We start from the raw sequence: 144,179 nt of genomic DNA on the forward strand, positions 1-144,179 counted from the left end.
CGTATATGTAAAAGAGGAAGCTCACCTAAATTCCACCCAAGGTAATACATAATAATAAAGAAAATCAAGATTAGCTTAGATTGAACATTTAATGTACCATTAACAGTAAAGCTACAAATCAAAAGAAATATAACATGAAGACACAGTTTACATAGCAGAAACGAATTATCCCATGTGAAGTTAATACACTCTGTGGAAAAGTAAGATCACTATCAGGCTAACTATCTTTCATCATGTTGTGTTTATAATCAATATTACTTCAAAACAATGCGCCTGTTCTGGTGATTGGCAGCAAATGTGTCTATAACAGTATCAATATCGAGTTGTTTTGCCCTCCTGGAGTTTACTGATATGACAGCAAGGTTGCTGGTGCGGTTGTTACCACTGCTGTTGCGCAAGCATGTCTTGAGAAGCTTCCGACATGATAAACTTCTCTCACAGACAGCTGAAGTGACAGGCGGGGTCACAGCGGTACATACAAGTTTGTGGAGATCTATGAAGGCATCCTTGTATGGCTCCAGCATAGTTGCGAGCTCCAATGGTGTGCATACTTCCTGCCCCTTGTCTTTCTTCCTGGCAATTAGCCGGTTCAACTGGTGGACCTCCACTGCGTGGTCATCCTCTGCCACACCATAGTTTGCTGTCATTCCTAAGAGTGCTTGCTTGTCCAGAAATGTGGAGTGATTGTGGTTCAATGCAGTTGTACCCATCAGAACACTGCAAGCATCAGAGGAGAATCTTCTATTCAGCTCGTTGAGCATCCTGTCTATGCGGCATAGAATGTGTGTCTTCTGGCATCTGGTGTTGGTTCATCTCTTTGGCCAGTACTAGATGTGATTATGAATTCGTCCAGGTGTCTGGGGGCAGATCGCTATCCACCTTGACGCACCGTCTCAGTGCGTATTCCTACTTTCTTACATACATCCTCAGCAGACTCTTCCAAGTCTTTCCATGCTGCTTCAGTTTTCATTTCTGAGAGACCAGAGATGACAGATTGTACTAAGTCCTCTGCAGAGGCCAGCTGCAGGTCAGGTGACTGGAGGTGGTCTGATAGCTATTTTGTCATCATCAGTAGTTTTTCTATGGCCACTAGACTGGTTACGAACTGCTGATCTAGGAGGATGCACAAGCCCTTTGATTCAGTAGCTCTGTGGACATTGTCCCCCTCCACAAGACACTTTAGGGTTGTCACAATGGCAGGAAGCGTTCTTTTCACAGCCAGACAAGCAGTCTGATAGTCGCTTCAACTCTATGTGCTGGTTCACGGGTTCAAGCTCCTTCTGTACCTTCAGAAATTCTTCATGCACAACCGATGTAAAGAAGAATTTGTACAGCTTCTGAATTGTCACAAAGAACTCTGCTGCAGCCCGGACGTTGTGCACACAATCAACTAGCACAAGGTTGAGCCTGTGTGCATAGCAGTGGACATACACAGCCTGAGACACCTCTCTCCTGAACCTCTCCTGTACGCCACTGATGTGTCCTGACATGACTGCAGCTCCATCATAGCACTGGCCAATGCAGGCATTATGGTCAATACCACATTTAGCCAGAGTCTCCATGATTTTATTGAGCAATGAATCTGCATCCAGACCCTCAGCAGCTGTGAAGTCCAGGAACTCCTCGTGAAGGCTCTGTTGGTGGAGGTACCTTACCACAATGAACAGCTGTTCTTGTTTGCTCACATCCTTTGTTTCATCCACCATTAAAGCAAAATGCTCAATTTCCATGACCTCTTTGCTGATATCCTTCCTGATCATTCCAGCTGTGATGTCAAGCAGTTCGTTTTGGATATCATGGTGCGTGTGCTTGGCATTGCCAGAACCACTCAGCTTCTTCACGATTTCATCATACCTGGAAATCATGTCAAGAAGTTTCAGGAAATTGCTCCTGTTATCAGACTGACTACCTTCCCTGTGACCTTTCTGGGCTTCATTTTGGCAGGCTGAGTAGAGCAGTGCATCTATCACGGCTCTTATGTAATGTCGGTTTTTCTCCACAGTTTTAGCATGGCTTACATCGAGAGCATATTGGATCCTTGCACCCTTTGTTTTCTGCAATTTAAACTCTGCCCAAGCTTGCATGGCAAACTTGTGTCCTACAGAGTTATCATGGGACTTCAGTGATGTGGTCGCCTTCTTCCAGTTCCGGCTTACATCGAGAGCATATTGGATCCTTGCACCCTTTGTTTTCTGCAATTTAAACTCTGCCCAAGCTTGCATGGCAAACTTGTGTCCTACAGAGTTATCATGGGACTTCAGTGATGTGGTCGCCTTCTTCCAGTTCCGGAAGACTTCATGGATGAAGGACTTCTCAGTTTTACTGAAGTGTGTGTGATTGAAAAGACGACATGCGAAGCAGAATGCAGCATCTTGAGTACTCCAACCACGAGTGCTGATCAAGCCAATTCTTGTTGAATGACTTTGACTGGCCATTGTATCCTGTTCATTTCAAAATTGTTGTTATTGTAATATTAAATTAACCGTCACCTTATTCTGTGTCAGATTATGCAATAATAACTTTGTTTCCCCTATAATTAATTAACCTGAAAATAATATATTGAACACATAGTCCTTTCATCTTTGTTTAAATTTGCACTCACGAAATATATTAATAATCTGGATGTTTGGTAAAGGGACCTCTGACGTGATTTGTATCAAGAGCAGATAAAAACAAAATGAATAGTAACAAATATTTTTATTTCTTGCTTTTCAAGTTCATACGTCATACAGATTGTATAATTATTCTCGTTATTTCATGGCATGTGCAAGATTTACTAACGTTACGGCAGTACAAACTGCCATGTTAAGCGTCCCTTAAGCGACAAGATTTCAGTGTCTTGTAACTAAGTTATAGACAGACATCATTCTACTATAAAGTGGTGCAAGTGGTTTACTGTTCTTCAACTTCCCCTGAGCAATGAAGAATCCGAAGGGTTTGTTCTTAGGTTTTACTACATCCACTACACGTTTTACATCCGCTTGAATTTCAATTACGCGACCACACATTTCGCCCTGTTCAGTATTGTTGCGACTAAAGTATAGTTCAGAGAGAAAAAAATGTTGTTAAAGCACAGATTGTTATTTTCCTTTTAAACAAACATGTATTAAAAGGTAAGACATCTAATTACTGTCATGCCACACAGATGATAGTGAGAAACAAAAAAACCACGACATGGTTTTTAAAAGAAGTCCAACGAAGCTGTATGATTATACAAACTCAATAAAAATTATAGTTCACTATAAAATGTATTTTAAATTAGAAATCGTCGATTAACCAAAAGTCATGTTAAAATCTGTTGCATTTTTCACATTAAAAATCACTCTTTCTTCAAACAGATCCTTACAGTAATTAAAAGTTAACATCAATTTAGACTTATTATATTCTACTTGGCCGATATTCAGAGTACAAGACTGCGTTTCTCTGTGTCTAAAATTCGAACCACAATGAAGCTAAACACAGTCAGTAATTTCGGTTGTGCTCGCGTTATAGTAATGACAGTCAGTCCCATTATTTGGCTCTAAGACATGGCTAAAGTTTCTTATAGCAATGAGTGCTGCCGAGTTCTTGGTCAGTTGTTTAGAATAAGGAATGTTAAGTGATTCTGACTTGCCATTCAGCCCTTGTGAGCATGGAATACCAATCAATTGAAAATATCGGTATCAAGCTACTGAGAGACTTTCCAGGAGAGTTGGAAAATTAAGAACTCTCAGTTTTTAAACAGAGAATATTCGTGTTGAAATGTACGAGAGTCTCATAGAAAAACAAAAAGAAAACGCCTACTAAATATCAATTGGATGTTCAAGTTATTCACTCTCTAAACATTTAGTCTCAGGTAAAATAAAGTTAAATAGTCAGTATACCTTTTACTAGTATGAGAAAAAAATATACAAAAGGCACATAACGTTCCCCACAAAGCCACTTATCACAAAAGCTTTAGCGCTTATCCTTCGGCTACACTGTACACTGTGAAGAATGATTATATAGATATATGAGTAGTGAGTAGTGTATGTTTCTGAGAGGGCCGCAAGAAGCGATAAGTTCAGCCAGACTTTTTGTAAAGCTATACATTACGTTGAGTATATGTAGTATGAAAATACGGTATCCTAGTTAATTCATAAAAACCTAGAACTTACGAGTCGTGACACCAGGACTCTGTCTGGTCGAGAGGATCTTCTTTTGTTCTTTTTATTCTCTCCTCTTTGAATGGCTTGTATTCATGCTTACGACTAAAAACATTTTTTAAACCTTTTTTGGATCCGCTTCTTAAGTGACTCTTTGTGCAGGGCAAAGTCACTGGAATAGAAGCAATACTTACAAATAATTAATTTGTCATAGTATATTTACACAAAATTGAATTGTATGAGAGAAGATCAATATTATTTAAATGAATAGTGTTATATTGATAAATCAGTACCTTAATGTTAATGGTTAACAACTGAGATAAAATTGGTAAGTATCACGATTCACACAGTCATTGTTCATACAGTATGACAGTATGAACAGTATTTCAACAACTGATAGATCTGTCGTATACCAGTCAAACTGTACAGTTTTGGTGTTATACAGAAGTTCTCGATAACACTGGGCACAACAGATGTAATGCAGTTCATATGTTCTTCTCCACTTTCATTGACAAGTTACTATCATACCAACACTAAAGTTACTTAGAATGAAAAATGGTTGGAATAGTGTATAGAGAAAAACAATAGTTGAGATTCGTCAAATGATTATTAAACGTGGAACAAATATCGAATTATAACGGAACACGACTCTACAAGGTGTTGACGGCAAAGATGATATGACAAATAGCGTTTAACTAGTTTTAGCTTAACAGCAAAGGTGCAAAGTACTTGAAGAAATACACAGATTATGTAAGTAACTATGAACCTAATTATATCATTGGATGACATACTTTTAATTTAATTGTAACTTAACAGTTTTTCTGTTTGATAACAGATTATAATCATCAACAGTACACATTCTTATAAAAACATAAGTTCACTGTGGTGAGATAAAGACAACTAAGGACAACAATATACAATATACATGAATTGTTACATATTTTTCTCAAACCGCTTGTGTCTTATTTGATTGAGAAAGTATATGAAAATATTTTTATGGTTTTAAAATGTTTATTCGATTCATAGTGGTTTTAATTTGGTTTTGTTTTGAAGTTTGCGCGTATACGTAGGGTATATACACTAACCATTCTTTCAGCAATTGTAGACTAAAAGAAAGACACCTAGTCAACACCAAACAGCGTCAACTATTTGTTTACTCTTTTTATCAACGAATAGTAGAATTGAACGTCATATTTTAGTTTTCCTTTACGGCTAAATGGGTGTATGTGTTTGGTGTGATGGGAGTTCAAAACAGAGTTCCGCAGATTGTGAGTAGAGCGTTCTTTGCAATCATTTAAGCTAAGAGTCAGGACTTACTTTAGAATGCATACCTTTTGGGTATGAAAATCTCCGGAGGAATTGATTTTCTTGTTCATCACAGATGGTGTTACTGATTGCCCAAGATTCACCTAAAATAAGATAAAAAATGATGATTTCTATAAAACTAAATAACATCTAAACTAGTTTTGATTTGATATTTAGTAAGGAATCTGCTAGAGTAAATAATTAAATTCAAAATATAATAACAGCAGCTTCTACACGAGGTAAATTCTGACTTTAATAACTACATCGTATCGTTTTTTTTATCGTATGGTTGTTTTGTTTTTTTAATTTCTCGCAAAACTACACAAGAGCTATCCGTCCCTAATTTAGCAGTGTTAGACTAGAGGGAAGGCAACTTGTCATTACCATCCACCGCCAACTCTTAGGCTACTCAGTTACCAACGAATAGTATGATTGACTCTCACATTATAACGCCCCGATGAGTGAAAAGATGAGCATGTTTGATGCGACGGGGGATTCGAACCCGCAACTTTGAGATTACGAGTCGAACGCCTTAATCCACCTGGCCATGGCGAGCCTCATCCTTTGGTATGGCATCTTTACCAGTTTAAACTGTTTGATATGAGGGATCATCTCATGATATTTGCCTCAATAATTTTGTTTTCCTTATAATGAATTGAACTGAAAGTAATAAACTGAACATATCATCCCTTCATCTTTAGTTAGATTTGCACTCACGAAATATATTAATAAACTAGATGTTTGGTGAAGAGTCTTCTAACGTGTTTTGTTTCAAGAGCATATAAGAATTAAATGAAGGTTAAAAATATTTTTGTTTCTTCTTTTCAAGTTCGTATCTCATGCTGTTTTGTAGCCTACGGATTGTGCAATTTTTCTCGTGATTCATGGAACGTACACGTTTTACTGATATTATGGCATTACAAATTACAATGTTAAGCGTCCCTCATGTTACAACCTCTGGAGGAACTGATTTCTCTTGGAGCTCACACAGGGTGTCACTGATTGCCCTACGAAAAAATGTGATATCCTGACAAAGGGAAGATTTTATGTTTTCAGTAACATCATGGTTGGTTTTGTCTGATTTTAAACGTGAAGAGAAAATATTGTAAAGCTGTATTCATTAATAATTTGACTTCTAAAAAATTTCTAACTAATATCTTTACGAATTATTTCACGTTATACGTACACAGATATTTAAATACTTGTATGTAAGATATGAATGAAACGATTATTTTTTGGTTTTATTACATGTATTAAAACATTGTACTCACAGAGAAAACTTAGAAAGTGTAGTACAACCTAGAAGTTTAGCCAAACTTATATAAAAGGGCTTTTATTAACACCCAAAATCACACAATATATTATAATAACCCTATCCATTTACTGACATACCATTTCATGCCAGAAATGTTTAATGAAATTATTAGCCTCTTTAATAACTTGATCACTGAATTAAAGCTTGAAATAATATAAACATTTTATTACCTAACCCTAAATAACTACTACTAAAGGAACAAAACAAGACACATACATAGAATCCCATTGGAATGCATTAAGAAACATAGTGGTCAAATATCACATATCTTGTAACTAAATCATAGAAAGACTGTAAAGGTCATATGAGTTGAGATGAATTTCAGATATCGTTTTAAACATGTCATCCATTTGAACCTGGTCACGAAATACCACGCAACTAAACTTTTCTCCCACGCTATACTGAAACTGAAAAACAAAAGATACTGTTTAGAAACTGTAGAGATCATCAGACCAAACGATCTTTCTCTGAACCGTGATAATGTTTGTAGCAACATCAACCATATTTCGCTTCGTTCGTTCACCAACTATAGACTTGACCAACCTTGACCTTTATTCATAACCTTTTCAAATGGTGAAAACATTTCTTTTACTATAGATTATTGTGTCTCTTGTATTTGTACTTATATATATAAAGTATGCACTGCTTTGCTGAAGACCATATCTCAAGAAGACAGACCAACACTCATTCGAAGAGTGTTGTACCTTCTCCGAAAACTAAATCACTTCATTACTTTTGCAGATTGTTGTTTGCCAATTCATTGTTATATTGACCTAATGTGCTTCTTTACCCAAACATTAAAATGAATGTTTCTTGTGCCTTATGTTACAGGTACTATTATTATTTATTCAATGTGTTGAAAATCAACAAATATTTTATCGTATATTTAAGTCGATAAATAAGATAATGCAGATTTTAGGTAATACAAAAAGCAACATAGTGTTAATAGAAAAACTGAAATTTATAAATTTCAGTTTCGACATGGAAGAAACTGTTACGGAAAGACAAAAAGTGATTTAAAATATCGTTTACGTTAGGTATGTAGAAGAAAAAATTTGAAAATTTGGTCCTAGCAGAGTATGTACAAGAACACGTCGAGACTTGTTGAGATACGCTTATCAGACACGGTACGGCAGGGTTTATAAATGTTATAACACGGTGTTCGCACTCCCTACTCTGAGGTTTAGCCTAGAATAATCAATAGAAACACATGAAAGTGATTTTTAATTCGAATGTCCGTTAATGTGTACATCTATAGGAAAAGAGTGATGCAAATGGTTTCACTTATTTTAATCCGTCATTACCCTATCGTGATGTTGTAAATCGGCGAGTCAACTAAGTCTGTGGAATTGATTGGCTGTGATGTGAAATTCGATTTTATCATATTTTGTCTGTGTGTAGTCTATTTCAGTTGTCAAATTATTTTATATTCTAACATAAAGTGACGATAGCTCATTCTCACTTAAAACACAGTCCAATATATTTTGATTTGTTTCTAACTCTTCCGAAGAAACGTATAACGATTGTTCTCCGTTATATCACTTGAGACGACTCTGATTTATTACATCCTGGTGTATATGATACTGGTAGTTATGCACGATCTGTACAAATTGTACAATTATCGTCACTATCACGACATGTAGGTTGATTAATTAAATGTTTGAAACGAAACTCAGGTTCAATTTGCTTTCGTGAAGATAAACCAACTGTTTTGTTTTTGACTGAGACATCTCACTTTGTTTAGTGCTTCAAAAGGTACAAGAGGTTTAGTTTTAGAAAGTGGAAATTCATGGTTGAAATAAGTATTTTGATATGAAATATTTTCTTTGCAGATTTCTTTTCTCCCATTTTGAATTGAAATTGCTTGAGAAATCTTTTTGTGGTTATTCTGGCGAAGAGAAGTAACTGAACTTGGTTGGTTTTTTTTAATTCCATACTTTCGATGCTTGTATTGAAGTTTTGCAATTGGCGTAAATTTCCTAAGTGGGAGTAAGAGGCGGTTTTTTTTTCGGGTTTACTATATGATAAAATAAATATTTTAGAAAAACATTTCACTGAAATTTTAAAAGATTTTGCTAGTACTTTGAATACTAGACAACTAAAAAATAAAGATATTTTACCTTTTTCTTTGGAGTTTCCATGGCGATAATTCAAGCTTTTAGGCATGTTCCTAGTCATTATATTTTTGTTAATCTAGTGAAACAAATATATATATTTAACCAAACCTGTCTGTCTATAAAGTTAAGATAAAGTTACACAATTGGCTCTCTGCGTTCTGTCTGTGACGGGTATCGAAACCAGATCTCTTATGTTGCAAGTGCGTATGTATACCGTTTTTCACAGGGAGTAATATCCAAAATATCGAAAAGAGTTTCTTGTGGATATGAATAACAAAATACTGGAATATATGACTTTTATTTTCTTCTTTTACCGGTTTTATAATTTTCACTGTTCAAGAAATAGTTACACTGAGAATCTTCGATATCCGTTGTGGACAGAACAAAAATAACCAGTTGTGTAAATTTGTGCTTAATTTCAAAATATCAATCATTCAATTAACGTTTGTTGCCTTTTTAAATAGACAGTAGTAAGAGAACAGAAAAAACTGGTTGCGTACAGCCACTAGAAACAGTAAAAAGTTTCTAAGACTTATGAAAAAGTAAGTAAAAGTGTGAAGTTATAGCATAAATAAATTGCATTTTTATCATACAAAAGTATGATACAACAAAAGTATAATTAGAATAACATAATAATTTAAAAAGGGAAATATATTGAGTGGTTATTTTTTTAATATTTGAAATGTACTTTATTTATACATGGGCTGTATTATAAATGTACATTTGGCCAGTATGTGTATTTATTTTATATTTTTATGTTTAGATTAATTTATTTTTTTATTTTTTCGAATTTCGCGCAAAAGCTACTCGAGGGCTATCTGCGCTAGCCGTCCCTAATTTAGTAGTGTAAGACTAGAGGGAAGGCAGCTAGTCATTACCAACGAATAGTGGCATTGACAGTAACATTATAACGCCCCCACGGCTGAAAGGGCGAATATGTTTGGTGCGACCGGGATTCGAACCCGCGACCCTCGGATTACGAGTCGAACACCTTAACACACTTGACTCGTAATCTTAGGGTGGCGGGTTCGGATTTCCGTCCCATCAAACATCCTCGCCCTTTCAGCCGGAAAAGGGGGGGCGGTATAATGTGATAGTCAATCGCACTATTCGACGGTAATAGAGTAGCCCAAGAATTGGCGGTGGGCGGTGATAACTATCAGCCTTTCCTCTTGTGTTACACTGCTATATTAGGGACGGATAGCGCTAATAGCCCTCGAGTAGCTTTGCGCAAAATTCAAGTCAATACATTCAACTTATTTCATCTTTAAGTACCACGTTCGTAGTTTGTAATATTTTCTCATAGCAACATTTAATATACATATTAATCTGTCCTTGTAACAAATCAATAATGGGTTGTTATTTTTACACTCACCCGCTAATAAAACGGTAAGGCTACAGATTTACAACGATAAAATCAGAGGTTCGAGACTCCACAGTGTACTCAGCAGATTGCCCAATGTGGCTTTATTGTAAGGAAAAAACAAACACGTTTACAGTCTAAGGATGCTTCGGTAAGTATTAAAAAAAAGAGAACCACGGCTACTAATGTTATTTTTAGCGCTAATGAAATTTATGAATATAATTTACGTTCAACTCAAATTTACAGCTACCTTCACTTTGTGATAACTGGAAAGAAAACCAATGACAACTGGGTCCAACAAAACTTGTAATTTAGGAACAGCCAGGTAGTGAAGGCGTTCGACCGCCTTTTCATTGATAAAAGAGTAGCCAAGAGTTTGACGTGTGGTATTTCCCATAATGCACTTATCAATGATTTTTTTATGATTTGTTTGTGTTTATGGCATAAAATACGTACATTTATTCTAAAACTTGATGCGACGAAGATCTGGATACCAGAGAAAAAGGAGACTGATAAAAACAACGTGACAAAATATAATAAAATACACAGCCCTGACTTCAAGTGGAGAGAGAAGAGGCGTGGAAGTGTTCGGAAGTAGTATTCTCACAACACGAGATACTGCCGACGGTTGTGAGAATAATAATAATAAACTCTCTTCTTAAGAGAGAGTTGTTAAAACATCCGAAGTAATGTTTCCAAAACAAAAGCTTAAGAAACGGCACCAGGGGCGTAGTCAGAAATGGCCATTGGGGTTGGGAGGGGGAGGTTAGTTTGAGTGCTTGATGAAAGCACCGCAGGCGCGAAACCGTGTTAATGGGGTCCGGAGACATGCCCCCCGGGGAATTTTTAAATAAAAACATAAAAGAAAAGCCTGAATTATGCATTCTGAGACCATCTTTTTGGCAAATTTCAGAGTGGCACACTGAGGTGTTTGTCTAATTTTTTAAATCATAAATAAATATATAGGCCTATATATATAATATATAACTTAAAGTTATCAGGCCCAGCAAAGTAGGCCTACAGTCCTGTCATCAACATATAAAATATAGTCACTTAGGAGAGTGCAAAACATATGTATACTGTGTATAATCTGTATTCAAATATCATGGACAGTATATGTTCAGATTCCCTGAATTTCAATAATTAACGTATACAAATAAACAGTGGGTGGCACCGTGGCAGGCTTGCAGCACCATGGCACTAACCTAGTACCATTGGGGCCTTCTATAATGAATCATTCACTATAGATGGAGCCAATTGTACTGTGAATGTGGCGTTGACAAAAAGAAGTTGCGATAAATAACCATTCACTATGTCAAGCTTAAAAAAAGCAAAAGACACTGCATGGGTTCTTTAAACCCATTCATGAGGCTGAACCTAATCAATCTGCTTCAGCCAATCAGGTTGAATCAGAATTGTCAACTGAATTGTCAGAGTCATCACCGTGGCCTTCTATCAGTGCTGCCACTACCACCTCAGGTTCAGTCTGGAACATTGGAAATTATATTTCTGATGATGTCAGCATTGGTAAACTGGTAAGTTGACTCCTCATTATAATAATTTTCTATTAAAAATCATACAAATACTCTGATGAGTTTTAGACTGAATATTCATTGCTGCTAGTGATTGTAGGCCTACGGCCACAGGATGTTAGGCCTGCTCTGTGAAGTACAGCTCTAAGCCTTTTTCTTCTGGGTTATTGTACTCTCATAACAAACTTTCCAATGTGCAAAATAATTTAATTAGAACTATGTCTTTCTGTCTCTTTTAGATAAACGCTGAAACCAAAAAATGCCTCTTTAAGAATGCCTGTAAGCCAGGGAGTGATTATGTTTTCCCCCAGTGTGGTCCAAGAAAGCTGCGTTTTCAGCATCGTTAGCTTTCACAGTGGAGATGGTTACTCTACAGTCAACATGCAAAGGGTGCTTTCTGCAACTGCTGCTGTCTTTTTGGTCCTAATGGTACTGGTGTTGGAAGCCAGAAATTAAGACAACTAGTGAAATATCAAAGGCATCTGCAACTGCATGGATTAATTCTAAAAAGACAATGACTGTGTCATGCCTCTCAACCAATTGGGTGGGGAAGAAACCTTTTACACTTTTTTTTTCCATTCAGGTGCTTTATTCTCCACCGAAAGAGCCAAAACATGCTTTCGTTTGGGTGTATTGAGAAAGTTTTCAATGCTAGAAATTACACCCATGCAATTTCGCACAGGAACTTCTTTACAAGCATCACAAATTGCCAAGTAAAGTACCTGAATGGAAAAAAAAAAGTTTAAAAGGTTTCTTCCTCACCCAGTTGGTTGAGAGGCATGACACAATCATTGTCTTTTTATAATTAATCCATGCAGTTGCAGATGCCTTTGAGACAATATCAGGTTGGCAAGACAGAGATTCTGCCACGCAAGCCAATCAATTGTTGTGTTCTATAACACAGCCAGAATTCATCATCATTCTACTTATTCATTGGTAAATTGTTTTCCTTTAGTTTACCTCTGTGCAACTTACTGCAGCAACAGAACATTGATTTAGGTGCTGCGATGCATCACGCAGAAATAGTGGAAGATTTAATCCATTCACTCAGAAGTAATACTGTGAATGAATTTAACAACATTTTCAGTGAGGCTCAAACTCTTTGTAGTGAGCTTCAAATTTACAGCATAATGCCAAGCCAGACTAAAAGACAGATGTGCCGTGCTAACCTACAAACCACTAGCCCTGAGGAGTACTTTCGTATTGTTGTATTTGTACCATTTGTTGATCACTTTCTTTCACAAATATGTGACCGCCTGTCCAGTCACAAAACTCTCCTTACAAACTTCATGGGTCTACTACCATCAGGATCTACAACAGAACGGTCAAAGCCTACAGCACAACAATGTGACCAAATTAAAGAGTTGATCAATATATACAAGGCTGACATTGACAGCACTTCACTAGCTGCTGTAGGTGAACTTAGGGATTGGTACAAATCACTTGCAAACAACAGACCAAAAAATGTCATAGATGCATATGCAATGTGCAATGCAGAAATGTTCCCAGTCATTTCTGGACTGTTGAAAATATTTGTCACACTGCCTGTGTCAACGAGCTCAGGGGAGCGTTCGTTTTCAACTTTCAGAAGACTCAAAACGTATTTCAGAAATACCACCATTGAAGATCGATTGAATGGCTTGGCCTCATTATACATTCACCGTGATATTAAAGTTGAACCAAACTGTATTGTAGATGTCCTGGCAAGAACGAACAAGCGTTTGAGCCTTTCATAGATATTCGATTGTAATTCTCTAGTTCTGACAAAACTTGCTGTATTAAAAGAGTGTTCAATCAGAAATTTGCATTTGACCATTTGTTGTGTGTGAAATTATCTGTCATGCAATCACGGATCTTTATGAAACTTCACAGATGGCAACTGAACTTGTCTAAAAAGTTTGGGTCCATGGAAGAGGTTTAACCATTTGTTCTTGTATTTATAATCTATCCCTAAATTGCTTAAATTTCAAACCTATCTGATCTTAAAGTTATCATTATGACCCACAACTCCCTCTAGCTAACAAACAAAATTTCAACATTAAAAATACAGATTATAATATTGTAACCTTCCTCGATTATAAAGTTTGTAAACAATTATAATAAAACAGATACATAAAAACTATCCATGCACGAAGTCTTCCTTGTGTTTTTATATCCCTAGGTTCGTGGTATACAGACTGGATATTGTAATTGGAGAAGTTTGTCCAGGGTAGGTGGTCGAAATAATCTCCTGACGGTTTCATAGTTGACAATCTTCTGGAAGTAACCTCAACTGAAACTCTGAGCTCCTCAGAAGGTCGAGTTTGTACCTTCAAGGTCTTCTCAAGAGTTACCATATGGCATTCTTTTATCAGAATACTTCCAACGTTGGTCAGAACGGGTGATCTTTGGCTTGGATTTCTTATCCTTATGGATTACGTTAACCACATCATGGATTATTTTCAGCGTAGCACATGGATCCCGTATGTATTTAACTTTGGAGCTCTTACACCAGGGACTGTACATCTTTCCGTATCACTTCAATGAAATTCAGTATTATGAGCATCAACATTGTAGTAACTTTTCATTTTAGCCACCTGTTTATGTCTTTCTTGGGTATAATCATGTATGACATCATTAGTGCTTCTTGATCCCTCTGAATATTCTGTATAGGGCTTTTCTCAGTAATTGTTACCCACATGAGAGTGCATGAGATTCCAATGACACTTTATATTCTCTATCAAACATCGGTGATGATTGTAAGTTGCCAGTAGCTTCATTTACTATTGCATTGTAACTTATCAGGAGCAGTGGAGATCTTTATCTCACATTTTCTGATGCTCAAACACATAGATGACTAACTTAGTTAACAATGTGCAGTTGCATTTCTCCACTGTGACATCAGAAGATGGATGAAAGACTCTTCTTCTGGCCTGTTGGATCATTAGGATCCAACATCTTTCCACAAAAAGTCTTATTAAAAGTTCTGTCTCTGCTCTCAGTGAAGTTTCATAGGCACACCTAATCTTGACAAAAACTTTTGATGAGTTTTCCTGGTTGGGAATAGCATATGCTTCTGGCCAGTTAAGGTAAAATTTCATCATAACTATGATGCATCTATTGCTATTGTTACTCTATGGCAAAAGATCAAGCCTATTGACAGTAACTTTTAAGTAGTGCTTTGACACACTACTGATGTAACTGCCAATGCTGTTTCTTACATGGACCTTTTAATTTACTATATTATTCACCAATGTTTCATAAATGCCTCAAACCAAATGTGTTAGGATGATTCTCTTACTTGCTCCAGTGTTTTCTTAATACCCAGGTGTCCAACCATTATACAATTTTAGACATGATAGAATACTTCAGAATGTAGAGACTTTGAAAGTAATAACTACAGTAGTTGTTTCTATTCATTGATATCTTCCCATTTCCAACGTAATAAATTCTCTCTTGTAAGCGTAAGGAATCCCATTTGGCTTAGTAATATATATTTTCAGCCTTTATGTATGGAGCAACTGTTTGCCATAATAGTCTTTCTGCACTATTCTTAAGCCAATGAATAATTACTTTTAATATCATATATTTTGCCTGAGTATTTTTCAAATGAGTGTTGCATCACACTAGTTCTTCATCATCACTTGTGTATGTCACATCTTAAATTACACTTTGCTGTAATTTAGGTTGGTTGTATTTACTGTCTTATGTTTATACTCTTTATAAATAAAAAATATCTGGATTAATACATCAGGATTTACACGATTCCATCCAGGTTGAAGCTCAATTCTATAGTTGTATTCCTGGAGTTTAGAGCCATTTTACTATCTGACTTGTTGGGTTGTGAATATTTACCAGCCCCTTCAATGGTGCATATACTTTCTGGAGCATAAGCTTTTGTCCATATAGATAATGATGGAAATGATTCATGCTTCAAACAACATTTAGTGGTTCCTTTTCCTGTTGTACAGTAACTTTGATATTCACTGCCTTGCTATAATAAATGATCATATTTTGCTTATCATGTTATATTTATGAGAAAACTAAAACTGCTTATACTGACATCTATATCAAAGATTCGTGTATTTTCCAAGTTGGATATACAAATACAGGAATAGTGCCAAGTTTCTCCTTCAATTTGTTGAATACTTGTTTACAGTCGGTATTACAACAGAACTCATTAACTTATGAGGTTTGTGGTCCTTTTAATTCAGCATATATTAACTTAAATTAATTTATGTATATGAATAATATTGTGGCATAATGTCTGATTTATTATTCGATACTAAACAGTGGACTAACTGCCTAGTAATGATATATATATATATATATATGTGCTATATATTTATTTTCATTTTAATTCTATGTCAAGATCACATTTTCAATTTTTTCAACTAATTTCTTCTAGGGAGGTGATAAAGAAATATTCCACAAAACAATAATAGTAAGAGTACAGTCCAAGAAATAATCTTACGTCATAAGTCATTTAACATTGGACAATTATGGACAAAGATAGTCTTCAAGAGATCTGTGGAATTTTCTCATCTCCAAACTATGTATCCCAGAAAACTCGCATCTACTCTAGTCTTTCTTGTTCTTTCATGGTTTTTATCTCTTGAAAAGCCTCAACCTGTAAGTGTAAGTAGTCTGGCTGACAAATGTTTTGGGCCTGCTTTTCCACATCAATCTCCTGAGATATTTTATTTGTTTGACCAAAGTAGTGAGGTCCAGTAGAAGTGATGTCTTAATATGTCATTAGCAAGTTATGTAACCACCAGCATTTATCAGTTGTAAGACCCCATAGCTGTGGTCATACAATTCGTGCAAATGAGATGGTAAGTTCTTCTCATGCAAGGAGCTGACTTTAGACTTCTTGCATATTTCCTTGAGATGGCTGCTTTTGATGTTTTTTGATATGAAAAATACCTGTACAGCTTCACTTCTTGCAATGTTCCATCAAGATTTGCCCCAAATTTTGGTTTGATGTGTTCATCACTCTAATGATGACACCTTTATTCTTTAAATTCGCAAAATTTCTATCAACTATTAATCCATGTTTAATTCTATTTTTCCCAGTCTCTAGATGTAAATATATTTTTAGCAAGTCCTGGTATAAACGTTTCACTTACTGGTAGTACAATGACTGCTTTTCTTGTTATCTTGGTGTAGAAAGTGCCTTGTTGTATACAGTGATTTTCTGGTCATAAAATGTGAAGCTATTTGAAGATAGAATAAACCTTGCATTCATGTTTATACATAAAAATGTTCTCATTATACACTCTTTCATGATGTCAGTTATCCACATATCATGAGACAGATAGACGTTTTCTACAGTAGGGTCATCTTCTAATTTCACCTCTTACTATAATCTTATATCCACTTGATGTTAATAGCACAAGTATATGTGACAAACTAAGAGGAGCTTTACCCCATAAGTCTAGTTAATTTCTATTTCCTGATGTCTTTTGTTCATTTATTTTTGTTGGATTTGAATGCTCTTTCTTAGGGTATTGCTTTGTTGATACCTTGACAACTGTAGATTATTCATAGTCTCAACTGAATTGGTCAGACTTATCATCTCTATTACAATTTATTCTTTCTGATATCAGCTGGGAGGATTTTTTACTTTCTCCAAACTTTTACTACAGTTTTTGGAAATATAATGTTCCATTTTACACTCTAAATACTCATTATATTGTGGTATATTTTCTCTATTCTGTGCAACTTGTTTCCTAACTAATTCTTTTAATTGATTTTTAGCTGTTATTAGATGAAATTGATGTTTTTACACTAAAAGCTCTTGTGACGTTTTAAGTCATAGTTACAGTTGTTTATTTCCTATTTTAAAAAAATTCTAATTTCATTGCCAATAACAGAACATCTTTTAAGGATTTATGCTTACTTTTTTAGCCTATTTCTCATATAACCACCCATTATGGCATCTATAAACAGGTCACATTCCAATTAATTCATAATTTCATAAGAAGTATGTGAGTAAGATAAATGGGCAAGTATTTCCAATTTTTCTCTAAGTTCACCTCAGGTATTTTTCTTCCTCTATATGCATTGTTATTGAACTTTACGTTGGACACTTATTTTCTGATGTATGACTTGAAATATGCTGGATAATGAGTGACTTATTATTCATTGTTCCACCTCATAATTATAGAAATGATTTTGCACTAAGTTTGGTATGACTGCCATGCTACCTTCACATTATTATAGTCCATTGGTTTTTGTACTGGCTAGTATTGAGACGACCAGTGAATTCTGGAACTGGATTTGGTAACGTCTTGGCTGAAGAATTCCAGGATGGTCCTAAGTAACATTGGTACATCATCAATGGTAAAAGATATGTAACAAGTACATTTTCCTTTTACATATTTGGTAACAGTTGATGTTTTGGGTTGCAGAAAGTGGTTTGGGTGATTTAAACCTTGTATTTAATAATTCATTTTTCATATTTCTTTTATATGCCACTTATGTTCTATTTTACATCATTGTTGTCTTTCTTTGTTTCTTTTTGGACTTCATTAATTTTATCATCCCAACTTTACTGTACCTTTTCAGTTTTGAATTACAGCCTTTCCAAACTTTTTCAATCTTCTTATTGTTATATCTCTGTATATCTCCAATAGTTTGATCGATCTTGTCTTCAATCAGACTTATTTTTAATTTAAATTCTTCTTTAAATCGTATATCTTTTTATTTTAATTTCTTTATTAGGTTCTTGTCTTTCACCTTTCATCTTCTTTTAATTTTCTGTAAGTTTATTCTTGATCTTCTTTGTTTCTCTTTGTTTTTCTGTATTTTATTTCGCATTTTATTTATTTATTCTTGGTCCTAACTTAATTATCCATATTTTTAAAAGTTTGCCTTAATCATATCATCATCTTAAGAAATTCTTGGATCTCATTTTTTGATGTCATGACTATCAGCCTGACAGTCGAACATGAATCTAAAGTATATTCAATGCTACATTTTATTGTAGCCAAGCCAACTGTCCCTCCGTTCTCCAGTAACTCAGCAATAATCTAGATAATATAGTTATCGTATATATAACCCATTATAAAGCTTTGTGCTTACCTCTTCAAAATAAAATAATTTCATTTCATATGCTAATCTTTTAAAAATTAGTCTTTCATTAGTGAGCTTTTAAAAAAATCATTTGTTGAAAACAATTTAAAGTCCAAGTAAACAATAACAAATTAGATTATTTTTCCCTTAACAATTTTACAAACTGTGCCAGCTGTGCACAGTTGTAGGTTATGCTTACAAGTGATACCAATTGCACTATATTAATATAAAGAACAAATTTACATGTATCACTTCACAGATAAAATGAAAAAAAAAGCAAACAAACAGTGCTTGATTTGCTCTACTTGTTAGGAATGACTGTACTAACTTGAAACAACTTTCAAACCCAATCTTGATTATTATCTCAGCCTTATAATCTATCCTTAAACGTACAAGAAACCTGACGTAAAATGCGCTACAATTTTCTAAGCCTATCTGATTTGTCACCATCATTACTATCCGCAGCTCTTTCATCATTTAAACAAATTACAACCCTACAGAAGTTACCTGCTCCCAACTCTAATTTTGAACTACTGACCAGAGTAAAACAGCTGGTCAGTAATACCTATCACCAATCATTAACACTTCCACAGCTTAAAGTGTAGGGAATTAATTTATGGCATCGTACAAATTTAAACTCGGGTCATCTGTTCAGAAGTCCGGAGCTCTACCAAAGGGCGAACAGCTGTTTCGAGCATTTATTTACTTGAATAAATATTGAAAAGTTTTGACTTGTTGTACATGCATTTTATTTGATAAACAAGGTTTCTTACAACGTGTGTATAACGATTCTATATAAAAACAAGACAATACCCATTCTGAACTTATATGAACTTTATAATGCAACTGTGTATTATGTTGACTTATTTTAACACCAGTTTATAGCTTTCACTCGTACTTTATCAACGACCGAAACTTTTTAGCCAAATGTATTAACAATACTATAACTATATTATCAGCACTAATAGTAAAGAAAATAATTTTTAGTGGAACATATATGGCAAAAGTAATAACATTTTATTTGACTTAGTATTGTGTATAATATGTTTCCAGAGGTCGCTTTGTGTGACATTTGTTGATTACTGGTACGGTGTGGAAAATAGATCGTGCTATTAATCGTTTGTCGTTTTTTCGAACGGTGTAACGTACGCTACGTGTCAAGTTAGACTTTCTTTTTTTTTTACTCTGGTATGAAGTCAAGATTGTATTAGTTGTTTGTTATTTATACATTAATATTTTCAGTCATGTCGAGCGAAGATGTTAGTATTAAAAGTGTACTTTATATATTGTTTTTATGTATTTTGTGGTATTCAGTTAGTTCGGGAAATAATGTAATAAGTAAAACAATATTAAATGATTTCCCTTTTCCAATGACGTTGACTATGATTCAACTTTTGGTAACTACGTTATTATCAGGTCCATTATTTGCTCTTTGGAGCATTAGACCGTACATTAATATGAATAGAACGTATTACTGGAAATTAATTATTCCTCTAGCTTTAGGGAAGTTTTTCGGATCCCTATCATCACATGTGAGTTTATGGAAAGTTCCAGTGTCGTATGCTCATACAGGTGAGAAAATGGTTTGTAGTATAAATATATATATATATGACATTGATATACTAACTTTATATAATAATATTATTATTTGCCGCTGTTTCTGACAGAGACATTCGGACCTGCTTCATAAAATTAAAAGTAACGTTGGAAAATTATAAATGACGTGTTGATTCAGTATATCTTCTAGTTCTAGACTTGGTACAAGTTATTTGTCGCACGTGTTCACTCAATCAGCGAGTGTCACTTGTTGACATACGAATATTCTTCGCACACTAAATTATAAACAATAAATGCCACTTGTTAATTCATGTTATCCAGCTTTTGGGTGTTATAAGGTTTCCCCCAGGTATGTCTACAACTCTTCTGTGTTTTGGTACATTAACCCAACACAACTTCAATAATGTTTTATATCTGTTGGAAATACGAATAGATTTAAAGTAATACAACACCTTATTTTACGTTTGTTAATTTATCATAAATTTGAAAGTACATCCAATCTGTTACTTTTCATGACAAATTTATAATCAAGCAGATTGGCATGTATTAACACTGAAACAGTAGATTTATAATGTTATGAACAAATGATGTGTAGATATATTAGCAGATGAACATTCAACCTGTTGCTAGTGGTATATGATATACCAGTATTTTCATATGAGTATTTACATGTAAGTTTACTTTCAACCTCTTTCTCTTATTTTACTTATTTTGAAGATTCAAACAATTTTCAACATATGTTGATGCATGAACGGTTATACATGTGCTAGTCATAAGTAATTTTTAAAGTGATCTCTTTGTTCTGTCAGATTGAGAAAAGCTATAATTGTAGATTACTCCTGAAAATATGATAACTCACAATAGGAATGTATAAGATCATGCCCATAGATGAGTAATGTATAGTATTCTAGCTCTGTGATACAGCATCCAGAAGTTTTACTTTAACCATCAATAGGGTTGGGATACATGTCTCATTATGCAGGAATACTACAGATTGAAAGTTATATTTAAGAAAACAACAACAAAAAACATTAAAATAAATTTGTTTAAATATGTAAATATCAATGCCATTAAAGTGTAGCAGTGTGGGTTATTATTGCTGAAAAATTTAGGATTACATTGTGTTGAAGGTTTAATATTAAAAACAAAATCTAACCAAAAATTCTAAAAATACCTGAGTCCAAGAAAACAACAGAAAATATCAAATTAAGTATCCAAAGATCACATACAGTATACAGACTTGTATAGAAAGTAAATATTATGTTTTCCCAATCATATGACACCTGTCCCTCTTAACACAACAGTTGTGTAAAATTTAAAAACTGATTGTTTAACAATAAACATTCAATTGAATATGCAATTGGTGGCCATATGGCAGGCTCTATAACAGTTTGCCTACTTATAAATATGTTTGTCATGTCAATTTCATAGACCTAACTACATTGTTAAAGAAAACCCACAATGCTACAAAAAATATATAAATATATTTATAAATATTTATAATATATATATATATATGGCAGTCCTATGAAATTGACATGACAATATATATATGTACATATATTGTCAATGAAAATGTAATATAATGTGTTCACTTCAAAACTTTGAATTTTTGTAAAATGGACCTCTTCAGAGTATGGCTCTTCCATCATTGTGGTTATGTTAATTTGCTGCTGTAGACAACAGGGAACTATTTGGTCCTCCAAGATTTTTTCTTCACATCTATCTGTAAGAAAAAAAAAAAAGTAAAACATAATTTCTCTCCCTCCCAGTATTCAGGAAATCCATGGATATCCCTCATAGTCTCAAGGTGTCATTGTCCACTACAAGAGAAAAATAGAACTCTTAACCTGTCTGTAAGATAACCCTTTTATTTCTGGAATCTTCCTAGAAGCCCTTCTCAGATTCTGAACCATATCCAATAAGTCAACATCCTTTTCTAAAATAGAGACCAAAATTTACACAATATTTCAAATGAAGTGTAACTGGTTTGTATGTAGAAGTCACTCTCTCTTCTATTAGCTGTACCATTAGCAATAAAATACTCCCATGATAAATTGTATGACTTATCCACCACCCTGCCAACATTTTTTTAGTCATTATATTGAGTGGATTCCCATCTATTAATGTTTATGGTTCAAGTTATATCCAAGTGTATTATCTAACACTTATAATTAAAGGTAATGTGCCAGATATTTGTCAAACTTTCTAGTTAATCTTGTTCTTTGTTGTACTTTAGCATTCTTAATACATCTATAAACATCCAAGAATATAGTGTAGTAAGAAAACTTTGCTGGTGATACTGTCATCAATATTATTAATGTAAGTAGAAAAAAGCAAAACCAAATTCACTGTTCACAAAGGCCTTGTAACACTGGTAACAGTTTTATTGCACTCCATTAATACTGACTTATCCAAAATTGAAGAGACTTGCATTTCCAGAACATACTTACCCTTTCCTGCCATCTTAACTATTCCTTGACATTGGCTTTCCCTATCTAAGCATTGGTCTCACGTGATCCATTCTTTTATACCCCACTCAGTTGAGGCTGTCCATGTATTGATCTATTGGCCTGGAAGTGTTTTCTCATGGGGCCTCTGTAGTTTTTGTTGATCCTGGTTTTATGGGGAGAATTTAGACTTGGTTTATCTGATGCTTTTCTTTCCTAAATTGGCTTCTCATGAGTCCACTTTAGACTATCTACCTCTTACTCCCTTTCTTCAATTAATCATTTGGGTTTATGAAATTTTGGGGCTTTTACTGTGACCTTTGAGTCTACTTCTCCCTTGATAGTGGAACAGTTGGAGGGGATAACAGTTTTCCTTATTCACCTGATATTCCTGGTTTATGTTGAGACATTTACTGCTTTATCATGTGATGGGATAGGTGTACCATGTACCCTCATTTGTTTAATGGCATGCTTTGTCTCTCCATTTACAGGTTTGTTTGTTTTTTCAATTCTACAGACTTTGAACCAATTACCTTTTTTGTATTTGTTTGTTTCTCACACTTGTTTGTAGTATTTCTTTACCTACAAATTGTTGGCAAACTACCAATGGTCCCCACCTCATTATGCAGACATAATGATTTTCACTTTGGTCAGATTTACTGCTTTCATACCTTTTGTAGAGATACCTTGGTGTTGGAACTTTGTCTACCTGCTGTATCCTCTTGGTGTTATATGTGCCTGCCTTTTTCATCACTTGATGTTTGCTAGTGTCACACAAGCATTGGATTGCAGATTGCGGTCACCCATTGGCATTTTTGTTGTTGTTGGCCTCTTGAATTTCTTTGCCTCTAGTAGCTGAATAGACTCAGATCTTAGTTTCAGGGCCATTCCATTTTGGTTGTATGGCATCAGTAGCATCCTAGGTGGAAGGAGGAGGTTTGTTAGAGTGATGTTACAACTATTGATGGACACATGGTATTTCTTCAGTGCAGGTCCATGTGTACTTCATGTTCTGTTATAGTGGTTAGTCTTTCCATTCAATTCTTCATTATCCTCTCACCCTATGGTATTTTCACCTCCATCTAACCAATGGGGTGTGGATTTTTGTCTCACAGCTACCAGAGTTATTGATCACAGGGATGGTAGTGAGAGTTTATTCCATTCTTCTGGGATTTTATTATTGTTTCTTTGTTCCTGAGACATGAAAGATTAATGGTCAATCATCACTCTTTCTTATTCAACCCATTCTTCATTCCTCCCCAGTTCACAATGGAGTCCTTTCTCACTACAATGACATTCTTCACCATGTTTCTGAATGTCTAAGTTTGAGGTTGAGGAGGCATTTCTCTAAATTCTTGTAATGAATTCATCTTGCCTTTAGCTACATTTTATGTAGAGGGATCATGTTGTGCAGTTAAGGGATTTAGCCTTTGATCTGGTATCAGCACCTTAGATCTTCTGCTTGGTTATACAGATTTTCACCAGGTTTTATGCTTAGCTCAGCCAACTCCTATTCAACTCCAGGATATGGTATGAGCAGTCAACCTTTACTTACAGGGATGGTTTTATCTCTGAGCTTGTGGACTTGCCTCAGATCTCTTGATTTTTTTGGGATGGGGACACATGCTATTTTTTCACTAGTCCCATTGCAACTAATGGATCTGGAACCTCAATCTACTGGATTTACAAGTCCCTTTCATCAATTCCAACATCTTAGTTTGTGAGTGATGATTGGATTAGATCAATTCTTTCATTAGCTTTTATGTTTGTATGTATGTTTAGGTATCTATTTGTGTGTGCACATGAGTATCTACTGTTGCTTTGTCTGTACTTTACCTCTTCACTGATACTTCACTTCAGGAATGAGGTTTGCATCTTTAAGGTCAGGAATTAAAGGGTATAAGAATAAAGAATGAATCTTCATTCTGCATCAATAATTTCAAGCTTTCTCTCCAACAGGCAATAGTGCAATAGATCTTTTGTAGGGGAATATCCTCATGCAACATTTAATTAATTCTCTTAAATTTTGTTCTTTCTTTATGGGGCTTATTTCAATCTTGTCAATGCCCTGGTTTGTCATTTTGCTGATGTGATGGATTTCATAACAGTTTTTAGTCTCGGTCCTCACTTTCTCCTGACCACATGAATTCTCTGCTGTGCAGTTTTTCAATAGATTTGTTCTAAGTTTGGGCCTCTAATGATAGCTTTAGCCACTCATTCACACTGAACTACAAGCTTTAAAGTCTTCATTATGTCATTCTTAGGCTTGAATGGTAGATATATTCATTTCTGCTTGGAGGCAATTGCTCATCTATGACTTTTCTTCACTTCATCTGTTACTCAGAGTTCTGACTGTATTTTGATCTTCTACTTGGGAGATGTTGCTGGCTGGCTGGCTGGCCTATACACGATTTCCACTTCTACAGTTTCTTGCTGTGAGTCTACCCTGTATCTTTCTCTTGTTTGGCTGTCTTTACTGATGCATCCTCAAACCAATGTTCTACATTAAGACTTCTTCCCAGCTCATTGGGGTTTGATGTCTACAGTTGCTTGGGGTGTGCCTCACAAGGGGTTTGCATTCACTTTATGAAATGTGTTCACCATATGTTGTTTTGTCCTGTATTTTATCCAGGTTTAATATAGTCACCTGTCATTTAGGTCAGACACATTTTCACCTCCTTTTAGGTATCCTAAAAATATGAAGGTTTTGGACTCACCATTTCTATCCAGGATTCTTCCCAAATGGCCTTTTTCCATTACTTGCTCAAGATATTAAGGTCATTTTATATGCCTTGTCTTGACAATCATTCAAGCCTATAGTCTCGTGTAACATGCATCATCTCTCCCTTAAAGGGTATTTTATTGTTGCTGACATGCTGATGTCTTTAGTTGAAGTTGTCATGTTTGTAGGACTTTCTGTCTCTCCCTTTAGGTCCTTCTATAACCTGAAAGGTCCTTTGTTACAAGCGCAGGTAGCCCTCATGTAACTTTGCATGAAATTCAGAAACAAAACAAACCTTTCTTACAAAGTCTCTGGCCACTAGGGAGGGGGATACTTCTCTCTCTATGGTTTTTTTACCATTTCTTACTTCTACCATCAATCATAATACTGATCATTTGTTTTGTCCTGCCAGTCCCAGAGGTTATATGTGGCTCACTCAGAGAACATTTGTCCACTTAAGTGTTGCTTCCTTTCTCATTGTAATTCGAGTGGTTCAAAAAATGTCACTCTATTGCTACAGGTTGAGATTCGATCAAAATTATATCTATATATATCACATTGTGGTCCAACTGGCCTACCCACCAACATGGGCAATAGGGACCATGACCCTTCAATTCTAACCCTGAGTTGTGGAACCTCTGTGATCTGGCAAGAGCTGTCCTATGAAAATTACTCACTTATTGTTCCATGCTTGATACCAATATTAAGTTCTGGGTGAAAGGCAAATCAGTCCTGGAGGTAGTGTGTTTTTTCCACATGGGTACTACTCTCATCTTAGTGAAGCCTTGTTCTCTACAGATGCTTTCTGTATAGACAGTGCCCTTGCTGGCCCCTTCACCTTCTCAGTGTGGTATTCTTGCTATAAGTGTCAGCAGATAATAAGTAAGTTTTGGAAGTTAACATTTTCCTAAATTGAAAATATATTTCATATAATACTTACCTCCTTTTATAGACTTCTGCTTTTCCTCCACACTAAGAGCCAGTGTTGGAGACTGGGATGGTGCAAGTCTCAAAATAGTGATTACATAATCTGAGTAATGTACTTATATATACTGTCAGGATAAAGGGTGCACAAGTGTCAAATTGATTATATTATCTAAGTGAGGTACTTCACATACATTGTCACAATAGAGGGTACATAAGTCTCAAATTTATTACATTATCTGAGTGATGTGCTTTATATACATTGTCACAATAGAAGGTACATAAGTCTCAAATTTATTACATTATCTGAGTGATGTGCTTTATATACATTGTCAAGATAGAGCATACCTAAGTCTCAAAAAAGTGATTACATTATCCGAGTGAACTGTTTGTATACACAATCAAGATAAAACGCACATTGCATTGGGAGGACGGATTTGCAAGTTAGATGTTGCCAAGGGCATTTAAGTGGGGTATAAAAGACTTGATCAGCTATCTTACTTAACACTGAAGGATTAATGTCTGCCTGTTTTGACTTAATTCCTATATTTCATATGGACTACTCAAGATCAGAAATATTCAATCTTGGTAACATTCTTGTAAAAACAGAAGAGAATAAAAGCTTAACCATTTCAGTTTTCAACAAAAGCTTTGTCATCAGCATCCTTCAAATGCTCATTTTTGTTTTAACATTGTGCTTACCCTTAAAGTACTCTAAATAATTCTTGCTGTTAGTTTTAACATTATCAGTCAACTTATTATCATAAGCCTTTTTAGATTTCTTAATTTTTTCAAAAATCATGTTTAGTCAAAACCTGCAATCTGAATGAACTTTTACATGTTGTCTGGTCATTTACTGCATGGCACACATTCTCAGGACCTCTACGTTAAGAGGCAGTGACCTAAGGTGATTTAGGCAACAACAACAAAAAAAAGAGGGGGTTGCCTACACATACTGTAATATTTAGTAAGTGAACTAGTTACAACAATAAGCATACTTTTGGGGTCGCCTCATTTCCATCAAGACTTCCTCTACCTCCACCACCTACATTGGTGTACAACAATAATGTTTTTGATGGCTTGAATGGTGACTGTTATTATATGATAAAAGTGAATATAATATGAGCTACATATAAAGGAAGAGTGTTGGAATTCCTGTAGTTCTTTTATCTCTATTCCTAAGTACAAAGTTTCAGTTTTATGCATTCAAAATACAATTTTTTCAGTATATTTTTGTGTTTTAAATGTTATTACCTTTTCTCTCTTTTTATATTTCAGTGAAACTGAATTTTTTATTTTACAGTTTTGTTTAATCAAGGTACAGCAGATAGAGCTAGAGTTGTTTTTTGTTGTTTTTATATTTTTATTTATTTTCTGTGTTTAAGTCTATTTGACCTGAGTTTTATCTTTGTCTCATTTTACTTATCATAATTTTATGTTTGTAGTTTTTCTGATTTCATTATTGTGTTTATTCTGGTCTTTTTTTCTATTTTGTGTTAGGAATTAATTTGTATTTATTCTAATTGAGGCATATATATAGTTATCATTTAGCTCATTTTGAAAGTATTTTTCAATTTTTATCCTTTTTCCTTTCTATATATTAAAGTAATTTTTCTTTGTTCTTGTTTTTCTTTTACTTTCATTTTTATTCCAGGTTTATAGAGAAGGCTTTAAATTATCCCTGTTTACCTTAGCTGATGCTGATTATATGTAGTCATCTTGCTGTTCATTGTAATACATTATAAGATTACAAAACTAAACTTTAAAATAAAAATAAAATGATCTAAGCCAGCCCTTATTCAAATACTCATCAAGCATTCCCATAAATTCCCTTAAATTAAATATATCCCATTCCAAAAGCCAACCACTCTATTACAAAAATAAAGCTGTCTCAGTATAGTATAACTACTACCTTGCCAAAATTTATATTTGTCTATCCTAGTCCTACCATTCTCACCATTAAATATGAAAAAAATATGATGCATGAACAATGTCAATTTCCTTAACAATCTTGAACAGCAAAGCCAGATCTTCAATAAACTCTTCTTTTTCTTAGGAGTAAATAATTTCAGAGATCTTAACTTCTCATATGACAACCTTTCCATCCCAGGTTTAAACCTAATAGCCCTCCTCTGAGCCAGTTCCAAGAATTGACTGCTCTTTCTAAGGTAAGGAGCCAAAGACTGAACACAGTATTCCAAATTTTACCCTGTCAGTAACCTATACAATGAAATTATAGTTTCTTTAAACTTGTATTCAGTATTTCTTTAGATGCAACTTAGAATTGTATTTGCCCTGTCCTAGCAGCAGAACATTGCTTTTGGATGACTTATCAACTAAAACACCAACATCTTTCCCTTCCCAACACCGTTAAAGTTATTCCCATCATAATTATGCTTATAATTCAGCTTATGATAACCCACATGCATTATCTTGCATTTATTATGATTAAAACATGTCTGACATTTATTTACATAACTTATCAAATAATCTGAATTCTTTTGTAAAGCAGCAGCATTATTTTTACAGCCAGCAAAATCTAAAACCTTAATATGATCAACAAATTTAAATAACTTATTGACCATTTTTTGATGTGTATCATTGATGTTAATAAAAACCAAAGGTTTTAATACTGAGCACTGAGGTACGCCACTTGTGACATGAATCATGTTTGAACTTCATGTATAACAGATCTTTCTTCCATCAAGCAAATCTTCACTTCAATGAGCTTGCAGAGAGAATTTTGTTTAGTAAAACTGATGTTCCATCTTGTTGAATCCTTTCTGAAAATCTATATACATCAAATCCTCATGCATACATTCATGTATACTAATGTATACTTATACTAATCGTATAAGTGCAGAGTATATTTATTTGGGAGCATAACCCTCCAAAAAAATAAAAATTATGGTATGTGCATGTAGTATGTTATTGTATTATTCTAATAGTTGTATAACTGTGGTCCCAACTGTGAATTTTTGAAACAATGAACACATGATTAGTGAAAATCCATTGAAAGTGGAACAAATTGCCAGAAGTCTTCATATTAAGAAAGCAAATTGTAAAACAGTTCTGTATCATCTTTAATCTCATATTGTCTTCTGGAAGTAAAACTGTACAAACTGTTGAACTTGCGACTTCATATTCTCCTAAAGACACAGAAGTTCTTCAGTCCTTGGATTAGTTGTAACCACATCATAATTAATAAACAATAAATCTAAACAGACATTCTCTCTGATTGAATCCTTGATGTTTTGGTATAGAAAACCATTCTGGATCACTTCAGGAAACTTCTTTCTCTCACCATGTGTCCAAAGTTAGTTTTACATGATTATTTCATCAGCATCCTTATTATATAACAACCCTCATCTCATTATACAATTCATCACTCACATCATCTGTCTTTTAGAGTAACATAATTAATTGTATTGATCTTAAAGTAATAAATGTGTATACAAACTTTGTGTTGTTGTTATGCAGTCAGTCTTCTAATCTCACCTGAAAATGTACAATACTAAAAAAGTGCATGTATTACTTGCACTTTTAAAATACACAATGAAAAAGTAAGGTCATTGACCTTTACTGCATAACTTAGTGCCCTTCTGAAACTGAACTATAGCTTTTATGTTTGGCTAAATTAAGATCTCATTACAAAATGCTTAGGACTAAATATTAATAACCATCACTTCCAAGTTTATAAAAAATGTTTAATCTTTTCTCGATAAAATAACAATAGCATTTCTACGAGTAAAAATGTGCTTTTAGTATTTCATTTGCAAAATCTAAATGATAGGAATTTCATAACTTTTATGTATAGTCTATCAGAAGTTTATGCAAAATAGATAAAGATGGCCATTTAAAACTCAAACATGAAACTTAAAAATTTCAGTTGTAAATGTAGGTTAAAATATATTGTTAAAAAAAATTAAAATGAAACATATTACTATGAAGTAATAATGGAGAAAGTTCAATTTCTATAGTGGGTAAACTATTTCAATATGAAGATAACTTTTTACCTCATTTATTTGTATGATCTATGCATTTTAAAGTATAATTTACCGAACATTCACAAATATTCATATTTTTTGCTCTCCAAAGCTATGATGAAAAATTGAAATAAATGGAACTTGTAGTATTATTCATTTATAATAGATGTATTTAAAAATGAAATAATTTAAATGTGTATTCATCTTAAAATAATTACAGTTAAATCAGATAAACAAATCCATATCTTTGTGTTTAGTAAAATATATACTTGTATTTAAAATGGATACTGTACATAACTATACATACCTCTAATGTCTTATATTTTGTTATTGTGTTTTGATAACCTGTAAAGGCTATGATGTTTTTGAAGTTAAAATAAGCAGAGTATAAGTTATGAAATGTTATTATTGATATGAGAAAAATATATGTTTTGTCTTAACATTTGTGATAAAATAACCAGCAGTTATTTATATTATTTTCACATCATTAATTTATACATTTCAGATTTGAAATACAAGTTGTGTAAAAGTATAATTTCAGACTTATATTTTAGTCTTCCACATACTTCACGTTATGTTTTGTTCCCAGTACTAAACAGAGTTTATAACAATTTATATGCAAAAAACGGCTCCTTTGGGTTGAGAAAATATTTTACATAGAAGAGTGAACAACGTTTCGACCTTCTTCGGTCATCGTCAGGTTCACAAAGAAAGAGGTAACTGACCGGAAGCTGACCACATGTTTGAAAGCAGTTGTGTAACTGTGTGTCGAAATGTAGAGGGCGGTATTAGATGTTTGAATATATAATTTTATTTATTTTATTATATTAATATAGGTATAAAGGCATTCCTTTATATTGGTTTATTTTGGGTTTAAGTTGTTGTATAAGTAAGGCTTCTTTAATTTTGCATTTGTTTCTTTATTTAGTATTTGAGTGTTTTCTATGGTTATGTTGTGTTTATTTGACTTGCAGTGTTCGAAAACGTGTGAAGGTGACTTTTTATGTTCTTTGAATCTGGTTTCCATTTTTCTACTTGTTTCTCCAATATAGAAGTCGTGGCAGTTATCACATTGTATTTTATAAATAATGTTGGTGTGGTGTTTGTCAGTGTAGTTTTTACATAGTATAGACCTCAGTTTTGTGCCTGGTTTTTGAATAAATTTGGTATTAACTGGAATGTCATATTTTGTTACTAATTTTTTGCCAAATGTTGGTTATTTGTTTGTGAAGATTCCACTTCTCTCATTGTTTAGTAGAATAATACACTGAATTATTTTAGTATTGACAGTGACTCAGGAGCTTGCTTAAGAGATAAAACTTAATGATTGTTTGTAGTAATAAAACAGTATCATCATTATTCATTCAGTTGTACAGTTCATAATCCACTTCTGCATCAGGCTGATATTCCACTCTTGCTACTTATCAAATGTATGTATATATATATATATATATACATAGATAATTGTTTTAACACATAATGTATATTTAGTTTTACAGAACCTTAACATACAAAGACAAGTGTATTTTAACTAACAATATATTCTCATTAGAACCACTAACCGTAATATTGTTAACTTTCATAGTAAAATAATTTTGACAGGTGGTTAAGTATAAGTTACTTTTCTTCTTAACAATAAATATTTTGGGTGCTCCTTGTCATTCTATATTAGAACATTCTCAAAATGATACTTGAGATCTATGGTATATGCTGCTAAACCATTTTGTGTGATATGACAATACCTGTCTGACCTTTCAGTGCATCATTCACAAGTACATGTGACTGTACTTCATTATTCAACTAAATAATTGGTGGTGTTAATAAATTTATTGAACAATATAGAACTTTGTTTAAAATTAATTTTGAGAATATATTATTTAGCTAGTTTTTAAGCCTAACATTTATTTATTTTTTCTTTTAGTCAAAGCAACAATGCCTTTGTTTGTAGTTGTTCTGTCAAGGTTCATTTTAGGTGAAAAGCAGTCATTGAAGGTAAGTGGATTGAACAATAACTTACTTTGTAAGTAAAGTTACCATTATTTTAAGCACATGTGGGTGTTACTAGAGTGTCTTGAAAATTACTTTTATGTGACTAATTCTAGAATAACAAGTGCGTTGTAACATTACACTAATACCAATAACATTCTTAAACACTGTCTTTCTAATTGGCTCACAATACATTTCTAACAAGAAGAGCATAGTATATAGATTAATAGCATTCCTTATTGTAGAAATTGGGTAATTTGGGCTTAATTTATTAATTTTTACTGCACCAACCCATAAGCAATCATCATTAAACTATAGCACTCTTTAAGTAGGAGGACAACTCATCTTCCTTGTGTAATAATCCCAGTTGTTGGAAATGCAAGTGTTTTTAGGGTAAAAGTTTTTATTTCTTTCATTTAATGATTAAATATTTAATCATTAAGCCTATGTATTATTCACACACTAGGAAAGTTTTATTTCTTAAAACAAAGTTAATTTTGTAGATCATCTGGATTTCAAGTTCGTATTTTTGTGTTTTGGACATTCCTCAACAGAAGTCATTCAATACTTTAATGTTGACCAGAGTTACTCTGATGGTCAGTGATATTACTACCATTGTATGCCAGATGGTTGGTTTCATTCAGATCTAAATCTGTGTTTCTGGAATTACTGCTTCTGTTACTTTGGCTGAGCTGGTGCAGTTCCATGCTTGCTTTTACTTCTAATTCTCTCCTCCTTACAAAAATAGGATAACCCCACTTTCATTCTTCACAGTTTTTATTAGGTGGTTATGTGTCTTTTGTTTTCTTTCACCAATTGTATTTTGCTGAACCTTGAACTAACTTTTTGCATGAGTGTCCATTAGTTGAATCTCATCTTTCAGCTTGGAGTTCTCTCTTTCTCACTCATCATCTACCTATCTTTGTATCTTACTTATTCAGTTTCTTTGTTATCTATTCATCTTTTTAAGAGGCTTTAACTCATGACAGTGTCAGCTTTATTGGGTAAACTTGCACATACCATTTTTCCATCCTGTATTTCTTAGTTTTCTACTGTGCCCAAGCTGACATGGTTTCTTTGTTTCTGGGATGTACTTCATTGGATTGCTTTAATTTCTGGTATTTACTTCCCTCAGTCTTCTCTCAGGGATTTCTGTTGCACTCTTTCTTTTTGTTGAGAGTTTTTGGGAGTGTTCCTTATACTTTGGTATCTTGAATTGTTGCAAGTTGTACATCTCTGCTAACTTTGGTTTATTGCCTTTTTGAACTACATGGCACTATCAAGTTCATCCTGTACACAGTCTCAGAAGCTCAACCTTTTTCCTGTTCTGAGATATTTTGTTACTTTCTAATGGTTCCATTCCCTCTCTGAAGGCTGGCTATTGTATGTCTGGATATAACTTTTTTCTGAAGCTGATCCTCTACTTCAGTCCACTGAGAGTTCTGCTCTCCCAGTTTATACACTTATAGACCCCATTTACTGTAGATTAGTGTATTACTCGTGCTTTTTGGGGCAATTTTCCTGTTCTCCCACTCTCAATCTCATCTGATGGCATGGGACTATTCCTCAACCCCACTATAAGGTTTCCCTTTTGTCTTTTTTCTGGCCATAGAGCTATCACTATGTTTTTTGCCTTGGAAATCTCTTGCATTGTTTACCACAGGAATACGTTAGTCATCTTCCATGACTGTTCCTTCCTCCCCAGAACATAGGCTTCTCGATAGGGTAGTAAGGGTATTTCTTTATTAATCCTACATTTCCTTTTTTCCTTATTCAGTCATTTCAATCCAGACTGTATCCTTCATCCTATAGAAGCTGTTTTTTTTTGTTATCTCGCTGATACTGCTCCTTTTCAGGGCAATTGACAATGCCTTTTCTTCTTCCTCTAAATTTATCTTCTTCTCTTTTGACCAGTTGAGTTATTTCTTTATCCTGATAATTTATTCTTCTATGGGTGATGAGACTTCTTTTATTTTTTGTATCTTTTTCCATCAGGTTTGACATCTCATGGCTTCTCTTGCCTCTAACTGGCAATGTTTTCTGCATGGGTTCTTGTAGGCTGGGATGTGAATGACCACAAACTCATTAGTGTCACATTACAGAGTTTTGTCACCATCCAGTCACCATTCTTTACTCTCTGAAGGTGAGTTGTTTATTTGTTCTCTCTTTTTTTTTTTTTTTTTTTACAGGTCTCTTAACCAATTTGTTCAACATATACATTCCTGCTGTAGGGATACGATTTTCCACAAGACAGCTTCTGTAACATATCTATTTATCTTTCATGCCATACTTTAGGAAAAACACACAGTGCACCAGGTGTTAGCCTGTTCTCACACCTAGCTAGTGCCTGCTTTTTATTCCTGGTAACTCTTCTTCAACATTCTCCCTCTCTAATTCTCCCCCTTGAAGAGGAATAACAAGAGAGTACATACTTCTCCAGTTCTAAGCTGCCAGAGAGGTTAATTTTAAATTGTGTGTAAACATCTCTCAATAAAAATGTAGGGCTGGGATGTTGTCTAGAAGTGTAGTACAGGCCATGTCTCTGCACTGCAAACTAAAGAATTTCCAGTGGTAAAGTAAGTTGGATTGGTCTTGTTGTCCTTGGGATGCAGATATAAGATATTTTTCACTCCATTTCATTATTCTAATAAGTATCTTAAGAAAGTATTTTTCCAGTGTAGTAGAGCTCAACTTATTGCCCTAGTCACACTTCATCCACAGATGCAATGTTTTAGCACCATGCAGAAGATTCTTTTGACAATATTTATTGCTCTAACAATTTTATTGGCAAAGAGTATTTGTTAATTAGGAGGTTGCATTCTCAAAGTGTCAAGTAATGCTCCACCAGGTTATTCCACCTCCCAAATGGGCTGTATGTTCCATGGGTTTTCCTCTTTTAACCCTATAATTTAAGAAACAATCTTATCCTTCTCAATACTTTATCACCACAAAGTCCTGCTCCTTCCTCTTGTGTATGTGAAATTATAATTTTTTGTTATGTAGAGAGGTGAGTAAACATTTCTGATGAAAATAACACTTTTCCCTACAGCAAAATGTATTTCATATAGATAATTCTCAGCATAACCTCCAACTCTTTCTTCTCACATCAGATGTATTTCTTTTAGTTCATCAAGAATGATCTTTTGTTCTAAAGCTATTGCTCATGTGGATTGCTGTACAGGGAGAATGTATCACTCATGTATTGGTGGAGGGCAGTAGTCTAAAGGTGATTACATTGTAGGCTAAGAAAGTTTGTTAATATATTGGGAGAGGTACAAGATTTCTGGCACGCACAAAAGTCTTTATGGCAAGAAAGGTGTGTACCTGACTGAAATACGTTTTCAGGTGATGAAATGTTAACTTCAGATGTTTATAAGTTGCATAGATGGTAAAGCATGTTCCTTTAGGATAACAAATGTGATTAAGCATCACTCTTAATTTAATCTTTTATTTCACTGTTAAGTTTTCCAGTCCAATTTTTTTATATCAAAATGTGTATGTAGTGAAGAGCATTTCAATATCTTATCTTTAGTAGGCTGCAGGTGAGTTTGCTATTTGAACTGATTTGGCTATTTTATACTCCCATGTACATAGATTCAGATAAGATCTCTTAAACACAGATTAAAATTTCATCTTAAGTATTTAAGACTGTAATACTTGAGTAATAAAACTGGAATATATATAACATCACAACAGTTTATACATTTCTACCAGCAAAATCAATTCATCACATAAATACTAGTTCATACCAGTGTAGATAATTTTTTTTTTAAATAGGCACATTATGATAAACTTTTATTGGGAAAGTTTGGGCTGAAGTTTCCAGTTGCTGTGTTTATTTACATTTAGGGTTAATGGGTATAATAGCACAGTCTACATGCCCTAGCCACTATGTTTTTGTTACAATATATATATTTTTTTTGTTTTAATCTCTTTTGATCTTCAACCTCCTAAAGCAGCGGACAAGTTGTAGGACTATGTCTGTCATGTTGAGGTTCTGTATGTATGTAGCTCATGTGGTTTATATTTTAAATCTCTTGGAACAAATTACACTTGTTTACATCCTTTTTTCCAACTACATCAGATTTATTTTCGACTTCAAGGACAAAAAAACTTGTCTGTTCCAGAAGTAGTGTGGTGCTCCACATATGTTTTGTTTTCATCTTGGAGTACATTTATTTATTCTGGGCCATCACATTCTACTTTATTTCAATATTATGTGCTTAAACCAGTCCCTCCATTTTTGGAATTTAGAATTCTAGCTTTGTGTGAGAAAAGGTAAGAACACATCAGAAGTTAACACTTTACTTACATTGAAAATGTATTTCCAGTAGGTGTTTTTTTAGAGGTTTGCAATTCTCAAAAGTGGAATTAAGTGGGAATAGCAGATGGAGTTAGCTGAAGAAATTCAGATGGTACAATACCACCCATTTTGGTCCAGTCTGCATACCCCATCTGTTTTGTACCATTTTTGATGGAGTATGGAAACTGGTACACTAAATGTGCATTTTTAAAAAAAATTTGCAATGCTTAGGGAGCAGAAAGAAGATTGAGAGAGAGTTTTTATGTGAGGTAAGTATTTATCAGAAATACATTTTCAGTGTAAAAAAAATGTTAACATTTGAACAAAACTTACAACATAGTATAATTCAACAGGTAAAATATTGTAAATAAAATATTCAGTATTTTGGCTTGTTTTCAATAATAACCAAAATGTACACTAATATAATTAAATAATCAGCTAAATTTGGAGCATAAAAATATTGCTGTTGAAGTTTCTCTTTCTTCGTTTCAGATTACAACATTTAACTTCTGGTATATACAATGGTTGAATTAGAGAAATATTTTATAATTACAATATTTTTAGGATATTTCTAACTTCTTGATATAAAATGTAGTTTTGTGTAAGAGCAAAATTCAAGGTTATTATTAAATTTAATGCATTTAAATGCACCAAATTCAGCCAGTAGAATTCTTAACCACATTTCTGCTGTGGAATAGGCTTCTTTGAATAAGAAATGACACAACTGCTTTGCCATTTCTGCCAAGTTTCTTGACTCTACTGCTACACCTTCCCATTTTATATCTACTACCCCTGTCTTACAACAGTTTTCTCCGAGAATGAACACTACTGAATATACTTGCATAGATTGTGTTTATAATTAGCATATTTGTGCCTGTTTTTATTAGGTTTCATGTGATAAAGTTAGTAAATATTCTTATCATAGCATATGTGATAGGTAATATATTTAATTCAGTGATAACAAATTCATTATGATCCTAGATAAACACAGTACAACCTTCACTGTGTGTTAATAAAACTTATGATGATATTTTATGACCTCTTTGTAGAAGTAAAAACTATTAATAAGGTTTAGATTGAAGTAGTATAAGAAATTTTATAATCCTGGTAGTATTAAAAAAAACTTTAATTATGTGTGTTTTGGAATTTAATTGTTATTTTATCATCAACATGAAAAACCTAGAAAATAATTAACAACTTTATGAAAAACCTCATAAGCCTTTTAATTAAGAAGTTGGTGATATAATTTGTAGAGATGGACTAAAGTTTGGAAAGAATGCATAAAAATGAATGAATTTAAATTTTACAGTACAGGTTGAAAGAAACTGTTGTTTACTTTGCTAAATAATGTTTAAGAGGCACGTGATGACATCCAAACTTTGCTCCTTTTTCCATGCTTTCTACACAATTAAACATGAGTCTTGCTTGTGTAAATAGGTGAGCAGCTTAATGACATTACATATTGCTACTGTTACTAATGCATGTGTAGTATTGCTGAAAAACATGGTAAAATTGGTAAGTTTTTCAACATTCAAAACTTTTGAGCAAATAAAGAACAATGGATGTTAACTTGTCTTAATTCTTTTAAAATTAAAGCCCTCTTAACTTATGTAACAATGATTATGTTTGTACCTTGTAATAATTAAGCAGTATATTAAGTTAAACTATGTAGCTGTTTAGTATCAACAAGGTAAGCATGAACAACATTTTTCACTCTGTCTGTTTATGTAATCCACAGTTAGGCCATGCTTTCACATTTGTGGGTTGCGTACAAGCTAAACGCACACAACACTTGTAGTACAACAACTTCAGGTTTGTAAATCTCTTTATTTATTAGCAAAATTAGTCCAAGAATTCGGTGTAGGTGCCACTTGCTGGTTGCTTTCCCTGTGTTTGAAAGTTCAAAATTAGGAATAATAGAAAATAGCTTTTGTTGCTTTTCCATAACTCATAAGCAAAGAAATAAATATTAGTGATTCCATGGCTGGAAAGGTTAACATGATTGATGACAATGGGAATCAAACCCACAACCCTCAGACCATGCCATACCAACTTCAAATTGAAAAAAACTTGAATAAGATAAAAAGATTACAGTAAGAAATCCTAGCAGCAATATTCAATTCTTGGATAGTTGAAGTAATTGAAAACACTAATTTCAATTAGTTATTTTCTTCCATAATGGTCAGATTTTTGAAAAGGCTGTTATTCATTTTAGATTCACTAGGGTTTCATATGTTTCCTCTATGCAACATGGAGATTGGGTTTGTTGTGCCTATATTTCCACTACTATATGGGAGACTAGCTCTTTGCCCCATTTAGAGGGAGTATCATCATCTGCTGTGACTTTTTTCTCCTTTGGAAGAAATCTTATTGGGCTTGGCTAGCATAGCATTTCAATTCTTTAATAACATCAACTCATTCACTTGAAGATCATTGTTAGCTTGTTTTTAAAGAAGACTCATACTTTTCTTTTAAGATGCAATTTCTGGTTACCAAAAGTTCTCATGTTTCATTCATTTCAGGCATGCCCTTATACGCTCTTTGTTATGTGATTAGTAAAGTAATTCCAGAGGATGCTCTCTGCTCTTGTGTCTCTTATTCTACCTCTTAACTTTTTTTGTTGTGATGGCTCAAGCAGTTCCACATACCCTTATAATTCCTCTTCTCCTAGCTTGCCTGGACCTATATCTGTTCATATATTCATCTTTCTTCAGATGGTGTGCAGTTCTGGATATCTGCATTATTTCTGATACTTGGTCTCTCCACATCATCATTCCTGAAATGTTGTCAACTCAATGAGCATGTCACCATATTCTGTCTTAATATTTTATCATGATCCATTCAGACAATTCCATCTTCATTTCTTACATCAGTTAACTGGGAGATACTTTCGTTTTCTAGAATTTCTCTTTCAGACTTGTAGCCCATTTGGTTTTTAACCTTTCTTGTTCAGAGGGCTTTGAACTAAGTAATGGATTGGCTGTCACACCTAGAATGGATCCTTCTCAAAGAGTAGTTTTAACATTCTCTGGTCTTCCACTAGAAAAATAACTCTCTTAGCCACTGTGGCTAAACAAAGTAATTTTCTTTTAGCCACAATTTTAGGTAGCCAAAAACTGTGTGGTGTATGACTTTTAATATGCATCAATTCCAGTCAGTAAAAAATAGTTGTAATTATGTGAAAATCTACAAGATATTAAGTTTTGTACTATTTTTATTATTCCCCAGCAATCTTTCCTGCCAGAAAAAAACAAAACAAACAAAATAAACATGATAAAGAGGAAAATAGAGATACATTTCTCAAAATAACACAGAAACAAAAAAAATGACTTAAAACTAGAATATGGTAACATGACTAGTAAGTAGATAAATCCAATGGCAGCTCTTCAGCCAAATCATTCTCAACAGATGTGGTAGAAGTTGACACTTGAGGTTCCGAAGCACATTTCTTCAACAGAGAATGGTACCCACGTCTGTCTTTGTGAGTGACCCAGTATCTGAATGCAAAGTCAAAGTTAAAATGATCTAAAGATTTGGACTCCATGGATAAGTTCAGTAACATTTCTGTCTTGGCCACAGACAGACTGCTCCTGGCATTTGTTTTGATGCTGTTGTACCTGCTAATTCCCCTCTCACAGTCAAAAGATGTAACTGGAATTATTAATCCAATTGTTGCAAGCTGAGACAGATTTGGAAAAGTTTCTGTTTTTGTGAGCATCCTGTTCCATTATGTTCCTCAGTAGCAGCCATTCAGTCAGTGCCTCCTCTTCATTGACGAAAGGAGAGAAGTGCTGGATGAGTTTCTTCAGATCATCCTCATCAGATACTGCTCTGCTGTGACATGGGCTAAATATTGAAAAAAATGACATGATGTTAGTGTCTGGGAATACTACTTGTAGTCTTGTGACCACCTCTTCAACAAATGACTCAGCAGCTGATCTGTACTTTTCACATTGTTTATCAGTATCTTTGATGTCATGGCCTCTGTAAGAAGTGTAACCACTGGCATCAGGAGCTTGTGGGAGTTCCTTCAGTGCAGTTCATGTGTAAGGACCAGGGATGTGTACCAGTGACAGATTTGACAGAATTGACCCATCAATAATTGCTTTAGCCTGATCATAAGATCTCTGTAGAGATCTTGACAAAAGTCCAAGAATGCCAACAGCATCAGCCAAAAAATGTGTCATCATGACAAAGCTGTAACATGACATTTGCTGGACCAGACCACGTTGCAAGGTTTGGCCTGGAGTACCACGTTCCATTGCTACAACCTGCAGGCAGCTTATCACAGATACAATACAGTTGACTAGTGCTTGGACAGAATCATTAAAAGAGAGCCATCATGTGAAGAACACTTGCTTGATTTTGTTGCTTTTCTCTCCATGCAGTGCTTTGCTCTCTTCCAGAACCTGACACAATGTGGGAGAATATTTCAGGCTTTTTGCAAACTGGTTCAAAACTGAACTGTATTTCACAAGGTATGGCACCTAGTTTGCTGCCTTTTCAGCTGCCAACTGTAATCTGTGTGCCAAACAATGACTTGTTATTATCCTTGGGCATTCCTCTTTTTTTTTGTGGCAACACCTGTTTTTATTCCAACTATGACATTTGCACCATCAGTTGCAAGTGCAACCAAGTCAACATCAAACAGTTCTTGATCTGTCATGACTGAGCGAATTGTGTTGTAGATAGAATCAGCCCCAGTGTTGGTCAGCTCGTGCACAGCAAGGAATCGACTTGTAACCTCACCTAATGATGAAAGATACCTGATATAAATTATCAGTATAGAGGTGTTTCCTGCATCAGTTGCTTCATCTGCTTCAAGAGCAAAAAATGGGAAAGGCAATGTCCGAAAGTCTGCCTGCATTTCATCGTGAACTACATGATTTAGGGCACTGTACATATCATCCAGAGGCTGGCTGTAAGTGTATATGAACCTCTCTGTTCCACTTTGTGACTGAGTCTGTAGTTTTTTTAGAGAGGTCACTCCCTGTTAAAAAATATATAGGAACTTGTGTTTTGAAATAAGACCACCAATTAAAGTAATAAACAAAGATATTTGGAAGAGGTAGCTAGCTACTTAATATTTGATAGATATTTTCAAAATGTTTCACTTTTAGAAAATTGTCGAATTGCCTTTTGTTTTAAGAAAATAATGTAGAAAACAGAAAGTATCTTATTAATACTAGAATGAAGAATATTCTTACATTGAATACTTGTAGTGAAAGGAGGGAATGAAACTTCACAGTTGGGGTGGCTTCCTTTGTTTGTACAAGTAATGTGGCCATCTGTGCCTGAATGCCACCTTTACACCCCACATACACATTCACAGCAGCAGTTGACATGTCCTTCAAAACTTGTGATGCTACTGCACTGCGATGATCTTACCATGTGTGCTTCACCAAGTCGTCTTTTTTAGGCTTAGTAGCAGTTTTCCCAGTGGTAGCATAAATATTTGTCTTCTTGTTGTCCCTGCATAATTTGCAATGAAATGTATTTTGTTGGGAAACATGTTCCAGCCAAGAAAACTGTGAAAACCAAGTTTTTTTAACAACTCTGTGAAAATCGTGGGTATATATATTTTTTCATACCGACAGTCTGATCACTGCTGCAAGCTTTAGTTTCTTCAGAGCTGTCTTTTTTTTGGAAGTGGATTTCCCACCATCAGTTGATGTTATTGCTTCGACCATCTTTTGAAAAAAAACTTGATATATCTGTTTAGACGTCTTTTTATCTGATTTAGGAGTTGTCATGATCTCAATTCAAACATATGTCAAATGAAACTTGGGATTTCCGCTTTGATACAGACCATGTGTTGTTTTGACAAAAGTCAGGTTTTCTCTGATTACTGTTTGTGTACCACAGGCAGAATCAAACATGTAGCATAAGAAATGAAAATAAAAGAAATCATTAGCACAGCTGAGTAATAATTTTTTTTAAAATTTAATTTGTTTGCTGTCATATCCCTGAAATCATAAAAATAGATATATAAAGAAAATATAGATTACAGTCATTGATAGTTTTTAAAGATGCTTCTTCAACTTGCTGGGGGGCACCTCTGGTCATTTGTCATCATTAAGGGTGTGGATGGCGATAAAAACCACGAAAGCTGTTAAGACCAAAACTGAGCAGAATAAATAAAGGAAAACCATCCAAGACCAAAAAATTATTATCTTTCACCACTGTGGCAAAACCAACACTAGGTTTTTTAGCCACAGGCTGTTTCTTTTTGCCAATTATGATGTGGCTAATGGCTAGCGGAAGCCTAGTCTCTTATCATCATCTTTGTGACCCCATCTCATTACCAAGTCTTCTATTTTTTTGTCACCAGACACAGACACTGCAACTCTTTAGATGTATTCTTGAGTAAAGATTGGGTCAATCTTTTTATACATTTGTATTCTCTTCAACTTCTTCATTTGCTACACACTTTGTCAGATTATTTTTATTGCTCCCTTTGGTACTTCTGAACCATAGTTTCTACTCATTTTCCTCTTAAAATCCCAAGAACCTCTTCCATTTTGGAAAACCCTTTTATATCAGCCTTGAGCATTCACCTTTCACCATGATGATCCTTGATTTCATATTTATTCATGGTTTTTGTCTGGACCCTTGCAAGATATGCAGTGTTTTCTTGCAGAGTAGTCATTTTCCAATTTTCACTTGTTGATCATCTGTTTTTGCAGTATTTCAGTGCAAGTTGGTGTGGCTTTTTGACAATGGTCCATTTACCACTCTTTCTCTTCATTTTCTATTTCATTTAGCTTTTTGAATGTAGTCTGTCCATTTTAGTCTTCACTGATTATAGGATGGTTTTGTTGATCACCTTCCTTTGTTTCCTTGTCCATTTTCCTTTTCTCTTCTTGGTTCTTATGAGCCTCTTCTGAGCCTTTCTAATCAGTTGTTTTCCTCTTCTGGTTTATCTTTCAAACTGGAACCTTTATTTAGTTCTCAAGGCTTTCACATGTTTACCATTTGAACTTTTGACCATCTGTTTTCCTGTGCTGTCTTTCTCTTAAGAATATTTTTTCATTTTTCCTTGTAGAAGATGTCACTCTATTTTTTTCTTTGATGTCTCCAACAATCTTTATCACAAAGAAAAATTGATTTTATGCTCAGATTATCCCTCCACCCACTCACAAGACTTGGGCTGCTTGTTTTCTCCCATCACTTTCTTTTTCCTTTATTTTCTGTACAGTTCTTCAGACCATGATGGCCTTCTTTGTTCTGCTTGAGCTTTTTGCTGTAATATAACTCCCAATGCTCCTTTATCAGCAATCCACATCATTTTTTTTTTGCAATGGGATTTCTCTTATTCTTGTGGCTTATCTCTTTCCACATTGACCAGCTGATTTAATCTGGCATGTTTGTTCCTCCATAGAAGCTTGCACCTTTCATCTTTTTTTTGTCATGTTGCCTCCTATGATGTTTAATTCATGGCTTCTCATGCCTTTAGTTGTCAACATCCTCTGGATAACATATTACAACTGTCAACATCTTTGTTTTACAATTCTTACATCACATTCTACAATTTTTCCAGAGGCTGTTGGGAGTTAAATTTTTTACAATTTCTTTTTAATTGCAGCTTTACACTTTACCCCTAAAATACATACAACAAATAATTATCCTTTACTAATAACACTAGAGAGAGTGAAATCTAACATATATCCAATGTTGCCTTAGAGAGAATAGTTTCTCTAAATCTGCAATTATCAGGGAATACCAGAACATGTTAAACCCATTTGTCCACAATGGGTTTCCATTGCTAAGGTGGGGTTTTCTGCAAGACACCTTCAGCTGCATATGCATATATACATAGATATTTACCTTCCACGTTATATAATGTACATTAAAATTAAATTAACAGTAGCAGCTAGTGTTTCCATCCTGCTAAACTAGTCAACTTTTACCACTTATATTTGCAGTAACCTATTTCACAATCTTTAAGTGGCAGATCTTGTGCAGCTGAAGAGATTATTCATATTAGGCTTGTGCATATTTGGTGTTCTTTCTTATGTAGATTTCTCCATCTTAATTTCTTCTAGTGAAGTGCAAGAACATTTACTTCCCCAGTATGAAGCCACTCAGGTGGTTAATATAGAGAATTCCTTTTTGGGTCAGTGTAATCCTACTGGTAGGAGACTGAGTAGATGCACTTCTTGATTGATCTAAAAGCATAGTAAAGGATACCTCAAACAATAAGAAGTAGACTGTTGCATGAAGTTGGAAGATGATACATTAATTATGGCTAGGGTAATATGTCACGCTATACTCTATGTGATAAGTATTTACATGGTGTACTGAAAAGAATATTCAGGCGTAGGAGCAAATCATTCCAGACCCACATCCTTATGAGGACTCAAGACTTATCCAATTTGTTTTAATCAGTTAGCATATATTGAGCATATTTACTCCTGTTGTTAAAATTCATCAGTGATAAGTGCAGGATGTGTATTGTGTTGTTATCTAATATTTGTGTTTTAAGATTGAAAACAATTTTATAATCTATGCAGGAGGCTTTATTTTTAAAACACATACATTGACTTGATAGTGTTTCGTTTTGATGTATCATTAGTTACTTAAAAGAAATGAACTAGTGTCAGTAACATAAATTAGAGTTATGACAACTGTATGGTTTTGTGTTTATTGAAGCATTATATTCATGTAAGTGTAATTGCCTTTAGTCAAGAAGCATTTCAGTATAAACTTGCTAACCACTTTTATTCATTATCTTTGCTATTCTTTAGGTCTATTGTTCACTACTACCCATAATTATTGGTGTTTCAATTGCAACTGTAACAGAGTTATCTTTTGATTATATTGGGCTATTAAGTGCTTTGCTGTCTACACTCTGGTTTTCACTCCAAAACATTTATTCAAAAAAGGTAAGTTAATTTCTTGGTTTTAGCCTTGAAGCTTTCTCCTCAGTTCTGAGTGTGATATGCTTATTTATTAAACATATTTTATCTTAGTACAACTATATTAATATTAAACACTCGGATGTTGAAGGAGTGATACTTAGGTCCATTTACAATATAATGTATTATTTAACATTAACTAAACATTCACATCATAGAAAAGATTTTCATTCATATGCTGGTCTATTTGGTGTAGTATTTCTCTTTTAATAATAAATAATTATTTAATCTGAGAAAAGGATTGATTTTTAGTTTTTGTATAAAGGATTATGAATATGATATGTTTGGAAGTGAAATATCCCAAAATAAGGACCAGTAGAGGTTTTACAATTTGCTTAGATGAAGTAAAGATAAAGTCAGAGGACTTCATCTGTCATGACTATACACATGTATGTAAGTAAATAGAATAGCAAGCTACAGTGATTTGTTTTCTTTAGGTGTTATTTGACACAGGTGTTCACCACTTAAGACTTCTTCATATCCTTGCACGTCTAGCTCTCATAATCTTTTCTCCATTCTGGCTTATGATAGACCTTAGGAAGATATTGAAAACTACAAATCCAGTAAGTTTGTATATTTAGCAATGTTTTCATGTCTATCTCAAAAACTAACTACCAGAAGAAAGGCTGACAGTGTGGTATACCACTCACTTGGCTTATTGGCAGTTTTCTTACTAAGAATGCTATGATAGAATATAACAGGTAATGACAAAAAAAAAAGTAAAGTTTTATGACAAATTCATAATCCAATAAATATCTTGATTCCTATGTCCTCAACACTTTAAGAATATACAATGTATAACTATAAAAGCTTTCTTTCAACTGTGTGGTTTCAGTGAGAATAAACTTCATAGGCTTTAATGTGCTCAACTTTCAGCAAAAGGTCCCAACAAATTATTCAGTTCAATATTATCATTGAGTTTTTAGCCCTTCATCTGTATTATGTTTTAAATCATAATTTGTAATTATTTCATATTTGTTGATCAGTCTTTCAAAGAGTACCCTAGTAACTAACACTAACATGAATTAAAGTTTATGTATATTGTTAAATACAACTACTATCTAGTTGTTTTTACTTACTTACAGTGTAACTTATTTATAACTGTAATGATTTTGTTCAAGTATTTTTATTGTAAATATTAGAGTATGTGATATTAACATTTTTTTGTATCTGTTATGCCATTTTTTTATTTTACTTTTTTGTACTTTTTAGTCTAAAAATGGAATTTTCGAGTATCGTATGTTTCTCAATGATCTGAGTCTGCATAAAGCACTGCATAAAATTAACTTACTCTCTAACAACAATAATTAGAATAAAATTCCATTAGAGAGTTTAAAAATCTTCTTGTATATTTAGTTTCATTATATCAATTTTGAGATTTTTTTTATATTCTACTATATATCTACTCTTTGTAAAGAGGTTAAAACTATTTTCATGAATATTTTTAGTTTTATGTAATGTTATGCACATGTTTTGCTTTGTCTATTTTGTTTTAGCTTAAATGGTGACTAGAGAAAATTTTGTTTTAGGTTATTAAAACATTAATTGCATCCTTATATTTCTATAGATTTTTACCAACTGATTATAGTGTATAATTTTATGTTGTAAGTTTAGGTTTTGAGTGCTTGTTTATTGCAGATTTTGTTTTTTGTTTGTTTTATTTTTCAGTTACATGATTCAGACTCATTTGTCATGTGTTTTTTGCTCTTCTTGAATGGATTTCTAAACTTCATCCAAAACGTAATTGCATTCAGTCTGTTGTCATTGGTGTCACCACTGACCTACTCTGTCTGTAATGCTACAAAACGAATCTCTGTTATAACTATTTCCTTGCTCCTGCTGAGAAATCCAGTGACATTATTCAACTTATTTGGGATGTTACTCGCAATTCTTGGAGTTCTGTTTTATAACAAAGTAAGTATACCTTTCATGATGTACCTGTATGTTGTACAATATTGATAAAGATTTATACTAATAGTTTTGTGTGTTTAATCTCCATAAGTAGTAGTTTCTAACAAAAAAAATGCTTTCAAACAAGTGTGATTTAATATAAAATTTTATGAAATTCTAATATATTCATTTATGTATTTACATTTCATAAAAAATGTCAATTTAAACTAACCTTTTTGCTACATTATTATGCTATATATACTAAACAAAATTACCAGCTAAATACCATGTACAGTGTTTATTTGATTGATATCATGTGGATGATGGGATGTTTTTCATGTGCTTCTTTTACCGTCACTAAGGCAGTACTGAAAGGGGGAACTAGAATGGCTGAAATACTTGAAGAAAATAAAGTAAAGTAAAGGATATTTTAGAGTTTCTTTGGGGTGTACTCTAAAACGTTTTGAATGTTTTGTGGTGGTTAGAGGTCAGAAAGCTGGAATATTTTTGTGATGAATGGACAGACATACAGCCAAAAGGCAATTTGTATTATATAGATATGTTACTTCAATTAGAAAGATTAAAGATCACTGTTGAGACTCTATAACATTTAAATTTTTTTAAATTAGAGTTTACATTAATTGTTCTTATTCGGTATGTAATCTGCTCTCACTTGTAGCTTTTCTGCTTGTGCTGCCCTCTATAAGTGGACTTGTTTTGCTCATCTAATCTCATGTTTTTCCATGTGATATTGCTGCACTGTAGCTTGTAAATAAACATACAACAGCCCTCCACCAATAAAAGTGTGACAGGACCTCCTAGCACAACTGGCTCCCTCTGTACTGATTGCTCAATGATCACTTTGAGATTAGGTAAGAAAGTTACACCAGAAGTGAGGAGGAAGGATAGGAAGTGTGAGAAGAGATGAGTATCTATTGGAAACATATTTTCAGTAATGGGAAATACAACTGCAGTATGTAACCCTTCACTCACATATATCTAGAACCCCATGTTGAAGTGATGGGGAACCACTATAAAAGTTCCCATCAGGAAGTATATGAAGGATATTGTCACATTATGGAATGTGACAATCTCTACCATTTGTGGGGGACCACACCTCATCTTGTACCAGGGTTCTCTCTCCACCTTGGAAGAGGGGGAAGTGTTGCAAGAATGGGCTTGAATATACAACCACAGCCCAGAACCTGCATAATGTTTATGAAAGTTTTATATGTGTAGTGCAACTAGGGAACATCAGACTGTATGTGGTGAGTTCACTCTAGTTCAAAGCCAGACAGCCTCAAGGGTTTGATCTTAGATGGAGTGTACTAAAAACATCAGTATCCTGGAACTCTTGGTCATCCATCAGGCATATTTCTGTTTTCTCCCTTGACTTGTGGGACACTTGGTTATGATCCACTCCAACAATTCTACTATTGTTTCCCAAGTCAATCATCAAGGTGGGACTTACTCTAGGGACTTTAGATTTTGTGCATTGGCTCCTTGGTGTGGATTCCTGTATATGGATGTCTTTCAGACAAACCTATAGGGCAAATGTCTCCTTTTTTCATTCAGAAGGGACTAGAGGGGCTTGCTGATTCTCCAAAGTCAATAAAGAAGCTTCGATCTGGTGACATATTGGTGGAAGCATCGACATCTTAACACAGTGAGCTCCTCTTGCATTCAAAGGTGATTTGGGATATACATATGGAGGTTACACCTCATGCTACTTTGAATTCATCTCATGGAGTTATTGTTGAAAGGGATTTGAAGAACATCCCCGACTCAGAGATTCTCACTGGTTTCTTCACCCCAAGGAGTTTGCAGTGAGATATATCTCCACTCACAAAGATGGAATAATGATACTGACCAATGTCCTCATTCTGACATTTACATCACCACATCCACCAGCCACCATCAAGGCAGGTTATCTTAATTGCAGGATATGGCCATACATTCTAAACCTTGTCAGATGTTTCCAGTGTCAGCAGTTCAGTCACTCAAAGATGTCATGTCATGATTCCTTGATGTGTGCTCATTGCAGTGGCAACGACAACGATGCCTATGAGTGTGAAATGGACCATCTTTGCATCAATTGCAATGGCTTTCATCCATCCAACATTTGTTCTTTCCCTAAATGGTTGGAAGAAAGAGGTGCAGCATTTGAAAGTGATTCAAAACATTACTTACCCTGAGGCTCAAAAGTTACTGTCCACCACTTCATCTTGGGATGTATGCTGCTGCACTTTGTTCCACAACTACAGTTGGAGTGCAAATGGATCTCTCTGTGCCTCCAAAAGAATCATTCTCAAACCAAATGAAAAGTCTTTATTACTCCATAGTTAAAAAAGTTGATGAATCAACTTGAACACCCATCTCTGTCCCTAACATATATTCCAGGGGAACTTTAATGGACATCATCCCCTCTGGGGAAGTGCTGATAATGGTAGGAGGTGTCACTCTGTAGAGCAAGTGCTTTCTGATCAAAATCTTTCTCTTTTCAATATTGGCTCTTCAACTTATTTCCATGAACCTAGTAAGTCCTTTACTGCTATTGATCTCTCAGTTTGATTTTCTTCACTATTCTCCCATTTTTCATGGAGTGTTGACAATAATTCATGAGGCAGTGATAATTTTCCTATAATTTTGAGAGAGACTGGCCATGGTTGATGCCACCCAATCCATCTTCCCAGGTGGAAGCTGGATCAAGGAAACTGGACCTCTTTCACTGCTCTCACAGAACTTGATCCTGCCATTGTCTATAAGCCATCAATAGATGACTGTGTGACAGCAGTAACTGACTGTATTATACAAGCAGCTGCTCAATATATTCTTAAAACCTCAACTCGTTTTCCACGATATCCTCGTCCATGGTGGAATCCTGCCTGCCACATGGCATGGAAGGCTCAAAAAACAGGCCTGGAATACTTTTAGTAGGTATCCCACACTATTGCATCCCAAAGCTTTCTAGCAGGCCCGTGCACATGCTCGGTGGGTAAAACGTCAAAGCCAAAAGTAATCTTGGCTTCACAACCAGCATATCTTCTACCACCAGTTCCAAAGTCATATGGGACAAGATTTGAAAGGTCAGTGGGCAATGTAATTCTGTTCCACTCTCAATCTTGCTCTCTGATGGCCAGGAAGTAGCTGATACTCTAGATGAAAGCTTCTGCTGAGTATCTAGCACTTCTGCTTCTTCCTCCACCTTCTTAGCCATCAAGACCTTGCCAGAGCGATCACCTCTTTCCTTTTGAGCTGATTGTCTGTATGACTATAATCATCCCTTTACACTGGTGGAACTCAAACTGGTTCTTCATTGGTCTGGCAGTACATCAGTTGGACTTGATGATATACACTAAGAAATGCTGCACCATCTATCTCCTGCTTCTGTTTTTATTCTTCTGATTGTTTTTAACTGGATCTGGCAGGAGAATGTTGTTCTGATGCTTGGCACCAGGGTATTGCCCTACCTTCAAACTACCATCCAATTGCTCAATTGCTTTGACTAGCTGTCTCTGTAAGACCTTAGAGACGATGGTTCCTCAAATCAAACAACCTCCTCTTGCCCACTCAGCGTGAGTTCTGACAACAGTGCTCCACTATAGGCCACCTAATTTGACTTGAAACGTCAATCAGAGAAGCCTTTCTCAAACAACAACATCTTGTATCAATATTCTCTGACATTTGAGAAGGCTTGTGATACAACATGGTGGTATGGCATTTTGTGAACCCTCCATATATATATTGGTTACGTGGCTGTTTACCCATTTTTATTTAAAATTTTTCAATGAACAGGAAATTCCAAGTTTGTGTGGATTCGACACTATCCCATTTTTTTCTACAGGAACTTGGAGTCCCTCAGGGCTGTGTTTTGAGTGTCACACTTTTCAGTATAAAGATTAATGCCATCACTGAACAACTTCCTCTTACTGTGGCAAACGGGCTCTCTGTTGACGACTTTCGCATCTCATATCAGTCGTTGACATGAGATATATTGAGCGACAGCTACAGACCGCCCTCAATCGTTTACTGAAGTGGATCACAGCAAATGGTTTTAACTTATCTCTCTAGAACCATTTGCATGCACTTTTGCTGCCAACAGGGTATTCACTTTGATCCTAAACTTGTTGAAGTTGTGCTGTCTGTGGTGCCTGAAACAAAGTTCTTGGAGCTTATCTTTGACCATAAGCTGACCTTTATACCACACATCAAGCAGCTATGGGTCAAATGTACAAGAGCACTGAACCATCCTATGTGTCCTCTCTTCCACCACTTGGGGAGAGGATCAATGTTCTGTGCTAAAGATATATTGTGCCTTTATTCTGTCGAAATTCAACTATGGATCACTGGTCTGTCTCTGCCAGGACCTCCGCCTTACAGATGATGGATCCATTCATCATCAAGGACTTTGGATCTGCAGTGGGGCTTTCTGCACTTCACCAGTTCAGAGCTTATACATAGAATCTCATGAACCTTCTTTGCTCCTCTGCTGTTTGCAACTGCCTTTACTATATGCTTTGTTCCTTACCAAAGTATCCCACCTGGGATTGTTTTTTTCTTCCTTGGTGGGCCACACTTATTCAGAACAGATGATCTGCCATTGCTCCCTTTGGCCTTCATATCCAGGCACCTTTGGATGAATTGGGTCTGTCCTTGGATAACATTGCCGTATTCATTGGTGTCAGCCCATCCCACCATGGCTTATTACAATACCCAAATGTGACCTATCTTTAAGTCATCTGAGAAAAGCAGACACTCCTGATTGGAAATACTGTCTGTTATTTGCTGAACATCTTTTGAATCATCCTTCCATTCCTATTTATACAGATGGTTCAAAATCAGGTGACTGTGTGGGCTCTGCCATGGTTTGTTGTGGTTTGGTGGTTGCATGCAGATTCCCCTCTACAGCTTCTGTGTTCACTGCTGAACTGTACACCATTTCTCTTGATCCTGGATCACATAGAAGCTGAACAGTACTTAAATTGCACTATATATACTGACTTGCTTAGTTCTCTGCTGGCCCTGGAATCTCAGGTTAGCTTACACCCTGTTCTTGCCAATATTCAAAACTGACTGGCCCATTTCTCTTTAACATCTACTTCTATCCAGTTTTTCTGGATACCGTGCCACGTTGGTATTTGTGGGAATGAGCTCATTGACACAGCAGCTAAATCTATCACCTCTGGCACTGTCACTGCTGTGCCTGTTCCATACATGGACTATGGTCCTGTATACAAAGCTTGGCTCCTTGTCAGTTGGCAGTTGACTTGGAGTGAGCAACGTGAAAACAAGCTTTACCAAATAAAACCCTATATTGGACTTTGGCCATCTTGCTTGTTCTAATTAGACTACACATTGGTCACAGTTTTTTAACTCATCATTTTCTATTATCTGGAAGTGATGCACCAGTGTGTTGTTTGTGTAATACTCATGTCACAATAAGACACATTTTACTTTCTTGCCATCATTATGACTCTCAATGATGACACCATTTTAAATACATTCTGTCCCAAGGTTTATCCATAAGTTTAGACAGTGTTATTGGTGATGAAGATACTGTCCATCTCGGGAAATGTTAGTTTTTTAAAGGCCATTAATCTTTTTAATTCTATTCAAGTTTTTTAATTTATACATTAGACCTTTTTTAATGTGATTCCATTTTGAGAATCATAGTCTATCTAGTTTGATTTGAAATTAGAAAATGTCTGTCACGTCAAGTATTCGACACCAGGACTGGAAAGGCCAAGTTCAGGTGACTAATGCTGCTTTCTGAACTACCCGTTAATCATCCTGGTGAGTTATTATTAAAATTTTGCTACAAGTCTTTTAAAACTTTTATTACTTTACTTTCTGAAAATGGCCATAATGTCAAATAACTCGGAACCAGGACTGGAAAGGCCAACTTCAGGTAACTGACGGTGGTTTTGAACTTACCTGTTAGCCTTTTTGGCAAGTTATGATAATTACAATTATGCTACAGAAAGTCCTTTATGTAAAACTTGTATTACTGTAGTTTTTCTCTTACTGCTGTAGACTAGATGTAAACATTGGTTTTAATGCTATTTATGTTTAGTTTTACCTTAATTTCCTTTCATGAATTTTACTGAATTTACTTTAATTTTAAATTTTTTACCAGATGTTTGGTGCAGATAACCTAGCTGTTTTGTGCCATAAAACACCAAACCAACCAACCAACCATTTTGCACGTTGGACTCTATTTGGAGTTCACTCACATTGGTTTCATCTGCCAGCTTGTCATTGCCTGGGGGCTTTACACTTGGTGGCAAATTCTCTTTCTTGACCAGACAGAATTCCTCATACAGAGTGGCCCCTCCATCCTTAGGTCTTTCACTGAATCTCATTCCTGTTGAGTACTCCAGTAATTGATGCCTTCTCCACTTCCAAATTTTCACTCTTGTGCTCTCGGGTACCTCATCTAGTTGCTTTGCTAGTGGATGTTGTCAGGTAGGATTGTTTTCGTCTCATTTTGTATATATGTGCCCTTCTCTTTGGCTTTGGATCATGACACTCTATATCAGGTCCTTACAATACACCCCTTTTGACCAGTTCTGTCTTGATTTCTGTTTCTTCACCAACTGGTGTCCAGAGCACCCATTTCTTTGCCTCAGTCCAAGTTCTTCTTGCTACAACCTCATAGTGTTTTTTTGTCTTCTTTTCTGGAATTTGGCTGGTCCCTTGTGCATTGGTTAGATTTCTTAGACAGTGTAGCTCTTCTACTCACTGTGTTTATGAATGAGAGTGGTGTGTTTTTTTTACTGCTTGTCCATTTCCCACTCTTATACTGTTGCTCATTTACCACAGCATGATATCAGTTGGACTTTTTGATTACCTTTTGACTTTTGTGCTATGGTTCCATCCTTTTCTCTCCTGCTTTCTTACCTTTGTTTAGTTTTATCTTATTCATTGTCCACTCATTTGATTCTTTTGCCCAATTGAAACTTTAATGTGGTTCTGCACACTTACCCAGGCCTCATTTGAATCATTGGTACCTTGTTCGTTAGCTCACTATACCGTCTCTCTCATAAAACCACTTTCTTTCTTCGTGCTTGTGATCATCACAAATCTTCATGTACTGGATTCCTCTTGTACTTTGTTTCACAGGCCATCATTGCTCTTGTTCCCTGATCAGTTGTTTCTTTCTAAAACTCAAGCAATTCAGGAAGGTGATCATTTCTTCTCTCCCATTTTTCTTTTGTTTGTCTCAGCCATTTCTGATTATATGGAAATTAATTGACTTTTATCTTGTTTGAGTGTTAAAATATGCCACACACAGCTCCATTTCATGGTTCCAGTGATTGATTTTTTCTTGCCATGGATCCCTTCTTCTTTCAATAATTTCTTGTCCTCTATGCTTACTGAATGGATTCTCAAGTCATCTATATTACATATTCCTCCCTGGATGGATTTCTTTATAGGCTGTATCATCACATTAACTCCTCCACTTGACTCATTCTGTGACCTTGCACTTTCACTGACCCTTGTTCAAGGTTTTCTACTCTGGAGTATAGAATTTTCCCAACACCTTATTTTCCATAGTTTCCAACATTTAGTAGTTTTGTCTCCCTCAGGATATTGCTTATTTCTAGTCTTGATTCTCCATTATACTAACCAGTTTTCATGGTTAAGTACACATCTTTTACTTTACCTATTTCTACTCATCATTTATTTGTTTCTTAAAATGCACACAATAACAAATGTTACTTCACATAATATAACTACTTCTCTTCTCTAAATATGCATTGAGTCAGGGGTAACAGAAAATGTTAAACCCATTCACTCTGGCTGCAGTAGATGGGTTTTTTATAAGATCACTAAGGCTATATATATATATATATATATATATATGTGTGTGTGTGTGTATGTGTATGCACATGCGTGCGTGTGCACACATGTCTGTCTGTCTGTCACTGTTCATTGCATAATGTTCATGGACTAAGCAAATACCAGGGGTGTGTCTACTCACATTCACACCTGGTGGCTTTTCAAAGTGTATTGTGGTAACCTACTGTACTTTCTTTAGTAAAAAGCCTTTGTGGCAGATAGGTTCAGGTAGGTCCACATATCACTGCACCACTTCTCCAATGGGAATTCCTCCCTCTTTGGTTGTTGAGCAGAGCAACATAAATCCTTACCACTTCCCAGTCTTCAGGCACTGAAGTAGTTGGCTTGGAGAGTTCTTCACTGTTCTTGTTGAATTAATATTAATGCTAAGAGCTGCAGTCTATGAACAAAGTGAGTGGCAGTTGTTCATTGATTCCTTCAGAAGAGGTCTTCATAATGGTAATATATATGCTTCTTCTTTTATTCCTCAATTGTTTACTTAAAGGAAATATAGAAAAGTCTCTAACTTCTTAATAATGTCAAATACAAACAACATGGTTGGCTTCTTTGTGGGGACTGAAAAGTTGGGTCAACAATCCAGTTATACAAAGTTTCTATATTTTTTATTTGAATGGGACAACAGAGCACAAACTCAGCACTGGATAAAGAAGCAGTGGTCATGCAGAATCAACCTGATGTCAGTATCAAAAAACATTTAATGTGCAAGTTTGGTTGATACAAAGAAAGTCGTGATACTTCCATTTCACACAGAACTGGGCTTGTTGAAGCAGTTTGTAAAGGTCTTAGACAAAGATGGCAACTGTTTCAAGTATCTGTGTGGGCACTTTACAGCTCTTTCAGAAGTGGAACTTAAAGAAGAGATTTTTATTGGTCCTCAGATTAATAAATTGATTTCATATGAGAATTTTAAAAGGACAATGAGGAAAGTTGAAAAAGAAGTGTGGATTACCTTTAAAGATGCTACTGACAACTTTTTAGGAAACAACAAGGACCCAAGTTACAAAAATATTATCAGTAACATGCCTGATAAATTCAAATACTTGGGTTGTAACGTGAGCTTGATAGTTCATTTCTTATGCATGCGTATTGACTATTTCTCTAAAAATCTCAGTTCTGTTAGTTACGAACAAGGGAAAAGGGTTCATTCATCAAGACATCAGGAAAATGGAGAGGGAGGTGTCAGGAAAGGTGGAATATCAACATGATGGCTGATAACTACTGGTCATGCAAATGAGATGTTTCAGATGGAATACATAACACGTAGTTTTAAGACTAAAAAACATAGATTTTACAAAAAAAGTTAGGATGGATAACAAGGCATATTTTTTTGCAATCAATACTTTTCTCTTTTTTCAGTTCATTTGTATTTTTATTAGCAAACAAAATAATAAATCCCAATATAATGTAATCTGCTTAGATATAACATTCTGAATTCACTGCTGTTCTACCTGTGCAAACATATTTTCACATCACTAGTCTTTTGGCTTCCATTTAAACTTGTGTTTCTATGTGATTTTTTTCATGTTCTATGTAAATGAACATGCAACAACCCTCTATGAACTTGAGTGCATAACATAGTTCTAGCATAACTGACTCCCTAATGGTCTGGCAATGATTTGTTTGAAATGTGTGCTTAAATTGTGAATTATATTATTTTTCAGTTGTTTATTTTCTGCCTCTGTTTCATCAGTTATCATGAGTTGTTTTGTTTTTTATACCCATATGTGATCTCACTTTGTCGTGAGATATTTTTATTGTCCATATTTCATATTGTGTCATTGAGATGCTTTTTCTGTCAGTGTTTCATATTTTATCAAGATATATGATTTTCTATACCTATTTCATATCTTATCATTGGGGTTTCTTTAACATATGGTTTTTAGTACAGTGCACATCTGTTAATATATCATGTTTTGCACCTGTCTTAGGCTATTTATGTACTGCTTTACAACATACAGTCTACCAACATGTGAGGAATTGAAACTAGATTGTTATATAAGTATAACTGTTGTGTTTTACTTCCTCTAGTGTTAACTGAAATATTTCTCTTAAGAAAAAGAAACTGCTAGTAATTGATTTTTCACCAAATGTTTAGTAATTTTCATTTAAGCAGACACTTTTAACATCAGTATTTCTTTTTTTTCCTTTAGGCTAAATATGATGCTAACCAAGCTAAGAAGAGGGTAGCATCACTCCCGTACACAAAAAGTGATAGTAACTTGCTATTCAAGTACCAAAATTCAAACCATGTACCATTTATCCATATTCCAGAGAAAACATCTGAAACCAGATATATGGGAGTTCTGCTTTCTCCTCATGATCATCAAAGTAACCACATACCCAAAGCTGGACCTCAGGAAATATGATAGGATGATAAGTAATTTATGTGTTCATTTCTTCCTGTAATTAATTGGAAGAGAATATATGTGATAAATAATGATATGAACCTAATGAAATAATACATCAAGGAAAATGCACTAAATTGTGTTTTTTGTGAATGGTATCACTACGTCATTGTTATAGACAAGGGTAGGCTTAGCATTCTGTATTAAAAAGTGTCACTGTGTGCTCTCAGAATTTTATCACATTCTCACTGTACTCTATGCGGTGTAAACTATTGTACACCCCCTTGTGTTCCTATAACATAAAACTTAATTTACTTTTAAGATTAAATTTACATAATTTTTTTCAGTATGATTAATCTTTTTCTTTATTGTATTGGAATACAGGTTCACCTGTATAAAATGCTATAATTTAAACATTAAATCATGACAAATGTAGTTTTAACTTATTGCTGAGCATTGTGGGAACATAGGTTCACACAAACTGAGTCCAAAGTCTATTGTAAGATCTTCACATTTTACTGAGCGTATGAAATTATAAAAATATGTACAGAAATATGTAGTGTAGCCTTAGATTCTTATATTCGTAGCTGATCTAATCTTTCTATAAGAAGACGGGTTTGCACAGACTGAATACTGTGCTAAGGTTTAAATTTTGATACTTTTTATCAGTGTGTGTGCACAGTGTGATTTGAGAGCATAAGCCAGTACATGTTAAAATGTATGGCATGAATTTTAAATTTTAAGTCTTCCAGCTTTGGCAGCTTTTGAATAACTGATGATTTGTATTTGATCCCTATTTCAAGTTTTAAGAAACTTGAAGAAAAGAGTTTAACCTTCTTGCTGCAGAAAGCAACTGTAGTTGACAGAAATTTAATTGTCATCAATAGTGGACATCAATTTTTTGGTTTTTTCACAGCCATTAAAACAATTTTACCACTGCAGCAGAAAGCGAGAACCCACCAGTTCTTGAATCTGTTTCCAAACACCAGTTGTGCTGATGTCTGGGAATGTGAACATGGAGCATAGTTATAAAAAAAATCTCCCAGCCTGCAGACAATGCAAGGCATCACCACACACACAGAGATATTAGCTGATTGTCATATTTTATCTGTGTTTTTATCATAGTTTAGGTAAGTTATTGATACTGTTTCTTCAAGGTATGCAATGTAGGCCTGTCGTACATATCTTAATTCATAATATAGTAAAATATACTGCTAGTTTCTGATATCTCTTGATGGAGAAATGACCAATCATGAAATCCTGTTATGCAAAGAAATGTTAAGAATGTCATCTCTCTAATGGAGTAGGGCACAGTGTATTAAATTGTAATGCATTTTAATTGGACTTGTTAACCAGGTGTGGTCTAGTAGTTAATGTTCATACTTTGAGTTTATGAGGCCATGGCTAGTGTCACATTGACAGAAAATCTTTTTCTCCACATTTTGGGGACATGAGAACACTATAAGAGTGGTGATCAAATCCCACTGATTGTTTAGGGTATTCCTAAAGTTGATGATAGGTACTGTTGACTAGTCTATCAGCTCAAAGTGTGTTCAAAATATATTGTTTCTAAAATAACGGATATCAGCCTTATATGAGTTTATGTTTATAGGTGAAATTTTAAAAACTATTTTTCTCTTTGTATCACCTGAAGGTCAGCATATCACTATCCTAACTAAAGTGTGTTACACCCCTGTTATGTTATTCAGCATTTGACAAAAGCAGAAAAGGTGGACTGTGAATGTACTTATGACTTAGTGATGGTTGTATAAATGTTTACATGTTAGGCAGCCATTTCTTCTTGTTAAATAGAAAAGAATGGTGTACTTTGTTCTGAAATATTGACCACCATTGGTGAAACCATCCAAAACACACAGGTATGCTAATAGGGTTTTAAAATAACAGTTATGGGAAGGACATGGCTTTTCTTAATGCAATAAACTAGTGCTGAAGACTTGAATTTATTGACTTTTTATGATATTTCATTATGACTTGCATTTATGTGTTTTACTTTTTTAATGTGTTAGTGATGACGTGCATTTATGTGTTTTACTTTTTTAATGTGTTAACAATGACTTGCACTAATGTGTTTTACTTTTCAAATGTGCCATTGATTTCTGTTCTATAAGTGAGACTTCTATTTATATGTTTAATCTTTTCTGTCATTTATTGATTTAAACATGTATATTTAACTGTTTTTAATGCACCAGTGATTACTTTAATCCCCTTTTAGCATTCCCCAATATGTGAATGATGACATGTATTGGATGTCTTCCAGTGACTTGTAGAATACCTTTAAAACCTTATAATTTAGTTTTTGTGGTATCCTGTTAATATATATTTTTTCATAAACTTAGAAAATGAAGAAAATGCATGGTGAAGCATTTTTATTTAATTGTCTTTAAAAATTTAAGAAAATAAATTAATAATTAAGTTTGATTTAATTTTGATGTTCTCTGTATTTCTATAGCATCAAATAATGTAACAAACTTTGTGTAGACAATGACTTCAAAAACAGCTGTGTAACCTGTGATACAGTTTTAAGTATAAATGAGTTATTTCAGACTGAGCCATGTATTATGTAAATGTCTTGAGGAAATGTTTGGTTAAGCATAAAAAGGAAACTCAGAATAACCTGTAATTCATATTAGATAATTCAACCAATATTGTATACAGTTCTACATTATCTGAAACAAGTTTTAACAAGCTGTTTCATTTAGCTAACTTTCTAGAAATGCGTATAAAAATGTGTACATAATAGCTTAAGGCTTAGAAATACAAGATTCTGTACTTTCATCTATTGTAAAAATATTAGCTTGACAGACTTGCAAAATAAGACCAACAGTTATAACTAAAATGCAGAAACCATATGGAAATTATTAAAAGTTATCTTGATCTAGTGGAATTAAACATGTATTTTCTACTAACTATAGAAAGGTGATGTGAGTAGTGGATCCATTCAAGACTTTTAGTGCCAGCATTTAAGGTTCTGGTTGATTTTGTTTGTACACTTGTTAAATGTTGTAATGTGGCAAAATATTTTTTTTAATTTAAATTGAATAAATTCTTTTTTCTGTGATTCAATTTTAATTGTGTGTAAAACTGTATTTTTTTAAATTATAAAGATACAATACTTTGTGAAATTAGTTTGTGACTAAAAGATGAAATACATTGGACAAACATTGGAACTAGTTTTGCTGTTTACATGCAAGATGATAAATTATGGCCAGTTATCAGAAAGTGTTTTAACAGTGAAACCATGGTAAAGAAAATTAGTTGTAAGTGATACTTCTGTTTTGACCACAGCAAGAGTGCAGAGAAATAGCTGCTGATAAAATGTTTAGAACATAGACTTACATTTGTCTGAACATTACATTGTTTATAGCTTACATAACAGTATCTTTCACTGTTTACAATTTCAATAACACACACACACATTTGTGTCAACAATACATGTTTTCATTGCTTTTATTAAAGAAAGTAAACAAAATTTATTGTTCAAGTAAGAAGAACAGTGCTATCTGTCTTATTTTCAACACTAGCAGAATAGTACAGTGTAAAAGTTGCATCCTGTATATGTCATCCTGTAGTGTGTGTGTGTGTGTGTGTTATTGAAATTGTAAACAGTGAAAGATACTGTTATGTAAGCTATAAACATTGTAATGACACTAATGTGTCAGTACTGTATTATATAGTATATGAACAGTGTAGGATACCAACATGTGTCAGTGCTGTATTATATAAGTTATGAAAAGTGTAATAATACCAACATGTGTCAGTGCTGTATTATATAAGTTATGAAAAGTGTAATAATACCAACATGTGTCAGTGCTGTATTATATAAGTTATGAAAAGTGTAATAATACCAACATGTGTCAGTGCTGTATTATATAAGTTATTAAATGTGAATGTAAGATCATGAATAAATATTACTTTTATATTACATTGCATATTAACAGTTCAAAATATTTTGTATCAGCACTGTATTACATTAGTTTTAAGCAGTGTGTAGATAAAATGTTTGATATGAATTTTAATATATAATTTTATATCTTTGGTATCACATTTTGCATTGTCTGCCTCAACACAAAATGTATTTGCATTTAATGATGTCATCCTTTATTGATATAAATTAACATTCAACAGGGTGTATGACACAGAATACCCGTATTTCTTTAGACTGTGTTAAAAAAAACTGCATTTTATCTATTTTTTTACAATTATTATTCATTTTATTTCTTCAGTTTATTTTTACTTTGTGGTAGATTTTAGTTGAAATGTTATTGATTCACCATGAACTTTGAATTATTCTGTAGACATTTTTAAAAGCCAACCCACATAGATTTTCCTGGTAGTTCATTCTCATTCTGGCTAAGTTATGGAGTTGCTTTTAGTGTTTTGTTATATTGAATACTGCTTGAGGTACCATATATCTTTAGATACTAAAACCATCTTTTTCCATTACTGATTTTTGGTCCAAAACTGCTATGGTGCAAATGTGCAGTAAGTGGGCAAACCTGACATTGCCTAACCATTAATCTCACATTTTTGTGGTTTCCAAGAATTCCAATCAACTGTTGTCTGCATTAACCTTACTTCAAGAAAAGGAGATTTTTACCTTGTTTATACATTCAGGCCCATTGATATTTAGGATTTACCTTCTTAGTCTTTTTATGTTCTCTTCATTTTATTTAGGTGATTAACCGTGGTGAAATTTCATTCTATCATCATTGGTTTGTTTGTGTTTTCCGTGTGCTTTTTCATGTTGTGTAAAAATTGACATCAGTATTATGTTACCCATTGTTATAGTTCCATTTCAATCATGGTAATTATCTTCTGTTTTTGTATTTTAAGGACCAGTGCTTGTGATGTAAAACCTCTTTGTTCAGACTGTGTTATACCTGAAATTGTATATGAAATGTGAAGTCATATTTGTTGTCATTACATGTCGGGTTAATTTATGTGTGGTTTTTAGCTCTTAATAAGCTATGTATCTTCTCTGGTCAGGATATGCAGAGTGAAAGCTATGGTCACAGAGGTACTGACAGTGGATTAGTTTTCTCCTTCTTTTTTGTTCTCTCAAGTGAATTTTATCCCCAGATTTTATACATCAATGGTATTGTCACAGAACTATGTGATCAGAGGAACACTTATAAGATCTCCTTAACCTTTTAATTTCTGTATGTTGAATCATTGTAACTGACTTACATTGGTAACTGCACTGTTATTGTAGTTCCATTTGTAAACTTCATTTTTAAAGATACACCGGTTCAAGCAAGTTTGTAACCTTTGATCTCATCCCCTCAAATCTGTTGTAGGTGTAGACCATATCCTAAGCCTATCAGGTTATCATGGCTCATTGTAACAGTGGATGTGTTATTCATGTTTGTGTATAAAAAAGAAGGTGCAAACATCTTACAAGGGTTGCATTTTCTTACCCTTACTTTCTTAGACAGAAATCACCATTAAACCTGTCAATTTATTTTGCTGGGGCTAATTAGTCATCTTACAAAATATTGTTCTCATTCAACACAGTATCCTCCTAGTGGATCCATTCTTGTATCTACAGACCTTAATGTAATTTGTCAACTGTTGGAAACAATACAACTAGATGCCTTTGCTACGTTTCTGAAGAAGCTTCCTCTTTACTTTTGGTTATGGTTTTATTAGAAGTTCTTTGGATACTGTCATTAGGTTGATGTTGCTTTCTTTTTATAGTTTTCTCTTCTGTGTCTCCTTAGATAGACTATTACTTGGATTGGGTATTTAGAATTTCATTGGTGGCTTCATAGTGGCCAGCTGAACTCTACGTGAACAAGTTTGGATCAAAGTGTTTGTACCCTAATCTCATACAGGGTGACATTCAACAGGTTATTAATAAGAATTGGATTTATTAACTTTTTACATTTTCATACATTGATGATTTCACGACAGTTCTTCATAGAGTAGAGACATACCAGATACAGGAAACAGAGATATGGGAAAATAGTTATGTGTACATTTAGGAGTAGGTATACATGTAGAAGTTATGCAAATACAGTTTGCAAATGGTATAATAGACAAGTATTTATTTTTCATATGAACATCACGTTCGATCTCGACTTGTTGGAGCCTGTGTCAGTCTGACATTGGCAGATCAGAAATGTGTCTTTGACACCAAAATCTTTATTGATTTACTGTGTACAGTGGAATTGTACTGCTGACTGAAAGCTGACCACATTTTGTAGAGTTACCATTTCTAAATTTGGAATTGTAGTCAGCATTGGACTGATCCTGTACACATTCAGTTAACTAGAGTTGCTGTGGTTTTCTTTCTTTACCCATCATAATGTGTAAAGGTTTCGAATTTATAGTTGGGTCACTGAGTGACTCGGTGATAAGCTCCAGGGCTGGTGATGCTAAAATATGGGGTTTGAATTATGTGACAGGCAGCTCACTGTGTAATTTTGTGGTAAAACAAACAAATTGTGACTGACTGTTATGTGGTTGTTAATCCTTATGTAAGAATTATCATATCAACTATATGACCTCCATACTCTCATGTGTAGGTGTCTCGAGTATATGGATTACAAAGATTAGTCTGAGATTTTTTAGTGCTGATATCTGTTTCCCTGTTGCCTACAATTCTGAAGTGGCTGATTTTGCTTTTCTTATCTTTTATATTAGGTTTTTCATGCTTCTTCAAAAGACTTTGCACCCATGTAAATTGCTTTAATTTGCATACTGAAGGATTAACCTTGTCATTACCTTCCACCTCTCAAACCATTAATATGGATTGATTTTAACCTTCTTTTTTGATGTATCATTTTTCCCACTCTTAACTTCAAGCTATTATGTATCTATGTTATAGATAATACATCCCAGCTTCATTGTTAAAAAAAATATCTCTTAAGTCCATTATTTTCTCTTCCAAAAATATGAACTGCTTTAGCAGGATATGCAGCATTCTATCATATTTATGGATTAATATAATCTGGATTGATTCTGTCAAGTTCATGCTAACAAAAAATATATATATATATATATATATGTTATTTCACTTCAACTTTGTATCAAACCAAAACTCTTTTGTAAGGTGTGAGCATGTTCAGGTAAGAATTTAAACAGTCAAAAGGGTAAAAACGTAAATGATATCAAAGCAAAGATTCATGACTACTAAAATTAAACTGTCTGAATGAGAAATTTGATGAAGGAAAGAAAAGAGCTAGAGAACAATGGAATGATCCTTGTAATGAGGAACAAGATCAGTCAGAGAGATTGCATGCCTTTGCTTCATTACTCCTTTTCAAAATTACATAGTTTATATTGGACAACTTAAAATTTCATCTTCTGAAACTCTGAAATCTTTCTCGGATCCAGAGTTTGTTTTTTTTTGTAGCATAAAGAGAAGCTCCAACCTTAATGTACCCATGAAATTTGGTACAAATACAATCATGCTTCACAGAGGTATTAACTGAAAACTGTGAAAATGTCCCATCTCCCCATTATAAAAAACACTTCAAAGTGATCTGGACCAAATTTAGGGAAGATTGTCCCATACTGACTTCCCATCTTGTGTAGGTTGGTTTATCATTTTTCAAGGTACTTGGGTAGAAACAGACACATAAACACACAGACCAGAGTGTAATACCCTCATAGTCTGAGGTAATGAGTCAGGAAGAAAATGTTAAAATGATGCTTCAAGGGTAGAGAAGGGAACAATGATATTCATACAAGTTACAGTGCAAAATTGTAGAGTATCAAATTGTACTGAACTAAAACATACAATATTCAATAACATCACAAGATCCACAAAGAAAGCATCAGTAAGCGTGGAAGAGGGGAAGAGGATGTGCAGGACCACAGTCCTTCATAACAAGCTTAGTAGTAAACTTCATATCACATTTAAACAATTAAGCACATACTTATTTCCCAGAATTCACCTAATATCAGAGAACAAGCATAAGGGTAAATTTTAGCTTCTCAGTTATTATAAACATTAAACTTGAAAAACAGTAAGAAACAGTCAAAATCTAGAAGTATCAGTTAAATGTGGAGATAAATGAACTTCCAGGTCTTTGTATTTTTATTTACCAGTTCAGAAAATCCCCTTCCTAAGAACCTTAGCAATAGCAGTGAGAGGAATAGACAAATTATGTCTGATCTAATGAGAAAATGGTAAAATGCTCATAAATGAGATGTAATGGGCTACTTCATGTAGTTGTTTAAATACCAGAGCAACAGAACGAGAACATAATTAATAAACAGTGGTGTCCAAACTGATGATTTGCAGTCCTAGCAGGGCAGTGTGAGCTTTCTCTGTGATACTCTTGTTATTTCCTCTTTATCAGTTAACTCAGTGGTGAGCCAGTTATACATGTCCTGTAGCTGCTGTTGGATGTCATTCATTTTTCTAATTGTACAATGACTGCATAAAATATGATTATATCTCCTTCCAGTGTGTGTGTGTGTATGTCATGTATAGCATGGTGTGATTAGAGATATAAGACCATTTAAATACTGCATTTTCATTACTAAATATGTTTTTAAAATATGGTTCTTCTTACCCACACTTGTAACTTAAATGGAAGATCCAGAAATTGTTCGCTGAGGTTTTGGTGCATAAACAGTGTAAAAATTAATTAATATTATGCAGGTAGAAAAATCCAGGGTACCAAAATCATTAAGAAGGATACCAAATCATTGAGGAAGTTAGGAAGATATTTAATTTAATTAGGAGTTATAGAAATTTGATCTTATGCTTATTATAATGTAGCACAATGAAGTGTGAAAGATTATTTGTTGTAAAATTAATTTGAATATAAATATATAGTACTTATAAATAGTATGAAGGTACCAAATGTAACAAACTGTTTTGTATGAGTTTTAAACAATGTATAGGTTGCATTGTATTTAAATATTGTATTAAATAAGTGGTTTATTGACATTGGTGTACACTTGTTAATTGTTGTTGTAATTTTACCACTAGAGGGGTGAATAAATATGTCAACACCTTTATTTTTTCATGTTTTTTTGTAATTGTGGTCATCATTTTGATTATTATTTTTGTTATTTGCTTGTAATATCTGTTGTTTTAACACCATGTTTGAAACTTGTAACATCTAGTAATTTGTTGAATTTTTTGGGGTGGGTGGGGGTACTAACTTGTTTAATACCATAGTTGAAATTGGTGAGTTGTGCTGTATTTTCATACCTGTCTTTGACTCTAGCAAATCGAACACCTTGATTTACTTGTAAAATCCAGTACACTACCAAAGAAGAAAATTCAGCTGTTTAGTAATGCACAGGTTAATGGTTTATTTTGTGATGAATTTCCCACTTCAATACTAGTATGTTTAACAATGTACTTACAACAGTAATATCTACACTTATACTAATTATCTGCTGTAAAACCCACAGAATATTTGCTGTACACTATTCGAAGTATGCATAAAAATTGGGGAAGTTATATTCCATTACTTCAAATTTTATTTATCAGTGGAATGTTTTGTACAGTTGTTTTTGGATTTTTTATAAATATAATAACACACTACCTTGTTGACATGTTAAAATTAATTAATTGGGTTCTTGAAAATTACAGTGTGGTCCTGGAAAGTTTTGAATGTTTTTCCTCATTATTTATTTAGTAGCACATACATTGCATGTCCTTGTGTTTTATATAGATTGTTAGATAAAACTGGTTTGATTATGGGTGTATATGTTAGCCTGTTTATATTGACATGCTTTGATGTATACGTGCATGGAACTTCCTTTGGGTTAGTAAGAAGTGATACGACTGTTTTAAAGACTAAAGTCCTCATGGGGGTTTCATCCCAGTATGCATGTTTTGTTGTTAAATTACTTTCGTACTATCTGTTTGAAGACAAAATTATCTGTTGTAATGAACTCTGGATTAATAAGTAACAGTTATCTAAAAGTATCATCCACATTCTGCAACAGTAAACATATGCCATTGATTATACTGTTTTTACAAGAAGATTAAAATTAGAAGAGGTTGAGCTTTGGTTTAATAGATTGTAGATAAATCTAATATAGTTCTTTCATTCAGTGATTCTGTAGAGGAGATGTATGTATGTTGTATGATGTTGACATACTAAGTCCACTGCCAGATCACAATCAGTTTGTATATCACTACTAGAATGGCATCCAGTTTCAGTTTTTAACATAATGTAATATTTAGGGACAACAAGGAACCTAATGGTCCTTCTAAACTGTCCCATACTAAATTGAGCTAAAATAGTTTTTTAAAAATACCTCACAGGTAGTCTTTGTCATTCATGTATTTATCAAGCCCTACCTTAAATATACTGTCTCCACAACATCTGAATGTAACCCATTCTAAATGCTAACTACTCTTTTAGAAAAATAAAACTGTCTTAGTTGAAGATGGCTCCTACCTTGCCTAAATTTGTATTTCGTGTCCCCTAATACTAACATTTTCACCACTAAGTGTTAAAAAAAAAGAAGCATCAACATTTTGAATTCCCTTTACAATATTAGACACATCAATCAGATCCCCCAACTCTTGTTTTATCAAAAAAAACAAGTTGACAGATTTCAGCCTCTCCTCATGTGAAAATTCCTCCATCTAAGGCACCATTCTACTAATTATTCTCTGAACACTTTCTGACAATTCATTGTAGTTCCTAAGGTAAGAAGCGCAAGACTGAAAACAGTATTTTAAATGTGGCTAAACCAGTGACTTTACAATGATATTATAACCTCTTTAGATGTGTATTCAATATTTCTGTAGATACAACATGAAATATTATTTGCCCTACCACCAACATGCTACTTAGATGGTTTTAGAGACTGTTCAACTATTACACCAAGATCCCTATGTCTTATTACACTGTTAAAGTTATTTCCATCCAAGTTGTACTTACAATGAAAATTTTGATGACCTATATGAATCATCTTGTATTTGTTATAATTAAAACCTATTTATTTCCAAACTCACTAAACTATTTAAATATTTGTGTAAATCAGCTGGTGACACTCAAGATGTTCATATCATTTGCAAATTTAAGTAATTTATTGAACATTTCTTTATCTATATGACTGATGTAAATCAAAAGGCACAAAAGCCCTAAGATTTTCTCTGAGGCACCACACGTGTGACATTAATCCAGTTTGACTAAACTCCATTTATGACAACCCTCTGGCCCCCCAGTGGCTTAGCAGTATGTCTACAGAGTTACGATGCTAAAAACCAGGTTTCAATACCCATGGTGGGCAGAGCATAGATAGCCCATTGTGTAGCTTTGTGCTTAATTCAAAACAACAACCCTCTGCTTTATTTCATCTAGCCACTTTTCTGTCCAGTTAGCCAATTTATGTCATGCACATGTATGGATAAATTGTTTATAAGATCTTTAATATGGCACCTTATAAATGCTTTCTGAAAAATTCAGATGCACCAAATCAACACTTACCCTCATCTAAACAAGCACCAACCTTTTAAAGAATATCAAAATATTCATAAGGCAAGATTTTCCCTTAATGAAACCATGTTGATTATCCATTAGAATTCTAAACTTTATTAAGTGACTACAAAGCATCTTTCATTAGACTTTTTAAGACTTTTTCCCACAGTTGATGCAACACTAATCGGTCTATAATTACGAGGACAGTTTTTTATTTCCTCTCATGAAAAGACGAGTTACATCAGTTAACTTCCATTCCTTTGATATCTGCCCATTATTCAAGGATTTGCAAAAAATAGTAGAAAGTGGCTGACAACTAACCCTCAACCTCCTTCACAACTCTAGGGAAAATATTATCTGGTCCAGGAGCCTTATCACTGCTTAAACTCCCCACTTTTTTCTTAACTACCTCAGAATTAATGCAGTCATCTTGTTCAACCTAATTTTCATTTATCTGTTAGTTGTTCAGAATGAGGAATATTGCTTAGATCTTTCTTAGTAAAAACTAAAGAAAAACATGATTTTGTATCTAATTAGCGATTCTAAAAGGCAGGCTAATTTTAAATGTAACGGATATTGCATAGTGAAATTAGGATTATGGACATCTTATAGAAGGAATCAACAAGTTTTATACCGTCTTTATTCAGTTTTGAAACAGTTGATACACTCAACATATTCTACTATTAACGCTTACTCATTTAAATATCTTTTTAATTCTTCAGTAAGATAACGTTTCGCATCTACAGGATAAAGAAGGCATAATAAAGAAAATTACATCTTCTTAAAGGTCAGCTCTGGTAAATCTAAAGGCTTAAAACTTGACATTTCGGGTTTCAATACATGCAATGGGCAGAACACAGCTCATATTGTATCTTTGCATTTAACAACAAACAACAACAATCTTACAAAACTAGTTTTATTTGACTAATTAAATGTTATTAACGTTAGTCTCATATTTTTTATATTTACACAAATGTTAGTTTCAGAAAAAATTAGTTTTATCTAGTACAAGAAAATTTATCATTAATATATAAATTATTTCGTTTATTTATAAGACAAAGGCATAAATGAGCATTTGAGTTATATTTTAATTTTATACCCCGCTGGGACAGCGGTAAGTCTATAGATTTACAATGCTAAAATCAAGGGTTCGATTCCCCTCGTTGGACACAGCAGATAGCCCGATAAGACAGGTTATTTCAATTTCAAACATATCCATGACCTTAAAAGATCTACCTGGTGTGCAATAGATGAAACAGTATTTAGTGAAGTAAGAATTCAACTGTCTTAGTTTTATCTCTATGTTTTCGAAGAAAGAAATTTTTATCACGTACGTTTGTATTTCTGCATATATACACACACACATAAACACAGAATGTTCTAACCAATTGAAAATGTATTAATTTCTAAATAGTTTTTTTTTAAATTATGAATAAGATGGTTTTTGTCATTCATTGTTTTTAACATTTAAACTTTAATTTGTGATATCTGACAAATTATGATCTATCCTCATATTCGTTTCAAAGCCTTCAAAAATGCTTTAAAATGAAATAGAGCCTAGTATTTTCTTTAATCTTAAGTTCTAAAAACAAGTTATAGATGAATTACGGCTCTATAAAAAAAACAAAAACTAACAGTCTAAGATTTACTTTATACTGTCCCCATAATCTTCAATAACAAGCTTGATTACCTAATATTGGTGTTTTATACCTTAAGTGGACACAGTGTAGGTAGTTCACTACCTAGCTTTGCATTAAACAACAACAAAACCGTCTATACAATTCTCTAGAATTTTATCAACTTTTGTTTATTAATTCTAGAGTTCATCACATAAATAGCGATAAGAGAGGTCGCCCAAACCTTCATTGATAACTTTCCAGTAATCAATTTCTAATAACAGAATGCACATTGGGAACAGTTTTAAACCATTGGTTATTTAACTGTGTGGTCAAAATAACATTAGTAATTAGTAATAACCATGATTAAGAGCCTCAGGTGGAGAGGTATAGACATCCATGAAGTGGCACCAGAGAAGAGAACGGAATGATGAGTGCTCGGAGAGTTCTTGATTAAACCACTAGAGTGCGAAGTCAATCAACATGTCTCAATATGTCATCAGTTGTATATATAGTAACAATCAAACTCTTGAAATTAACAGCCTCTCAAACTTGTATAACGTTCGTTTTCACAATTACCAGTAATGAAAAGTTTTTATTACAATAACAATTTAATTTTATAACTAAAATAATAAATCTGTTATTTCAATCTGCAGTTCCAATTATGGTCAATTTTATGGTTTTCACTTATATACTTGATTGCATTACGTACGTTATACAAAGGCAAATGTTGTTTTCATAAGCAAACAGTGTTACTATAATTCGGTAGGGTTACATACGGATTTCAGATAGTTTCAATTTATGTTCATAGTTTTCATTTATACATTAACTGTATTTAAATGCATTTCTATAGGTAGGTAATGTTACTAACATTTGAAACATACTGCTAAAAAAGGTTTCAACACATTTGATATTTCCTTTTTATAAATATTGAACGAGATGATTAGTATAACCAACTGTATCTTTAAAGTAACGACTTAGTACACATATAATGTATTGATTACAGTTTTGCTTCTACATTTAACTTCCTTGATATACTTTATATGTAAAACATTTACTGTTAGTTCAATTCTGTAATGAATATATTGTATAGCATCTATTTGCCCCGAAAAGGATGCTTATTTAAATCTCTTAATACCATACAATAATTTCATGTTTGGCTTTATAAGTTCTTATATTCCATTAACGTTTAAAGGATCTATATAAGCAGGTATGTTTAGCCATTGTAATTGTAGAAAGTTATAGTCTTACCTTTCTTTAAATATTTTCACAAATCTTTGTAACTTGTTTCATGCTTATTTAGAAGTGTATGTATATAGATTCAATAAGTAACATTCTTACCATTTCTTTTATGTCGAACTTTTCATTTAAAAACAAAAACAAAAATCTAAGACAAATAAGTCACTCTTTCAATCCTGTTGCTCAATTAATTCATGCATCCCAGCTAATGGCAAGCTGAGAAAACTTAACACTTGTGTAAAACCAAGTGAGTATTTGGCTAACACTAAAACAAGTAACGCTTTCATTTCTATAAAACCGACAGACAAGCCACAAATTCTATTTCCGTATCTTTCAAAAAGTTCACTTTATATACACAATAATATGTAAGCTTATTAGTTCACCAAAGCACCAAATGCATTATTCACTAATAAACATAATTTGTAACTTAAGAAGTAATTGACAATAATAATCTTAAAATGGCTTTAGTTATAAATTAAGAGACTATTCTTTCACATTTTATGAATTCAATGCATTTACTGGTTATCGTTACAGAATATAATTTACAACAACAATGTAAAATTACAACCTTGATAAGTGTGTTTAGAGACATCTGTTAACAAAACGCCAAGATATGCTAATATAATGATTACATAAACATCTTTACTTATTAAATGCTATATTAGCAATTAAATATATAAGCAAGAACCCTAAAGTTGGCCATAATAAGAAGAATGAGAGATTAAAATAGTATATTTAATGTTTTGCTTATAAAATAAAATTTTAATGTTGAAAAAAACAAACTTTTCAGCACTAATAATCGTAAAATAAGAATGTTATGCAACTTTGACAAATTTTAATACATTGTTATTATAAAGTTGATGTCATGTTGAGACACGTTAATCTAAATAGCTTTCTGGAGGTTTTCTAGCAAACAATCTGCATGCTTATTACAGATGGTATTATTAGCCTATCCTCTTATCTACCAAAGCGTTCACTTGTGCTACTTCTTAATAAGTTTAATTATTTAATAAAAAAATAAGTTGTTTTTTTTCCACCACCACATAATATGTGTATAAGATTTTTAAATTACTAGCTTGTGACCATTATATGAGAAAAATCGTAGGCTGCCTGCTTTGTTCACGAAATAATTGAATTTTTTTACTTGAATATCATCGTTGTGGCTTATAACTAAAACTGTAGTATGTTGCTTCAGTTTACGCTGTTCTTGGATTAGTTAAGTTCATGAAGCTATATCGTTTGAGAATGTTACGGGATGTGCTTGGCTCATTATTATTAGATAAACTGCACAATGTGTGAGAAGATTGGTTAAAGAGCACTTTTTTGTTAAGTAAAATACGGTCACGTTTTAATTCCCTTTGGTGTAAACTCTGATTTTGGTGTTTGAATAATGTCACTCTGATCCATCTCCTCTTTGATAGAGTTGTGTTCCACAGTAGTTGGAGACACTGCATTTACACGCTTATAATGTGTTAGGCTGCTTCTGATAGGTGGAAGATGTATACCATCTTTGGATCCAGAAAACAGAGGAGGAAGAATGCTGATACCTTGAGACGACCTTACTTTGGATGAAGACGTTGATGTTTCATTTTCTGACGGACTAGAAGACAAACATTCCTTTGGCAAGACTTCGTGAAGTTTGTCAGAACTACTGAATGGTTTTTCTTTTGTGCCTTCTAGGCTGTCTGCAAGTTTTCCACGAGATTCGGACAGACTCCGGCTTCCAGTATCCAAACGATACTTTTCTGTCAGTCTGCTACGGAAAGAAAAATCCCAATCCCATGGTTCACTTTTACTAGACATTGACGCATCAAGGTGACCAATCGACCGGAGTGTAATAAGGGGGAATATAGAACATTTGTCAGATGAGATCGAGTTAGACGATAAAGTCATCATTTCACCTTCTTTGACAGGGTCTTGACTACTTTGTCCGGTTTTATCTACATCTTGAAGTTCTTCTGCAGGTGACATTATAAGCTTCGTGTCTTCTGTTTTTGTTTGTATGTGACGAAGTGATGGAGTGTCTTTCTTGGGTTTAAGCTGAGAAACACTGTTTTCCGGTTGTAAAAAGTCAGTTGAGCACGACTGTTTTATCACTGGTAGAGAGGTATCAACACGCGAACTTACATCAACTAAATTCTCTCTTTCCCTCTTTACCATTTTCTCGCTACTTAAAGAGTAAAAACCTGTTTTTTCTTCAGGAATCATAACATGTTCTTCATTCTTCCCTACTGGTGAGAAAAAATTAATTTTTACTCCTTTGTGTTTCTTCTTCGTTGGTGTGGGTGCTCTCTCGAGTTCTTTGGGATCTGGAAATTCTCCAACTAGACTGTTTGGAAAGTGCTGTGCTTCTCTAGTAAGCAGCCTTACACAACTGTCATGTTTGTTCTTTGAAGCTAGTTGTAAGGCTGTCAGTCCTTGGTTATTCTTGTGACCCAAATGTAATGCTCTTCGTTGGTGTTTGAATGTATTTATAAAAATGGAGATAACATTAGCATGACCGCGTGTGGCAGCGTACATCAATGCTGTGTTTCCTTCCATATCCTGGATACCAGGTGACGTTTTATTCTGTATAAATATACAAAAGATGATGTCAGCTGTGACATACACTGTTAAATGAATAAACGTGTGTTTTTTTTCTATTATTATTTATTGTGTTTTAATAAACAGTTTCTGGGAGAATGAAAATACTAAAACCTTACCAAAACTAACATCTTACCAGATACCTTTGTTCTAAACCCATGAACATTTTAAATTAGTATTATTTTCTTTGTTCGTTAGTTGCTATGCAAAATGTTATACATTGGGTATCTGTTCATCAGGGATACAGAAACTCGATTTTTAGCATCATAACCAATCTGACACACTTGTCAATGAACTATTGGTAGACAGATATGATCGTATAACTTCAACAACGAATAAATAAACAATAAAATCGTTGTCACGTAAGGAAAACCATCTCATTTTTGATTTCGTTCTTTCATAACTTTTCTGGGCATTCTTACATGTAGCAGTAAAAAAATATTCGTGGTTCGCATGATGTCTTGTAACGAGAAAGACATTTACTCTCCTGCTTTACAAAAATATTGATACTAAGACTGCAGAATTTGTTGTTGTTCTATTATAATACTGACGCCCCTGCTATACTCAGAAAATATCATTCTTCTTCAATTGATCATGCATTTGAACTCAAGTAATGTCATAAACTTTTTTGGTCAAACATATGCTTTTTTTAAGTATATGTCTTAATTCAAACAATGTTATGACAGATTTTTCTAATCAAGTTTACGTGTAAATGTATCTCAGGACGGGTGGTATGGGTATTAACACTTTTACTAATAAAGCTGAGAACAGCGTTTCGACCTTCTTAGATCATCATCAGTTAACAAAGATACAGTTTGCATTGACCGTTGCCAGGCACTTCTTAGGAACGAAAGTGTACAAGGGTACGGGATTGTAGGAGGCGTTGCAGTTATATGTTAGGTTATTAATTAGTATAGGCATAAAGGTGTTTCTTTATATTGGTTTAATTTTAGTTTTAGTTGTTGTATAAGTACGGCTTCTTTGATTTTGCGTGTTTTTATTTTTGTTTCCTTTCTTAGTATCTGGGTGTTTCCTATGGTTGTGTTTATTTTGCAGTGTTCAAAAACGTGTGAACGTATTTTTTTAATTTGGTTTCCATTTTTCTGCTTGTTTCTAGAAGTCGTGGCAGTTGTAACATTATATTTTATAAATAGTGTTGTGTTTGTTTACATAGTACGGACTTTAGTTTTGTACCTGGTTTTCGAATAAATTTGGTGTTTACTGAAATGTTGTGTTTTGTTATAAGTTTTTTCCAAATGTTGGTTATTTTTTCGCTGGTGTCTGGAATATATGATATGCAGCAATGTAAGGTTTTGTAGTTTGTTGTATCTTGGGATTTATTGTTGTTTATTTGTTGTTGGTCTAGGTGTGTGCGTATAACTTTTTCAACGGTTTTTGGAGGAAAATTCTTGATGTTCATGAAGTGTTGTTTTATTTTGTCGATTTCGTTGTTAATTTTATCGGTGAACATAGTTTTGTGGTTGTGTTTATTTGGTTTCTTAATATGTTGAGTTTTTGTTTTGTTTCATGTGCTGAGTACCAGGGAATGTATAGTCCAGTATGAGTGATTTTTTCTGTGGATTTCTGTTTTGAATTGTATATCGGTTCTAGTGAGGTTACGAAATACTATTTGGTTAGTTTTTTTTTTCTTGTTCACAGATGAACTTAATGTTGAGGTGTATCGAGTTAACGTGGTTGATAAAAACTAAGTGTGTGTCCTGTAGATGTGAATCCAGCAATTGTATCGTCAACATATCTGTACCAGTAAAGTTGTGGGTATAAGGCTGAATTGATCGCTTGAGATTCGATCTGTGTCATAAAAATGTTGGCTAGAATTGGTGACACGGGATTCCCCATACTTTGGGAATTTATTGGTGGGTAGTTTTGGTCATTGGACAAAAAGTTAGTTTTAATGATAGTGAATTCTATAAGAGTTGCTAATTTGTTGCTGGGGATGTGTATCAGTGGGTTGGGGTCTTGGATATAAAGTTCTAAAGGTATCTTGCAGGTTTCAGTTGTTGAAATTTCCGTGAAGAGGGAGATTACATCAAAACTGGCCATTAAGTCTTTATGATTTAATTGATTAATAATAAATTTAAAGTTGAAAGAGTCTTTGAAAAAGGATCCGACTGATGTTAGATATTTTGAAATTGTTCACGCTATGGATTTACCGAGGTTGTAGTTAAATGATTCACAAGTCGACATTATGAGTCTTAGTGGACAATCGGATTTGTGAGGTTCAGAGGTGTCGTATAGTTGTGGTGTGCGTGAGTCGGTCTTTCGTAGGTAAGAATAAAGGTTTTCTGAGATTGTGTTGTTGTTTTTTTCATTTGTAGTGGTATTTTGTTTAATTGGTTTTCATGTGTTTTTGTTTCATAAAGTAACACCTTTACACCTATACTAATTGTCCCCCAGTGGCACAGCGAAATGTCTGCGGACTCACACTGTTAAAAACCGGGTTTCGATAGCCGTGGTGAGCAGAGCACAGATAGCCCATTGTGTAGCTTTGTGCTTAATTCTAAACTACGTCAACGCCTATACTAATTAATAACCTAACATCTAACTGCAACGCCCCCTACAATCCCGTGCACGTTTATATTCTCATCCCTGAGACACGTGCCCGGCAACGGTCAGTTGCAAACTCTCTTTGTTAACCTGAAGATGACCTAAGAAGGTCGAAACGTTGTTCTCAGCTTTATTAGTAACACACATTTTTACTTGCGTATAATTTATTTCGACGAGTTTTCGATTTGTTATGTTACGTTTGTTAACCTGTTACTATTTCAAATAACTATAAATTTGAATTTATCAGTTAATAAAATGTTAACATGTACCAAACTTACGCTATTTGCTAACAAAATTGATACACACACACACTTTCCTTTTGTAACACAAGGCTCGGCATGGCCAGGTGGGTTAAGGCGTTGGACTCGTAATCTGAGGGTCGCGGGTTCGAATTCCCGTCACGCCAAACATACTCGCTCTTTCAGCCGTGAGAGCGTTATAATGTGACGGGCAATCCCACTACTCGTGGTAAAAGAGTAGCCCAAGAGTTGGCGGTGGGTGGTGATGACTAGCTGCCTTCCCTCTAGTCTTACACTGCTAAATTAGGGACGGCTAGCGCAGATAGCCCTCAAGTAGCTTTGCGCTAAATTCAAAAAACAAAATATTCTAACACAAATATATTTTAATATACAAACATGAAAACAATACAATTTATAATAACGGTTATTACTAATAGTTATTACAAACGATGATTTATATACAACTGTTTTACAAACTTATAGACTGTGTCTTATATTCGGTTTAGAATTGAATATTTTATCGACGATCTAGGTCCGCGAGGAGCATATTAATTCTGATTTGATATTGTTACACTTCGCTTAATCTAGCTAGCTTGCCTTACACTGGTTAAAAAGCTGTCTTTTCACCGAAAAAGATATTTAATGTCCTCATAGAAATACTAACGTCCGAAGTTAATTCACTGACGTCAAACGGTTTGTAATGTTTGAAATCTATAAACGTTCCTGGTCAAATTCTGTAATTCTCCGATTGGTCGACGTTAATAACAATTATAGTTTCCTAAACCTATACCACACTGAATATAGCTGTCCAATAATATTAATACTTTTCTTTCGTCCTGTCGTTTGGCGCATCAATTTGTAAACGTTTTTAGACGTTTTCGAAAGTTCACCTGGCGATAATACTATTAGTCATTAATTTTATATACATACCTAATACACTGCTGATTTTTTATTCTCAATATCCTTATACAGATTTCGAGAAAAGGCGGAACACACAGCTAAGAATATAAGTCACACGCAAAAAAGGAAGCTATACAGAAACAAACATCGGCACTAAATAAATGTACAAGGGTAAATCCATTACACAGAGAGCAGTTTTCTTAATTACGTCTTAATTCAAACGATATTGTGACAGACTTTTCTAGTTATACAGCAGTTTTGATAAGTATATATATCTCAATTCAAACAATGTCATGACAAATTTATCTAGTCAAGTAGCAGTTTTTGTTTTTTTTAAAGCATATACCTCTATTCAAAGCAAAACAAACTTGTCTGGCTACAAAACCATTACTTGAATCATGAAACAAGTAGGTTCAATAATTCTTGATAGAAAATGATAAAACCCTATACCCCGAGCACTTTCGAAAGGTGGACCCTGAAGAAGAAAGGTTTTAATGGAAAGTATCTTCTGACACAATTTTTGTTCCAACGTTGACAATCTTTAAATCAGACGTTACTGAAAGTTATAGCCACCTTAGTGATCTTTATCTCCCCCTTGTGTTATAATCAGTAGTTACGTAATTGTCTTGTAGTCATGACAGACTGACAGCACTTAGTGTTTATTTATTTATAAATCAATACCTGTTATCTTTACTGTCTGGTGTGTTACACGGTAGCAGTATAAAAAAAGGGAATTTTTAGTACATAACGAATGTGTTACATGACAGTATTTTGTTACATGTAGTGTATCACAAGTATTTTTTGACACACGTATGTCTAGCATATAGCACGTGCATAGCATACTTCGATGAAGACGCACCAAACTTAACATTCGCAAAACATTTGTGTTTGTAATAATATATTCTTCTAGATTTGAAACTATGGTGGCAGGAAGTTGTATTTCATTCAAATTGTAACGAATTCACTGTTATACTTTTATTTTAATATCTACATTTCAGTTTAATGCATGTAACGTTATTGTTAAATATGTATTGCGCAACTACCGCCTGTTCTCTAAATCTGTAGAAGATTCTCGAATGTAAGCATAAGCAATATATGTGTTATAAAAACACTAGCGTATTTTCGAATATTGTTGAGCTTTCGAGAATCTCGCCTAATGATTATAAAACCAAGCCATTGCAAAACGCCGAGAGATGGTAACAGAATATTGTTGGTTAGCTACAATCAGTATACTATAAGCTTTGGAAGCTATAATTATGGTTAACTCTTATTAATCGAAAAACTACAGGATTTAACCAAGAACACTTATAGATTTTGAATATTAGAAACTTCGGAGGTCGATATTTCTCAGAGGACACTAGATATTGTCGTCGAGAAAAAAACTCAGTGTGAAGAATAGAGCTAACTGGCATTACCGTCAAGCGAAGTGTATCTGTGTATCAACATATAATTAATTCGCTCGTCATTGACCTTGCCCATCGATAAAATATTCAGTTCTAGAACAGATAGAAAACTCAATATAGTATGTAGGTTTGTAAAACTTTTGTAGATAAATCATTATTTGTCATAACCGTTATTATTATAAATTGTATTGTTGTTTATACATTAAAATTTATATTTCTGTTAAGAAAGAGGGTTGTGTGTGTCAATCTTTTTGTCATAAATTTAATACATATCGACATTTAATTAATTTCCGGTTATTTTAAATCGTAATACGTTACGTCCCTAACAAAACAAATCGGTGACTCGTCCGAGATAAATGGTAATATGTAACAAAACATATTTGTATTACAGGTATATATAAAAAAATGTAAGGGTGGATGCATAGTATGAGCAGTGTACGTTTAACATAATTAAACTAACACAGTGGAAAATGAAAATATTCTCAACAACTAATAAGTATTTAACACTTTAAGTCATAACCAATAAAAAGTATTTGACACTTTGAATATTAAACAAAAATGGAAAAATAATACAGTAACAAAGGGAACAATAAACAGAAATATCCGAAGAAAAAAAGTTATATCTACCATAATGTAGTAAATAACTAGAAGAAAGTAGATACACAGAAAATAATATTAATAAGATGATAAGGGAATACCTTATAATAAAAAATAATAGAGTCCATCTAAGCTATCGTAGAATGTCAGTGAAAACACACAGTTAATACCCATAGTAACACAGAAAATATACTATAAAAAATTATAATTGAGCACCAGATAGTAACATGATACTAAAACAGTTATATTCCATAGTAATGTAAACAATAAGATAATAACAAAGAAGAAAAATATGAACGCTGGCGTACTAACGTATTACAAAATTAAACAAAGAGTAATAGAAATATTCACCGAAACGCACTCTACAATATCGATGACAACATGCACCAGAGAAAAACAAGTAGGCTTAGAACAAGTAGGCTTAGAATTACACATAAAACGAATACAAGATGAAAACGAAAACATCTACCACAACACAGCACATAACAATAAGAAAACAAATGGAAAGCTTGCTGTAACACAGCATGTATCAGCAAAATAATAACTAATAACAAGAGTGCATGTCAAAAATAATTATACCTACACAGAAAAATATGTGTATCGTAATTAGATGGATAACAATATAATAAGAAAAGAACAACGTTAGTACGCATGCCTAGTTGGTGAAAGAAAAATGGTGACACAAAAAAGGAAGACCTACATTTCCAATATAGCATGTCTATGAATAATAAAAAAGATGAACATGAATGTTTTTTAATCACACATGCAGAAAATGATTTAACGTAAAAGACCGAATCACTTTTTTAGCTTAAATATTCTGAAGATCTGGTGTATATTTGCTGTTAGGGATTTAGGAATTTATTTCTCTTCGTGTGAAAACAACAGATTTTGCATAATCCACGTGATGAAGGAAGTACGTTATACTATACTAATATAAAAACTTTAAAAAACAATGGCTATTTGAGTGATTTACTTATCGCGATACAGCAAGCCGGAGCAGTGGAAGTGTTTATATTTGTCACATAATTCTAGGAACAGCTCTATATTGCTTTTAATATGCCATATTATTGAGCTGAATGAAGTAGACAAGTGCTGTTAGCATGCAGTACCGGCGTATACCGAGACACACAAAGCAAAGCAGAGTTCAAAACAAACAATGCGTTGCCTAAGAAACGATATTATGGATCTGATGGCCGTACTTATATGTACTGTATATGTGTCAGTAAAAGTTCCCCACCCCTACTAGCTTATTTTGTCCCGCGGAGTGAGGTCAAGGGTATTCAATGACATCCTAATTAAGATTTCTTATGCTATCTTTTTATCGTAGTTCTGGCTTTAGTGTACAGTGTTGAATTCAGAGTGTGTACAGCAAAGGAATCCCCCCTGTACAAAAAAAAAAAATGCCCCCTGAAGTACAGTATTTTTTATTTTGTCGAATTTGTATTGTTGAGACAATAGCGATTTAAGTCGTTTCGTGTGAAATTATTTTTTAATTTTTCATTAGCGTATTTTCATAACTTGGTCCTACATGAAACGTTACTCAGTCACCTAACGAAAACTTTAGTCTTATTACTTTCTACCCCGCCCCAGAGTCAGAGTGATATGTCTGCGCACTCACACTACTAGAAACCGGGTTTCGATACCCGTAGTATAACTTTGTGCTTAATTCCAAAGCAAACAAACTTTCTACTTATTGTAAATAGTATTTTGTACATTATATACTCAACGCCTGTGTTTCTGTAATATTCACTCTATAACCAGAAGTGGGTGGGTTATTTTTGTTCCAATATGGAACTCATGTGTCTAGTAAATTCTCTCAGATAAGTACGAAAATGCTATTTCCGCATGTGTTTACACTTTTACAAAAGCAATTACGCAGTGAGAGGCTATCATCAATGAAAGTGAAAAATACTAAATGTTAATAGACGAACAGAACTCTGATGTGAGTGGGGTGGTCACTCGCATCCCCGAAACTCTCCTGACTATCGGTTTGGTCAATAAATACTGTTGAACTGTATTTAAATTGTATATAAAATTCGGTTCTGAGTGTCCCCCACAAAACCTACCCCAGACCCTCTGACTTTTTAACCCCGCTCTGCTTTCAGGACATAGATCCTAACTCTTAGAAACTAAAGATTTAGTTTCTAAAATTATTAAGTAAAAATTACAACCTTTAATAAACATAAATTCAAGTACATCCATTTTGTTTACATATCGAGAGAGTAAAGAAGTTTTATAAACAGGGAACAAAGGAGAATCAATAATTGATTTGCCTTGAATTTCATGCAAAGGTACACGAGAGCTATTTACATTAGTTGTTCCTAAATTTCTTAATTTAGGAGCGGTAAAATAGAGGGAAGCCTCTCAGCTAGCCAACATCACCCTACGCCAATTCTTAGACTACAATCTGATCAAGAAATAGTGGAATTGACTGTCACATTATAACACCCTAACTGTAAGGGCGAACATGTTCAGTGATGGGAATTCGAACCCATGACTCAGCAAACAATAATAAGGAAAGAAAATGATTTGTAATTGTAACAGACATCTTAACATTAAATATTAGTTCGGTTTTTCAAAATTGACGATATGGCAGCGGAGGCTGCGGTAAATGGAAAAGGGGTGGCTCACGTTATCACGAAATGTGCTCTAGATTCCCCTGTAGATCCACAACCCAACGGAAAGCTCAAAGTTTGCATTTGTTTCACTTCCTGAACACTACAGTACATGCCCCCTCAAAAAAGTAGGGGTGCAGTCCCTCTAGTTGTCGTCTAGCCAACCTCAGCCCCCTGTACGTCTTGTAAACTTTGCACTAATATAATAACTTAGTGTTGTTACTGTTGGTGAGTAATTATTGAGGTACTTAGGTGCCTAAAGAGTGCTCCCTCAATGTGCACGAAACCGATAAGTGGAAATTAAAGGGCGCTCCCAGAGGGTTATATAGCTATTATGTGAAATGCAAATTATGTCAAAACCTGAGGGTTACATAACCACTACATAGTATATAGACCCATCATAGAATAACGCAACGGTACTAGTAGGTCTGTTGCTACGACCACAGAACGACACTAGTGGGTGTGTTAGTATAATGAATAAACCATCAGATCAATATTATAGAGTGTGCAACAGCAATGAGATGGCGGAGTCTATAAAGTGACATCAAAGGGTGCTACCATTTTAGAGAGGAGTTAATAGTTCAATACCAGAGAGCCTATTATTATAGGCGGACGCTCTTACTAAAGGAAATGTTTCTATAAATGTATTATGTTATTAATGGGAGTGTTTATATAGACAAATGGTCTTACAAAGGTTCTATAGGCAGATAGTTTTACTAGGAATATAGTCTTTTTTTCTTTTTTTTACAAAGGCGGAAGTATTTCTATAGGCAAATAGTGTTACTATACTCTTGTAGGTCTGCCAACCAATTTCAGTTTGTCTCAATCTACGTTTAGCATTGTTATGTACATATCTATTTGTATGTTTGTTGTTTACACAGACAGATTGTGTTACTAAGGTTCCATATGTGGATGGTGTTTCTATAAATGGATAGTTCAACAGGATAATGAGGTCATCAGAAGATGTCCAAAACTGTGATTATGCCATCAATGTCTTGATTTAATTACACATCCTAAAGATGTAACTCTGTTATTTCAATTTTTATTGGTTGATTTAACGTAACAACAATAAAGTTTGTCATAAATTGTTTCCTTTTATTGTAGTTTTATCTACAAATTTATTTGTATTACAAAGGCAGATGACTTTACTATACTTGTGTAGGATTGCATACAGATTTTAACTTGTTTATAGTTTTTATTCATATACAGCAGACTCTTCCTGAGTAACCATCTTCCTAAGGAGATCCCCCCTTTGCAGGTAAAATATTACAACCCCAATAATTTGCTAATTATCACCATTATAAAATATTTCCCCAACCTGACCACGCCCCTATTCCATATTACGACTACTAAGATTATTCTTGACTTTTCATGTCGTTACCGTTTACTGTCTATTTATTTATTTTGTTGTTGTTGTTTAGTTTGGTTTTTTGGGTTAAATATTAACAGATGTGGTCGTTATTGGTTGCAATGTTATTCAATATTTGCCAATACTCAACATGTATCACTTTTAAATTACTCTTATTATTATTATTTTCATTGTTTGTATTTATATTACCTTATTTAACCTTACATACCTTAAGATTTTCTAACTTAGATCCCTCATTTTAATCATTAACTAAAATGTAAATTATCGTTAACAGCATGTGGAATGAATCATACTGCAATCAGTCGGTTGAAATACATACTTTCTATTGGTTATAAATATAATAGGGGCGGCCACAAACGAAGCCAATTGAAAGAACAATGTTTTCACGTACTGTTTGATAACATTAGGGTAACACATACATTGTATAGGAATAATGCATCAGTTAATGAGTAAAACATTAATGTATTATGTTTCGATTGCACATGAAATTTATTTTTAAATGTTTTTATAAATATCTGTGACATAGAAATTCTATTTTAAAAAAATCGCAAAAAGCAAAGCAATCTGATTGTGTTGAGCTATCATTGACAGATAAAGTCAAATTTCTTTAGGTACATAATGCCAGCAATAAGACTCAGCGTAAATCAGCTGAAAATTTGACGGTGGCAAAACACAAATCCAACAAATTTTGAAGCATAAGCTGAATATATGACAGTTACTTGAAGAGAATCAGCCATCATCACGAAAACACATTTGTTCTAAATTGGTGAGTGACACCTTTGAAGCAGCATTATTGTTGTGGTGTCAAAAAGCTAATGCTATGAAAATTCCAGTTTCTGGACTTCAATTGCAAGAAAGGGAAACCTACAATAGCCATTGCTTTGGGTCTCTCTAGATGACTCACTAAATTCAAAGTCAGGCAGGACATTTTGTAATTCACAATCAGTGGTGAACGTGGCGATGTCAATTCCATGATAGTTGATGAATGGAATGCCAAATTGCTTGCTATTATAGAAGGATATTCATCTCCAGACATCTACAATATGGATAAAACTGAGATTAGCTATCGTGGTCTACCAGACAAAATATTGCTTGCTATTATAGAAGGATATTCATCTCCAGACATCTACAATATGGATAAAACTGAGGTTAGCTATCGTGGTCTACCAGACAAAATATTGTGTGTAAATGGTAAACAGTGTGCTGGGGGAAATTAGTAAAAGATAGATTAAGTATTGCATTATTTTCCAATAGAGTTGGTGAATTTGAATGTGTTGTCGTGATCCTTAAGAACGTAACACCCAGATGTTTCAGAAACTTAAACATAAAGAGTGGCCCATCCATAGTTTAGTACGCTAACAAAAAAAACAAAAGGCGTAAACGACCAACACCATCTTCCAAGACTGAGGTACAGGCTTCAATAAGTACATGAAAACACAGTATCGCAATGTTATCTTGCTGTTAGACAATGCCACATCGCACAATCAAGAGAATTTTAGCAATGTCAAAATTGTGTTCTTGCTATGAAAACATCTGTGCTACAACCTCTTGACCAAGGTATTATTTGTAGATTCACAGCCCACCACAAAATCTCCTGGTTCACTCTGTGTTATCAAACATGGATAAAGGCATGCAACTCACAAACTTGATGAAAAGTGTCAGTGTGCTAGACGTTTTTGTTTGGATCATTTCTGCCATGCACGAAATGAAGACCAGCTTAGTATCAAAGTGTTTCGTCAAAAGTCTCACTAGTTCCCCCTCAACTGACATCAGCGAAGATGAAAATCACAATATCCCTTTGGCTCAACTGTTACATTTCACTGAAGACCATTTTCCCAACGTCATCACCAACCCCAACGAAAGCGTCGAACAAGACAACGACTTTCTTGCTATCAAAGAGTGCTGTGACGACCGGGATCAAGAACTTTCCAATGACCTGAAGGTGATCGTCCCACTGAAGACGACAACCTTGAACACAACGACAGCAACCATTCCACAGATGCCAAAGAGTGCACGATCTAGTCAATGCCACAAATGTTGAAGTGCACTGCTGACATGAAGAAGTTTAGATTAAATACCCAACATTAATGAAAATGATAGACAATTTAAATAATGTGTAATATATGTTATTCAAAATGAAATGATTAACACTGTATAAAAACTGTTTGTTTGTTTTTGAATTTCGCACAAAGCTACTCGAGGGCTATCTGTGCTAGCCGTCCCTAATTTAGCAGTGAAAGACTAGAGGGAAGGCAGCTAGCATCATCACCCACCGCCAACTCTTGGGCTACTCTTTTACCAACGAATAGTGGGATTGACCGTAACATTATAACGCCTTCACAGCTGAAAGGGCGAGCATGTTTGGCGCGACGGGGATGCGAACACGCGACCCTCAGATTACGAGACGCACGCCTTAACACGCTTGGCTGTATAAAAACAAATAATCAACTTTTGAGTAATAAAATATATATATGCACACATGCTCTGTAGTCACAATTTGTAAAATGCTTTGAATGATAAAAATAAAGACGATGAAATATTCAAGAAATGAATAATTATTAGTGGTTTGGATGGACGATATACAAACAGATGTCATACACAGCATTACAATTCGATATTAGTGGTTTGGATGGACGATATACAAACAGATGTCATACACAGCATTACAATTCGATATTAGTGGTTTGGATGGACGATATACAAACAGATGTCATACACAGCATTACAATTCGATATTAGTGGTTTGGATGGACGATATACAAACAGATGTCATACACAGCATTACAATTCGATATTAGTGGTTTGGATGGACGATATACAAACAGATGTCATACACAGCATTACAATTCGATATTAGTGGTTTGGATGGACGATATACAAACAGATGTCATACACAGCATTACAATTCGATATTAGTGGTTTGGATGGACGATATACAAACAGATGTCATACACAGCATTACAATTCGATATTAGTGGTTTGGATGGACGATATACAAACAGATGTCATACACAGCATTACAATTCGATATTAGTGGTTTGGATGGACGATATACAAACAGATGTCATACACAGCATTACAATTCGATATTAGTGGTTTGGATGGACGATATACAAACAGATGTCATGCACAGCATTACAATTCGATATTAGTGGTTTGGATGGACGATATACAAACAGATGTCAAACACAGCATTACAATTCGATATTAGTGGTTTGGATGGACGATATACAAACAGATGTCATGCACAGCATTACAATTCGATATTAGTGGTTTGGATGGACGATATACAAACAGATGTCATGCACAGCATTACAATTCGATATTAGTGGTTTGGATGGACGATATACAAACAGATGTCATGCACAGCATTACAATTCGATATTAGTGGTTTGGATGGACGATATACAAACAGATGTCATGCACAGCATTACAATTCGATATTAGTGGTTTGGATGGACGATATACAAACAGATGTCAAACACAGCATTACAATTCGATATTAGTGGTTTGGATGGACGATATACAAACAGATGTCATGCACAGCATTACAATTCGATATTAGTGGTTTGGATGGACGATATACAAACAGATGTCATGCACAGCATTACAATTCGATATTAGTGGTTTGGATGGACGATATACAAACAGATGTCATGCACAGCATTACAATTCGATATTAGTGGTTTGGATGGACGATATACAAACAGATGTCATACACAGCATTACAATTCGATATTAAAAATATTTTACAGTTAATTTATCAATCTGTTGATCCCTAGTAAGGCCCCTTCCATATTATTCAGACCCAAAAGTGGTATTAATAGAGAGGGCCTATTGTTTTTAGCTGTATTACATATTTTTCTATAGGCAGATATTGTCAGAATACATTCAATATACTGCTGGAATTTTTTTATCACATCTAATATTTCGTTTTTACAACGCCCCCGCTAATACAGCGGTAAGCCTAGATATTTACAACGCTAAAATCAGGGGTTCGATTTCCCTCGGTGGGCTCAGCAGATAGCCCGATGTGACTTTGCTATAAGAAAACACATACACTCGTTTTCATAAATATTGATCAAGACAGCGGATTGTGTTTTTATGAGTTAGTTAATATGTGATTATAATTTTCCCTTGTACATTAACACGTTATAATTTTTGCATTTTCTGAAATTTTATAAGTAAAACACTTATCAGTAATTCATATATATGTATCTAATATATAACATCTATTCTTCCTGAAATGTACGATTATTTAAATATAAAAGCAACATCCATAATCAATATGTTAAACATATACCAAATCATAAGAACACAATTAGCTGTCTCGTTCAATACAAAATGAAACGTTAAGTGGAAGTATTTCAACAGTATGATAAATGTGTTAGTAACACTGTCTGCCTATAGAGACACATATAATATAGTTAAACATATAAATGAAAACTATAAACATAGGTTGAGACAAGATAATATCTGTATGCAATCCTACGGAAATATAGTAACACAATACGCGTTTATAATACAAATAAATTTATAGATGAAAAACTACAATAAAATGATCCTTCTTGCTGTCATGTTAAACCAATACAAAACAAAAATAATAAAGTTACATCTTTAGGATATGTAATTAAATCTAGGCATTAATGATGCAATCACAGATTTAGACACTTTACGATAACCTCGTCATCCAATTTAAGTATAGAATCACCATCCATCTAAACAGCGTTACCCTCAGTAAGACCATCCGCCTATAGAATATTAATAAAACTACCTACCCACTAACACAATTCGCTTCTGTAAAATACACGTAATACAAATAAATATGTAAGTGAAAACTATAAACGTAAGTTGAGGCAAGGCGAAACCTGTAAGTAGCGTTATGAGACTATAGCAAAGTAATCTGCCTATTGCAACACCATTGTCTTTGTAAAAACCCACACAATACGTCTAGTAACGCTCTCCACCTATAGAATCTTGGTAAGACCATTCACCTATATAAGCACTAGCCTTTGTAAATGTAATCCAATAAAAAAACATTGCCTTCAGATAATGATGTCCACTTGCGGTAAGTCCCTCTAATATCGAACTATAATGTCACGTCCTCTGTACGACAGCAGCACCCCTGGTGTCATCTTATGGACTCCTGAGACAGTTACACCAACTCGTGCTTATTACGTACAATTAGGTAACACTTATGTGTCAAATTTAATGTTTTACTTATCAATTTTAAAACTGATTGTTCCTATAATGTCGTGTCGGTAAACAGTACCCTCTGGTGGTTTATTCGCCCTCTAGTGCTTATTACACAACAATTATGTAAATCTTGACTGTGTATAGTAGGTAATCCTTATGTAACTCTCAGGTGTCGACATAATGTGCGTATTATAATAGTTATGCAACCGTCAGGCGGCATCCTTTGATTTCGTCTCACCTGTTGATCTCTCACTGAGGCGGCATCCTTTTGATGCCTAAGTACCTGGTACTTCGTATTCTTTGCATCGTTGCACTCTTTCTTTTTTTATTGTCATATTTTACATTATATATAACATAATTATTTTCAATCAATGCTCTTTTTACTTATACATTCTCGCAAAGAGATTAAGAAAATAATGGAATTAGTGTTTAGACGACTGTGTTTCTTAGAACATCATAGTTTCTATGGGTGAATTTCTCAAACTTAATAGATTCCCATTGTCATTTGAAGCAATATATTCCTCTATTTAATTTACATGTTTAGAGAAAAAAACGGCATACTTAAATCGAACAGTAGTTACTAGTTCTGTTCACAATTTTGATAATTTTATTCTTCACGAGGTAAAACTATCAGTGATCTACATTTACCTACCACGCTTCGAAAGAATCAATAACTTTTCAAATAATTCATGATGATGTCGTGACTATGTTCGTCGTTCTTATGTACAATGAAGTACCTACTGTAAGTTTTCTGTTATGTGTATGAACATCCTTGTAATATACAGATATAAATAAAGATAGATGAATCCGCTATTCAATAAATGTTGGATGTTTTTTGTTTTGTTTTCTTTTGTGTAATGCAAGTATCGACAGCATTAAGCTTTAATATTCGAGAAACAGCTTGTTAAAATTTAACCACTACACATCAAGTCTATTGAATATAAAATATCTTAATCGAACCTGCTACATTATATGTTCAGAATAAGATTATCTAGCAGCAGTCGCTAAACTATAGTTAACTGTTTAAGGTTAATCTTAACTACTTTTAGAGTTGTGTCAGTTATTCCTCTGTTATATATATATTTATTTTTTTGTCTAATCTTCTAATCTTAATCGTTTCATTAATTATTTATTAAATAACATTATTCTTGCCCGTTTAATATTAAACTTTGTCTTGTTTACACTAGACTACTATACACTACTTATTGATTTTATAACTATACTTGTCCAGCCTTAAACGCGACACAACCTCCCCGAGTAACATTAAATTCTGTCTAATTTTAGCCAACACGCTATTTAATTATTTTATATAAATATGTCAGGAGGTAAAAACTGAATTAGTTTATCTGTTTAACATTAAAGTTTGTCTAGTTTTAGCCTGTAAACCAGTGGTTCTCAAACGTTTTAGACTCGCGTAATACTTTCTCTTTATTTTTTAAAAAATTTTAAACCCAGGCCTAATAAAAAACAATATAAAACATAGTAACAATATATATAATATATATAATTAATATTTGTAGTGTAGTGTCTACACTATATATATATATATTAATATTTGATATCAATAACTGTCTAGCCGTAAACATTACACTACTTACCCGTTTAACATCTGTGTTCGTCTAGTGTAGCCTGTACACTGTTCATTTATTTTACAAACATTACACTACTTACCTGTTTAACATGAAAGTTTGACTAGTTATAGACTCTACATCACTTACTTATTTTATATGAATATTTTTCTAGACGTTAACGCCACATTGCTTACCCGTTTAACGTAAATTAGTTGTACGCCTGGTACTGTTACCTACCGATCGCATAAAGCAAGACAGTTGATTTCCAGTCGGATAATAATTACATGGTTACTACTGGTGTCGGTAATAGTAAGTTATAATTTATGTTAAGAATTTTTGACATTTTAAAGTTACTCATTAAATTATGGATCAGTGGCTTAAATCCAGAGTAATAACAAACTGCAAGCGTAGTGATAGGCCTAGTGACACAAGTTGAAGTCCTATTGCACCAAGCTCAACTGTTGGAAAATTGGAGCATGAACTTACGTAAATAGAAAAAGCGTAAGTATTGCAATAATATTCATCATTTAGGATGGAAAATGATAAAAAATGTTATGATGTACTATATAACGAAAGCATGAAACTTTGTAGGCATAATGTAATTAGTTACAAATCTATTGAATATTTTCAAATTAAATTTAAAACGTGAAATGCGTCAAAAACAAACATTATTTAAAAAATAGCAACTAGTTGCAATGGTGAAAAAGATACATTAGTTTCTTATGAGATATCTATTTTGATAATAAAGACTTGAATTCCGTATACTATTGGAAAGGAACAAATTTTATCAGCTGCAAAAAGGTTAAATGAATGGAAACATAGCAGCGAAAGAGCTGAATTTCGGTTAATTGTCAAACAAAACAGTTAAACGTACAATCGAGGAAATGGAAGAGAATGTTAAAAGTCACATAACTTACAAGAGTACGCCGTATTCAGAATTATTTTTCTTCATTTGGATGAAAGTAAAGACGTTGCTTGCTAATCATGCTGAACTGCTTGTATTCATCCGGTGGGAAAATTTTACGAACGCTACATCTGAGACCATATTTCACAGTCTGGACACCTTATTAGCAACAAATGAAATTGAATGGTCAAAATGTGTACGAATAAGTTCAAACGGAACTCGTGCAATGTCGGGTAAGAACAGTAGACTTCATACCTATGTTAAGACTGTGTAGCTTACAGTTATGTGGAGTCGTTGTATATACAGAGAAACATTGACTGCAAGAATAATGAAAGAAAATCTAAAGATAACAATACACGAAATAGTTGAAGTTGTACATTTTTTGAAAGCTCGTGTACTAAATTCCCACCTCTTTAATATTCTTTGTAACGAGATGGATAATGAACATAAAAATATTCTCTTACATTCGGATGCTTGATGGCTATCTCGTGGCAAAGTTCTCAGTCATATGTTTGAACTACGAGATTGAATACATTTTGTGTTATTTTTTTTTAAGTGAGAAAAAGTTGCACTTAAGCGAACTCTTCAATGAATTTTCATCGCTGATTGGTGTGGCCTATTTACCTAACATATTTGCTCATTTGAAATGTCTAAATCCTTCAAAGAACAGCCATAACTATATTTAAAGTTGAAAAGCAAAAGGAAGCTGTAATAAAATATATCGTATTCAAAACGGCAATTACGTGTCATCGCCAACATTCAATTTTTTTAAATAATATGAGTGAAGAAAACTTTCCAATGAAATGCAAAACGTAATTATTCAGTAATTAATTACATAATCTTTTTTTAAATTAATTTTCCTCATCCTGACTTCGATCGATCAGAGATCCATTTAATGGGTTGAACATTTAATTGCAGGTGAAGAAAATAGCCTTATTGATTTCTCATGTGACGCTTCGCTAAAGCCTAGTTTTTGGCCAAACTAACTTGACAGAGTTTTAGTTACGTGTGAGATGTGATTATCTTGAACTATCATTCAAAGCAATAAAATATTGAATACCATTTCTTACAAGCTATTTATGTGAGCCAGGTTAATCCCAACTTGTTTATATAAAATCGATGTACAGAAATACTATAAATGTGAAGCCGAATCTTTGTTTGAAACTGTCAGACATTGACTCAGTAATTCACAATATCATACCTCATATTAAATAAAGGCTTAAGATTTTTAAAAATTGTCCATATTTAAATCTCTTTTTGTTGTTATATTCTTAAAACTAGAACCAAGCTGTAAAGGTATTAAAGCAAGCATATAATAGACCAGTTACACACGAGAGAAAATATTTTAAACAGGAGGCAGTCCGGTCAATACAGAAAAGAAGTTAAAAGGGGTGGGCCGGTTGGCAATGCTTGGAAACACCTACCCTATTTTTTATATCACTACCTGTTTAGCGTTAAATACTACATTAGTCACCTATTTAACATTAAAGTTTGTCTGGTCGTAGTCTCTAAACCAGTTATTTATTTTATGAAAATCTATGGCTAACCATGTACGCTACACCACTTAACCGTTAAACATTAGCTGGTAAAAGAGTAACCTCCAAGAGTTGGCGGTGGGTGGTGATGACTAGCTGCCTTCCCTCTGGTCTTACACTGCTAAATTAGGGACGGCTAGCGCAGATAGCCCTCGTATGGCTTGCGCGAAATTCAAAACAAACCAAACACATAAAATTATATCAATATTTATCTAGCAGCGAAAGCTACATTACTTACTTATTTTAACAAAAGTTTATTCATGTAAATAACTTTGAACCGTTTCTTTGTTTATTAGAAATGCTTTTCTATAGACCAAAAAGGTACATTTAATTTGTTTGACATAAAAATGTATCGTTGTTTCCTATTGTGTTAAAATATCGATTGATTTATTAAAACGATGAACATTCACACAAAAAAAACAAAAAACTCCTTCTACAGTGGCTGTAGGAAGTAATATCTTGGGAGATAAATAAAACCTTACAATATTTCTAAATTATTTATTTTATTTTCTGAGGGTCATACGTTTCTTCTATACATTTGTAATATTTTTAAAGTATCGGATAGATATTTTAGAGTGTTTTTAAAGTATCGGACAGACATTTTAGAGTGTTTTTAAAGTATCGGACAGAAATTTTAGAGTGTTTTTAAAGTATCGGACATACATTTTAGAGTGTTTTTAAAGTATCGGACAGACAGTTTAGAGTGTTTTTAAAGTATCGGACAGACATTTTAGAGTGTTTTTAAAGTATCGGACAGACATTTTAAAGTGTTTTTATAAGTCAATCATTTCATTCAATTCTATTTTCTTGAAATGAGTGAAAATTAACTTAAATTTACAATTAACTTAAATTTACAATTAACTTACATTGCCATTTCCTACAAACATTTCAGTTAATCGATATATCGACCGTAATGCCCCTCGTTGTTTGTCTATTTCTTTGGGCTGGTATGGCCAGGTGGTTAGGACGCTCCTTTCGCAATCATATCAGGGATGTCGAGCGCAGATTGCCTTCGTGTAGCTTTGCGCGAAATTCATATCAAACAACCAAACTTATTTATACTATTCTAATAAAAGAAAGAATTTGATTTGTACATAACTTCTTTATTAAATAAAACTTACGGAGTTCTCATGAAGCGATAAATTAGTTCATTTGTATCTGTAAACTGATCCATTTTGTCTCGTAAATAAAAACAACTAACTTACGTTTTCAAGGATGAGTAACACCATATCTGTCTGATCTCTAATAACAGCATGCATGAGTGCTGTCAAACCTTGCCAGTCTTGTATATTCGGGTCAGCGCCTGCATTCAAGAACAGTTGACCTAGCTTAGCGCGATTCTTGCACTCCTCCACGTAAATACTCGTGCACATTAGCGGAGTTTCGCCGCGCTCATTTCGACTGTTAACATCAACTCCAGCTTCTACAAGAAGTAGAGCTTGTCTGTACCTCCTATTTTGTATAGCATCAAACAGAGCAAACTGTGCCGGCGTTCGACTGGGTCCTCCAAACGCTGTCATGTTGTCCACCACAGGGTCAACCAGGTAAAATCGAACAGCCAGCTTGTTAATAGGTGTGAACTCAGATGAACATAAAAGTATAAAGCCTAATTCCCTGTAGACTTCTAAATCTGTCACACGTTAAAAATGTTATTTTATTTTGTTTTTTTAAACAAAGAATTCAGGTCCTGTAAAGTACAAACACTCAAAACAGTGCTATAGTGGTTACAAGCAATGCCCTTTTGGCTGAACACCGTTTGTTTCCAGAATCGTGCAACAGTATGCTTGGTTAAAAGATGATCACATTATTTTCACCCTTAACTGAATCAAACTGCATAAAGACACAGCGGGTGAGTTTTATTTCAAACAGAGGCATAGCTCTTTCTAAACCGTATACGATGAAAATACGAGTATACATGAAAGTGCATATCTGGTTTGTTCTAGCTTGACACGGCGCATGTGCCGTAGCGTATTGATCAACAAATTACCTGCTTTGTCATCATTGAGGGAATTCTTAGTAAACGCATCTCCTTGTGTTATTATTTGCTATTTCATTACTTGTTTCTGTTTGGACAGAGAGGAAAATAAATTAATTTTAGGAAACCTATAGTTATACAATCATCAGCCTATACAACGCATCATTCTGTTTTTATTTCCTCAGCTTTCTTTTTATTGAGAAAGTCAGTGACATGTTTCATGAATTAGATACATGTTTGATTGAAACACTGTCGTTGGTTATGAAACAAATAGTTACTTTAGTGTTCTTATGAAATTATATAAACAGATAAAGCTCTCGTAATAACTCTCCATGCTTTAACAACACAGTAATTAGCACATACATACACTTAATTGTCTGTAATTATGTCCCTAACATAATATACACAGGTGTAGGGGACAAATTAAAAGTTGGAGAAGGGGCTTATTTGACCGAACGATGTGCGCCACAATCGAACTTATTACATTTAGGTTTCAAGGTTCGCCTTAGGGACCTGGAAGCTTTTAGGTTCTAGATTAAATTTTAAGTGTATTTTTGCTTCTCTTGAGTGATTTTCCTAATTTTGATGCATTTTTACTGGAAGAGATTGACTTCCTACGTTACTGATATGGTTGTTACTTAACATTGACTAAGATAACCACAAAGAGATTATCCATTACACATAGCAGAGGCGCGATAATTTTAGTTTTTTTTTACATTTTGTTATGTATTATAATTTATTTCAGATAAGTCTCCAATTTATTCTGTTACGTATGTTATGTATTACGGTTTCAAACAACCGGAAATTTTAATTTAAAAATTAATTAAATGTTAATATGTATTAAATTAAGGATATTTCGCAACAAAATTCATATACACAATTTTCTTTTTTAACACAAATATATTTTGATATGAACAGAACAATACAAGTTATAATAACGATTATTACAAACACTGCCTCATATACTTCGCTTAAGCTAGCTAGCTTGCCTCACAACGCTTATAAGCTGACTTTTTACCGATGAAGATATTTAATTTCTTCGTAGAAATATTAACGTTCGAAGTTGATTCGCTGAAGTTGAACGATTTGTAATGTTCAAAATCTACAAATGTTCCTGTTTTGTAGTTTTGTAGTTTTACAATGAAGAAGTGTTTATTACAATTACAACTTCTGAAGTTTATCCGTTGCGCTAAACATGCTCGCCCTCCCAGCCGTGGGGGCGTATAATGTTACGGTCAATCCCACTATTCGTTGGTAAAATAGTAGCCCAAGAGTTGGCGGTGGATGGTGATGACTAGCTGCCTTCCCTCTAGTCTTACACTGCTAAATTAGGGACGGCTAGCACAGATAGCCCTCGAGTAGCTTTGTGCGAAATTCAAAAACAAACAAACTTTCTGAAGTTTATTTTATACTGACTGTAGCTGACCAATAATAATAATTGTCACTCGGCGTTTCGGTTTTATGTACCAATCATGAGAGATTCTCGAACGTTAAACAATATTCGAAAACACGTAAACCACATATTGTTGATTCTTGCTCTCGAGAATCTTGTACAAATTTAGAGAACAGGCAAGTCTTGCTCAATACACATCCAAAGACGTATTTCACATACATCAAACTGAAACACGTGTTGATTTTAAAAGACGATCGTTGAGCTGTAGCAAATGAAAATGTTTTTTCGGAATTCGTGAAACGTTTCTAGTTTAAACTGATAGGTAAATATAATAAGAATTCTATTTGAAACTTTATTATTGCTCTGTTTTAGGATGTTTTTCTGCTGAGTGTTGTTAGCCTTTTCAATCTGTTTATATATTTTGATATCTTTATATCCTTTTTGTAGCATGGTTTGTTTTAGATCCTTGGTGTATTTTCTGTACTCTGTTTCATCTGAGCATGTTTTCTTTTTTTTTTCTAAGAGCTTGACTGTAGGTAATGTTTTGTGTAGTGTGAGAGGAGCGACAGCTTTTATAGTGAAGGTATTGTGGTCTATCTGTAATTTTTTGTATCAGGTCATCCCTTAAGTAATGTCCGATTTTAGGTTCAGAAAAAGAGAGAGGATTTCAAACGCTTTTAATGTTATTTAATAAATAATGAATGTTCCATCATTATTAATTACTTACTGCCAATGATTCACAAGCTTCTGAATGATACTTCTATAAAATTTTTGGGGTTTGGAGGGAAAAATGTAGATAGGGTAGTTTTGATATCTTCATGTGTTTCAAGCTCTTTTCCATCAAGATACTTCTGCAAACTTCGGAAAAGATGATAATCAGATGGGGCAAGGTCTGGAGAATAAGGAAGATGTGGAAGTTCTTCCCAGTCTGGCTCTTCAATCTTTGCAGATGTGATGCTTGTTGTATAGGGACGTTCATTATCTTGGTGTAACACCTTTACGACTGATCAAAGCAGGCCTCTTTTCTTTTAGTGCAACATTCAAACCCTCTAACTGTTGACAATAGAAGTCTGGTGTAGTCGTTACATTGAGTGGCAGCAACTCAAAGTGGCTCACACCAACAATATTCCACCAAACGTTTAACAAGACTTTCCTAGGGTGGAGGTTCATTTTTGGCTGTGCTGTAGCCATTGTATGCGGCGCTTAACATTTTATAAAATATTCATTTTTCATCTCCAGTCTCTAACTTGTCCAAAAAAAGTTAGTTACGTTCACGAGAGTGCAGAGAAGTGCAAATGTCCACTCTTGCTCTAAGGTTGGCTTCTGTCAAATCATGGGAGACCCATTTTCCAAGTTTTGACACCTTTTCCAGCTGTTGCAGATGACGGTGAACTGTTAAATGGGTTGAATTAAGCTTCTGTGCTAGTTCTTCAACTGTTACAGCACAATCTTCATCAAGTGCAGCCAGCAGCAAGTTATCTTTAAACTCAACAGGATGATCTGAACGTGGCGCATCAGTTAAGTTGCAGTCACCTGATCTGAACTTCTAAAAGTACCTTCGACATTTTCTTTCATTGAGAGACTCCGCACCATAAACATCTTGAATGTTTCATGTAGGTTCTACTGCACAATTGCCTTTTTTAAACTAATTAAACATTATATGCCTAATGTGCTCCTCAGATTCATGTTTATTTGATTAATGATCTGAATATTTTTATACACGTCCTACTACATATTTTAGTCATTAAAGCCATCTACAAAGACAGAAATGATGATGCACTTTCTGTATTGAAATTTCGAACATCACTTATGGGATGATCTGATACAAGTCAGTGTGTAAAATTCCGTCTTTTAGAAAAACTTTAATATCAAGAAAGTTTATCTGGGTAGGTAAGTAAACTCCTTTCACAAACCAATCAAGTTTACCTCTGATTACTAGTCTACCCAGACAAATTATTTTTCGCTGGTCTATTTCTTGCAGTACAGTCTACGATAAATTCACTTTGCGTTTTGAACTTTAAATAATTGCCTACTTTTCGTCAAGGCCCATAGAGATATGTTCAATTCCTTTAGAACACCCTTTGACAAGACAAATTATTATTTTTTAAATTTCGCATTTTACAGCTAAACTAACAATTCTAACCTGACTTTCACAAACTTATTTCACATAACTTCTTAACTGGTTATCACGGTTGTATTCAAAGCTTTAAAAACTTACCTCTTTTTTTCATAAAGAGTCCACAGGCTAGGTAATTTGCTTTAGAACCCAATTGACAATAATTATCTTTTTTATCTCTGCTCTTACAAAACAGCAATGAAAGACACTGTGTAAACCATCCATTGAAATTAATCACTCAAGGCGCCAGCTAACCTCACGTTTTCTTTCACTAACGTTTTTCTTCCAGAACTTTACTTGACTTGCACTCACATGGTCGCCTATATTCATATATTTTTCAAATGAGACCTAGAACTGTCTACAAACTAGGAGACGCTATGATGTATCAATACTCACATAACAAGAAATACTTTGAGGTTTTGAGAAAAGTTACAGCAATTGAACTTAAGTTACGGCTCTTACCGACTAACGTAACAAAATCTGTCATAATTATCACCTTTAAAATAATTACGTTTAACACTCCTGTTGTGAAAACTAAGTACTCATCAACTATTAAATTACTAAACTCTACAATTCTTTAATCAGACCTTTTTTTTCAAGGCGTATATTTCATGTTTTATTGGGTGCATAATTATAGATACTCCTGTATATCAGCACACAGAACTGCTTTCAACGATACGTAGAAAAAAAGACATTTTTCAGTAAATACAACTAAACGGAAAATGACCAAACACGCGATAGTGTTTTTTTCTTAAAGCAGACATGTAATATGAAGCAATCTTTCTTTCTACACCAGAGTTTCTTAGCTACTTGAAGGTCAATTACCATTCCAAGTAACGGTTTTAAGCACTCCTGAAAATCTCCATGAATATTTAAATAGGTTCCAGTTTAATTTACTGTCTCAGTGAAGTTCTTTAATCAGATGTGCGTGTCGAAAGAGTCGTACACCATATTCCTTTTACGTATCCACAATCTGCAGAGTTCGTTTGAAATCTAAAGCGAAAAACAAAACTACGTAACGCATTGTTTTACCACGCCCAACATCCGTTTAATTGTTAGAGCGCAGATAGGAGTCGTTGAACCCATAACCGCTCCATGGAACATTGCTGACTGTTTTTAGTAATTTTGAGATCGATAAAAGACATTATTACGAGGTACATTGTTAATGAGGTCGATAATTTTTTGTTTCTGAATGTTTGTCTGATTTTAGGCGAAAAAACCCGACATTTACTTGGTTAGTTATCGGGATAGAGATCATAGGTTTCGATTATAACCGTTCCAAATTTTGAACAATTGACCAAAGAGAAAACAGCTAACTTGCAGAGGTAATCGTCTCAAGGTTTTTTTTTGTGCATTCTTTGACTCAAATAAAGGGGTTGATTTTGCTACTTGATCATCAGATCCTTCGATATTCACTCTGACACTAGGCCACGACCGACGTTACACTTAAACATTAGGTTACAGTTTATCTCATTAAACTGGGTTTATAGTAACAAAACGAATATGCACGCGTGGAATTTCTGTTTTGTTCGTTATTACTTTAGTTGGTTCCTACTTTTAATATCTTTGTCTATGTAAGTCGCACGTAAGACACAGAGATGCCGACCCTTACGATTTGAGCGTAATCATTACGATTTTGGTGCATACATTACGACTATACGCTCATACAGACAAATATTACGACTTGTTGCAACTCCCAAATAATTATATATTATATAGGCCTATACAATAAAGTGATAAATTGTTCCCCCAGGGCTTGAAAGGGGTGAAAAGAAAATTTCTAGTGAGATACAAATAAATTTTGATAATAAATAAAAGACATAGTCCAAATGGCTACTTGCGATAATCATGTTTGTGCTTGAAATAATAAAAAATATTTGTATCTCCGACATCTACCAATAGTTTGAGTGCGGTGCTTCTCCACACTGGGTACGTGGGGGAATCCATAATTACGTCATCAGTGCTTGTCAGCCAATCAGCGCTCGCGTAGATGGGTATTTCTCGTTTTCTAAGCGGCATAGAAACACCAATGCGGTCGTTCACAAGATGGAAAAGAGAGGCCTTGTTCACCAGATTGTCTTGTTTCTGGCAAATCTAAAAGGACTAAAACTGTGAATCGAAAATTTAGGAAAGAGTATAGTGCAAAAAATCCGGTCATTGCATCAAAAGTCAGTGACAGTCGTGCGTTTTGTACAGTTGGTCACATCGATTTTTCTGTGGCGCATGGCGGAATAAACGATTGTTCCAGACACAAAATCGGCATCTCACCAACAAAAGGCTGAGGCGAGACAAAAACGATGCAGATAACGACATTTATGAGTAAGAATTCAGAATATGAAACCATAAATGCAGAAGTGATGTTCACGCAATTTGTCATTGTTCATAATTTACTCCTAGCTGTAACAGATCATTCAGGACATATATTCAGAAAAATGTTTTGAGACTCTGATATAGCGAAAAAATATGGCTGTGCTAGAACCAAAACTACAGCCATTGTACAAATGTTGGGTTGTGAAGATGACAAAATGATTTCAAGCATACTTACTAACAGTGTTTACAGTTTAGCCACAGATAGATCCACAGATATGGATGACTCAAAACTGTATCCAGTGGTTGTACGATATCTTTACCCTTTGCTTGGAAAAATTGTTTGTTCTCTTTTAACAATGGTGGAATGGAAAGAAGCTTCAACGGGAGAGAATATTTTCAAGCTTTTGGACCACGAACTGATAAAGAGGAAAATTCCATGGGAAAACTGTCTTAGTTTTTCTTCAGACAATGACTCAGTTATTTCTGGTATGGGTAAAGGTGTGATGGGACACATCTCAAGACGACAGCCTAGCATTTACTTCATGGGCTGTGCCTGTCACCTCATGAATATTGCTGCCCAGAAAGCTTCCAAAGAACTGCCCTGCCCAGTTTCTGATATCTTGATATATATCTACTATTTTCTGGACAAAAGTGCTAGCAGAAAACAACATTTCAAAGAGTTTCAAGGATTGTATGACAAAGAAAGAAGAAAAATTCTACAACTTGTTAACACAAGATGGCTATCACTTGGGGTGTGCCTCAACAGAATATTGGACATGTGGAAGCCATTGAAGAAGTATTTTCACTGTGAAAAGGAAAAACTAGATTCAAAAGGATCTAAACGTGCAGCTCAGTCAGGCAGCAAGACTTTAACAGTCAAGACACCTCTCAGCCACACAGGGACACAGTCAAGACACCCTCTCAGCCGCACAGGGACACAGTCAAGATATCCTCTCAACCACACAGGGACACAAGACAACAGTCTCCAAAAGCAGATAAAGAAACATTTGATATTCAATATATGTTTAGGCAATCTGACCTTGAACTAAAGAAGAGACAATCAATGAAAAAAGAGAAGACAACGAAAGCTATCAAGGAACTAACCAAGAAAAGTTATGCGCAGAGCAAGTTAGATAAGTTAACAGTTTTCTTGGACAACAAAATGAACTTGTTATTTTGTCTTTTTCTTCAGTCTGCAATTTCTCTATTTGAGCAAGCCAATTTGATATTGCAAAGAGAAGAACCTTGCATACACATTATGCATAGAACTCTGATTACACAAGTTAAAAATATACATACCAGATACATCAAGTCAGAATATCTTGAAGGCAACATAACTGAACTTGACTACAACAATGAATCCTTACACAAATCTGATGAGGCAGTTTCTATTGGAAATGGTGCCAAGGAATACATTGTTAAATATGAAAAGGACCTGGACCTGATCAGCTTCTACACCAGTGTCAAGAAATACTATATTGCAGCTACAAATTACATGATGAAACACTTCCCTCTAAATGCAGAGGTTGCTGGTCCAAAACTGAAAGTCAGCAAAGATTTCTTTTCTCTTTGTTTCTTCACAGACAGGTATCCTGTCCTTGTCAATACACATGAGCACAACACTATTTGAACTATCAAATTGACACTTTCTCAGAAACTGTCCTTCAGTTGAATGTTGACAAGTTTTGGGTTCAACTGTCTACAGTTAAGGATGGAAATGACAACTAGAAGTATGACATTCTGTGTAGGGTTATGCTTGGAATTCTTACAATCTTCCATTCTAATGCTGACAGTGAAAGGATATTTAGTTTAGTGACTAAAAACACAAGCAAGTTCAGACCAAACTTGAGCACCTCAGTTTGGAGCAGTATTATAACACACAAGATGTGTATGCAGTCAAATGGACAATGTTGTTATAACTCCCAACCATCCAGAGACATTTTCATGAAAGCAAAGGCTGCAACAGCTGAAAAACTATTACAATAAATGTCATAAACATGATATAAACTAGTCCTTACACAAAGGCTTTTACTGCTTACTGTTTGTGCATATTGTTTTACCAGTATGTTTGTTACTCTGAACTAAATAAAAGACATAATTTTAAAAGAATTTTTTTAAATGTATTTATTAAATACACAAAACACAGTTATAAATGAGCAATCTATAGCAGTAATAAATAATAATAGTTATAATAATAATATAATAATAAACAGCTAAAGACATTGGTCGGGCCTAGTAGCCGCAAATGATGAAGGGCTCTGTCTACAATCATTACGCTCAGTCATTTGAAATAGTTAGCATCTCTGAAGACATTCTTGGTTCAAGATTTCGTGTAATATTATGTATTCTTCTTTCCAATTATGTATTCTTATATCCAATTACTCCATATAAATGTTTCCATTTGGGTTACAAAATATTAGAACATTTAGTTTTACGACATCAAAGTTATTTGGGAGAGATTATTTTTATACATCTTGGAGCTCATCTTAAACTACGTTAAACCCTTGTTTGGAAATCCTGGTTTGTGTGATTGAATTCTTTCCAAGTAATCATGACATTATTAGAACTGTAACTTTTAATATCATAAGTGTGCACTCACGAATATGAGCACACTTTTAACAAACATTACAAGTCATTTATACATAAAAATCATATTTTTTATTTGATATTTGATATTTATTGAGGTTAAGCAAGTAAAACTTGATAATTTTCCGAAGAAGAAAGATATTTTTCATCTTATGAAGAAAAACCTCAGAGTGCAAAGAGGTTTTTCTTCTAAAATGAAAAATACCTTTTTTTTAGAACTGGAAGCTATAACAGAAAACTACAATTGGTTATCCTAAATATCTTAAGATTTTTAACAATCTACACCAATATCTACTTAATCTTATTGTTTTATTACCCTTTCAACCTGTATAATTAATAATCCCGCCTGCCCCCCGCTACTACAGCGGTATGTCTCCGGATTTACAACGCTAAAATCAGGGGTTCGATTCCCCTCGGTGGGCTGAGTAGATAGCCCTTTGTGGCTTTGCTATACGAAAAACACACACACAGTAATCCCGCCACCAAAATTATAAATCAGTGGGTGAATGTGTAATTTACGTGATCGTATTGAATGTTATAATACAAGAACTACTCACGAGCATACCTCTTGGAGAATTTGTTATTATTATTATTTATCATTATTTTATCTGACCGAGTAAGTTTCTGATGTTTACATTTTAGTTATTTTTATAACAATAAATTAAATATATACATGAAAAACAAGAAATATAGTACTCACGTGAGTTACTCGTGACCTTTGTTGCTGATGAAATTTTCAAATTATGATGGTTCTATTACGCTGAATAATTTTATTTATTTAAATAATGCACCTGAAAACACAGAACAATAGATCACACAAAGCAAACAAATTTCTATAATTATTATAATTTAGCTGGCTTTCTAACTAAGACAAGAAGGACTTAAATTAATTTCTTGAGCTATTTGATATGAACACTGAAAGATAAACTTTGAAAATAAAATTAAAAGTATTCTGTACTGTGAACAAAGTAGCATTACATGTCATTCGAAAATTAAAATTTTATCTTTATATTGATTATAAATGATACAAGATAAATAAAAAGACGAAGTTTAAAACATGTAAATCGTGATCGTAAAAAGGTAAGCAAACAAAGCCAGAGATACTGTAGACTTTATTAACTCAAACTACGAACTCCCGTGAAATTAAATATGCTTCCCATTTCAAGTCTCCCGGTGGTACAACAGTAGTTGTATGGTTTTAAAACGCTAAGATCAGGGGTTCGATTCTCGTCGGTGGACTCAGCAAGTAGCCCGATGTGGCTTTGCTATAAGAAAACAAACACACAAAAAAGAGTAGCGCAAGAGTTGGCGGAGGGTGGTGATGACTAAGTTGCCTTCTCTGTAGTCTTACACTGCTAACTTGGGGACTGCTAAACAGTATTAGATAAAACGGTTGTAATGTAGTTGACATATTGTTTTACATTCTTCTTTACTTTTACGTTTGTAGAATTTACCAGATCATAGAATCAGAAAAAACTTGGTTTCAGAAATGAGAAGAGTTTAGTTGCAAATGGTAAAATAAGAGGACATCTAAAAACTAAGTTACTAATGTAAATGGTAAAATAATAGGACATCTAAAAACAAAGTTACTAATGTAAATGGTAAAATAATAGGACATCTAAAAACAAAGTTACTAATGTAAATGGTAAAATAATAGGACATCTAAAAACAAAGTTACTAATGTAAATGGTAAAATTAGAGGACATCTAAAAACAAAGTTACTAATGTAAATGGTAAAATTAGAGGACATCTAAAAACAAAGTTACTAATGTAAATGGTAAAATTAGAGGACATCTAAAAACAAAGTTACTGATGTAAATGGTAAAATAAGAGGACATCTAAAAACAAAGTTACCTAATGCAGTGGAACTACTCTTAACAACAGCTAACTTGGATTTCATAACGTTTATATTAGCTTTGGATATTTTAAGCTAGAGATGAAAAAAGAAACAGTTTAACTATACTGAGATAATTCATATTTTACGAATAGTGTAGTACAGTGTGAGTTGCATTCACATCCCGAGACTGAATGAAAGTACAGAATGGTTCCGAGATGGTCCTGTATGTTAATTAGTATTGGTTTGTTTGTTTTCAATTTCGCGCAAAGCTACACGATAGTTATCTGCACTAGCTGACTTTAATTTTGCAGTGTAAGACTAGAGGGAAGGCGACTAGTCATCACCACCCACCGCCAACTCTTGGAATACTCTTTTACTAACGAATAGTGGGATTGATCGTCACATTATCACGCATCCGCGGCTGAAAGGGCAAACATGCTTGCTGCGATGAGGATTCGAACCCGCGATTACGAGTCGAGTGCCTTAACCACCTGGCCATACCTTGTGCTCATTGGCTCAGAAGGAAGAAAGGGGTCACTACACCCTTACAGTTAGCTGTATTCTAGCTGTCTGATCATCCCAGCTTTGAAGATCGAGTAGGAATCATAAAGTGTTGTACATACACCGTATGTCACGTTACAGTTCGGGGTTTAAAAAGCGAAGGTCACTGGACCTTTTTCGTCAGCTATCTTTCACCCACCTAACAGTCCTAGATATGAGCTGTGGATATTCAATTACTCTCCTACAAGTGAATTAGCTTTAGCGTGTGGATGTCATCTAGTTTATTTTGTCTGATCATCTGTGGTTTGGACCAGAGCTGGAAGAGATTGATTTTCTATATTCTCTACCTTAGTTATCATGAGTACTTCTAGAATCTTAATAAACAATTCTTTCAGTAAAAGCATTCTTTCGAAACTTTTCAATAAAAACTTCGAGGCATTTCACAATAAATCCTGATGATATGGAACCAAAATGTCTTCTTCCTGTTACTTGTGGCATTTTTTAATAAAACCAATTACCCAACAACTGTCAAAAGAGTAAATCCACAGTAACAGCAGGTTCTATGGACAGGTATGGCTAAGTATTAATTATGGCAGCTTATTTGTCCAAATCAAATACAGTGAAATAAGATCACTTACAAAAGTACAATTAGTTGACTGTATTGTTTTCGTGACAGAAAAACAATATTTTTCCAAACCCCAAAATGTAGACTTGTCAACACCTGTTCCACCCAATCATTTTACTTCTGCATGTGTGCTCTCACTTGCAAACACACACACACGCACGCACGCACACACTAAGATTTGATTATTGTGTGGTAAAAATCGTGTTTAAGATTTATTGTTTGTTAAATTAATAAGTTTATTCTATTGCAGTTTCTTTGGTCTTTAATTATTGGCTCTATAATCTAGCAAGGATTGGTCACATTGTGTGGTCTTTAATTATTGGATCTATAACTTAGCATGGGTCTGTCACATTGTTTGGTTCTTTATTATTGGCTCTATAATCTAGTAAGGATTGGTTACTTTGTTTGGTCTTTAATTATTGGCTCTATAATCTAGCATGGGTCTGTCACATTGTTTGGTCTTTTGTTATTTGATCTATAGTCTAGCATGGATCTGTCACATTGTTTAGTATTTTATTATTGGATTTATAATCTAGCACGGGTCTGTCACATTGTTTGGTATTTTATTATTGGATCTATAATCTAGCATGGGAATGTCGTATTGTTTGGTCTTTTATTATTGGATTTATAATCTAGCACTGGTGGATCACACTGTTTGGTATTTTATTATTGGATCTATAATCTAGCAAGGATTGGTTACATTGTTGTTGGTTTTATTGCAAAGCCACATTCGTCTATCTGCTGTGTCGACCATGAGGAATTAAACCCTGGATTGTAGCACTGTAAGTCCATAAACTTACCGTTGTCTCACTGGGAGTACCCAGAGGCATAGCATTTTCTTCAGACTTACAATGCTAAAAACTGGTTTTCAGTACTCGTGGTGAGCAAAGAACAGATAGCCTAGTTTGTAGCTTTGTGTTTATTTACAGTCAAACCAACAAAGTCACTGCGGGACAAGTCAGTTACAAACCACTTTCAGTCAACGTGACTTTTGCAGTAGCAATCTACATCACACACGACCATATGATACGTAACAAATATTCAACTTCAAATTGTCCAAAAATAAAAAGTCTGAAGGCTTTAAAATATGACAAACGACAAATTGTGAGACTTTAGCACAAATAATGGATAAAATAGAAAGGGCAAGCATGTTTGGTGTGACGGGAATTCGAATCCGCGACCCTCGGGTTACCAGTCGAGTACGTTGACCACCTGGCCATGCCGGGCCCCCATTTTGGGTTACGTATAAAATGTTTTGGAATCACATTTCGTTTTGCACTTAAATAAAAACAATTATATTAATTTCTTCTCGAATAAAACCCGTTTAACAATTCTAAACTACTACACAGAACAACGAACCATGCTGAGGGTTTTTAAGTTTTTTTAGTCAGCTTTAAGAATATTATTTGTACATGCACAACTTAAGAAACATTTAAATAGCAAGTAGTTGTTAAAAATCGGTAAGTTTTATGTAATATCCATTTTTAATAGCTCTTTAATTTTTTTCTACTTCAAACTACATCATCTCAGATTATAAAACTCAGTTTGTTGCCTTGTCAGGAAGAATCATAAGAGTATAGAAGCTATTATAACTACACCTATACAATTAAACGATTACAATATAATACAGGTTAATATAAAAAAACACTTGGAAGGGTGTGCGATGAAAGTCCATACTTTACGCGTAAAAAATCCGAAATTATATATATATATATTAGCGTTTAAGTGGATATTATGCAATATGAAAACACGGATTAAAACTACCTTTAATAATTATATAATGTTTTAAATTATAACTGATTAACAAATAAGGTTAATCCTAATATCAAAGTAATACGTCATCTATTTATTGCGTATATTCAATATTAAAAAATCAGTGAACTATTTTTAATTTGTATTTATTGACCGATAATATCACGTGGTGTGTTGCCTAGCGACATGTCCCTTATTTTCAGGAATGGCACTGTTACTGATTCTATTCACAACATAGTAGACTACGTGTAAATGTTCTTTGTAAAAACATTCATTTATAATTATAGATATAAGGACTTTTATTATAATAATTAAACTTAAATAAAAATGGAAACACGCAGTTTAACTAACCTCTTATTTATGTCAAATAGAGTGCCTGAAAGTTAATTACCTTGTTTATTTCCTGGTGTTTTCACAAATGTACGCAAGGGCTACCTGTGCTAGCCTTCTCTAATTTTTAAATACTAGACTAGATGGAAAGTAATTACTCAACGCTTCCCAAAGCCAACTTTTGGACACTCTATTAAACACTGGGATTTGACCGTTATGTTTATAAAGCACTCATGACTTGAAAGTGAAGAGTGCGATTATATATATATATTGGTAACGGGACGCAAACCATATAAACTCATTCCTACAATACTAGCATGTTAACCATTGGGTTGCGCTCGATTTCTAAAGGTCGGCATGCTCAAACTGTGAATACGCAAATTTGTGGCTAACGTCGCAAAATATGAACTCTGACTGCCGAATCACACTATCCTATCAGAGTAGATTAGGGATTAGCGGAGGGTGTTGTTGACCTTTCTTCTAATCTGTTAGTTGAACATTAGGGACATAGTTGGACCTTTTTGTAGCAACCCGTGATGTTCTAAAACACACATACACATATTAAATCCAGTGTATACAGTACCAAGTTTTTCAGTTATGTTGTTTGTTATTAGCACAAAGCTACACAAAGTGCTATCTATGCGCTGCCCAACACGAGTATCGAAACCCGGTTTCTAGCAGTACAAGTCCGCAGACATCCCGGTGTGCCACTGGGGGCGTGTTTTTTTTTAAAATAGATGCACCCTAAAGAAGAAGAATGTATGTGGACTCACACCCCTAGAAACCGGGTTTCGATATCCGTAGTGGGCAGATAGTCCACTGTGTAGCTTTGTGCTTAATTAAAAAAAAAAACAACAAAGAAGAAAAAATTAACAGCACAACAAATATTCTCTGTATGAAGCACTTCGTGTATTTCTTAATAAGTTAATTATCTTTTCCAAATAGGATCGCAAAGATACAAGTATTCCACAAATCCTTTAAGATGCGCTCCACAACGAACCGTTATCTACAGCAGATACATTTGAAAAAGGAAGAACGCTGTCTCTAAGGTTAGGGATAGTGTGAAGATGGGATAATATTTTATTTTTTATGATCACTTAAGACCTACTCGCTGGATGAATAGTTTCCAGGCTGGCCTGGCGATACACGGAAAGTCTTACACTCTAGTCTTACACTGCTAAATTAGGGACGGCTAGTGCAGATAGCCCTCGTGTAGCTTTTCACGAAATAAAAAACAAACAAACAAACTTAACTGCAGAAATAAACTACGTCTAATTTAACATAAATTACACTGACGTGCTAACTTCGTATCTCTACTTTTTGGTCGAAACACAAAATCGATATACACGGAGCATAATTGAGTAGTACACTGATATTAATAATAACAGTGAAATCGGTTAAACCGTGTTCTAGATAAGAAACTAACAAACTCGTAATTAAACCTAGCCAAACACACTTCTTATATATAGCTCATATTGTTGTCTAAATATTCAAAAATATTCTAGTCATTAAGGTCACGCCCGTCATATTTTATTACATTTCCAGCTAAACAATATATATTTCCAGAAACACATTAACGACATATCCTACAACAATACGATTGTAGTGCATAAAATTTATAATGAAACTAAAAATATCTACTAATTTTAAAATATAAATCGTTTCTGAATTAAACTTTTTGTGTTGTATCACCAAAGTTCTTAAAACGTTTTAATCAATGGATACAATTAAGATATCGACAAATATTTTTTTCTAGTTTTGTTGTCTGTACAGTTTATTTTCAATACATAGACTAACGACGGTATTTGATCATACATTTGTTTCTAAGCAACATGACGTAAAAGCCATTGTTGGAACATTTTTTACCCAAACGCATTTTTGACTTTTCCATATGTTAGTTGTTGGTATAAGTTATGTTTACCAATAATTACTCCATGAGTACAGAACGAATGTGTTTCATAAATTATCATAATTTTAATTGGCTCACAAAGAAATTTACCGACGTTTGACTGCTTCTAATGCACTTTTTTGCCTCTTTGTTGGCCACGTTTGATTTCGCAAAATTTATTTATATCAGTTAGGTATAAAATGAGACGTTATGGGGTAGGAAGAGGTAGAACTTGTCCAGTCATTCTTGAAGAGCCATAGGCTAGTATTATAATAAATTTTGAAAGACAATTCTCATAAAACCTCCACGCTATGAATGTTTATGTATTGTTATTGTTGTTTTTTAATTTCGCGCAAAATTACTCGAAGGATATCTGCGCTAGCCGTCCCTAATTTAGCAGTGTAAAACTAAAGGGAAGGCAGCTAGTCATTATCACCCACCGCCAACTCTTGGGCTACTCTTTTACCAACGAATATTGGAATTGACCGTAACATTATAACGCCTTAACGGCTGAAATGGTATGTTTAAATATGTTATTATTTTAATAAAGAATAAATAGCCCAACAGAATAAAAATTGCTTGCTACACATATAGTATTGTAAATATATTATTTGAAAGTGAAGGCAGCACAACTGTATGATTGTGTACATATATTAATTGACAAGGAAAGCACGAAAATGGAAAATAGAGTATGCTCATCATATAACAGTTCTCAGTATGTATTAGGTATCACGTGTTGATTGTTACAAATCAAACATTAAGTAGTCACTGCCACACAAGCTAGATACAGTGCAGTTTTTGCTGCTGTTTTTACAGTGAAAAATATTCCATCAACTGAATTTTAAAATATTTCCTTCATTTAAGTTTCGGCTATTTAATTATGTAAAAACTTTTCATATATATTAAGAGTTGTTAGCTGTTCAAAACATTTCCTGTACGTTAATGTTACAACGGTTCATAGAAAAATGTGATATTTGAAACAAAACAAAACACGATAAGCTTGGTGGCGGAAGTCCTTAGCTATCATACAGAATTACAATTAACGTATCTGTAGATAACACTTTTGCATGCGTTAAATACGAAAAACGAATCTTTGTACTTTATTAAACTGGTGTTTTCAAGCATAAAACATTGGTAGAGTTGGATGGGAGGAAGTTATGTTTATAAATGTGCACCATGTTGATATTTAACTTGTATTTCAGGTTATCCATCGCTGTCATAACATAACTTATCAGTCACGTTTCGGAAACTTTTGTTTATAGCTTAAAGAGAAGAGCTCACGTGACACCGTCGAGTGAGGACCAATACATTTCTCTCGTTCTTTCTAGTCCAACACATCCATTATAAACATTTGCTATTTGTTTTTTTTTATTTAATTGTGTTTGTGTTTTGATTAGAAAACAAACTCTGAGATTTATTGTAAACAATTTATAAACCAAAACTTAAGTTCGAGTACTCGAAACACTGAAAAGTTTGAATTTGGTACAAACAATTATGTTTATTTATTATTGTTTTCGAACAACCGAAGACTGTAACAATGTTATTCTTCTTTGTTATTTAACACAAAGATACACAAAAGGTATCTATGCTCTGCTCACCACTAATTTTGAAATCGGGTTTCTTGGGCTGTAAGTCCACAGACATGCCGCTGTGTCACTGGAGGGCCCACAACAATAATTTCATGTGTCAGTTACTCACACGTCTGTTACCCAATCATGAGGAAACACGGTTTTCAAAAATTATCTGAAAAATTTTTCAAGAGGCACTTGATCGTTCCAAACGTTGTGTAAATAACGTATGAAAACTTTATTCCACTTAGCAGTATAATAGCGATTGTAATTGTTCAAAAATTTCGCAGAGGGGCAGGAAGAGTACGTTCTGTAGGTCCGGCATGGCCAGTTGTGTCAAGGCGTGCGACTCGTAATCAGAAGGTTGCGGGTTCGCATCACCGTCGCACCAAACATGCTCGCCCTTTCAGCCGTGGGGGCGTTATAATGTGACGGTCAACCCCACTATTCGTTGGTAAAAGAATAGCCCAAGAATTGGCGGTGGGTGATGATGACTAGCTGTCTTCCCTCTAGTCTTCTCTCTAAATTAGGGACGGTTAGCGCAGATAGCCCTCGAGTAGCTTTGCGCGAAATTCAAATAACAAACAAACAAACAGTACGTTCTGTATTAATTTTAGAATTTTGCAAATAAATGCACAAAAAGCTATAAACCTAATACTTTTTGTAATCTGAGAACACAATCCCTGTGTGAGTCACTTACTAGAAAACTGGATAAAGATGCATGTTTTTAGATATTAAGAACCTACCTATATCAGTCAAAGAAATTACTTTCCTTTTTGGTATAATGAAAACAAAACTCCCTTTTAACAATGAAGAGTTTTAAAGGTCAACATTTAAAAATTATACAATAAATTGAAATTCTAAACATCCTCTATTACTACATTACGTTACTGTTTTTATGGAGTTTACAAAACAGTTGATTCATTTGGTTCTGAGTGGTGAACGTAACAGTATTTGCTATTTTTAATGTTTTAACACAGATCAAACACCAACTGCTCTACACCCATTCTATACTGAGCTAAGTACTCCAAGAGCACTCATTTATTTCAAGTGCACTCTAAGAGGCTGAGGCTGTCATAATACTCACACATTATGAATCTTCTTTCTATCAGAAATTCAGCATAATATTCACATTTACCATGTTCAATACCTGTAATACGTGTCGTCATTTTCAGCTATTCTATAAATGAAGGAGTTTGACATGGTGTGATAGATAGGGCGTTTGCCTTGTAATCCACGAACTGTGAGATCGAAACACATCATCAAACATGATTTTGCAAATGGAGTATTGTCACAAATACAATACGAAAAGAAATATGCGGTTTGCCTTCTATAGCAAGGTAATCATGCTACAACAGAAGGTACTGTATGAGTTGGAAAGATCTATTATGTTCAAACCTTGAGTAATTCTTGTCATTACTTACACGGACAAAAGTAATGAAACAGAAACCCTGTAACCTGAGCGCTTTCGAAAGGTGGACCTTTCTTCTTCAGGGGCAAATTAGGGGTTTATACTCCTAATAGATCATGCAGACATTTTGCAATTCAGAAGATCAAATGACTCCACAAACATAAGAAGTACACTTTTAATATCGTGCATTGCCTTGGACAGAACCGTAGAAAAACTGGTGTGTTATTCTGAAGACCATGCACTAATGAAGCGTGTAAACACTATGCAAACGTATAATAGAATATAGCACATGATGGTTCACCCACATGTGGTGACGAACAAGTAATATTTAACTGAAAGAGGCTTAAGCAAAAAAATACGAGATGTACACCAAATATTCGGTCGATCAACTAGTGTGCAGAAAAACCCTCATGACAAACGGCTGTTTCTTAAAACACAAAGATAAAACATTAAAGGACACATGGGACTCTTTGTGCCTAGTTTGTACTTTCCAGTCTTTATACGTAGAAGTATTCCATTATCTTCGGAAAATTCCATTTAGGTGCTAAGAAAACGCTGTATAGAGCAACAGAAAGCTTCTACTGTGTTATTTTTTAGCAACCTGGTATTAATCATGTGAACCCTGATGTGAGTGAAAAATTCCATGGAGGAAACAGCATTAGCAGCTACAACAGTATTGTGTTGGAGCACAACTTAATAAAATTGTTGTAGACATGCTTGGTTCTCTGCCACAAAGGGAGTAAATAACTTATGGTTATGGTGGACAGAAGTAAATGTTATTCTTAACTAGTAAGAATCTATTAATGGAACTAATCAATGGATTTCTTTCAAGATTTTAAATGCCTGTTGAACTTCAATTGGACGAAGGATTAAACTTTGAATCAACGTTATTTGTGGAAATATTTTTTTTAATGTAAAAAACAACCGTTCATCCATCTTTTCATAGAATGGTAGAGAGATACAACTACATACTTTCGTGGGTGAAAAGAAGAAAATATGCTATCAAGATCTTCCATTGTTACTGATGAATTATCACACAAGAGTACATGAAGTTACCAGCAACACATCATCATCACTTATGCTGTTAGACGTTCTATACTGTTGTTTGGGGTCAGTCAGTCAGAAGAGTTCCAAACAGGATATACAGAGAGATCGTTGCCGTCAAACATGAAATAGTAGTGAAATGGAAACTTGCCATGATGTTAAATGCTGACAACTGTAAGATTGGGTTTTATTGAGGTGATAAGGAAAAGAGAGTACACTACAAAGTTAAGCAGGTGTTAGATGTTGTACTGAAAATGTTTACAGTATTTAGAAGGATTAGTGGTCCACACCAAAGGTTATCCATTGTAACTCTCTTTGGATCAATATTGATGAGTTAACAGCGAATCTAAGAACTTCAGAAAAGTACTTTTCAGTGAAAAATCAAATTGCTAAAAGTTCAGGGTTCTTGTCTTTAAAATTTCTAGAAGATCATTAAGAATATAGAACTCCATCTTTAAGAACTCCATCATTAAGAACTCCACTTGATGACCTCCTTGTAGACATTGGCTGGAGAGAGCGTGCCTGAGTTCAACAGGTAAACTATCCTTTTTTTTTTTGTTCTGTAGATAGTGCTATCTTGACATTTTCCCCTCACTATATTGGTCAGTTGTTAGATTCAGGCAACTTAATAATTGGTCAGCAAAGGACGGTACTTTTAAATTGACTGCTATTTATTATTGCAGTATTTTTTGTAGCAGAAATGAGTGAAGCAGCTAGTAATATTTATGAATTTTTGAACCAACTTTAGTCATCTTTGAATTACAACAAATGAATAACCAAAAATGTTAAAAATCTATATCACTAAAGCAGGTTGAAGACATGTATATCACAACAAGACAGAGAGTAGCAATAAGGGACAAGAGGTCATCCCATCCACGTACCATGGGCCCTAGAAAAGGAAACAAGAAAAAAGACTGAGTGTTTGATTTGTTTTGAATTTTATGCAAAGCTGTTGTTGTTATGAATTAAGCACAAAGCTACACAATGGGCTATCTGTGCTCTGCCCACCACGGGTATCGAAACCCGGATTTTAGCGTGTAAGTCCGCAGACATACCGCTGAGCCACTAGGGGGCGTTATGCAAAGCTACTCGAGAGCTATCTGCACAAGCCGTCCCTAATTTATATAAGGCAGCTAGTCATCACCACCCACCGCCAACTCTTGGGTTACTCTTTTATCAATGACTAGTGGGATTGACCACCACATTATAACGCTCCCACGGCTGAAAGGGCGAGCATGTTTGGCCCGACGGGGATGCGAACCCGCGACCCTCAGATTACGAGCCGAGTGTCTTAACCACCTGGCCATGCCAGGCCTAGACTGAGTGTATGAATAATTTAAACACAGAATAATGAGGCATTAGAGACTTTATCGTTATAATAAAACAATTAATATACTTTGTTCAACACTTTTAATTAATAATACCATGACTGTATTGCTTAATTGGGAGTATTCATTTTGTTAATTGTAATGTAAAATAAAATAAGAAGCTTGCTAAAATTCTACAGTCTGAGTGGTGTCGTTAAACTCAAATTACATGTTTTAAAAGTTTAAATAAAAAAAAGAAGAACGTTCTGACAAACTTATTTATTTGTCAAAACCTCTTGAAAAATAACTAAATTAAGTATTAATCTCTCCCCTATTAAGCCTCACTTTAAATCCAAAAACGTTATTCGCAAACAAAGGCAAGTTTGCACTCCGATTTACTTTCACAGAGCAAAATAGGTGTTTTTAGCATATTCTATGTAAAGGGTGTGTTAGTTCCTTTTAATTAATCTGATTCATTGACAAGAAACAATATTTATTTTTCCTTGGCTCCACTATACCTATTACTTTCAGTTTGATAATACACAAGCAGTCTTCAATTGTAAATTGGGATTTTCACTTTTTCTCAGTATCGAAAAAAAATTTTTTTTTCAATGACATGGTAATTTCACGAAGGAAGTAAGAAAGACAGTTTTTCCATTAAAGAATGGTGACACACATAGTAATCACACTGTCGAGTGAGTGATCGACTTACGTTATAATCATCTGTGAATAACTTCTGGCAATTATCTCAATAGATATATATATACAAACACGTACACACACAGCCCGCCATGAACAATCTGAGGGTTACGGATTCGAATAGTTGTCCCACCAAACATGCTCGCCCTTTCAGCCGTAGGAGTGTTATAATGTAGAGTCACTTCCATTATTTGTTGATAAAAGACTAGTCCAAGAATTAGCGGTGCGTGATGATGCGTAGCTCCATTTTCTCTAGTCTTTCACTGCTAAATTAGGGATGGCTAGTGCAGATAGCCCTCGTAGCATTGCGCAAAATTCGAAACAAACAAACTCTAAAAATATATATATCTAAATATAAACCTTCTAATAGAAGGGTTTCTTTTAATCTATAAATATTACGGTACAAGATATAACCAAGTTGACACAATGAAAAGAAGAGGTTAGTCTATGTATGTAGCAGAAATTCTAACGGGAAATTAAACTTGAAAGATAAATTTGATAGGTTGTATACTTTCATGTTCATCAGAAGAGTATTAACACAAACACACCTGTTTTGCTAATGAACTTTGTTTTTTTATGTTTGTACATTAAGAACTTAAATTAATCGATATATTTAGAAGATTATATTCAAAGTTCTGAATAAAAAATTGCAAAGGCGACAAAAATACCAGTCTGCTAATAAAGAAAAACTGAAATGAAATGGAACCTTACTTTTAATACAATAAAGAAACACAAATTCATGTTGCACACATCACTCTTCAAGAACACATCACTTTCTTACACCAAGTGCAGGGGTCAGGTAACCTCGGGTCATTACATGATTCACTGACAGTCTTGTATTCTGTAACGTAGTGTAGCTTTTTCTTACAAGAAAATGTGCTTAATTACTAGTTAGAATATCCAGGTCCCAGGTATACCTAGAAGTTTGAAGTGTTTTCTGAGTAATGTTTTGTGTTCAAACTAAAGTGGTAGAAAATACCGAGATTTCGGAAAATTTGCATATTAATACGTGAGAAGAAAATACATGGTACCATCTTGTGCCACACTCAAGTAGATACACAGAGTGGTTAGCAAGTTTATTTGATCAATAACTTTGCTACCTATGACGTTACAATTTATTTATTACATTTCTGCCAGTATAATATTTATAGTGATACCCTTTATCACTAGGCACCATTCTTATGATGCTTTATTCATGAAATTTACAAAATATATCAGTTATTTCCCTTTTAACATATTCCATGCAAAATACTATTTCAGCTTTGGGCCAGTAGCATGCCATAACGTAGATCTATGGTTTTTGTCCCATTACAAAAAATAAAAATGCCAGTCCACATTTTGGGAACAAGTCAAGAGTATAGAGGTGCTAGGGCAAGAAAGAAAATTGTTTTTCTTGTTGATAAATTACAAGATAGCTCGAGGTTGCCAGGACTTCTTCACACAATATGCTAATAAATATAAGGTCTTGTCATGGAAGTTTAAAAAGGGCGCAAACTTGCTTCTTTGAGCGTATACTGTTTTTATATATAAAGCCAGTCTTGTTCCTGGAAGGAAAATTTTAACATAAGTAGATTTCAACAAGTTATGAAATTGCCATGCTTTTATGTATGTGTGGGCAAAATTCTTAATTGGCTTAAAGTAGGTGTCTGTGACTTGTTGGTAATTAATTTCAAGAATGAATAAACAGCACATAATCCACTTTTCTTCAAATAATATTAGGTTGAGGAATAATTCGTGAGCGTTTTTAAATAATTTCATTCAAGCATTACATGCAAGACTATACAATACTTCAATGCATGAACACATTACACCCAAAACATTTATTATGATACTTTATTTCATGTAATACCTAGGTATATAGTATGCATTGTTTTAAACGAAATTGCAAGAAATTAAATGCGAAAAGCAGATGGTGTCGGAAATGCTCGATTTTGTCCACTTGACATTCCATTTAATGAGCTGAAAATGAAAGCAAAAATTAAAGACATATGAAAATCAAACACATCATCTATTAGAGCAAAAAAACTATCTACCAAATGACATGAAATATTTTGCGAAAGCGTTTCATTTATGAATATATTTGTTTAACTTGAAAAAACGCTCACGAATTATTCCTCAACCCAATATATTTAAACAAAGTAAAATATTATTACAAATGACTGTTACACAACTTCGCACAAAGCTACTCGAGGGCTATCTGTACTAGCCGTCCCTAATTTAGCAGTATAAGACTAGAGGGAAGGCAGCTAGTTCATCACCACCCACCGCCAACTCTTGGGCTACTCTTTTACCAACGAATAGTGGGATTGACCGTAACATTATAACGCCCCCACGGCTGAAAGGGCGAGCATGTTTGGCGCGATGGGGCTAGCACAGGTAGCTCTCGAGTAGCTTTGTGCGAAATTAAAAACAAAACAAAATAAAAACATTATAGGTTCAATTAATTGCTAATTTTCGTATAGGCACGCATGGACGTCCACATATAACAAAATAATATCCAACCTATAACTGTGGAAGCGAAAGTTTTTTCTTTAATATTATATTCCATATTTTGATTAGATAATTTATGGGGACGAGTGTCTCCGCAAGGGGACACTTATACGTAAAAATTCACCATTCAAAAAACAGAACTAACAGTAAAATACTTCTAACAAACCCACTAAATCAGTAATAATTCATTTACTGTAACATGTTTACTCATAAAACATAATCTATTCTGGCCAAAATTACATTTTATATTATTCAATTGTTTTCTAAATTTTCAAGAAAGTTCTAAATATTAAATAAAGTGCTCATCAGGTAGCGCCACATCTCCCTCCAGCACAAGAACAATACAAACGTTTAGATCAGGAGAACCTAGTCCACTAACAACGACATTTTTAGTACAACTCCACAGTTGACATATTAATGTTAAAAACAGTACCGATAATGAATCATCTTTAATTATTAATGTGACTTCACACCATACTTGTACTAACTCCAAGTATAACTTCTTTTTTTCAAGAAAATCTATTGCTTATCTTTATCTACGGTTTACAGTCACACGATATAATAGGATGTTTAACCTACCTAATGATTAATTTTTTTTCAATTTTTAAATTAAAAATAAAATACAATAAACTTCCTGTGCTTCAACATACGTTATCTATTATTCAAATCTATGGTTTAAACCAGAACTTAGATTGAAAACCTGGTTTAGAAAATGGTTATTTCTTTTGTTTCTATTGTGTCTCGGTTCATAAAGCATGGCAGCTGTTCGTAATGTAATACATAGAGTATAAAATCTAAATTTAGTAACTACGTTACGTTCCCCGCTGGTACAGCGGTAAGTTTACGGATTTACAACGCTAAAATCAGGGGTGCGATTCCCCTCGGTGGGCTCAGGAGATAGCTCCATGTGGTTTTTCTCTAAGAAAACACGCAAAGTTAGGTTCTTTTAATTTTTAGCGCCATCTCATATTTAATTTTGTTACTATATTTATTATGAATGACCAATAATATGGTATGAAATATTAAACTTAGAGGATATATTATACTTTAATGTTCTACACGTTTCGTAAGGTCACTTTCTTTTCATACTAGTATTTGAGTTGTTTTATGTGCCATTTTTTATTTGTCTTCCCTTTTAAATGGGTGTACATCGAACAATAACAACACAGTATTTACGAGATTCTATGTTACAAAGACGAGTGAAGAGCAAAAAGTTGACTACAGTTTGTAAGTTTCTTTGCGATAAACCTGAACTCCATTCATTGAATACTATATTACAAGAACTAAGAAAGGAAGAAAGTTTCTATACATGTACTCATAAATTTCATATGTATACACATATACTTACTTACGGTGAACTAGTAACAATAGGATATCAACAGTTAGTGACTCATACGACCACCTAACCGTAATTATCAATTAATAATTATATTTTTAATTCATGCGTGATAATTACTGAATAGCTTATATCACACATTTCTACTGCTAAGTGTGCTTTTCCTATTTAATATTTCGAATCAACTATCTAAGTATTTTCAAGAAGTGTTTTCAGGTTTGGCTTATTTCTATGCTAACTTTAGGAAGTGTTTGATATATTTAGAAGCTTTTGTTTGTTGTTAAACACAAAACCACACAATAAGCTCGTTGTACTCTGCCCACCGAGGATGTTCAAACCGAATTTTTAGTCATAAACTCACACAATGGAGGAAGAAATATGGATTGAACCTTACCCTGTCATCAAACAAAGACCAGCCACTTACACACTAACCGCTGAACCACCAGGGGGCAGATGGAGAAATTATCTTTTCTCGTTTTCTCGTGTGTGGCTCGTATCTCATTATTTCAGTGTCGTTTCACTTTATTGTATATATGGTCTTCTTTGGAATAATGGTACATTGCAGAAAGATCGATACTACAGAGTTTTGTGTATCTATAATGTATTTGAATTCTATTTTTCCATGGTCTTTTATACCTTGAATCTGTTGGAGTCTACATTCACAAGGCAGATTTTAAATGCTGACTTTTGTTCTTGGGTCTTTAAGTGATTGAGGGTGATAAAGGATTTACAGTGTTATGGGTTTTGGATACCGTCCCAACTTAATGTCATTCACATATCCTCTTTATGTCACGGTTTCGAAACCCCGTCACACCAAACATGCTGGCCCTTTCATTCGTGGGGGCGTTATAAAGTGATTGCCAATCGCACTTTACGGTGTTAAAAAGTAGTCCAAGAGTTGGCGGTCTTACACTGCTAAATTAGGGATGGCTGGCGCAGATAGCCCTCGTGTAGCTTTGCGCGAAATTCAAAAACAATCTTTTCTATGTTTGCAGAGAGACTTCTGAAATTGGAGAATATAACTGCCTATTTACAGGTTTCTTCCTGCTTATGATTGGCGTTTACCTTCTATATTTTCTTTATCACATGTTCACGATACTTGTATATGATTTGTTTATTCCTTGTTCTTAGCATCTTCTGTGTTACAGACCTTGTTCATTCTTGAAATGCTGTAACACCCGTTTCTTTACCACTCGGGTGGTTTGGTTCCTAGTCATTACCGTCACACCAAACATACTCACCCTTTCAGCCGTAGGGGCATTATAATGTTATGCTCAATCCCACTATTCGTTAGTAAAATAGTAACCCAAATGTTGGCGGTGGGTGTTGATAACTAGCTGCCTTTCCTTTAGTCTTACACTGCTAATTTACGGATGGCTAACGCAAATAGCTTTGCGTGAAATTCAAAACACAAAGAAATCGGTTCCTAGTCCAGGTATTTAACAGTACCTGAGAGGTATAAACTTTTGTGATATTTAACTTTAGTGTCTTGTAGCAGAATTCCTGGCTTGTAGAAATAAAAACACATGAATAAACTAACGCCGTATAACAAGAGACTTGACTGGATGAAACGTTAATGTGAGAACAAATATAGAAGGGAAGAAACAGAGAAGTGTGCCCAACACAACTAAGTACTGTTCATTTTATGTTGTATCAGTACCTTGCGTATCCTCAGGTCGAAAATATTATATTAGGGTCAAATAAAAATCAAACAAACTTCAAATGCAAATGTGACAACGCAATGTCAGCATGCACAATAATTTGCACGAAAACAGTACTGCATCGTGTCTTGGTTCTTTCGAAACGGAATATAAGTGTCATAACTGTTCTTACAATCCACATTCTCTGTAGTCTTAACCAATCCCCAACAGGATTGCAAACATTTTGAACTATTTCTGTTCTACGTGGCAATCGCAAAAAATCCTCCACGTGCAAGGGGTCACAACACACCATGCACCTCTTCCATGAAAGAAGGATAAGTTCCTGGACCAGTCAACTTACACAAAGGTAATTTCTCAGACTGAATATTTTTGCACACGATCTCAACTTAATCTAATATGTTTCAAAGTTATAACTTATCGATTTTTTTCAACTGTATGTAATGTACGAGAGTAAGGAATGTATTATTTGCAAATTACGGAAATGGAAATTCGTTATCTAATTTCATTTGCATTGTAAATTTGTACGAGAGGTGTTACATGACGTCTGTAATGGTGTTGGTGGTGTGTAACTCTATCTCGGCCAACTTCTGGGCACTAAAGTGGTGTTTTGATGCTGTTATTTTTGAAATGTTACATTCAGATGTTGATGTGTGCTGGTGTTAGACATTTACCGTTAACTAAGTTTGTGCTACGAGAACCCTATTGTCCTGCAGTTATCGGCGAAGTGTGTGTAGAATTTCAAGGGTTTTTGTTTGTTTGTTTGAATTTCGCGCAAAGCTACTCGAGGGCTGTCTGCGCTTTCATGAATCGGGTGGATACAGTGAAGCTTACTATTGTGTTTTGTTGTTTGTTTGTTTTGAACTAGCTGTCCCTAATTTCGCAGTGTAAGACTAGAGAGAAGACAGTTAGTCATCACCACCCACCGCCAACTTTTGGGTTACTCTTTTACCAACGAATAGTGGGATTGAGCATCACATTATAACACCCTCACGGCTGAAAATGCGAGCATACCTAGTGTGACGGGGATTCGAACCTCCGACCCTCAGATTACGAGTCGAGCGCCCTAACTATGTGGTCATGCCGGGCCATTGGGTCTTCTCTAATTATCGTGTGCACTTTTATAATCTCTACAAAGTTAGCTAGTTGTCATATATAATTTAAGAGTATAGATATTTAATGTTTGTTTTACGTATGTTGAACGTTTTAATAGTTTATGTTACATCGATTAGATTCTTCTGTGAAATTATAAAGTTTGTCAATTTTAAAAGGGAGGTTAAAGTTTTTTGTGTTAAAAATTATATACTTATCAATTGTCTTAACGACCTAGTGTTTTGTAATTCAAAGTAAATGTTCTGTAAATAATTACACAATTCATGAAATCTTATCGGACGCTATGACAAAATACAAAATGGTAAGTATTGACCTTAAGACGATTACTATTGTTTATAAATTAAGTTGAAATTTTATAATCTCACTTACTTACTGAGCCGAACTATTTTGTCGTTCAAGTCGTGTGGAATTATTGCTACGCAGAAAGCCAGTAAGATAAACCGACTTCACGCGAGTTGTTATTGTTGTTAGAATGCAAGGCAGACTTCCCACTTTGACATGTGTCATAACTAGCATCATTTGGACAACGTATGTAAGTATTAAAGAGTTCGTCTCTACCATTTCAAAAATAATGCTTTACAGAAAACCACACGAGAGGAATAAGTTACTACACAACATAAAATAGGGCAAGTGTTGCTATCTATTTCACTCAGTTTGCATAATAGAAATTCTGAAATATTTACGTACGTATATTAATTTTCACCTATCGTTAGTCGCTCACTGCGGAAAAAAAACCCAACCGGTGTTGATGATATTTGTCCAGTTTTCCCTTTCGTTACATAGTGTATACATACAGCTTATTACATAGGGTGTACATACAGCTCATTACATAGGGTATACATACAGCTCATTACATAGTGTATACATACAGCTCATTACATAGGGTATACATACAGCTTATTACATAGTGTATACATACAGCTTATTACATAATGTATACAAACAGCTCATTACATAGGGTATATATACAACTCCTTACATAGGGTATACATACAGCTTATTACATAGTGTATACATACAGCTCATTACATAGTGTATACATACAGCTTATTACATAGTGTATACAAACAGCTCATTACATAGTGTATACATACAGCTCATTACATAGGGTATACATACAGCTCATTACATAGGGTATACATACAGCTTATTACATAGGGTATACATACAGCTCATTACATAGGGTATACATTCAGCTTATTACATAGGGTATACATACAACTTATTACATAATGTATACAAACAGCTCATTACATAGGGTATATATACAGCTCCTTACATAGGGTATACATACAGCTTATTACATAGTGTATACATACAGCTCATTACATAGTGTATACATACAGCTTATTACATAGTGTATACAAACAGCTCATTACATAGTGTATACATACAGCTTATTACATAGGGTATACATACAGCTCATTACATAGGGTATACATACAGCTTATTACATAGGGTATACATACAGCTCATTACATAGGGTATACATTCAGCTTATTACATAGGGTATACATACAACTTATTACATAATGTATACAAACAGCTCATTACATAGGGTATATATACAGCTCCTTACATAGGGTTATACATACAGCTTATTACATAGTGTATACATACAGCTCATTACATAGTGTATACATACAGCTTATTACATGGTGTATACAAACAGCTCATTACATGGTGTATACATACAGCTTATTACATAGGGTTATACATACAGCTCATTACATGGGGTATACATACAAGCTTACTACATAGGGGTATACATACAGCTTATTACATAGTGTATACATACAGCTTATTACATAGGGTATACATACAGCTTATTACATGGTGTATACATACAGCTTATTAAATGGGGTATATATAAAGCTCATTACATAGGGTTATACATACAGCTTATTACATAGGGTATACATACAGCTTATTTCATAAGATATACATACAGCTTATTACATGGTGTATACATACAGCTCATTACATGGGGTATACATACAGCTCATTACATAGTGTATACATACAGCTTATTACATAGGGTATACATACAGCTTATTACATAGGGTATACATACAACCTATTACATAATGTATACATACAGCTCATAACATAGGGTATACATACAGCTCATTACATAGGGTATACATACAGCATATTACATAGGGTATACATACAGCTTATTACATAGGGTATATACATACAGCTTATTACATAGGGTTATACAAACAACCTATTACATAATGTATACAAACAGCTCATTACATAGGGTATATATACAGCTTATTACATAGTGTATACATACAGCTTATTACATAGGGTATACATACAGTTCATTACATAGGGTATACATACAGCTTATTACATAGTGTATACATAGAGCTCATTACATAGTGTATACATACAGCTCATTACTTAGTGTATACATACAGCTTATTACATACGGTATACATACAGCTCATTAAATAGTGTATACATACAGCTTATTACATAGGGTATACATACAGCTCATTACATAGGGTATACATACAGCTTATTACATAGTGCATACATACAGCTCATTACATAGTGTATACATACAGCTTATTACATAGTGTATACAAACAGCTCATTACATAGTGTATACATACAGCTCATTACATATGGTACACATACAACTTATTACATAGGGTATACATACAGCTCATTACATAGGGTATACATACAGCTCACTACATAGTGTATACATACAGCTCGTTACATAGGGTATACATACAGCTTATTTCATAGTGTATACAAACAGCTTATTACATAGGGTATAGATACAGCTTATTACATAGGATATACAAACAGCTCATTACATAGGTTATATATACAGCTCATTACATAGGGTATATATACAGCTTATTACATAGGGTATACATACAGCTTATTTCATAGTGTATACAAACAGCTTATTACATAGGGTATACATACGGCTTATTACATAGGATATACAAACAGCTCATTACATAGGGTATATATACAGCTTATTACATAGGGTATACATACAGCTTATTACATAGGGTATACATATAACTTATTACATAGTGTATACATACAGCTCATTACATATGGTACACATACAACTTATTACATAGGGTATACATACAGCTTATTACATAATGTATACAAACAGCTCATTACATAGGGTATACATACAGCTCATTACATAGTGTATACATATAACTTATTACATAGGGTATACATATAACTTATTACATAGTGTATACATACAGCTCATTACATATGGTATACATACAGCTTATTACATAGGATATACATACAGCTTATTACATAGTGTATGCATACAGCTTATTACATAGGGTATACATACAGCTCATTACATAGGGTATACATACAGCTTATTACATAGGATATACATACAGCTTATTACATAGGGTATACATACAGCTTATTACATAGGGTATACATACAGCTCATTACATAGGGTATACATACAGCTTATTACATAGGGTATACATACAACTTATTACATAATGTATACAAACAGCTCATTACATAGGGTATATATACAGCTCCTTACATAGGGTATACATACAGCTTATTACATAGTGTATACATACAGCTCATTACATAGTGTATACATACAGCTTATTACATAGTGTATACAAACAGCTCATTACATAGTGTATACATACAGCTTATTACATAGTGTATACATACAGCTTATTACATAGGGTATACATACAGCTCATTACATAGGGTATACATACAGCTTATTACATAGGGTATACATACAGCTCATTACATAGGGTATACATACAACTTATTACATAATGTATACAAACAGCTCATTACATAGGGTATATATACAGCTCCTTACATAGGGTATACATACAGCTTATTACATAGTGTATACATACAGCTCATTACATAGTGTATACATACAGCTTATTACATAGTGTATACAAACAGCTCATTACATAGGGTATACATACAGCTTATTACATAGTGTATACATACAGCTTATTACATAATGTATACAAACAGCTCATTACATAGGGTATATATACAACTCCTTACATAGGGTATACATACAGCTTATTACATAGTGTATACATACAGCTCATTACATAGTGTATACATACAGCTTATTACATAGTGTATACAAACAGCTCATTACATAGTGTATACATACAGCTCATTATATAGGGTATACATACAGCTCATTACATAGGGTATACATACAGCTTATTACATAGTGTATACATACAGCTCATTACATAGTGTATACATACAGCTTATTACATAGGGTATACATACAGCTCATTATATAGGGTATACATACAGCTCATTACATAGGGTATACATACAGCTCATTACATAGGGTATACATACAGCTCATTACATAGGGTATACATTCAGCTTATTACATAGGGTATACATACAGCTTATTACATAGGGTATACATACAGCTCTTTACATAGTGTATACAAACAGCTTATTACATAGGGTATACATACAGCTCATTACATAGGGTATACATACAGCTCATTACATAGTGTATACATACAGGTTATTACATATGGTATACATACAGCTTATTACATAGGGTATACATACAGCTCATTACATAGTGTATACATATAGCTCATTACATAGGGTATACATACAGCTCCTTACATAGTGTATACATACAGGTTATTACATAGGGTATACATACAGCTCATTACATAGGGTATACATACAGCTTATTACATAGTGTATACATACAGCTCATTACATAGGGTATACATAACATTTATTACATAGGATATACATACAGCTCATTACATAGGGTATACATACAGCTCATTACATAGGGTATACATACAACTTATTACATAGGACATATATACAGCTCATTACATAGGGTATACATAACATTTATTACATAGGATATACATACAGCTCATTACATAGGGTATACATACAGCTCATTACATAGGGTATACATACAACTTATTACATAGGACATATATACAGCTTATTACATAGGGTATACAAACAGCTTATTATATAGGGTATACATACAGCTCATTACATAGGACATACAATCAGCTCTTTACATAGTGTATACATATAACTTATTACATAGGGTATACATACAACTTATTACATAGGACATATATACAGCTTATTACATAGGGTATACATACAGCTTATTTCATAGTGTATACAAACAGCTTATTACATAGGGTATACATACAGCTCATTACATAGGACATACATACAGCTTATTACATAGTGTATACATACAGCTCATTACATAGTGTATACATACAGCTTATTACATAATGTATACAAACAGCTCATTACATAGTGTATACATACAGCTTATTACATAGGGTATACATACAGCTTATTACATAGGGTATACATACAGCTTATTACATAGGGTATACATACAGCTGATTACATAGTGTATACAAACAGCTTATTACATAGGGTATACATACAGCTCATTACATAGGGTATACATACAGCTCATTACATAGTGTATACATACAGGTTATTACATAGGGTATACATACAGCTTATTACATAGGGTATACATACAGCTCATTACATAGTGTATACATACAGCTCATTACATAGGGTATACATACAGCTCATTACATAGGGTATACATACAGCTCATTACATAGTGTATACATACAGGTTATTACATAGGGTATACATACAGCTCATTACATAGGGTATACATACAGCTTATTACATAGTGTATACATACAGCTCATTACATAGGGTATACATAACATTTATTACATAGGATATACATACAGCTCATTACATAGGGTATACATACAGCTCATTACATAGGGTATACATACAACTTATTACATAGGACATATATACAGCTTATTACATAGGGTATACATATAACTTATTACATAGGGTATACATACAACTTATTACATAGGACATATATACAGCTTATTACATAGGGTATACATACAGCTTATTTCATAGTGTATACAAACAGCTTATTACATAGGGTATACATACAGCTCATTACATAGGACATACATACAGCTCTTTACATAGGGTATACATTCAGCTTATTACATAGGGTATACATACAGCTTATTACATAGGGTATACATACAACTTATTACATAATGTATACAAACAGCTCATTACATAGGGTATATATACAGCTTCTTACATAGGGTATACATACAGCTTATTACATAGTGTATACATACAGCTCATTACATAGTGTATACATACAGCTTATTACATAGTGTATACAAACAGCTCATTACATAGTGTATACATACAGCTTATTACATAGGGTATACATACAGCTCATTACATAGGGTATACATACAGCTTATTACATAGGGTATACATACAGCTTATTACATAGTGTATACATACAGCTTATTACATAGGGTATACATACAGCTTATTACATAGTGTATACATACAGCTTATTATATAGGGTATATATAAAGCTCATTACATAGGGTATACATACAGCTTATTACATAGGGTATACATACAGCTTATTTCATAAGATATACATACAGCTCATTACATAGGGTATACATACAGCTCATTACATAGTGTATACATACAGCTTATTACATAGGGTATACATACAACCTATTACATAATGTATACATACAGCTCATAACATAGGGTATACATACAGCTCATTACATAGGGTATACATACAGCTTATTACATAGGGTATACATACAGCTCATTACATAGGGCATACATACAGCTCTTTACATAGGGTATACATACAGCATATTACATAGGGTATACATACAGCTTATTACATAGGGTATACAAACAATCTATTACATAATGTATACAAACAGCTCATTACATAGGGTATATATACAGCTTATTACATAGTGTATACATACAGCTTATTACATAGGGTATACATACAGCTCATTACATAGGGTATACATACAGCTTATTACATAGTGTATACATAGAGCTCATTACATAGTGTATACATACAGCTCATTACATAGTGTATACATACAGCTTATTACATACGGTATACATACAGCTCATTACATAGTGTATACATACAGCTTATTACATAGGGTATACATACAGCTCATTACATAGGGTATACATACAGCTTATTTCATAGTGTATACAAACAGCTTATTACATAGGGTATAGATACAGCTTATTACATAGGATATACAAACAGCTCATTACATAGGTTATATATACAGCTCATTACATAGGGTATATATACAGCTTATTACATAGGGTATACATACAGCTTATTTCATAGTGTATACAAAGAGCTTATTACATAGGATATACAAACAGCTCATTACATAGGGTATATATACAGCTTATTACATAGGGTATACATACAGCTTATTACATAGGGTATACATATAACTTATTACATAGTGTATACATACAGCTCATTACATATGGTACACATACAACTTATTACATAGGGTATACATACAGCTTATTACATAATGTATACAAACAGCTCATTACATAGGGTATACATACAGCTCATTACATAGTGTATACATATAACTTATTACATAGGGTATACATATAACTTATTACATAGTGTATACATACAGCTCATTACATATGGTATACATACAGCTTATTACATAGGATATACATACAGCTTATTACATAGTGTATGCATACAGCTTATTACATAGGGTATACATACAGCTCATTACATATGGTATACATACAGCTTATTACATAGGATATACATACAGCTTATTACATAGGGTATACATACAGCTTCTTACATAGGGTATACATACAGCTCATTACATAGGGTATACATACAGCTTATTACATAGGGTATACATACAACTTATTACATAATGTATACAAACAGCTCATTACATAGGGTATATATACAGCTCCTTACATAGGGTATACATACAGCTTATTACATAGTGTATACATACAGCTCATTACATATGGTATACATACAGCTTATTACATAGGATATACATACAGCTTATTACATAGTGTATGCATACAGCTTATTACATAGGGTATACATACAGCTCATTACATATGGTATACATACAGCTTATTACATAGGATATACATACAGCTTATTACATAGGGTATACATACAGCTTCTTACATAGGGTATACATACAGCTCATTACATAGGGTATACATACAGCTTATTACATAGGGTATACATACAACTTATTACATAATGTATACAAACAGCTCATTACATAGGGTATATATACAGCTCCTTACATAGGGTATACATACAGCTTATTACATAGTGTATACATACAGCTCATTACATAGTGTATACATACAGCTTATTACATAGTGTATACAAACAGCTCATTACATAGTGTATACATACAGCTTATTACATAGGGTATACATACAGCTTATTACATAGTGTATACATACAGCTTATTACATAGGGTATACATACAGCTCATTACATAGGGTATACATACAGCTTATTACATAGGGTATACATACAGCTCATTACATAGGGTATACATTCAGCTTATTACATAGGGTATACATACAACTTATTACATAATGTATACAAACAGCTCATTACATAGGGTATATATACAGCTCCTTACATAGGGTATACATACAGCTTATTACATAGTGTATACATACAGCTCATTACATAGTGTATACATACAGCTTATTACATAGTGTATACAAACAGCTCATTACATAGTGTATACATACAGCTTATTACATAGGGTATACATACAGCTCATTACATAGGGTATACATACAGCTTATTACATAGGGTATACATACAGCTCATTACATAGGGTATACATTCAGCTTATTACATAGGGTATACATACAACTTATTACATAATGTATACAAACAGCTCATTACATAGGGTATATATACAGCTCCTTACATAGGGTATACATACAGCTTATTACATAGTGTATACATACAGCTCATTACATAGTGTATACATACAGCTTATTACATAGTGTATACAAACAGCTCATTACATAGTGTATACATACAGCTTATTACATAGGGTATACATACAGCTCATTACATAGGGTATACATACAGCTTACTACATAGGGTATACATACAGCTTATTACATAGTGTATACATACAGCTTATTACATAGGGTATACATACAGCTTATTACATAGTGTATACATACAGCTTATTAAATAGGGTATATATAAAGCTCATTACATAGGGTATACATACAGCTTATTACATAGGGTATACATACAGCTTATTTCATAAGATATACATACAGCTTATTACATAGTGTATACATACAGCTCATTACATAGGGTATACATACAGCTCATTACATAGTGTATACATACAGCTTATTACATAGGGTATACATACAGCTTATTACATAGGGTATACATACAACCTATTACATAATGTATACATACAGCTCATAACATAGGGTATACATACAGCTCATTACATAGGGTATACATACAGCATATTACATAGGGTATACATACAGCTTATTACATAGGGTATACATACAGCTTATTACATAGGGTATACAAACAACCTATTACATAATGTATACAAACAGCTCATTACATAGGGTATATATACAGCTTATTACATAGTGTATACATACAGCTTATTACATAGGGTATACATACAGTTCATTACATAGGGTATACATACAGCTTATTACATAGTGTATACATAGAGCTCATTACATAGTGTATACATACAGCTCATTACTTAGTGTATACATACAGCTTATTACATACGGTATACATACAGCTCATTAAATAGTGTATACATACAGCTTATTACATAGGGTATACATACAGCTCATTACATAGGGTATACATACAGCTTATTACATAGTGCATACATACAGCTCATTACATAGTGTATACATACAGCTTATTACATAGTGTATACAAACAGCTCATTACATAGTGTATACATACAGCTCATTACATATGGTACACATACAACTTATTACATAGGGTATACATACAGCTCATTACATAGGGTATACATACAGCTCACTACATAGTGTATACATACAGCTCGTTACATAGGGTATACATACAGCTTATTTCATAGTGTATACAAACAGCTTATTACATAGGGTATAGATACAGCTTATTACATAGGATATACAAACAGCTCATTACATAGGTTATATATACAGCTCATTACATAGGGTATATATACAGCTTATTACATAGGGTATACATACAGCTTATTTCATAGTGTATACAAACAGCTTATTACATAGGGTATACATACGGCTTATTACATAGGATATACAAACAGCTCATTACATAGGGTATATATACAGCTTATTACATAGGGTATACATACAGCTTATTACATAGGGTATACATATAACTTATTACATAGTGTATACATACAGCTCATTACATATGGTACACATACAACTTATTACATAGGGTTATACATACAGCTTATTACATAATGTATACAAACAGCTCATTACATAGGGTATACATACAGCTCATTACATGGTGTATACATATAACTTATTACATAGGGTTATACATATAACTTATTACATAGTGTATACATACAGCTCATTACATATGGTATACATACAGCTTATTACATAGGATATACATACAGCTTATTACATAGTGTATGCATACAGCTTATTACATAGGGTATACATACAGCTCATTACATAGGGTATACATACAGCTTATTACATAGGATATACATACAGCTTATTACATAGGGTATACATACAGCTTATTACATAGGGTATACATACAGCTCATTACATAGGGTATACATACAGCTTATTACATAGGGTATACATACAACTTATTACATAATGTATACAAACAGCTCATTACATAGGGTATATATACAGCTCCTTACATAGGGTTATACATACAGCTTATTACATAGGTGTATACATACAGCTCATTACATGGTGTATACATACAGCTTATTACATAGTGTATACAAACAGCTCATTACATAGTGTATACATACAGCTTATTACATAGTGTATACATACAGCTTATTACATAGGGTATACATACAGCTCATTACATAGGGTATACATACAGCTTATTACATAGGATATACATATACAGCTCATTACATAGGGTATACATTCAGCTTATTACATAGGGTATACATACAACTTATTACATAATGTATACAAACAGCTCATTACATAGGGTATATATACAGCTCCTACATAGGGTATACATACAGCTTATTACATAGTGTATACATACAGCTCATTACATAGTGTATACATACAGCTTATTACATAGTGTATACAAACAGCTCATTACATAGTGTATACATACAGCTTATTACATAGGGTATACATACAGCTCATTACATAGGGTATACATACAGCTTATTAAATGGGGTTATACATACAGCTTATTACATGGTGTGCATATACAGCTTATTACATAGGGCATACATACAGCTTATTACATAGTGTATACATACAGCTTATTAAATAGGGTATATATAAAGCTCATTACATAGGGTATACATACAGCTTATTACATAGGGTATACATACAGCTTATTTCATAAGATATACATACAGCTTATTACATAGTGTATACATACAGCTCATTACATAGGGTATACATACAGCTCATTACATACATAGTACATACAGCTTATTACATAGGGGTACATACAGCAGCTATTACATAGGGTATACATACAACCTATTACATAATGTATACATACAGCTCATAACATAGGGTATACATACAGCTCATTACATAGGGTATACATACAGTTCATTACATAGGGTATACATACAGCTTATTACATAGTGTATACATAGAGCTCATTACATAGTGTATACATACAGCTCATTACATAGTGTATACATACAGCTCATTACATAGTGTATACATAGAGCTTATTACATACGGTATACATACAGCTCATTACATAGTGTATACATACAGCTTATTACATAGGGTATACATACAGCTCATTACATAGGGTATACATACAGCTTATTACATAGTGCATACATACAGCTCATTACATAGTGTATACATACAGCTTATTACATAGTGTATACAAACAGCTCATTACATAGTGTATACATACAGCTCATTACATATGGTACACATACAACTTATTACATAGGGTATACATACAGCTCATTACATAGGGTATACATACAGCTCACTACATAGTGTATACATACAGCTCGTTACATAGGGTATACATACAGCTTATTTCATAGTGTATACAAACAGCTTATTACATAGGGTATAGATACAGTTTATTACATAGGATATACAAACAGCTCATTACATAGGTTATATATACAGCTCATTACATAGGGTATATATACAGCTTATTACATAGGGTATACATACAGCTTATTTCATAGTGTATACAAACAGCTTATTACATAGGGTATACATAAGCTTATTACATAGGATATACAAACAGCTCATTACATAGGGTATATATACAGCTTATTACATAATGTATACATACAGCTCATAACATAGGGTATACATACAGCTCATTACATAGGGTATACATACAGTTCATTACATAGGGTATACATACAGCTTATTACATAGGGTATACATACAGCTCTTTACATAGTGTATACAAACAGCTTATTACATAGGGTATACATACAGCTCATTACATAGGGTATACATACAGCTCATTACATAGTGTATACATACAGGTTATTACATATGGTATACATACAGCTTATTACATAGGGTATACATACAGCTCATTACATAGTGTATACATATAGCTCATTACATAGGGTATACATACAGCTCCTTACATAGTGTATACATACAGGTTATTACATAGGGTATACATACAGCTTATTACATAGGATATACATACAGCTTATTACATAGGGTATACATACAGCTTATTACATAGGGTATACATACAGCTCATTACATAGGATATACATACAGCTTATTACATAGGGTATACATACAGCTTATTACATAGGGTATACATACAGTTCATTACATAGGATATACATACAGCTTATTACATAGTGTATACATACAGCTCATTACATAGTGTATACATACAGCTTATGTACGTTTAATTATGTTTAGCATATTTTTTTCCAAAACAGAAACACTATATTCTTGACTGGTAAAGCATTAGTTATATTTCATTCCCATGTTCCATCAATCATTTGAGAGATTTCTTTTTCACACATATTTTCGAAGATGACACACTTAATTGTTTGTTTGTTTTGAATTTCGCGCAAAGCTGCATGAGGGCTATCTGCGCTAGCTGTCCCTAATTTAGCAGCTAGTCATCACCACCCACTGCTTACTCTTTGGTTACTCTTTTGTCAAGGAATAGTGGGATTGACTGTCACATTATAACGTCCTGAGGGCTGAAAGGGCGAGCATGTTTGATGCGACGGAGATTTGAACCCGAGACTCTCAGATTACGAGTCGAACGTCTTAACCCACCCGGCCATGCCGGGTCGACACACTTAATTGAAGTGAGTTGTTACTTATAACTTTTCAATCAGAAAAACAACAAAAATGGCATTGAATAATCAAGCCCAGTTGACGTGAATAAATTTATTCCAATGTACTTTTAATCTTATTGTACCCTCAGTGGGACAGCAGTAAGAACTTACAACTCTAAAATCTGGGGTTCGATTTTACGCGTGAGTTATAGCTTTGCTTTAAAACTAACTGAATCTGAAAAAAAAATCCTCTGGCATATTCCGGAAAAAAACAAACAAATTTTGTTTCTGAATCTCATCAGCCATTTGAAGGATTTAATATTCTTTGATATAAACACCTTTCAACAATGTGTGTTTTGTTATATCTAAATATACACATCGTCTCTTTTTGTATTTCACATATCACTTAGGGCGTAATCAAGAAAAGCTTGTTAAGAACAGAAAATTTGTTGTTTCTTTGTTATTAAGCACAAAGCTAAACAAAAGACTATCTATCCGTGCTCTGCTCACCATGAGTATCGAAACCCGGATTCTTGCAGTATAAGTCCACAGACTTACCGCTGTGCCTCTGGAGCGAACATAAAAGAAAGTTGAAATTAAAAAGGCTGTTTTTCACACATAGCTACAAACCTCAGTACAGATAAAGCCATACACAAAACAAAATAGTGACCCATCTCTTTTATATGAAATAAACAAATGAATCATACTAATTATTTGATAGCTGTAGGTAGGATTAAAATCATTAAAATAACGTAAAGTTTTGTAATAAGTGTCAAGAGTTTGGGATCATTAAAATTATTGTGATATAATATGTATCATGTGTCAGCTAATCATTAGAATTATTGTGATATAATATGTATCGTGTGTTAGCTAATCATTAAAATTATTGTGATATAATATGTATCGTTTGTTAGCTAATCATTAAAATTATTGTGATATAATATGTATCGTGTGTTAGCTAATCATTAAAATTATTGTGATATAATATGTATCGTGTGTTAGCTAATCATTAAAATTATTGTGATATAATATGTATCTTTTGTTAGCTAATCATTAAAATTATTGTGATATAATATGTATCATGTGTTAGCTAATCATTAAAATTATTGTGATATAATATGTATCATGTGTTAGCTAATCATTAAAATTATTGTGATATAATATGTATCATGTGTTAGCTAATCATTAAAATTATTGTGATATAATATGTATCATGTGTTAACTAATCATTAAAATTATTGTGATATAATATGTATCATGTGTTAGCTAATCATTAAAAAATATTATGATATAATAGGTATCATGTGTTAGCTAATCATTAAACATATTGTGATATAATATGTATCATGTGTTAGCTAATCATTAAAATTATTGTGATATAATGTGTATCATGTGTTAGCTAATCATTAAAAATATTATGATATAATATGTATCATGTGTTAGCTAATCATTAAAAATATTATGATATAATATTATCATGTGTTAGCTAATCATTAAAAATATTGTGATATAATATGTATCATGTGTTAGCTAATCATTAAAATTATTTTGATATAATATGTATCATGTGTTAACTAATCATTAAAATCATTGTTATATAATATGTATTATGTGTTAGGTAATCATTAAAATTATTGTGATATAATATGTATCATGTGTTAGCTAATCATTAAAATTATTGTGATATAATGTGTATCATGTGTTAGCTAATCATTAAAATTATTGTGATATAATGTGTATCATGTGTTAGCTAATCATTAAAATTATTGTGATATAATGTGTATTATGTGTTAGCTAATCATTAAAATTATTGTGATATAATGTGTATCATGTGTTAGCTAATCATTAAAATTATTGTGATATAATGTGTATCGTGTGTTAGCTAATCATTAAAATTATTGTGATATAATGTGTATCATGTGTTAGCTAATCATTAAAATTATTGTGATATAATGTGTATCATGTGTTAGCTAATCATTAAAATTATTGTGATATAATGTGTATCATGTGTTAGCTAATCATTAAAATTATTGTGATATAATGTGTATCATGTTTTAGCTAATCATTAAAATTATTGTGATATAATGTGTATCATGTGTTAGCTAATCATTAAAATTATTGTGATATAATGTGTATCATGTGTTAGCTAATCATTAAAATTATTGTGATATAATCTGTATCATGTGTTAGCTAATCATTAATATTATTGTGATATAATATGTATCATGTGTTAGCTAATCATTAATATTATTGTGATATAATGTGTATCATGTGTTAGCTAATCATTAAAATTATTGTGATATAATGTGTATCATGTGTTAGCTAATCATTAAAATTATTGTGATTTCATGTGTATCATGTGTTAGCTAATCATTAAAATTATTGTGATATAATGTGTATCATGTGTTAGCTAATCATTAAAATTATTGTGATATAATGTTTATCATGTGTTAGCTAATCATTAAAATTATTATGATATAATGTGTATCATGTGTTAGCTAATCATTAAAATTATTATGATATAATGTGTATCATGTGTTAGCTAATCATTAAAATTATTGTGATATAATGTGTTAGCTAATCATTAAAATTATTATGATATAATGTGTATCGTGTGTTAGCTAATCATTGAAATTATTGTGATATAATGTGTATCATGTGTTAGCTAATCATTAAAATTATTGTGATATAATGTGTATCATGTTTTAGCTAATCATTAAAATTATTGTGATATAATGTGTATCATGTGTTAGCTAATCATTAAATTTATTGTGATATAATGTGTATCATGTGTTAGCTAATCATTAAAATTATTGTGATATAATGTGTTAGCTAATCATTAAAATTATTGTGATATAATGTGTATCATGTTTTAGCTAATCATTAAAATTATTGTGATATAATCTGTATGATGTGTTAGCTAATCATTAATATTATTGTGATATAATATGTATCATGTGTTAGCTAATCATTAATATTATTGTGATATAATGTGTATCATGTGTTAGCTAATCATTAAAATTATTGTGATATAATGTGTATCATGTGTTAGCTAATCATTAAAATTATTGTGATTTCATGTGTATCATGTGTTAGCTAATCATTAAAATTATTGTGATATAATGTGTATCATGTGTTAGCTAATCATTAAAATTATTGTGATATAATGTTTATCATGTGTTAGCTAATCATTAAAATTATTATGATATAATGTGTATCATGTGTTAGCTAATCATTAAAATTATTATGATATAATGTGTATCATGTGTTAGCTAATCATTAAAATTATTGTGATATAATGTGTTAGCTAATCATTAAAATTATTATGATATAATGTGTATCGTGTGTTAGCTAATCATTGAAATTATTGTGATATAATGTGTATCATGTGTTAGCTAATCATTAAAATTATTGTGATATAATGTGTATCATGTTTTAGCTAATCATTAAAATTATTGTGATATAATGTGTATCATGTGTTAGCTAATCATTAAATTTATTGTGATATAATGTGTATCATGTGTTAGCTAATCATTAAAATTATTGTGATATAATGTGTTAGCTAATCATTAAAATTATTGTGATATAATGTGTATCATGTTTTAGCTAATCATTAAAATTATTGTGATATAATGTGTATCATGTGTTAGCTAATCATTAAAATTATTGTGATATAATGTGTATCATGTGTTAGCTAATCATTAAAATTATTGTGATATAATCTGTATCATGTGTTAGCTAATCATTAAAATTATTGTGATATAATGTGTATCTTGTATTAGCTAATCATTAAAAATATTGTGATATAATATGTATCATGTGTTAGCTAATCATTAAAATTATTGTGAATGTGTATCATGTGTTAGCTAATCATTAAAATTATTGTGATATAATATGTATCATGTATTAGCTAATCATTAAAAATATTATGATATAATAGGTATCATGTGTTAGCTAATCATTAAACATATTGTGATATAATATGTATCATGTGTTAGCTAATCATTAAAATTATTGTGATATAATGTGTATCATGTGTTAGCTAATCATTAAAAATATTATGATATAATATGTATCATGTGTTAGCTAATCATTAAAAATATTATGATATAATATTATCATGTGTTAGCTAATCATTAAAAATATTGTGATATAATATGCATCATGTGTTAGCTAATCATTAAAATTATTTTGATATAATATGTATCATGTGTTAACTAATCATTAAAATCATTGTTATATAATATGTATTATGTGTTAGGTAATCATTAAAATTATTGTGATATAATATGTATCATGTGTTAGCTAATCATTAAAATTATTGTGATATAATGTGTATCATGTGTTAGCTAATCATTAAAATTATTGTGATATAATGTGTATCATGTGTTAGCTAATCATTAAAATTATTGTGATATAATGTGTATCATGTGTTAGCTAATCATTAAAATTATTGTGATATAATGTGTATCATGTGTTAGCTAATCATTAAAATTATTGTGATATAATGTGTATCGTGTGTTAGCTAATCATTAAAATTATTGTGATATAATGTGTATCATGTGTTAGCTAATCATTAAACTTATTGTGATATAATGTGTATCATGTGTTAGCTAATCATTAAAATTATTGTGATATAATGTGTATCATGTGTTAGCTAATCATTAAAATGATTGTGATACAATGTGTATCATGTTTTAGCTAATCATTAAAATTATTGTGATATAATGTGTATCATGTGTTAGCTAATCATTAAAATTATTGTGATATAATGTGTATCATGTGTTAGCTAATCATTAAAATTATTGTGATACAATCTGTATCATGTGTTAGCTAATCATTAAAATTATTGTGATATAATGTGTATCATGTATTAGCTAATCATTAAAAATATTGTGATATAATATGTATCATGTGTTAGCTAATCATTAAAATTATTGTGAATGTGTATCATGTGTTAGCTAATCATTAAAATTATTGTGATTTTATATGTATCATGTATTAGCTAATCATTAAAATTATTGTGATATAATGTGTATCATGTGTTAGCTAATCATTAACATTATTGTGATATAATGTGTATCATGTGTTAGCTAATCATTAAAATTATTGTGATATAATGTGTATCATGTGTTAGCTAATCATTAAAATTATTATGATATAATATGTATCATGTCTAAGCTAATCATTAATATTAGAGTGATATAATATGTATCACGTGTTAGCTAATCATTAATATTATTGTGATATAATGTGTATCATGTGTTAGCTAATCATTAAAATTATTGTGATATAATGTGTATCATGTGTTAGCTAATCATTAAAATTATTGTGATTTCATGTGTATCATGTGTTAGCTAATCATTAAAATTATTGTGATATAATGTGTATCATGTGTTAGCTAATCATTAAAATTATTGTGATATAATGTTTATCATGTGTTAGCTAATCATTAAAATTATTATGATATAATGTGTATCATGTGTTAGCTAATCATTAAAATTATTATGATATAATGTGTATCATGTGTTAGCTAATCATTAAAATTATTGTGATATAATGTGTTAGCTAATCATTAAAATTATTATGATATAATGTGTATCGTGTGTTAGCTAATCATTAAAATTATTGTGATATAATGTGTATCATGTGTTAGCTAATCATTAAAATTATTGTGATATAATGTGTATCATGTTTTAGCTAATCATTAAAATTATTGTGATATAATGTGTATCATGTGTTAGCTAATCATTAAAATTATTGTGATATAATGTGTTAGCTAATCATTAAAATTATTGTGATATAATGTGTTAGCTAATCATTAAAATTATTGTGATATAATGTGTATCGTGTGTTAGCTAATCATTAAAATTATTGTGATATAATGTGTATCATGTGTTAGCTAATCATTAAAATTATTGTGATATAATGTGTATCATGTGTTAGCTAATCATTAAAATTATTGTGATATAATGTGTATCATGTGTTAGCTAATCATTAAAATTATTGTGATATAATGTGTATCATGTTTTAGCTAATCATTAAAATTATTGTGATATAATGTGTATCATGTGTTAGCTAATCATTAAAATTATTGTGATATAATGTGTATCATGTGTTAGCTAATCATTAAAATTATTGTGATATAATCTGTATCATGTGTTAGCTAATCATTAAAATTATTGTGATATAATGTGTATCATGTATTAGCTAATCATTAAAAATATTGTGATATAATATGTATCATGTGTTAGCTAATCATTAAAATTATTGTGAATGTGTATCATGTGTAAGCTAATCATTAAAATTATTGTGATATAATATGTATCATGTATTAGCTAATCATTAAAATTATTGTGATATAATGTGTATCATGTGTTAGCTAATCATTAACATTATTGTGATATAATGTGTATCATGTGTTAGCTAATCATTAAAATTATTGTGATATAATGTGTATCATGTGTTAGCTAATCATTAAAATTATTATGATATAATATGTATCATGTGTTAGCTAATCATTAATATTATTGTGATATAATATGTATCATGTGTTAGCTAATCATTAATATTATTGTGATATAATGTGTATCATGTGTTAGCTAATCATTAAAATTATTGTGATATAATATGTATCATGTGTTAACTAATCATTAAAATTATTGTGATATAATATGTATCATGTGTTAGCTAATCATTAAAAAATATTATGATATAATAGGTATCATGTGTTAGCTAATCATTAAACATATTGTGATATAATATGTATCATGTGTTAGCTAATCATTAAAATTATTGTGATATAATGTGTATCATGTGTTAGCTAATCATTAAAAATATTATGATATAATATGTATCATGTGTTAGCTAATAATTAAAAATATTATGATATAATATTATCATGTGTTAGCTAATCATTAAAAATATTGTGATATAATATGTATCATGTGTTAGCTAATCATTAAAATTATTTTGATATAATATGTATCATGTGTTAACTAATCATTAAAATCATTGTTATATAATATGTATTATGTGTTAGGTAATCATTAAAATTATTGTGATATAATATGTATCATGTGTTAGCTAATCATTAAAATTATTGTGATATAATGTGTATCATGTGTTAGCTAATCATTAAAATTATTGTGATATAATGTGTATTATGTGTTAGCTAATCATTAAAATTATTGTGATATAATGTGTATCATGTGTTAGCTAATCATTAAAATTATTGTGATATAA

At 33.3% G+C, this 144,179-nt stretch overlaps 2 protein-coding genes across 3 annotated transcripts; one reads left to right on the forward strand and one right to left on the reverse strand.

Annotated features, from left to right (window-relative positions):
• The first annotated feature begins 19,894 nt into the window (after positions 1–19,894).
• On the forward strand, positions 19,895–66,759 carry LOC143223656 (solute carrier family 35 member E1 homolog). Of its 2 annotated transcripts, none has more exons than XM_076451898.1 (6): positions 19,895–20,000; positions 32,373–32,443; positions 45,488–45,625; positions 46,096–46,221; positions 47,327–47,572; positions 57,562–66,759. In XM_076451898.1, the coding sequence occupies exons 2-6, from the start codon at positions 32,384–32,386 to the stop codon at positions 57,775–57,777; spliced, it is 786 nt and encodes a 261-aa protein (XP_076308013.1). In that variant the 5' UTR covers positions 19,895–20,000; positions 32,373–32,383; the 3' UTR covers positions 57,778–66,759. The 2 variants fall into 2 exon arrangements, with proteins under 2 accessions (XP_076308013.1, XP_076308012.1); XM_076451897.1 differs by having other exon boundaries at positions 19,912–20,384.
• Positions 66,760–69,808: 3,049 nt separating this feature from the next.
• LOC143223657 (uncharacterized) lies at positions 69,809–95,416 on the reverse strand. The gene is made up of 2 exons (XM_076451899.1): positions 94,720–95,416; positions 69,809–74,605 (listed from the first exon to the last, which is right to left on the reverse strand). The coding sequence occupies exons 1-2, from the start codon at positions 95,032–95,034 to the stop codon at positions 73,379–73,381; spliced, it is 1,542 nt and encodes a 513-aa protein (XP_076308014.1). The 5' UTR covers positions 95,035–95,416; the 3' UTR covers positions 69,809–73,378.
• Between the last annotated feature and the right edge of the window lie 48,763 nt (positions 95,417–144,179).

The sequence above is a fragment of the Tachypleus tridentatus genome, chromosome 8 (assembly GCF_004210375.1).
Source record: "Tachypleus tridentatus isolate NWPU-2018 chromosome 8, ASM421037v1, whole genome shotgun sequence".
Classification (NCBI taxonomy): Eukaryota; Metazoa; Arthropoda; class Merostomata; order Xiphosura; family Limulidae; genus Tachypleus; species Tachypleus tridentatus.

What these genes read in the sequence shown, in the direction of transcription:
- LOC143223656 (XM_076451897.1), top strand. Translation starts at nt 20,057, where the DNA reads ATGTCGAGCGAAGATGTTAGTATTAAAAGTGTACTTTATATATTGTTT. An exon ending in AAAACATTTATTCAAAAAAG is followed by an intron (nt 45,626 to 46,095) that starts GTAAGTTAATTT and finishes TGTTTTCTTTAG; the next exon opens with GTGTTATTTGACACAGGTGT. An exon ending in GAGTTCTGTTTTATAACAAA is followed by an intron (nt 47,573 to 57,561) that starts GTAAGTATACCT and finishes TTTTTCCTTTAG; the next exon opens with GCTAAATATGATGCTAACCA.
- LOC143223657 (XM_076451899.1), bottom strand. Translation starts at nt 95,034, where the DNA reads ATGACAGCGTTTGGAGGACCCAGTCGAACGCCGGCACAGTTTGCTCTG. An exon ending in TGTTACTCATCCTTGAAAAC is followed by an intron (nt 74,606 to 94,719) that starts GTAAGTTAGTTG and finishes ATATTTATACAG; the next exon opens with AATAAAACGTCACCTGGTAT.